The following is a 144179-nucleotide window of genomic DNA, read 5'->3' on the forward strand; positions in this document are numbered from 1 at the left end:
ACCCCACCCAAAGAAGTACTCTGACATTGAATACCCATTGTTGATTGATTATTTACATGAATTGACCACTAACCTACGTCTTAATCATAGTCAGGTACAAGATATCCTGCCACCCAAACCCGAGGGCCCTGGTCACACCATCCAGCCAGGCGACTGGGTCTGCATCCGCAATTTCCAGAGAACAAAGAACTTGGAGCCGAGGAGGAAGCTGCCCCAGCAAGTGTTGCTGGCTACCAGGTCTGCAGTGAAGGTGGCAGGAAGAAAAAACTGGGTTCACGGAGTGCACTGCAAAAAGGTGCCTCTACCATTACCATACGACCAGTGGGTCAAGGAAGGCCTGGGAGACGACGAATGTGAGAAAGTCCCGTGCTTTGTACCCTTCAATGACGCCAACATTGCCTGGGCTTCATCTGAACGAGAGGACAACAACATCCTGCAATCTGCCGTTTCTCTGCATCTGAGGTTGCGGGACACTCTATAGCCAGAGCCTTTGTTTCCTGATCAAACAATGCCCAGGTCCACCCGGTACAACCTCCGACCCAGAAAAAAGGACTAAAGAGACAAAGGTCTCTGCCCTCTGCTTGACATGGTCTGACAAATCGCTGCAGGGCTGTGATAAACCGGCGCATTTTGGCCGGAGCCAGTACAGCGGACAGGAACGTGCCAATAGGACCGCCGGAATCACTGACCGGTGAAGCAACCACCAATCACAGGCAAAAACTAGGGAAGACCAAGTGAAGCAGACGATGAACAAAATGAACACTGAAAGCTTGAAGAGCAAAGAAATAAAGAAACAAGTGTACATAAAGACAATACGTGGCCGGTACTCGATCTGTCTAATCGTACTAATGACTATTTCACAGGGACTGGCCTGCCTTGAATGGGTAATACACGCTGCCCTTGCAGCACCTCTACAGAATCGCCTCATCAACATATGTCATTACCCACCCATGAGAAGAACAGAAGGACAGGTTTCTTTAACAACACTTTCATTCAAATGTTACACCAGCACCAGCTTGTGGTGAACACAACAAACTGTTGGGTATGTGGGTTGCTGCCCCATACTGCAAGCACTGGGATGTCCCTGATTCCTGCTCCTTTTTCTCAAGCTGGTTCGGCCTACGGCTGGTACACTGTGTTCTTTGATGCATTCTATTCAGGTGTCACATCCACACGATCCCTGGGGAAGATCAGTAGCAGACAAGCATTCCGCCACATCATGGCTGCCGAGTGACCAAGCATGGATAAAGATTCAGCAGAAAAGAATGAATATGAGAATAATCATGGGTCTTTTTATCCATCGAACATCTACAAAGGTGGGGGAAAGAAAAGACTGCCACCTCTCAGGGATCTCCCAGTCTACCCACATCCCGGAAAATACTGCATGAAAAGCAATGGAACAGTATTGGTGGGGCAAAGTGACTGCGCCAACACGCTCCAGCTCAATGGTTCGACTCTCCCAGCTCTGGTGTCTTCAGTGAATATCTATTTTGTGTGTGGGAACAAGGCCTACACCTGGCTGCCCAAGTCTTGGGCAGGCACCTGTTGCATTGCTTGGTTGCTTCCCCCCACCTACACAGCCGATGCAAAACACCACAACCAGAAGAGAGGTGTGGTTGATACTGAAGACACAGCTGGCCAAGAATTCGGTGAATTTGCTAAAGGGTTCCTTCCCTTTTGGGTCCCTATGGTCAATAGTCGCAGTCTCTGACATCTCACCAGGGTGGTTGAGGCCACCATCAACACGACTGCCGGTGCCCTCAGTAACATCAAGGCTGAACTTCAAGCAGACCACCTCATGACTTTACAGAACAGAATGGTGCTTGATATAATACTGGCGGATCGTGGAGGAGTCTGCACATTGATCAAAACAAGTTGCTGTATTTACATTCCTGATAATGCACCAACAGTTTATCAAGCAATCTAGAAGCTCCATAAGATTGCTTCCGACATCCATCAGGATGAGGGTTCATGGTCCCTAAAATGCTGGTTTTGGAGCATGGTATCTCAGTGGGGATGGAAGATAATAATTTTCATTGCCATCAATGCAGCCGCATTGTTCTCCTGCTGCCTCTGGGTTCAATGCATGCCCGCGCTGTGTGGGCTCTGTGCCACCTCTTTGGCACACAAACAAGTGAATTCACACGATCACAATGCCATGATGATGGTCGAGAAAGAGGTCCAGGAGATGATGGACATTTACCTAGATGACGACTGATTGTTGCCTCTGCATGGCAAAAGGAGGGACTGTTGAACTGTAATTAAAATCACTCAAGAGGCTCCATTTTGTGTTGCCATGCTCTCGGCAACCTGGTGAAGAATTGCTTTCCACGTCCCTGTTGAAACTTGCACAACGACTCCTTCTTCCTTGTGGTCGAGCCAATTCCGAGAAGCTGCCTGTGTGCTTCACCCCCCGAGTTGTGCCAGAGACTTAGCCGCATCCTGTCCATTGTCGGTAAGTCAGGCTGTCACGACCAAGTCCTGTGCCCCGTGACCACACCATCTGGTCAAGGAAGCACGAGGCTGCACCCTGTGACCACACAACTGAGCAAGGAAGCACGAGGCTGTGTACATTGTGCAATCAGAGACAGATGTTCCCTGGCCACGATTGCACCACAAGACTGATGAAGAACTTGTCAGATGAGGAACTTATCAAAATGTGGAACTATGTATTGTGCAAAAAGCCGGTTCTACACACAGTGCTCGAAAAATCAGAAAAATGGTACCAGTCCTGCAGGTCTAGTACCTTAAAAAATCTCCTGGACCTAACAGTAACCTACTTGACCTCCTTCTCTGAAAGAGGAGTGAATGTGACAAGATTTAAAGGCATATTTAATGCTCATTTGCCCTGTGAGCAATAAAAAGCCCTTTAAATCTTGTGATCTTGTCACATTTGCTCCGTTTTCAAAGACGGAGGACAAAAGTTAGTATGTTTTCCTACTCGACAGAAAGGGCGAGTAGGACCTAAAAATAGCTCGACCTCATAAAATTTACCTCGCAAATGCGAGCAGTCGAGTGGATTTGTCGAGCCCTGTACCATATCTTGTTTTATCTTTAGTCCTTTATTCTTCGAGAACTCCGTTCTATTTTTCCTTGTGGGGTTTCTGGGATTAATAAAAGAGTTCAATTTATTGCAAAGTGGATTGTGATCACAAGCACAATTGCTAAACATAGCAAAATCTATAAGGTAAGGGGATAACTCTGATAATAAAATAATACAATCAATAGTACTCTCAACATGGTTACCAAGGAAAGTCGGGAAACGGATATTCTCTACACAGCAAATGTCATTTGAAAAATTTAGATTATGCTTCATCATTAATTCTTTTAGTACTTTACCATAAACAGAATGCTTAAAATGAATAACATTATCATTACTTGACTAGCTAATGTCACATACCTGTGTGTCAGCATATTGACATGATACAATATTGAAATCCCCAGCTCAAATTATATATACGCAAATCAATCTTGACCCTGTTCCCCATGGGAAGAGTCCAGCCTGACCTGCCATACCAGGTCCTCCCTGGACTAAAAACAAGCATCCTGTGACCGGTTTTGGGGCATCACCCCTTATCAGCCAGGCTAGCTTGACTCCAGTGGCATGGAGAGCACAGGATCCACATCTGGGTATACCCGGCGCACTTAGGGCAATAAAGCAAAAGACACATAGATGATGGACGGAAGGCAGAGCACATCAAACATTCACCCCCAGTCAATACAGCTGCGTCAAATCCATTGTTCCTTTGCTCACCATGCCACGAAAGTTAGACCCAGCCATATGCAAATCAGTCTTGAGCCTGTGCCTCATGGGAACAGTCCAGAGAGAACTACCAAGCCAGGTCCTTCTTGGAATGGAAACAAGCATCCTGGGACCGGTTTCGGGGCAACACCCTGCATCAGCCAGGAAAGCTGCTTTGCATATGGCTGGGTCTAAACTGGGGTAGAATAGTGAGAAAAGGAACAATGGACTAACCGTCTCTCACAGAATGCTCTGCCCGTATGTCTGTAGCAAAACTGCGGGTGCAGGTGTTGAGAAGCAAAAATGATGGTGCAGTGAGGGAAGGGGCACGGAGGGCATAGGGAAGCAAACAATAGACAGAGAAATGTGGCGGGCAGGGGGAGAAAAGCAAATGAGCGAGAGCAACGTTAAACTGGGAGTGAAAGCACACCCTTTACAAGAAATCTGAGCAGAGGAGCAAAGTGCAGCGAGCTACCACTTTGGAACTGGAGAACTGCTCAGTAAAGCGCTCCAATACTTTCCGGTTGGGTTTACGCTTGTGATTGGGGGAGAGTGTGTCCAAAGAGTAATTTCCAGATAGAGTTTCTTTCTTTGTTGGATCCATTTCACAGAGGGACAAATTGAGAAAAACATCTTGCTTAATTTTTGTCTTGCATCTGTACCTTTTTAATGTGCATTGTATCATTAAAGGACCTGTTTTAGTTGGAAAATAAAAACAAACTTTTATTTATATGACTTCCCTCTGCTATTGGATCATTCTTATTGTTATATGTCGTCATTTGACTGACTTTCATGGTTATATTCTTGTATCCGAATAAAGATTTTGACTCTGAATCTGAGAAAAAAGGGTAGGAGCCCTTTGTTGAAGTCATGTTTGGTAGCAAGTGAGCAGAGGAGCAAACCTAAAGCATATTCATGTTTAACAAAGATGTTCGTTCAGAAAATAAACATACCAGATCTTGTGGAATTTACATCACACACCTTTGACCTCCCTAGCGGCATCACTGAGTTGCCCCTTTCTGTCTCCCATAGCCCCTGAAGAGCTCCCAATTTTCTATGAGTTAAACAAGTCGATGGTCACAACTGCACATGAGACCCTCCTGCAGTAAGAGAAACTCATTAAAGAAAATAGTGCTTACAGACTAAAGAAGACGTACTGTGTTGTCATGGGAGGTTACAAATGAAGACAAAGTGGTACTAAGGAGTGACTAACAAGCCTAATAACGAATCAGAAGCCAGCATTTACGACGTGCAAGACACAAGCCAATGACAAACTTGTGCAGAGAGTGGGGGGGCTTCAAGTACGTACTCCAATACAGCATTCCTCACAGAGAAGCACATGCGCTGCTCAGGCTTGACCTAAAAATGGCTGAGGTACAAATCTGGCAGCTTCGACCTGCTCACTCCCTCTTTAAGCCACTTTTAGAGTTCCTATGTGATCTGTGCTAAGAACTGCAAATAAAATTGCTAATAAAATGTTTCAGAAAAACATAATGTTCTGGAATCATTCTTGGGGCCTGACTCCTTACACCCCCTCCTTGTCCTTGACCCTTTCCCTCCTCCCCCCCCCCCCCCCAACTGATAATGCTGAGCAGATTACCTCTACTGCTTCCTGGTGGTAAGTTCCCTCTCTATACATACTTACATAACTACTATAGGTATCTCGGTTGTGTGATGGTTTCCCTACTACATACACGTGAAAGTGGCCACAGAGGACCACAGTGAGGAACGTATTCTAGCAGCCACCAGACCCCCTTCCCCCCATTGTAGTGAATGTCACTACAGCACCTCCCTTTCTAGGCGCCTTCTCCTACACTTCAACGAGAGTGCTGTGGCGAAAAACAAGTGTTCTGATGCACACAGTAGTATATCTGTTTCTTCTACCTACTTCCCCATGCCCCGCCAGGCGTCTCCCTCACAAGGACCTAGTTTCACTTTTCTTGCTCTCTCCAGTCCAGCATAAGGAGCTCATGGCCATCGGTGCTTCAGCCATACGTCAACCAAAACAGGTGACACATCTTTCCAGGCCTGGAAATGTCTCGGTGGGCACGGGGTGGCATACTGCTGAGCGCAGTAGAAAGCCTCCATCTCTACTGGGGCCTCGCATGCAGCATGTCCTTTGGTAATCCGTTCAGGAACTCAGGGAATGGAAACTATCCTTCCCTCGGCATGTGATCGTGTGTTGCTAACACAATGGCATCTGCATAATGCCATCACACTTTGGTTTACTGTCTAGTGGCACGCAATGCCAATCCATGATTGTCACCTACACAATGTCAGCACCCAACTATTCATGCTCACGTCCCTGCACGTGACCTCATGTTGTGCTCAGTCTTAACGTCACCTGACAACATGCTACAAACACAATGCCACCTGCGCTGCTTGCGTCTCTCAGAACTCAGCTCCTCATGCCTCATGTCCACAGCATGTTGACACTGTGCACCATGATAGGTGCACAGTGTCAACACCAGACTGCTGCAAGTCCCATCACTTGAGATTCATGCCACGTATGCAATGCCAGCACCTCCTCCTGCCCATGTGATAAATTATTCTGGAGCCGGGCACTGAGATGAATAAGCTTTATTTCCAAATAACTTCACCCACGACGGGCAGAGACCGGCCGGCTAAGATCCCATCCTCGTCGCCAAATGTGATAAATTACACTTGAGACCGGCAGTGAAATGAATAAGCTTTTTACAAAATAACTTCTTCCAAGACGGGCAGCGACCAGCCGGCTTAGATCCCAGAAAAAACTGACACTGTCAGTTGGAATCTTTGTGCACTGATCCATGCCAGCGCGGGCCAGGTGAAACAACTCATATTTGAAATGCACAAGCCCACGAGCAGCTCCATGTTCTGCACACAATCTCAGTGTCAACTGACAACATTCCATACACACAATTACACCTATGTGGAAATTGAAGAAATTGATGTACATAAACAGCGTTCATTTCCCTTTTTCCCACTCCTCTCCCCGTGAGCACCATGAATACCGTAAATTATTGACCGCATCACTCTGCCAGTAAGAGCCCGTACCCATATGTACATGACAGCCATTCTGGGCACCCTGGCCCTTTTTGCCCGCTCATTAGAATCACCGGCTTCCCTTCTGCGCGTATCTGAACCCCCCCCCCCCCTCTCTCATGCACAGACCATGAAACCCTCTCCCTCTGCGCGACCCTGCCCTGAAAGGCGACCCTCCTGCTTGACCCACGCAAACCCCCCCATTCCCTCTTGAAGAGGCATCCTTCGCCTTAGCTGACATAGCCCTCCCCAGCTGCACCTGACTGCCCCCGCTCTCTCATGTACGGGTCATAAGATCTCTCTCCCTCTATGCGACTCTGTCTCTGCGTTCACCCTGGCTCCCCCTCCCTTCTCCTCACACGGGCAAACCATAAACCTTCTTCCCCTGCAAAACCCTGTCCTTGGGAGTCACGGCCGCGCCTGACCAGCACCTCCTTTCCTTCCATGAATGCCCCTCTGTTGACAAGCCTTCCCTCCGCGCTCGATTGTCCACGCGGCATGAATACCACTCCTTTGATGACCCCTTCCCCCGAGTCCGACTGACCACACATGTCCGAGGCCATCGCCTAAGCCAGGAGATACCATTTACTGCCCTTTATTGTATGAAGTCACTCCTCTTCAAAGGACCCACTATTGATCCTGGCCACCCCACCCCCTGGGCTATGATCAGGCGCACCCATCCTAAACAGTTGACGGAACACTCAGCTGCGTGATTGCCCTCCCCTCTTATCAGCAGGTCAAGGGTCCCTATTGTGAACACGTGTGGGGTAGGATTGACACGAGGATTATGGGGATGTCTTTTCCTTGTTCCACAATATCGTGATTGTGATACCAAGTGTTTTGTAAAGTATAAAAGACTGAGTCTCAGCTCACTTGTTAGAGCACCTCCCGAAAGACACCGTGTTTCGTGTCCGAAATGACAGGCTCTCCTCATGAGAAATAAAACTCTGTTCTTGTGATTCCTGCTCCCAGCGCCCGTCTCTTTATTTGGTAACTATCAGAATGGGAACTGAGAGGCGACTTGCGCCAGCAGCCTGGGCATCGATACTAGTCTGGGTTCACCTTTTACAATTGGCGTCCCAACGCGGGGTCCATCAGTGACATAAGGTCCAGTAAGAGAGATCCAGACGATGAGGTGAACATCTAAATGATCGGAGTATACCTGCCTTGAGAGGGCCCTCGTCCGGTTGCCGATTGAATGAACTTCACCGATTCTGAACGGACCTCTCTCGAGTGACCTATTGTCCTGACTGGAATCCCACAGGAATGCTACACGGAGTAAGAGAACGATCGGGCGCTGGAGGAGGAACACGAAGAACTATCCGTATGGTCCGGTCCGGGTAAGATTAAGTAGGGTGTTTTTACGCCTGATTGGTAGGGTGGTTCTATCCACCTGATTGATTGATTGATTGTATTGGAATCGGTATTTGTATACTGATATTGTTGGTATTGGTTCATTTAGCTTTGGATGCTACTTGAAATATTGGTTCTCTTATTGAGAACGAGACATTCTCTGTTTGCAAACAGCGGCGAATAGGAACGTCGTCCCTCTTTGCAGATAGAGAAGGGTAGGTAATGCAGACTTTTGTCCCCGTTGTAATCCGTCATGCCTACTTTTCTCCCCACTGATTGTTTGGAATCGATTAATAATCGATTGTTGCTCTTTGAGATCTTCCCTGTCTACAAACAGAGACAAATAGAAATATTCTGTCTTCCTTTCTGGATAGCGAAGGGCAGGTAATGCAGACGTTTGTCCCCGTTGTAATCCGTCATGCCTGTTTTTCTCCCCACTGATTGATTGGTTGCCTGGACATTGTTGTTCCAGGGATTGTTTCGTTTGAGGTATTTTCTATTTGCAAACAACGTGGAATAGAAATATTCTGTCTAGTCTTTGCAAGTAGTAAAGGGTAGGTTATGCCCCTTTGTGAATTCGTCAGTCCTACCCACTCCCCACTGATTGGTTATTTGGGGGGTAGCTCGCATGGTCCGCCCAGGAGACTACCCTTATGGAGGACATATGCTCCCCACTCATGGGCCATTTAGTAGAAATAGACCGTCTGGTCCATCCAGGAGGCTACCCTAGTAAGTGGAAGTACATCGTTTGGTCTGTCCAGGATGATACCCTAATGAAGGAATATATGTCCCCCTTTTGATCGATAATCTAGTTCCACCCCGGACCATTTATTGGAGGTAACTCGTCTGGTCCGTCCAGGAGTGCCCCCTAATGAAAAGGACACATAAAAATACGAAGTGATCACCGTTCCCTACTAACAAGAAAACTTTAGCTCGAAACACGCTAAAGAAACGAAGGAAAAATAAAAAGAAGTCGGGCTAAGTCAGTAACACCCTGATGAGCTTTCGACTTCACTAAAAATAAGAAACATTAGGAACAATTCGTAATAAGAAATATAAAATGGCGAAAAATTTGACAGCAGGACAGCCCTGAGGTAGCTAGGTTACGCTGCCTACTCCTGCTCCAAACATGTCTGCCTCATTGCCCACCACGCCCAAATAACGGTCACATGAAATAGAAACAATTCAATAGGTACCTACCCCCATTCCGGAAACTCCCGAAGTGCCACAAGTCCGCGGTTACGCCCATCCGGAAGGCGAGGCCTCGAGGCATGCGGGGCTCGCCTGGCCGCAGTCAGAAGGAGAGGCTGTTGGGCAGACGGCCCAGAAAACAGTGATGGCCTCTCCTTCTTTCCTCTTCTACTGCCCTGCAGGCCACGGGGGGGGGCTGTCTTGCCTCAGCCACCGACCACCCCCCCCTCTCTTTCTCCCGCCTGATCCGGCCCGCAAAGAAGGCCGAAGCCGAAGCAAGGACAGCGGCGCTTACAGGTAGTCCCGCCACATTTCAAATGCCTGGACAATTGAAGGTAGTCCCGCCACATGTCGACGCCTGGACAATTGCAGGTAGTCCCGCCACATGTCAATGCCTGGATAGTTACAGGTAGTTCCGCCACATGTCAAAGGGAGGGGGGGGGCTGTCTTGCCTCAGCCGCCGACCACCCCCCCCCATCTTCAATAGCCGGCATGGCCAATACCGAAGCGGCGGAGCCGAGGAACGGCGCGGGGTCGCTGGAAGGGGGAGGCGGCGCGAACGAGCCTCCCCCACCTCCCTTCAGGTGGAGGCTTCCAGCGACACCCCAACGCTCTTGCTTAAAGAGGGTCCACATCGAAAAGCGGTCTTTTGCCCGGGACGGGCACACGCCCCATGCCTCCTCTCCTCAACTTTGAAGATTCTATGAGAGCCGGGGGGCGCCCCGACCCCTCCGCATGGGTGCCCCCGTCCCCCTCACTGGAACCGCGACATCGGCGCACTCCTGCCGGCGCCAGCCTCAGTTTAGAAATGGCTAAAACACCGCCAAGGTACAGACTTGTTCAGTTCCGGTGGAACACCAGAGTGACCCGGTAGAAAAATTGTTGCCGCCCTCCCCACTCTTTGACTAATGGTCCATATCGTTAGACTGTTACCACATTGCACAAAAACTTTATGAACTGCCAACGGAAGGTTCTGGTCCAACCATGAGTCATTGGAGACATTCTGACTATACCGGAACCTGCCTGACCTCGCCCAAAATGGCGCCGATGCACGAAACAAAACTTTCAAACTCCCTGTTCACCCGGATTGCTCGAATCTTGATGCTCTGAGATACGTGTGCGTTTTTTGGACAATGAAAGTCGATAAGATGGATAGTGATTATGTGCTTAGAGAAGAGAGCAATATAGATATTGATCATATGTTTGGACACTGAACTGACTTAGGGTGGGTACCAATTATGATATGGAAAATGAATTGGTGTAATTCAGATAATGAATGAGCATTTGGATAATGAACTAATGAATCAATTGAAAAACTGAATTCTTGACATGCATCATGCTTGCTTTGTAGGGAAGTTTGATACGATTTTATTGCACTGCTGCACTTTATGCCATGAACTGCCACCAACTTTGTTCTTCCTATGTACAGTTCCAATCTGCTCCGTGGCCGGTCCACTGGGTTGAGGCCTGTATTTATACATCAACACTTTTTATTAAAGGTATTTTGAAAAAGAAAGCATAGTTGTAGCGGTTGCATTAATGAGTTTTGGATGTTTTTCTACTGTGAGCTAAGAATAAGTATGATGAAAGCTGAAGGTTAAAAGAGGACCAGATATTTAGCAAGCTACATTATGTGTCACAGGCAACTGGAAAAATGTTTTAGACGCACTTAAAACGACACCACAGAAATGCCACCTGACCGCCACCCTTACACCCAACAAAAGGGGTTGCGACCAAGTAACTCATGTAGATACGCAGATCGTCAATGATTATCTATCTGACCTTACTGGTCCCTCTGGGCTTAAATGCTGAGATGGTAAAGAAATGCATTACTTGGAGATAGGTTGAGTATGTGGTAGGTAAAAACATTTTCGGATTTATGCGCGCTGATGTATTTTGAATGCTGCACCCCCCCCCCCCCCCCCCTCCCCCTTCTTCTCCTCCCTTCTGCAGGTCCCATCGGAACATCGGCTGAAGTATGGAAAAGCGACGATCGAGCGACCGACAAAAGGAGAAAAAGGGGATCTGAGCATAGTACTTGTGCTAACAAACTTTGACAGACATAGACGTAGATATGACTGTTCCGCCGTTAGAGCCTGACGACTGGGAGGATGGACTGACATAGAAACTTGACGGGTACTGTATGACGGAAATTGACTCGAAATTAGCACGCTAGATAAACGCGATTATGACGTTTAATTAGATAGGGAAAGGACTAGGGAAAGTCCTGAGGTAAGGGTACCCAGGCACCACCCGTCTGGGGAGTTAGAAATGTTGCTGATGTTCAAAATGCACTGCCCCCTTTCTCACACTCTTATAGATATAGCCAAGCTGCCCGGCTGTTCTCCCGATCAATACTTGCCGTTGCCTCAGCCTGGAGAACTTCCCACCAAAGGAAGAAACTGAAAAATGGTTTAAGATCCAACCATGGGTAAATAAGCGCGACCAGGATAATTTCTGATCGACTAACCGAGGTGTAAGTATTGGCAATTGAGAACGCTCGCAGAGATAACAAACGAAAAGGGAAAAAGAGGGAAGGGTAGAAAGAGCTAAGCAAGTAAATAAATAGGATAGTAAAGATACGTAGGATATAATATGGATTTTGTTGGCCAACTATTGTTTTCTGTTTGTCGTGAATGTCTTATATATGTAATACATGTGCTGTCTTCCTCTGCCTGAGTTCGTGTGTGTGTGCTGTAGGGGTTTATGTTCTCCCTTTGTTTGCGTCTCTCCGTTACCTAACCCCCCTGCTGTTCTGTGTTGTGAGCGCACTAAATGACCTATTTTCGTACACGTCTCACTCTCTCTCTCTCTTCCCCCCCCCTTATCTATCCCCCCCCCTATTTCTGTCTCTCAGCCCCTCTCTCTCTCTCTCTCTCTCTCTCTCTCTCTCTCTCTCTCTCTACGTGTCTTACGTGTACCAAATGGCTCGTTTAGATTGCGGACGACTCTCACTTTCTGAGAGTCTCCCTATTTCCTCTTCCTTTTTTATGGTAAAACCGTGCCTCGCTGGCACCAGTCTGATTGGATACTTATTGAACGCGAAGGTGTTCAGCGAAATTGACCGAAACTAAAATGATTGTATCTCGCCATATTACTACCTCTCCTTTCTGCAAAATGAATAAAACTCGAATTGGCTGAGAAGGAAAGGACAGGTAAGACGACTAAGGTCCCCCAATCTGGCCATTTATAGGGGAACTGTATGTCAATGGCACCTTATTTTTCTGTTCATCAGAGACGAACACCAACGTCTAGATTGACCCCCAATGCCCAGATTGCCCCACCCCCCCCCTTTTTTTTTGCACCCAAGCGCGAGCGCCCGAAGCATCCCCGCCCCATTTGATAGACCCCAGCTGCTGTCCCGGATATAAACATGATGACCATGAGTAACTGTCGTCCCTCGAGAAAAACCTGTTTTTACCTTGACTATCAATGATAGCGCCCCCGCCCTGTTTGAAAAGGTTAGCCAGCCTTAAAGGGAGATGTTCCGAAATATTGAATATGATGAAATGCACATTTGATGGGAATCTTATTTATCATGACTTGAGTTATAAATAGGACAATGAATAAACTTGGCATGAGCTCAGTAGGAATGCCGACATAAGCACTGCTTGGTAATAGACCTCTGACTGTGACCGATGAGCGTATCTCCCAAATGCGTAGGATTGAGGGAGGAATTCACATGCATAAATATCTTCGTCTGCCAGTTCTCTAAAAGCTTGTTTTGTACCTATTCAAAGATTCACGATCACTGAAGGAGAAGGGTCGGACGTGACGCACAGCCTGGCTGCAGATCTTGAGACACGTGTGACCTCGACCAAAGGTGGAGCTGCAGAGCAACAAGATACGGGACGAGACAGCAATTTCAACGTGGGAAATGAGAAATGACGGGCTGCCCTGAAGCCCTCCGTCTGCTAACCCACGCGTGCCTGGAGTCGCTGTCCCCCTTCTTCGGGCCCGATTGACGGGCCTGCCTGCTTGTTATCCTTTGCTCCCTTGGTCCCTTTTGTGTGTCCCAGGAACTCTGACCCAACTCCGCCCTCTCTCCTATCGACTATTTGAACCACACGCACCCTCTTTTCCACGTGACTTATTGCCAAAAGGAAGAACTGCATTCAAGTGGGAATAGGGTGTTGCCACGAAAATATAGGTGCCGAGCATAAGGCGCCACTAAACGGATTGGTTAGGGAACAGGACTGTGGTCTAACAGCAGAGGACTGACCGCACCCTGCAACGCGTAAGGATAAACCCGAGCTGGACCTATAGCTCCACCACCGGTGCTGAACAGCGCCAACGAAAAGACACGGACTAGAGCCTACCAGTGATGGCTCACTGCTAAAAGACACTGTGACGAAGAGATCTTGTGTATTGAACTAAAATCCGCCCTCAACTACTTGGTCAAAATGTTCATTGGTCACATTTTTTAAGTCAGAAACATTTTATGCTATGTAGTGCTTTTGACATAATAAGAACTCGACAAATGCAATTTCCTATGTGCTGCATTCTGCCAATCACATCAACTGTCCATGATTATATGCCAAATGTTAGTATTGACAAATGCTAATTCTTCAACGACGCCTGTTTATTTGTAACCCCATCGATTACAAAAATGAACTCTGTAATGTAAAAAGGGGCGACTGTGGAAATTGAAGAAATTGATGTACATAAACAGCGTTCATTTCCCTTTTTCCACTCCTCTCCCCGTGAGCACCATGAATACCGTAAATTATTGACCGCATCACTCTGCCAGTAAGAGCCCGTACCCATATGTACATGACAGCCATTCTGGGCACCCTGGCCCTTTTTGCCCGCTCATTAGAATCACCGGCTTCCCTTCTGCGCGTATCCGAACCCCCCCCCCCTCTCTCATGCACAGACCATGAAACCCTCTCCCTCTGCGCGACCCTGCCCTGAAAGGCGACCCTCCTGCTTGACCCACGCAAACCCCCCCCATTCCCTCTTGAAGAGGCATCCTTCGCCTTAGCTGACATAGCCCTCCCCAGCTGCACCTGACTGCCCCCGCTCTCTCATGTACGGGTCATAAGATCTCTCTCCCTCTATGCGACTCTGTCTCTGCGTTCACCCTGGCCCCCCCTTCCCTTCTCCTCACACGGGCAAACCATAAACCTTCTTCCCCTGCAAAACCCTGTCCTTGGGAGTCACGGCCGCGCCTGACCAGCACCTCCTTTCCTTCCATGAATGCCCCTCTGTTGACAAGCCTTCCCTCCGCGCTCGATTGTCCACGCGGCATGAATACCACTCCTTTGATGACCCCTTCCCCCGAGTCCGACTGACCACACATGTCCGAGGCCATCGCCTAAGCCAGGAGATACCATTTACTGCCCTTTATTGTATGAAGTCACTCCTCTTCAAAGGACCCACTATTGATCCTGGCCACCCCACCCCCTGGGCTATGATCAGGCGCACCCATCCTAAACAGTTGACGGAACACTCAGCTGCGTGATTGCCCTCCCCTCTTATCAGCAGGTCAAGGGTCCCTATTGTGAACACGTGTGGGGTAGGATTGACACGAGGATTATGGGGATGTCTTTTCCTTGTTCCACAATATCGTGATTGTGATACCAAGTGTTTTGTAAAGTATAAAAGACTGAGTCTCAGCTCACTTGTTAGAGCACCTCCCGAAAGACACCGTGTTTCGTGTCCGAAATGACAGGCTCTCCTCATGAGAAATAAAACTCTGTTCTTGTGATTCCTGCTCCCAGCGCCCGTCTCTTTATTTGGTAACTATCAGAATGGGAACTGAGAGGCGACTTGCGCCAGCAGCCTGGGCATCGATACTAGTCTGGGTTCACCTTTTACACCTATGGCGTGCCAGCACTGATCTCCCCATGCCTCACACCCACCCTATGTGATCTCATGTAATGTACACAGGGTCAACACTAGAGTGCTCGTGCTATTAGTCCTATCATTTGAGATTCATGCCAGGTACACAATGCCAGCACCCAACTCTTCCTGCCTCGTGTTTACTGCACCTGATCCAGTGCTGTGTACACATTCTCAGCGTCACTTGCGGCATTCCATGCACATAATGCCAGCTATGCAGTGTCAGCACTGAATTCCTCCTTACAGCCATGGCATGTGAGCCCACGTTATGTACACAATGCAAGCACCAGACTCCTCCAGCTATAAGACCCATCGCATGGCAGTCATGCCATGTACACAATGGCTCACGTCCACAGTGCATGTTATGTGAGCAATATCAACACTATATTCCATCATTTGAGAGCTTGTCATTCACCCAATGCCTGCACCCTTCTCCTCCTCCTCCATGCCGGCTGGCTCATGGGCCTGTCCCACTAACTGCCCTATTATACAGGAAGGCCTCCCAGACATGACACTGGAAGGGCAGAGTGCTGGCACGGTCACTGCACATGTGGTTCATACATGTTTATGTGCTAGGGGAAAGGAAGCAGGGAGCGTAGCGGGCTGGCAAAGAGCAAGGGGCATTGTGCTCCTAAGATGGAATCACATGTTTCCTTACTACGATGGAGAAGTAGTGCACTGTCACTCTGTAAATCGCTGCATGCACATAAACGGATTATTCCTAGGGGACACGGCACTGGAATTACTGTATGTACATGTTACTGTGTATACGATACACATTGTAAATAGCTTTAAGTACATACACTGACTGTTCTTTCCTAGGGGACACGGCACTGGAATTACTGTATGTACATGTTACTGTGTATACGACACACATTGTAAATAGCTTTAAGTACATACACTGACTGTTCATTCCTAGGGGACACGGCACTGGAATTACTGAATGTACATGTTACTGTGTATACGACACACATTGTAAATAGCTTTAAGTACATACACTGACTGTTCATTCCTAGGGGACACGGCACTGGAATTACTGTATGTAAATGCTACTGTGTATTCGACACACACTGTAAATAGCTTTAAGTACATACACTGACTGTTCATTCCTAGGGGACACGGCACTGGCATTACTGTATGTCCATGTTACTGTGTATACGACACACATTGTAAATAGCTTTAAGTACATACACTGACTGTTCATTCCTAGGGGACACGGCACTGGAATTACTGAATGTACATGTTACTGTGTATACGACACACATTGTAAATAGCTTTAAGTACATACACTGACTGTTCATTCCTAGGGGACACGGCACTGGAATTACTGAATGTACATGTTACTGTGTATACGACACACATTGTAAATAGCTTTAAGTACATACACTGACTGTTCATTCCTAGGGGACACAGCACTGGAATTACTGTATGTAAATGCTACTGTGTATTCGACACACACTGTAAATAGCTTTAAGTACATACACTGACTGTTCATTCCTAGGGGACACAGCACTGGAATTACTGTATGTCCATGTTACTGTGTATACGACACACATTGTAAATAGCTTTAAGTACATACACTGACTGTTCATTCCTAGGGGACACAGCACTGGAATTACTGAATGTACATGTTACTGTGTATACGACACACATTGTAAATAGCTTTAAGTACATACACTGACTGTTCATTCCTAGGGGACACGGCACTGGAATTACTGAATGTACATGTTACTGTGTATAAGACACACATTGTAAATAGCTTTAAGTACATACACTGACTGTTCATTCCTAGGGGACACAGCACTGGAATTACTGAATGTACATGTTACTGTGTATACGACACACATTGTAAATAGCTTTAAGTACATACACTGACTGTTCATTCCTAGGGGACACGGCACTGGAATTACTGAATGTACATGTTACTGTGTATACGACACACATTGTAAATAGCTTTAAGTACATACAATGACTGTTCATTCCTAGGGGACACGGCACTGGAATTACTGTATGTAAATGTTACTGTGTATACGACACACATTGTAAATAGCTTTAAGTACATACACTGACTGTTCATTCCTAGGGGACACGGCACTGGAATTAATGTATGTCCATGTTACTGTGTATACGACACACTTTAAACAGCTTTAAGTACATACACTGACTGTTCATTCCTAGGGGACACAGCACTGGAATTACTGAATGTACATGTTACTGTGTATACGACACACATTGTAAATAGCTTTAAGTACATACACTGACTGTTCATTCCTAGGGGACACGGCACTGGAATTACTGTATGTAAATGTTACTGTGTATACGACACACATTGTAAATAGCTTTAAGTACATACACTGACTGTTCATTCCTAGGGGACACGGCACTGGAATTAATGTATGTCCATGTTACTGTGTATACGACACACATTGTAAATAGCTTTAAGTACATACACTGACTGTTCATTCCTAGGGGACACGGCACTGGAATTACTGAATGTACATGTTACTGTGTATACGACACACATTGTAAATAGCTTTAAGTACATACACTGACTGTTCATTCCTAGGGGACACGGCACTGGAATTACTGTATGTAAATGTTACTGTGTATACGACACACATTTTAAATAGCTTTAAGTACATACACTGACTGTTCATTCCTAGGGGACACGGCACTGGAATTACTGGTTGTCAGTCAATCAATCATTCAATCAGTCTTGTGGAGGGCTGCTCCTTGCCCCTGAGGGTATCCGGTGCTGAGATATAGGTGGTCTCATTCGAAAAGCCAGGTCTTGAGTTCTCTTCTGAATTCCGCCAGGGAGTAGAGGATGTCTGTCTGACTAGGCTTGCTAGTCTCCAGGCAGGAGCAGCCTCGCCATCGCTGCAGTCAGCGTGAGGCGGGCGGGCAGAGAAGGCAGAAAGGCAGCAGTACTGACTGGCAAGGGAGAGCTGGTGTGGACCTGCTCATGCAGTTATATGTTACTGTGCATGCGCAAACACTGTAGATAGCTTTAAGTACATGCACTGACTGTTCATTCCTAGGGAACACAGCTCTCAAATTACCGTCCCTCCATGTTGCTGTGTGTACGGCATATGATCATATGCCATTAGACATGAATTGGGTCAGTCGTGTGGTGGCCACCGTGAAAGCGGCATTCTGTACATAATGTTGTCGTGGGTCTGAGAACACAAAGCAGGGGTATGATTCTGGCATTGTATCGGTGATACATAACGGTAGTAGTTGTATATGAAATCGCGCCTCTTATTGAAATACAAAGTTAGTGGGTAAATTTGTCCTGTAAACATTTTGGGGCAGATTTACAATAAGTGACGCATCCCTGCATATCAGCAGGGATGTGCCACTTATTGTGCGTTGCAGCTCCGCCACCATTGGTGCGCCGCATTTACAATGCAGCGCACCATGGGGCAAAAACGGCACAGATGCGTCATGCATCTGTGCCGTAAAGGCAGCCCATTGCTGGAATTGCGTTGCAGCTCCAGCAATGCTCTGGGGGGCCCTATCTGTCCAATGTTACATCAATCCTTACGCCTGCTTCAAGCAGGCGCAGGGTACTGACGCAGCATGGGCACAAAAGTGACTGAGTGAAGTCTTGTAGATTTCACTCAGCCACTTTTAGAAGGCGTCCCTGCGCCCGAACGCCCCCCCCCCCCTGCGCAGGAACGCCTCCTTCTGGCGCAGGGCTTTACAACGTGACGCATCTCCCAGATGCGTCACGTTGTAAATACCCCGCACCATGGCGCATCTTTTGCGCCGCTGCTGCGTCACACAAGTGACGCAACAGCGGAATAAAGGAGGCACAAGGGGCTTGTAAATCTGCCCCTAAATGTCCGGTGCTATAACAGATATCAAGACAGCCTACTACCAAATGTGTCAAAAAGCAGCAGATCAAAGCACCCACTGCACAACAGACTTATACAAAAGCTATCAAAGCACTCGTTAAGCGGTCCGATGAACAGTATATAGATCCAATTCAGTAACAATTCTGTCCAGTTTAGTTTATTGGACAAGAACATAGTCCTCAACACGTTACAAACAACAGGGTTGTACCCATAGAGTCAAAGGGACCTGGGTGAATAATCATTATGGACAGAGGGGTCCCAGACCTAAGGAAGCAATCAGTATAAAGTATACCACAAAAGTAGTTAACAAAAATTGGAAATGAAAGAGAAAGAGAGAACAAATCAAAAAGTGCAGTGTTTTTATTCACAACGCACTTGTATCACCTTTTTATGGTTAGACGATATGTATCAAAGGAGACATTGGTATTTTTTTCATTAATTTTTGTGCCCACATAGGAAAAGGTGGAAGGAGTGCAGGGTAAAGATTGGAATGAAATAGTTGTGACTTACTATTCAATAATTTGTGACATAAACAACATACATTAAAGTCCATGTATATGTTCTTTAGGATGGTCCCCATCAATCGGGGCCACACGGGATATGCAAAAGTCAATATATTGTATTTTACAATCAAGCTCCTAAACGGCTGTATATATCATGCTAATGGTAGGAGTTGATGGGTAGGCAGCAGTCTACATTTCGACCCTAAGGTTTGTAGGGTGGATTGTCCTTACAACGCGGGTCTTCATCAGGACAAACGGGGGAAGGGAAGGTTGGGGGATGGGGCCGATGGGCTGACCTCCTACGGTTGAAGAGGAAAGTTGGAAACTAATTAGTCATGCGGGTCTCCAGAGAGTCCCTGTGGGCCGTAGCGAAAGGACCACTCGGCAGTTACGTTAAAATACACTGAGGACTGTGCAGGTAAAAAGAGCCACGTAGTTAAATGTGCTCTTAACATTTAGTTAAATCATGATTACCTTGCCGAGGTTGTGGGTCGGATGGTATCGGATGGGGCAAAGTTCGCTCCGAGTACAATCTGAGGAAGCGAGAGGACTAGGTAAGGATCGGTTTTCAATACGTTACAGATGATGCATAACTTATTGGTGTGGCAGTGATTTACCTTGTGATCAGGAAAATCGGCTGGAAGGATTCATTCAGCTGCCCGTATCTAGAAAGGGAGTAAGTGGGAGGGCTAGTGAATATTTGGAAGACAGGGTATTAGGAGTCTTTCCAACAAAACTCATACACGACACTGAGGTCTCATGTAGAGCGTACCTGTTCAATCAAGTTTCTAGGGCTTGTATGAGGTCTCGAGGCTGTGGCTCATCGCGTCTCCCATAACCAGGAAGTAAGACAGGGAGGGGGCGTGGTTACCTTTTTATCTGGTGTGTTAGAGAGTGAGGAAAGACTAACATGCGGCGGTTGCTAGGTAACCTCTAGCGTCTCCAAGTGCACAGACCAGAGTACCCATGTGTGAACCTACCACAAAGCGGTTAAAGCGCATGTTGCGAAGATGATTACAGCTTAAATCTAAAGGCATTATTGTACGTGAACCTGCCACCAGGGTGGTTAGACGTACGGCATTGAAATAGTGCGCATGGCATATTTCGCTTATCCTCTCGGGGTATAAATGTTCATAGATTTACCAATATATTGGTATAGACGCATGACAACTTTCCAGTATTTAAACTCAAGAGTGCTGTATAGAAACCTCCTACGTGCGTGAACCTACCGACAGGGTGGTTTAGACGCACAGCTATAACAATAGACATATTGCGATACGGGCTGTCCACGTATGCACAACACATTTCAATAGATCACCTGTTTTGTGTTGTACTTTTCTGGGAGGATATACTCCGGTTACCTCTCTTACCCTCAGGGTAGTTGGTTCACCCAACGCCCGTTTGTGTCTCCGCTATGTTGCCACCCCTGGGGCCAAGTTTAACCTGTTCGAGTGCAACCCACTTCAGGCTTTCAGGTGAATGGTTTTCCTTGATACAATGTTCAACAAGAGGGGCTCCTTGGACCTTGCACCTAACACGGCTGCAGTGTTGTAAAAATCGCATTTTTACACGTTGCTGTGTTTGTCCGACATAAATTAGATCACACGGGCAGGTTATACAATACACCACATTGGTGGTGTTACAGTTTGTGTGTGATTTAAGTGTTACACGTCGTTGCTTGTGAACAAATTCATTTGTTTGGATAGTCGATGGGCAGGCCTTGCAGCTGCAACATCTGAAATGGCCCACAATCGGTGGAAGGTTCCACATTGAGGTGATAGTTGGTCCAGAGTTGTTGTCAAGGAATGAGCACACTACGTGATCTCGGATGTTCTTGGCCTTCTTGAAAGAATGTAGGGGTAGGTTATTGATGTCGAGGTCCTCTGAGATCAAGTTCCAATGTTTGTTTATGGGTTTTTTGATCGCATTGCTTTGGGTTGAGAAGGTATGTAAAACAGATTAGGCGCTGTTCGTCACTCCGAGTTCGCTCATTCGGTTGTAGCAAAACGTCTCGGGGATTGAACCACGCTCTCTTTCTGGCTCTCTTGATCAAGCGCTTAGGATAGCCACATTCTATTAGTCGTTCCATAAGGTTCCCCTGATTGCTCCATCTAGTCCTCTTTCTTGTTACAGTTGCGACGGATTCTCAAAAATTGCCCAAAGGGCAGGTTGTCCCTGAGGCCTCTCGGTGATGGCTGGAATATTAAAGTAATGAGTTCCTCTCTGCCGGCTTCCTAAACAGAGTTGTGTGCAGTGCCTCATCTTCAGCAATGATAGAAAGGTCTAAAAAGTTTATGACTTTCTTGTCAAAATGGATAGTGAATTGAATATCCTGTGACCTCATATTGAGCCAAGTAAAAAAGTCTGTAATTTCAGTTTCAGTTCCTGCCCAAATCAAGAGGATATCATTGATATACCTCATCCACATTTGTATATTGGATCTGAAGGGATTTGCGTCATTTAGTATGAACGTTTTTTCATACGTGGACATGAAGATTATGGCCAGATCGGGGGCAAAGGCAGCCCCCATTGCCACTCCTTTGGTTTGAAGATAGAAACAATTCTGGAACAAGAAGAAGTTGTGCATAATGGCGATTTTTAGTAGTAGAATGATGAATGACGTAGGGACCCGGGTGGGTGCCTCACGTCTATCCAGCGCTAGTGTGGCCACCACCAATGCTTCCTCTTGAGGTATACTCGTATAGAGTGACACGATGTCTCATGTCGCCAGTAGTTCTTGTTTGGAATCAAACAGACGTCCGTCTATTATGTTTATAGTGTGCGTTGTATCACGCAAGTATGTTTCAGTTTCTTCAGCCAATGGTTTAAGAAAGAAATCTATGTACCTGCATAGAGGTTCCAGTATTGAGCCACAACCTGAAACAATTGGTCCTCCTGGGGGCTTTTGTAGGTCTTTGTGCACTTTCGGTAAAGTGTATATTGTTTGAATTCGGGGTTTTTTGGGTTTAAATATTGGAACTCTTGATCAAATAGGAATCCTTGTTCCAAACCTTCTTTTGTGACTCTTAAGATCTCCACAGCCAAGTCATTGCATGGGTCACCCGGTAACTTTTTGTAGCTGATTCCATCACCTAGCTGCCTCATAATCTCTTTTTTGTAATTGTCCACATCCTGAACAACAATGGCGCCACCTTTGTCGGCAGGTTTCACTACCACTTCCTTGTTGTCTCTCAGGGATGATAGGGTGAATTTCTCCGCTCCACTGATGTTGTACTTGATGAATTTCTTTTCATCCAAAATCTTCTTGACCTCACGTAGGACTAGGCTCTCGTATGCCAGGATTCTCTGAGTCATGGCATAAGTGGGAGGCACAAAGGTCGATGGTATTCTTAGACCTGTAGTTGATGAGTGCTGCTGGGATGGTTTGTTCTTGAAGAAATACCTGAGTCTGATTTTTCTGAAGAAGTTATGCAGTTCAGCTACAGTGGTGAATGCATTTGGTATAGCCGTAGGTACAAAGGATAAACCACGGCTGAGTACTTTGATTTCTTCTTCCTTCAGAGTGTACGTGGAGATATTTATCACAGGAGAGGTGGCTGGTCTTACCATCTGTAATTCTTTCTGCGGGTCGATCTCTCTCCGTGTTCCTCCTGGGGGAAGTTCACCTGTTTCGTGCCTCTTCCTCTCCCGGTGTCCCATTCTTCTCTCACATTCTGTTGGCCCCTGCCAGTGCCTCTGTTCCAATTGTTGCCTCTGCCGCCGGGGGGGTCTCAATCCACCCTGTCCTAAAAAAGGATTTGGTGGGTAAGCTGGGCCGTAGGTTCTTGGTATCTGTAGGACCCACTAGGGCCGGGTTGTTCAGAATCTTCTCCGGAGCTGTAGGATGAATCGGAAAACGTTGTGAAATTCCGTATGCCCCTAAAGCCACCACGTCCCCGGTTGGTAAATCGCCCTTGCGTGTCTTGGCGATAATAATCTTCTTGTAGGTAGGGGTACGTTTTTTTCTTGTCGTAAAGTCTCAAATCTCGCGGAAGTTTCTCCAATTTGTTTTTGATGGTAGTCGTTTCAAAGTCTTGGAGTGTCGCAACCAGTTTAGTCAGGGCTTCTTTGGAGTTAGTGAGGGTGGAATCTCCGGTTATTTCAGCTTTCACATCTGCTATCTGTTTCGTCAGGACTGTAACTTGTTCAGTTGCTGTTTCGATTCCTAGCACCATCCAACAGTTGTTCGCGACAAAGCTGAATCCTTCCCTGAACTTCGGGACATCCACAAAATCGCTGGATCGACTTTCACTTGTAGGCCAACAGGAATGATATTAGATTGTAAGCATTGCGCTAAAAAGTGTCCGTGTAGTTTTGTTGGCTAAAAAGTGTCTGTGTAGTTTTGTTTGCTAAAAAGTGTCCGTGTAGTTTTAAAAAGTGTCCTTGTAGTTTTGTTTGCTAAAAAGTGTCTGTGTAGTTTTGTTTGCTAAAAAGTGTCCGTGTAGTTTTGTTGCTAAAAAGTGTCCGTGTAGTTTTGTTTGCTAAAAAGTGTCCGTGTAGTTTTGTCTTTACCAACCGGGGACGTGGTGGCTTTAGGGGCAGATGGAATTTCACGACGTTTTCCGATTCATCCTACAGCTCTGGAGAAGATTCTGAACAACCCGGCCCTAGTGGATCCTACAGATACCAAGAAGCCTACGGCCCAGCTTACCCACCAAATCCTTTTTTAGGACAGGGTGGATGGAGACCCACCCCCGCGGCAGAGGCAACAATTGGAACAGAGGCACTGGCAGGGGCCAACAGAATGTGAGAGAAGAATGAGACACCAGGAGAGGAAGAGGCACGAAACAGGTGAACTTCCCCCAGGAGGAACACGGAGAGAGATCGACCCGCAGAAAGAATTACAGATGGTAAGACCAGCCACCTCTCCTGTGATAAATATCTCCACGTACACTCTGAAGGAAGAAGAAATCAAAGTACTCAGCCGTGGTTTATCCTTTGTACCTACGGCTATACCAAATGCATTCACCACTGTAGCTGAACTGCATAACTTCTTCAGAAAAATCAGACTCAGGTATTTCTTCAAGAACAAACCATCCCAGCAGCACTCATCAACTACAGGTCTAAGAATACCATCGACCTTTGTGCCTCCCACTTATGCCATGACTCAGAGAATCCTGGCATACGAGAGCCTAGTCCTACGTGAGGTCAAGAAGATTTTGGATGAAAAGAAATTCATCAAGTACAACATCAGTAGAGCGGAGAAACTCTCCCGATCATCCCTGAGAGACAAGAAGAAGGTGGTAGTGAAACCTGCCGACAAAGGTGGCGCCATTGTTGTTCAGGATGTGGACAATTACAAAAAAGAGATTATGAGGCAGCTAGGTGATGGAATTAGCTACAAAAAGTTACCGGGTGACCCATCCAAGGACTTGGCTGTGGAGATCTTAAGAGTCACAAAAGATGGTTTGGAACAAGGATTCCTATCTGATCAAGAGTTCCAATATTTAAACCAAAAAAAACCCCGAATTCAAACAATATACACTTTACAGAAAGTGCACAAAGACCTACAAAAGACCCCAGGACGACCAATTGTTTCAGGTTGTGGCTCAATACTGGAACCTCTATGCAGGTACATAGATTTCTTTCTTAAACCATTGGCTGAAGAAACTGAAACATACTTGTGTGATACAACGCACACTATCAACATAATAGACGGACGTCTGTTCGATTCCAAACAAGAACTACTGGCGACATGAGACATCGTGTCACTCTATACGAGTATACCTCAAGAGGAAGCATTGGTGGTGGCCACACTAGCGCTGAACAGACGTGAGGCACCCGCCCGGGTCCCTACGTCATTCATCATTCTACTACTAAAAATCGCCATTATGCGCAACTTCTTCTTGTTCCAGAATTGTTTCTATCTTCAAACCAAAGGAGTGGCAATGGGGGCTGCCTTTGCCCCCGATCTGGCCATAATCTTCATGTCCACGTATGAAAAAACGTTCATACTAAATGACGCAAATCCCTTCAGATCCAATATACAAATGTGGATGAGGTATATCGATGAAATCCTCTTGATTTGGGCAGGAACTGAAACTGAAATTACAGACTTTTTTACTTGGCTCAATATGAGGTCACAGGATATTCAATTCACTATCCATTTTGACAAGAAAGTCATAAACTTTTTAGACCTTTCTATCATTGCTGAAGATGAGGCACTGCACACAACTCTGTTTAGGAAGCCGGCAGAGAGGAACTCATTACTTCAATATTCCAGCCATCACCCGAGAGGCCTCAGGGACAACCTGCCCTTTGGGCAATTTTTGAGAATCCGTCGCAACTGTAGCAAGAAAGAGAACTACATGGAGCAATCAGGGAACCTTATGGAACGACTAATAGAACGTGGCTATCCTAAGCGCTTGATCAAGAGAGCCAGAAAGAGAGCGTGGTTCAATCCCCGAGACGTTTTGCTACAACCGAATGAGCGAACTCGGAGTGACGAACAGCGCCTAATCTGTGTAACTACCTTCTCAACCCAAAGCAATGTGATCAAAAAAGCCATAAACAAACATTGGAACTTGATCTCAGAGGACCTCAACATCAATAACCTACCCCTACATTCTTTCAAGAAGGCCAAGAACATCCGAGATCACGTAGTGTGCTCAATCCTTGACAACAACTCTGGACCAACTATCACCTCAATGTGGAACCTTCCACCGATTGTGGGCCATTTCAGATGTGGCAGCTGCAAGGCCTGCCCATCGACTATCCAAACAAATGAATTTGTTCACAAGCAACAACGTGTAACACTTAAATCACACACAAACTGTAACACCACCAATGTGGTGTATTGTATAACCTGCCCGTGTGATCTAATTTATGTCGGACAAACACAGCAAATTTAAAAATGCGATTTTTACAACACTGCAGTCGTGTTAGGAGCAAGGTCCAAGGAGCCCCTCTTGTTGAACATTGTATCAAGGAAAACCATTCACCTGAAAGCCTGAAGTGGGTTGCACTCGAACAGGTTAAACTTGGCCCCAGGGGTGGCAACATAGCGGAGACACAAACGGGCGTTGGATGAACCAACTACCCTGAGGGTAAGAGAGGTAACCGGAGTATATCCTCCCAGAAAAGTACAACATGAAACAGGTGATCTATTGAAATGTGTTGTGCATGTGTGGACAGCCCGTATCGCAATATGTCTATTGTTATAGCTGTGCGTCTAAACCACCCTGTCGGTAGGTTCATGCACGTAGGAGGTTTCTATACAGCACTCTTGAGTTTAAATACTGGAAAGTTGTCATGCGTCTAACCAATATATTGGTAAATCTATGAACATTTATACCCCGAGAGGATAAGCGAAATATGCCATGCGCACTATTTCAATGCCGTACGTCTAACCACCCTGGTGGCAGGTTCACGTACAATAATGCCTTTAGATTTAAGCTGTAATCATCTACGCAACATGCGCTTTAACTGCTTTGTGGTAGGTTGACACATGGGTACTCTGGTCTGTGCACTTGGAGACGCTAGAGGTTACCTAGCAACCGCCGCATGTTAGTCTTTCCTCACTCTCTAACACACCAGATAAAAAGGTAACCACGCCCCCTCCCTGTCTTACTTCCTGGTTATGGGAGACGCGATGAGCCACAGCCTCGAGACCTCATACAAGCCCTAGAAACTTGATTGAACAGGTAAGCTCTGCATGAGACCTCAGTGTCGTTTATGAGTTTTGTTGGAAAGACTCCTAATACCCTGTCTTCCAAATATTCACTAGCCCTCCCACTTACTCCCTTTCTAGATACGGGCAGCTGAATGAATCTTTCCACGATACAGAAAAGGGGGTGGTGATGAACAGAGTGTCTGAATTAAGCAGACCACTCTTACCCAGTCCAAAGATCAGGGCTTGATCCATCACCGTTATTTATCTCACTGCACCATCCCAGCTCAGAACCTGGCTATATGCAAATCAGTCTGTCCCTGGCCCAGTGCATCATGGGAACAGGGCAGACTAAACTACCAAGCCAATTCTTCACCAGAAAGGAAACAAGCTACCGGGTACCGGTTTCTGGCATTTCAGCCGTCTTCGGCCCGGCTAACTTCAATCCTGATGGTGCAGTGAGAAAGGGACTCATGTCTGAGTATACCCTGCCACACCTATAGTGGCCAAAAACGATACAGAAAAGGGGGTGGTGATGAACAGAGTGTCTGAATTAAGCAGACCACTCTTACCCAGTCCAAAGATCAGGGCTTGATCCATCACCGTTATTTATCTCACTGCACCATCCCAGCTCAGAACCTGGCTATATGCAAATCAGTCTGTCCCTGGCCCAGTGCATCATGGGAACAGGGCAGACTAAACTACCACCATAAGCGTGGAAGGGTATACTCAGATGTGAGTCCCTTGCTCATTGCACCATCAGGATTCAAGCAAGCCGGGCCGATGACGGCTGTAATGCCAGAAACCGGTCCGCGGAAGCTTGTTTCCTTCCCAGTGAAAGAATTGGCTTGGTAGTTTGGTTTGCCCTGTTCCCATGATGCACTGGGACAGGGACAGACTAATTTGCATGTAGCCAGGTTCTGAGCTGGGATGGTGCAGTGAGCTAAAAAAACGGTGATGGATCAAGCCCTGATCTGTTGACTGGGTAGGAGTATTCTGCTTAATTCAGAAACTCTGTCCATCCCCACCCCCTTTTCTGAATAATTTTGTCCACCATAAGCGTGGAAGGGTATACTCAGATGTGAGTCCCTTGCTCATTGCACCATCAGGATTCAAGCAAGCCGGGCCGATGACGGCTGTAATGCCAGAAACCGGTCCCCGGAAGCTTGTTTCCTTCCCAGTGAAAGAATTGGCTTGGTAGTTTGGTTTGCCCTGTTCCCATGATGCACTGGGACAGGGACAGACTAATTTGCATGTAGCCAGGTTCTGAGCTGGGATGGTGCAGTGAGCTAAAAAACGGTGATGGATCAAGCCCTGATCTGTTGACTGGGTAGGAGTATTCTGCTTAATTCAGAAACTCTGTCCATCACCACCCCCTTTCTGAATAATTTTGTCCACCATAAGCGTGGAAGGGTATACTCAGATGTGAGTCCCTTGCTCATTGCACCATCAGGATTCAAGCAAGCCGGGCCGATGACGGCTGTAATGCCAGAAACCGGTCCCCGGAAGCTTGTTTCCTTCCCAGTGAAAGAATTGGCTTGGTAGTTTGGTTTGCCCTGTTCCCATGATGCACTGGGACAGGAACAGACTAATTTGCATGTAGCCAGGTTCTGAGCTGGGATGGTGCAGTGAGCTAAAAAACGGTGATGGATCAAGCCCTGATCTGTTGACTGGGTAGGAGTATTCTGCTTAATTCAGAAACTCTGTCCATCACCACCCCCTTTTCTGAATAATTTTGTCCACCATAAGCGTGGAAGGGTATACTCAGATGTGAGTCCCTTGCTCATTGCACCATCAGGATTCAAGCAAGCCGGGCCGATGACGGCTGTAATGCCAGAAACCGGTCCCCGGAAGCTTGTTTCCTTCCCAGTGAAAGAATTGGCTTGGTAGTTTGGTTTGCCCTGTTCCCATGATGCACTGGGACAGGGACAGACTAATTTGCATGTAGCCAGGTTCTGAGCTGGGATGGTGCAGTGAGCTAAAAAACGGTGATGGATCAAGCCCTGATCTGTTGACTGGGTAGGAGTATTCTGCTTAATTCAGAAACTCTGTCCATCACCACCCCCTTTTCTGAATGAATGAATCCTTCCAGCCGATTTTCCTGATCACAAGGTAAATCACTGCCACACCAATAAGTTATGCATCATCTGTAACGTATTGAAAACCTATCCTTACCTAGTCCTCTCGCTTCCTCAGATTGTATTCGGAGCGACCTTTGCCGCATCCGATACCATCCGACCCACAACCTCGGCAAGGTAATCATGATTTAACTAAATGTTAATAGCACATTTAACTACGTGGCTCTTTTTACCTGCACAGTCCTCAGTGTATTTTAACGTAACTGCCGAGTGGTCCTTTCGCTACGGCACACAGGGACTCTCTGGAGACCCGCATAACTAATTAGTTTCCAACTTTCCTCTTCAACCCTAGGAGGTCAGCCCATCGGCCCCATCCCCCAACCTTCCCTTCCCCCGTTTGTCCAGATGAAGACCCGCGTTGTAAGGACAATCCACCCTACAAACCTTGGGGTCGAAACGTAGACTGCTACCTACCCCATCAACTCCTACCATCAGCATGATATATACAGCTGTTTAGGAGCTTGATTGTAAAATACAATTTATTGACTTTTGCATATCCCGTGTGGCCCCGATATTAGGGACCATCCTAAAGAACATATACAAGAACTTTAATGTATGTTGTTTAGGTCACAAATTATTGAATAGTGAGTCACAACTATTTCATTCCAATCTTTACCCTGCACTCCTTCCCCCTTTTCCTATGTGGGCACAAAAATTAATGAAAAAAATACCAATGTCTCCTTTGATACATATTGTCTAACCATAAAAAGGTGATACAAGTGCGTTGTGAATAAAAACACTGCACTTTTTGATTTGCTCTCTCTTTTTCTTTCATTTCCAATTTTTGTTAAGTACTTTTGTGGTATACTTTATACTGATTGCTTCCTTAGGTCTGGGACCCCTCTGTCCATAACGATAGTCCTCAACACAACACACATGTTTCGTCACAAAAGTGATTTTTTCAAAGCTTTAAAGTGTAACAATTTAAAGTCTAAACTATTTTTAAAAAACATACTACAGCTGCCTAATACAGGCACAAAAGAACATTTACTCTGTGAAATATTTCTGGAGTTCTAATTCTCGTGCGAAAAGAAACGTCACCAAAACCAAACAAATGAGATAATAAATACAAGAAAAAAAAGAAAGCCAATACGCCCAGATCCGTAAAATACGTGATTCGGCACCCTGGTGTAAAGAAAAGATAATTAGTAAAGATACCAAAATAGTAGGAAATGGTGATGTTAATATACTGTGTATCCAAATTCTCCACCTGCAATATTCCTTAAGATCCTGCATTAAAAATTGATCGTCAATAAAACTTTTACTTACTTTCATCCCATATTTTAAGTGCACCTGTTTCCCTTTTACTTTCTGCGTGCCTCTTCTGTATACATGTTACTCTAATTCTCATGCCTATCCGTCTTCAGCTCGTTTTGAAAACCATAACAATATCTATTAATTCTTGCAAGCAGTTGCTTCTCACGTAGACCCATCTAATGACCACATCTGTGCCAATAATGTACTACAAAGAAACTGAAGGGGATGCATGGAATGAGCATGTAAAACTAACGTCAATAACTAATGGACTGACCACCAATTTGGGCACCTGGGTAGCCTTGTCAGGGGTAGAAAGCGCTATATACATGCAATTTAACCACTTTAACCACATATTGTGGTGTCACATGTTGGAAATAAACCTTGAGGAATAGGGAGTTCACAACCTGGAATAACATGCTGGGAGACATAAAGTATGAGGAGGCTGGACCTTGAGTTGGGCTGGCCATATTGTTTAGATGGTACAGGATTTGAAATCCTTGTAATCTCCATAAACCTTCAGGTCTCAGTCATTTACTATAGGCCAGTTGTTCTTTACCTTTGGACTCCTGTGGTCCTCCATTGAATCATTATTGCAATCCTGGGACCCGCCACTGAATCATTATTGGGAGCTGGCGGCCCCCGTCCTCAGTTATTTCCATGATTTGAACCTAACTTCAAAACAATACACAAAAATATAGAAATAGGTATACAAAAAACAAATGCTCACATATTGAAATATTTTCTTTAATAAACAATCGAAAATAGAAAAAATATTCACATTTTTAATTTTCCTTTTTACTGTGTATATATATTCTATATTTTAATCTATTATGTAAATATTATTTGATTTTGTAAAACCGTTGAGTAGGCCTCGTGGAACTCCAGCTAAGAAACCCTGCTATAAGCAGTTTCCCAGTAACAGTCAAAGAGAATGTTACAAATGTGTAAAGTGAACCACTGGTCATCATTTCTAAGTGTCAGGGCTACAAAGAGTGGGATTAGCTCACACCGTGTTAGCCAAGATTGCTGAGATTTTACTCAAAACACCAAAAGTCCACCAATCAAAACTGAACTGTGATTCTCACCCACAGAAAGGAGATTTCTGGTTTGCAGGGGGTTTGGAATGGGACACTGGTTGCCTTGTAACTCTGACGTTGTACCAGTAGCAGTGGTACTAGTGAACAGGGCCACCAGAGATCTGGTACATAGCTCAAAGACCTAGGTTTCGAAGGGAACTCCTGAGCATATGTGATAAGACTCCCACAAAGTCAGGTGCATCAGGTATCAGTGCAGACTCACCAATGGTAGAACACGTGTTACGCATTTCATTAGGTTTGATTACAATATATGTCTACAGGCTCTTCTGGCTCCAGGCTCAGGCGTTCAAGTTGTCCTTGAGAGGACTTTGTACTTTTACTATAATTGGTGGTACAGCATCGCTTGTGAGCAGGGCCCAGCAACAAGAGAGCACCAAGCTTACTCCCAGCTCCCAAGGAGAATACTAATTTACAACGTCCCAGACAGATCCCTTTTTCGTCTGGCGTTAAAATGTTTTGACTAAAGTCCAGATGAAGGGGGCAGTAACTATTCTGTTTAGACACTTGTGGTATGCAAGAGCCACTAACATTGTATGCTACATTTAGAATCCATACTTGCAGCCAGTGTGTGTAGGGAAGTAGACAACACCAGTGGTCAAAGAGGGTGTGAATAAGAGAGGGACAGTGCAAACTTCCTGGGAGGCTTACTTCTGTTTTCAAACAGTTTCAGGTTTTGCACGGACGCTCTGAAAAGGACACCATACTGAAAGATATCAGAGACTAGTGAGACCTGTCTATTGAGACGTTCTTTCCTTTTTTATATGGGGTCAGTGTGAAATGTTATTGATGAGCAATATGTAAGAGGATTTCTATCATCAAGTTGAGTTTTATGGATTTAAGACCTTCAAGTTTCTCGAGACAAGAGTGTGGCATTGATTAAGACCTATACAGGTATTTGTGGAGCTTGTCTTCCTGTGGATCGTTAAATGGTTTTCACCCCTTAACTGCTGGGCCACCCCCAAGCCTCTACCACAGTACTGACCCCCTTTTTGGCTGTTTGGGTGTTTGTGCTTATGGGTCCATAAATATTTTGTCACTTAACATATTGATGCCAAATTTGTGTCCTTCTTTTCCAATATCCTGGGGAGTCTAAAGGTACCAAGGGTTGATGGATTCCCCAGGAAGGGACTGAAAAATAGGCAAAATCAAGTAACTTCTTGAATTTTGGGGGAAAAATAGGAAAAAAAGTGCTCTGGATAAAATTGTCTGTTTTTTTCCTCCTAAAAATTGCAGCAAGAAATGGTTTGCCGTGCTAAAGTCACCAGCTTCCCAGCTTTTGGGAACATGTAGAGCTGATCAAAAAACCCTCTTTTTTAACTATAGTTATGGCATTTTTCAAACAGGTAGCCCATTTTTCAGATTTTTCAACCTAGTACTAGTTTGTGTTGGAAACCAGTGTGACACCCATTGGTGATCCAGAAAAGCTATAGAGATTTGAAACATAGACAAAATTCTTAATTCAGCAAAGTATCATTTGTGTAAATCTCTCATGGTTTTCACAAAGAAACTAACTGCTGAAATAAAGAAATATTGAAAATGAGTAAGAGAAAACTGCATTTTGTGACAGCTTTTGCCGATTTACAAAAGCATTATAACATTACGTCTGTTAGACCTATCTTGCCCTAGGGAAAGATAGAGTTTGTACTTTGTCCAAGAACCCAAGGTACCCAGAGACAACATCTGAGCTGCACCGTACAATGGTTTTAAGGAAACTTGTGTATTTCTGAAATGGTCACAAGTTGTGGAGTTTAGCAGCAGTGGTTATTTGTGTATCCTTGAATTTGTGGGTACCAGTACTAGCATATGTTTTAGTGGGTATTTTTCAAAATGCCTTCTTTAATACACACAGGCTTACAATTATAAGGCAAAAATGCAATAAAATCCAATTGGTAATAACAAATGTTCTAGTATTCTGTGCTCCCACAAGTCTTCCAAAAACAAATGGTACCTTACTTGTGTGGCTAGGCTTAGTGCCGTGACAGGAAAATGGCCAAAACGCAACATGAACACATCACAGTTTTCCGCTTCAACTGACCCTTTTTTGCAAAATGGGTAGCTGTGGATTTTGGGCCCTAACTTTGCCGGCCCCCAAGAAAACCTAGCAAACCTGCACATTTTATAAACCTCGACACTTGGGGAAATCTAGGGTGGGGTGACTTGCATGACTCTCTCAATTTTTTCTTAAAGAGAATCTCTTGCAAACTGAAAACGTTTACTAAAAAACATATTTTCCGCACATTTCTGTGATGGAAAGTTCTGGAATTTGTGGGAAGCCACAAACCTTCTTTCACCCAACATTACCTAAAGTCTTTCAAGGAAAATGGTACCTTACTTGTGTGAGTAGGCCTAGTGCCAGCGACAGAAAAGGGCCCAAAACATAACATGGACACATTACATGTTTCCTCTCAAAGTTGACTGTTTTTTTGCAATGTTGATAGCTGTGGATTTTGGGCCCTAGCTCATCTGGCACCTAGGGACACCAAGCACACATGCACATTTTTCAAAATAAGACACATGGAGGATTCCAGGGTAGAGTGATGTACATAGCTCTCTCCTTTTTCTTACCCAAAATTCCTTGCAAACTTTAAACCTTGACTAAAAAAACCATTTTTTTCCACACACTTTAAGTCCTACAGTGGGCTTTGGTTCAGCCCGTTGCTTATTACTGGGTGGCTTTCTTTCAGTCTCATTTGCCTGCTTCTTATTCAGTAGGCTTGCTTTCCTTTTCTTGTGTTTGTCCTTCCCCCTGGAATATAGCTCCTTTACCAATCTTTTGGCTTAGAAGATATGTATCCTTTCACAAATGACATCAGGAAACTACTTTTTTCTCTTTGTGAATGCATATTTTTGTACTCTTTTTTGTGTACTGCACTGCCCTCATATCACTGGCCCTTCATGTTGCTTCCTCCTAAGGTCATCCATGCTTCCCCTGCCCCACTCCATCCTGCTGGTCCCCCAACTAATTTGCTGCATCCTACAACTCAGTGGCATAGAATTAGTCTCCTTAAACTTAACTTTAAAAATATTTTTTTAAATTATTCTTTTTCCTTTTCAGCAGGCCTAGCAGTTGCAATCTGCTGCTCTGCAGCTCCTTTCACATACTGGGAGCCGCAGATAACGCCATTCTGCACAAGCACCATTCCAGTGCATCTGAAGAAAGGAATATACGCGGAAAGTGATTCGTGGGGTTGACAATACCTATCCAAATGATCAGAAAAGCCATCTGCTTAAAATAAAAATCTGAAAAAAGGTAACAAAATATAAAGTGAACAACGCTAGACCACGTATTGGAGTGTGTACAGTTTACCCCATGTGCGTACTATATCAGAGTTTTTTCAAAAAAGAACTTGAGTAGCAGGCGCCCAGATTTTTGAATTAGATCAAATTAGTTTTTGACAGCAGATACCCCGAATGACCGCTCAAGGCACAGGGGTTAGCTACACTCCGGCTGAGAGTATGATGTCCCAGATATCAGCATAGCATTTAAGGGTTATTGGTTTCACCCTAAACACACATTTTTGTTCGTCTGTGCTTGCGATGCCGGACTGGGAAGGATGAATGTGTGTAGTATGAGTCAGTGATACAATTGTGGATTATGTGAAGGAGGTATAAATGTGGGGTTAGTATTTATTGATATTTGTTTCTTAAGAGAAAAATATCTAAGGACCTTGTGTCCTCATCATGAATGTTTTCTCTTTACATAGATTGAGATCATTGTCTTTACTTAAAAAATGTACTATTGAAAATGGTTGCTACATGGTCAAGAAACAACATTGTTGAAAGAAATTATGACAATGCAAATCAGAATTGTTACTTGATTGTCTTTTTATAAGTGAATAATGAAATAATAAATAAATAAAAGTATTTTTATTCAAATTAAATTCATGTGTGGAGAAATCATGAGTTAATGACCCGCTTCTATGCTATATAGTAGCAAGTATTAAAGCAAGATTCTGGTTTGTTTCCCCCTCACTCCCAGACCGTATGAGTTTAGCTCTTTAGGGGGCGCTTTTCTTAAATAGGCTCCTTTCACTATAACAACCTTTTGGCGACTTTTTTAATTTGCCACCCCAGAGGTTCTGGACTCTGCTAGGGGTCCCAAACTTCCTTGCACCCTGCATCCCCCCAAGTCTCTCAATAAAAATGGTACCACACTTCTGTGAGTAGGTGTAATAAGTAGACTTCCAGGCACAGCTGAGTGCAAGAGTCGTTGATTGAAGTGTACAATTACACCAATGACGAGCAGCAACCAGCCGGCATGGATTCCTGCATGAAATGACCATCTCTGCTGAAATTCACGCCTTGCTGTTCTTAACTGCAAGAACTAGGAGCATTCAAGTATAAACATGCAACATCACAATATTACTAGCACAAGGTGCATTTAATCATACCAATGCATTGCATCAACAAGTGTTACATCACCCCCCCCAACAAAAATAAAATGAAATAATTCAATAATACAATTACATAGCTGTAGAACAGAGAACTGAAAATACTTAACCACAAGCTATGGAACTTTTATGAGCAGGCAACATGCAATGGAAAACACTGCCAAAAGGCATATAGCGTGAGAAAATAGAGAGGGCATTAATATGTAAAAATAATCTTTAAACTCCTAAGGTATTTTCACTTCTTGTGACCTCAAACATTCTGCACAATTGTTACCAAAGCTAACACCTCTCTCAGACACATAATCATATTTTGTACTCTTACCAGAGAATCCCTTGTGGGCAGGATACATTGTTTCAATCTAACTCAACACCAGAACCTTTCTTCATGCTTATGATATTGGCCTGCTGCTGTGACAGGTTCACTAATTACACCTCTTATTCCATCAACCTTTGTTTTCTAACAAGACTGCTCCTTTGCCAATTCTGCAAACTTTTTTGGAGATGAAAACATTGATTCGCCCGTCCTGACCTTAATAGGTCTCTTGATCAGGACATAATCACCAACCGTTATCTCAGCATAGCCATTATAACTTTCTCAAAATTATGTTTCCTCTTGGCCAGTTTAGTGGACACCCTTATAGCAAACCTTTTATCTACGGTTGTATCACCAACAACTTAATTTCCGCTGGCAAGTTGTTCAAGCACTCTGTTCTAAGAAGCCCTGTACGGTTTCCACCATAATAAGTTGGTTATGCAAACTCACCCTTCCTTCCTGCCCAAGGTTGTGTCTGAGTTCCATGTTAATCAGACAATTGTTCAACCCTCTTTCTTTCCCAATCCTACTACATCAGCGGTAAGGTCTCTTCATTCGCTAGACCTCAAGAGGGTTCTCAAATTCTATTTGAAGGCAACAAAGTCCATTAGAAAGGCTGATCAATTGTTTGTAAACTACAGCTCTGTTAGAACAGGCTTCCCAGCTTCTAAAAGATCCATTTCAAGATGGATAATATCTTGTATAAAGTTGGCCTACCAAATAGCGAATAAGCCTGTTTGCCTCCCCTAAAGCTCACTCTACTATGGGCAAGGCTGCTATGGTTGCATTCCTACACAATTTACCGATGGCTGAGATTTGCAAGGCTGCAACTTGGAAATCTGTCCATATGTTTACCAGACATTACTGTCTGGATTCTGACTCCAGGGCAGATACCCAAGTGGGCCAGGCTTCCTTGAGGAATCTGTTCAAATGTTAACCTATTGGAGTCTGTATAGGCCTTATGGCTGCTATGTATCTTGATTGTACTCTGTTTACTTGCCTGCAGGATGAGGGGATGGGCTTGCTATTCTATTCATGTGCTTATGACTATTGATGAGGATCCCCTGGAAGAGAAGAATAAGTTACTTATCTGTAATCCTAGTTCTCCTCCAGGGGTATCCTCATCAAAGTCATAAATAACCTACCCGCCTCCCCGGGCAGGTGAACTTGATACATACATCTCTTTGTAAAATGGTCTGTGGGTATCTGCGAAGAACAACTGACCTAACTGTCACCCCTGAGGCATGATGGGAAGCTAGGGGTCATGACTGCCTTAAAGGCACGGTGCCAGTTTATTCTAAGTGTTTCTGTGGGTGAGCTCTTCAGCTTTCTACACTAATGTTTCTACAATGCAGCCTGTGTGCTGACAATGTTTTTTCATTCTTCCTTGCAAGATTAAGATTTCTGCTGTATAATAAAGCAGTTTTCAAATGCTTTCCTTCTCTCTGATTTATTGGAATGTACTTATGTACAAGGGAATTCCTTGCAACATTGCTCAGCATGACTATGGAAGGCTGCATTGTGTGTTTTTTTATATATATATATATGGATATATAAATAGAACTACATGCAAAAGTTACTACTTGTGTAGCGATATAACTGTAAGAGACATTAGTTAGTGATAGATTCCTTACCTTAGAATATTCCCAGGCGTCAGACTGGATCCGGAAAGTTTTGCTTAGCATTTCCTCTGCGCGTCAGTAGGTGGCGTCCTGCAGCTCCGTGTCCGTCACTGGTGTCGTAAGCACTGAGATGACATCACGGAGAGTACTAAGGCGCCACCCATGTGTGCTGATGTCAGTTCTGTACACAACTTTCCGCGCAAGGAAGGCAGAGCCATGCAAGATACTGACCATTGGTGCATAAAACTAGTGCCCTAAAGGGGATGACCTTAACTCTAGTAATCCGTTCGCAGAACAGGGAGGATGGGTGGGGCGGTAAGGAATCTATCACTAACTAATGTCTCTTACAGATATATCGTTACAAATGTAGTAACTTGTGCATCTGAAAGAGACACATTAGTGATAGATTCCTTACGTTAGAATAGATACTCCAGCAATACCAAACCCGGTGGTGGGTCTGTGAACAAGATAGCAACAGAGATTCACGGAGCACAGAACGGCCAAAGAAGCCGTTCCTCCGGACTTGACTGTCAAGGCAGTAGCTCTTATTAAACGTGTGCAGCGAGGCCCACGTAGCTGCCTGACAAATGTCCTGCAAAGGAACGCCGTGCCCCAAGGCAGTAGTGGCTGCTATTGCCCTGGTGGAATGGGCTCACAACCCCACAGGAGTCTCCTTCTTAGCCAACGAATAACAGGCCTTGATGCAGAGAATGACCCACCGAGAGATGGTCCGCTTTTGCATGGCCCGATCTTTTTTGGCGCCCGCGTAGCCAACAAAGAGCTGCTCATCATCCCGGAACTGTTGTGTGCGGCTCAGGTAGAAGGAGAGAGCACGTTTTGGGTCCAGGCGGTGGAGCCTCTCTTCCTCTCTGGAAGGATGAGGAGGCAGAAAGAAGGTGGGCAAAGTGATGGTCTACCCGATGTGGAAGGGCGTGACAACCTTTGGCAAGAAAGAAGGATGGGTCCTTAGAACCACCTTGTCCGGATGAATAAAAAGGAAAGGAGGCTTAGAAGAAAGAGCTTGGAGCTCACTCACTCTTCTGGCAGAGGTGATAGCTACCAGGAAAGCCGTCTTAAGAGTGAGAAGATGTAAAGGACAGTTATGAAGGGGCTCGAAGGGAGCGCACATCAGAAATGTCAAGGCAAGGTTTAAGTCCCACTGAGGCATGATAAACGGTACCGGAGGAAATGTGCGCTTAATCTTTTAGAAAACGGTTCACAACCGGAGACTTTAAAAGAGAAGGCTGATCAGGAAGCCGTCGAAAGGTGGAAATGGCCGAAAGATAACCTTTGATAGTGCCCATTGCAGAGCCCTGGGTATATGCAAATGGGACATGTTCATGCCCCAGCCAAATGCACAGCTGTACACCGCCCTTGCTGCATTCAATACTTATACCATTATTTATCCAATCTTCATTTACAAGATATTGCTCATTTCTCCAATATTTATCTGTCATATTCTTTCTCCATTGCGAATGTCCACGTGTGGAACTTTTTTGGCCATTGTTTTCAGGTTTCTAATACTCATTGTATGTCCATCCGGAATAATTCAATAAATACGATTAATGCCAGGCTCATCAATAGGCAGTGTTTATTCCATAAAAACCCAATGCATTTCGGGCGACGCAGCGCCCTTCGTCGGGGGTCACTAAAAAATAATCAAACATGTACCAGATTACTCATCCATTCTTCAAATTACATTTTTCATGTGATGCAATGAACATATTTATTCATATAAAGATATAGGTGAGCCTAGTAATTTCTGCACTGTGAAATAACCTCAAGCGTCATATTTCTCTGGCTATTCAATCATGCTAGTCATTGGTTCCCCTCCCTGTGCTCATAAAACCTGAAGCACATTATGCATGCGTCTCTGTTCCTTTCTTTGCTCCTCTGACACCCCCCTGTGTGTTAGCTGATAAATCACCCCTTCTGTGTAAAACTCTCCAACCCTCTACTCATGTTACCTAAAAAGTCTTTACATAAACAAACGTGAACCAAATGGCGCACCTTCACTCTCTTACTTGACCCCTTTTAACAAGCATCGCATTAGCTTCTCCCTCTACAGTTTCACATCCATAATTCCTGTCTTTGCTCCCATTTCTCATTTCACTACTCTTGTTTGTCAAGTGTTCCAAACATTAACGTACCTGCCGAGTCAATTGAAAAGCTTCACCCTTCCACTAACGGTGTCCGCGCTAAAAGCAACCCCTTTCACCTGCATATTTAAACACCTATGAAACCACCCACTACGCGTTGTTATTGGCCTCAAGTGATCTAACTTCTGATTAGCCCAAAGGTCTTTTTCTCCCGCCCCCTTCTTGTTCGATACCCACAAGTGAACTCAACTTCCCATAATGCAATATCACACTCAGCCTAAACAGTGTTAGTCCAAATATCACAGATTCTCCATTGCGTTAAAAACGCTCCGTCGTTTTCGAATCAGCTGGAGTCATTGTCTCTTAATACATGTGCTTTTCTGATGCTTATGACGAGCCTTCAGATGTAATGCCAATCACGTGGGTTCAAACCCGTTTTTCTAATTTTTCGTTCTTTTACTCTTAATTCTTTGTGGGTGCAAACCCTAGGCGGGCAAAGTTATGATGAGTTTTTGAAAGTTAAGGGTTGCACACCAAATTTTAGCAGTTTTTTCTCTTTTTTCGTAGAGACGCATGCATAATGTGCTTCAGGTTTTATGAGCACAGGGAGGGGAACCAATGACTAGCATGATTGAATAGCCAGAGAAATATGACCCTTGAGGTTATTTCACAGTGCAGAAATTACAAGGCTCGCCTATATCTTTATATGAATAAATATGTTCATTGCATCACATGAAAAATGTAATTTGAAGAATGGATGAGTAATCTGGTACATGTTTGATTATTTTTTAGTGACCCCCGACGAAGGGCGCTGCGTCGCCCGAAATGCATTGGGTTTTTATGGAATAAACACTGCCTATTGATGAGCCTATTTACAACAAGGGGTGGTGAGGGACAGAGTCTCTGAATTAAGCAGAAAGCTCTCACCCAGTCAAGAGATCAGGGCTAGATCCAACACCGTTTTTTAGCTCACTGCACCATCCCAGTTTCAGAACCTGGCTGTATGCAAATTAGTCTGTTCCTTTCCCAGTGCATGATGGGAACAGGGCAAACCAAACTACAAAAGCCAATTCTTACACTGGGAAGGAAACAAGCTCCCGGGGACCGGTTTCTGGCATTACAGCCGTCTTCGTCCCGGTTTGCTTGAATCCTGATGGTGCAATGAGCAAGGGTCTCACATCTGAGAATACCCTTCCACGCTTAGGGTGGACAAAAATATTTACAACAAGGGGTGGTGAGGGACAGAGTCTCTGAATTAAGCAGAAAGCTCTCACCCAGTCAAGAGATCAGGGCTAGATCCAACACCGTTTTTTAGCTCACTGCACCATCCCAGTTTCAGAACCTGGCTGTATGCAAATTAGTCTGTTCCTTTCCCAGTGCATGATGGGAACAGGGCAAACCAAACTACAAAAGCCAATTCTTACACTGGGAAGGAAACAAGCTCCCGGGGACCGGTTTCTGGCATTACAGCCGTCTTCGGCCCGGTTTGCTTGAATCCTGATGGTGCAATGAGCAAGGGTCTCACATCTGAGAATACCCTTCCACGCTTAGGGTGGACAAAAATATTTACAACAAGGGGTGGTGAGGGACAGAGTCTCTGAATTAAGCAGAAAGCTCTCACCCAGTCAAGAGATCAGGGCTAGATCCAACACCGTTTTTTAGCTCACTGCACCATCCCAGTTTCAGAACCTGGCTGTATGCAAATTAGTCTGTTCCTTTCCCAGTGCATGATGGGAACAGGGCAAACCAAACTACAAAAGCCAATTCTTACACTGGGAAGGAAACAAGCTCCCGGGGACCGGTTTCTGGCATTACAGCCGTCTTCGGCCCGGTTTGCTTGAATCCTGATGGTGCAATGAGCAAGGGTCTCACATCTGAGAATACCCTTCCACGCTTAGGGTGGACAAAAATATTTACAACAAGGGGTGGTGAGGGACAGAGTCTCTGAATTAAGCAGAAAGCTCTCACCCAGTCAAGAGATCAGGGCTAGATCCAACACCGTTTTTTAGCTCACTGCACCATCCCAGTTTCAGAACCTGGCTGTATGCAAATTAGTCTGTTCCTTTCCCAGTGCATGATGGGAACAGGGCAAACCAAACTACAAAAGCCAATTCTTACACTGGGAAGGAAACAAGCTCCCGGGGACCGGTTTCTGGCATTACAGCCGTCTTCGGCCCGGTTTGCTTGAATCCTGATGGTGCAATGAGCAAGGGTCTCACATCTGAGAATACCCTTCCACGCTTAGGGTGGACAAAAATATTTACAACAAGGGGTGGTGAGGGACAGAGTCTCTGAATTAAGCAGAAAGCTCTCACCCAGTCAAGAGATCAGGGCTAGATCCAACACCGTTTTTTAGCTCACTGCACCATCCCAGTTTCAGAACCTGGCTGTATGCAAATTAGTCTGTTCCTTTCCCAGTGCATGATGGGAACAGGGCAAACCAAACTACAAAAGCCAATTCTTACACTGGGAAGGAAACAAGCTCCCGGGGACCGGTTTCTGGCATTACAGCCGTCTTCGGCCCGGTTTGCTTGAATCCTGATGGTGCAATGAGCAAGGGTCTCACATCTGAGAATACCCTTCCACGCTTAGGGTGGACAAAAATATTTACAACAAGGGGTGGTGAGGGACAGAGTCTCTGAATTAAGCAGAAAGCTCTCACCCAGTCAAGAGATCAGGGCTAGATCCAACACCGTTTTTTAGCTCACTGCACCATCCCAGTTTCAGAACCTGGCTGTATGCAAATTAGTCTGTTCCTTTCCCAGTGCATGATGGGAACAGGGCAAACCAAACTACAAAAGCCAATTCTTACACTGGGAAGGAAACAAGCTCCCGGGGACCGGTTTCTGGCATTACAGCCGTCTTCGGCCCGGTTTGCTTGAATCCTGATGGTGCAATGAGCAAGGGTCTCACATCTGAGAATACCCTTCCACGCTTAGGGTGGACAAAAATATTTACAACAAGGGGTGGTGAGGGACAGAGTCTCTGAATTAAGCAGAAAGCTCTCACCCAGTCAAGAGATCAGGGCTAGATCCAACACCGTTTTTTAGCTCACTGCACCATCCCAGTTTCAGAACCTGGCTGTATGCAAATTAGTCTGTTCCTTTCCCAGTGCATGATGGGAACAGGGCAAACCAAACTACAAAAGCCAATTCTTACACTGGGAAGGAAACAAGCTCCCGGGGACCGGTTTCTGGCATTACAGCCGTCTTCGGCTCGGTTTGCTTGAATCCTGATGGTGCAATGAGCAAGGGTCTCACATCTGAGAATACCCTTCCACGCTTAGGGTGGACAAAAATATTTACAACAAGGGGTGGTGAGGGACAGAGTCTCTGAATTAAGCAGAAAGCTCTCACCCAGTCAAGAGATCAGGGCTAGATCCAACACCGTTTTTTAGCTCACTGCACCATCCCAGTTTCAGAACCTGGCTGTATGCAAATTAGTCTGTTCCTTTCCCAGTGCATGATGGGAACAGGGCAAACCAAACTACAAAAGCCAATTCTTACACTGGGAAGGAAACAAGCTCCCGGGGACCGGTTTCTGGCATTACAGCCGTCTTCGGCCCGGTTTGCTTGAATCCTGATGGTGCAATGAGCAAGGGTCTCACATCTGAGAATACCCTTCCACGCTTAGGGTGGACAAAAATATTTACAACAAGGGGTGGTGAGGGACAGAGTCTCTGAATTAAGCAGAAAGCTCTCACCCAGTCAAGAGATCAGGGCTAGATCCAACACCGTTTTTTAGCTCACTGCACCATCCCAGTTTCAGAACCTGGCTGTATGCAAATTAGTCTGTTCCTTTCCCAGTGCATGATGGGAACAGGGCAAACCAAACTACAAAAGCCAATTCTTACACTGGGAAGGAAACAAGCTCCCGGGGACCGGTTTCTGGCATTACAGCCGTCTTCGGCCCGGTTTGCTTGAATCCTGATGGTGCAATGAGCAAGGGTCTCACATCTGAGAATACCCTTCCACGCTTAGGGTGGACAAAAATATTTACAACAAGGGGTGGTGAGGGACAGAGTCTCTGAATTAAGCAGAAAGCTCTCACCCAGTCAAGAGATCAGGGCTAGATCCAACACCGTTTTTTAGCTCACTGCACCATCCCAGTTTCAGAACCTGGCTGTATGCAAATTAGTCTGTTCCTTTCCCAGTGCATGATGGGAACAGGGCAAACCAAACTACAAAAGCCAATTCTTACACTGGGAAGGAAACAAGCTCCCGGGGACCGGTTTCTGGCATTACAGCCGTCTTCGGCCCGGTTTGCTTGAATCCTGATGGTGCAATGAGCAAGGGTCTCACATCTGAGAATACCCTTCCACGCTTAGGGTGGACAAAAATATTTACAACAAGGGGTGGTGAGTATTAGAAACCTGAAAACAATGGCCAAAAAAGTTCCACACGTGGACATTCGCAATGGAGAAAGAATATGACAGATAAATATTGGAGAAATGAGCAATATCTTGTAAATGAAGATTGGATAAATAATGGTATAAGTATTGAATGCCGCAAGGGCGGTGTACAGCTGTGCATTTGGCGGGGGCATGAACATGTCCCATTTGCATATACCCAGGTCGTACCCGGTGGCAATAGGGCATGCCACATACCAATCTGCACGCTAGCAGGAATCTAAGCACTACGAAAAAAGAGAAAAAACTGCTAAAATTTGGTGTGCAACCCTTAACTTTCAAAAACTCATTGCAGAGCCCTGCCAGGCTAAAAAAAAAAGGAACAAAAGAACCTCGGAAAGGGAGGCAGAAAGGGGATCCACAGCCCTTGATGTGCACCATGCCACAAACTTGTTCCACCTGCAGGAGTATACCGTTTTTGTAGAGGGACGCCTGGCTGCCAGAATGACATCACAGACTTCGGGAGGAAGATCGAAAGGTGTCAACTGTCGCCGCTCAATCTCCACGCATGGAAGCGGAGGCTCGACAGGTTCGGGTGGTGAACCGACGCCTGCTGCTGCGACAGAAGATCCTCCCGAAGAGGCAATTGGATCAGGGGATCGATTGCCGTGCTGAGTAGCTCGGGATACCAGTATCTTCGTGCCCAATCCGGAGCCACAAGGATGACTTGGGCCCGATGGCGCCTGATCTTCTTCAGCACTCTGGGCAGAAGTGGTATAGGCGGAAAGGCGTACAACAGACCGCAGCTCCACTCGTGACGAAAAGCGTCGCCAAGCGAGGACTGCCTTGGAAAATCCAATGCGCAGAATTGATGACATTGAGTGTTCTCTTCGGTGGCGAATAGATCTAACCAAGGCTCTCCCCATTGCTGAAAGAAATCTTGCGCCACGTCTGAGTTCAGACGCCGTTCGTGATCCATCAAGCACCGACGGCTGAGTTCGTCCGCCCTGGCGTTCAGAGAACCTGCCAGGTGTTGAACCACCAAGGTAATGCCTTGATGTTCCAGCCATGTCCAGAGGCGCAGAGCCTCGTGACATAGGGTCCAGGACCCAACCCCGCCCTGTTTGTTGCAATACCACATGGCGGTGGTGTTGTCTGTGAACACCTGCACTACACTTCCCCGGACAGAGGGAAGGAATGCCTTCAGTGCAAGCCAGATCGCCCGCAGCTCCAAAAGGTTGATATGGAGCCTGGACTCCGCCGGACACCAGAGGATTCTGATCTCCGCCTCTCCCAAGTGGCCACCCCATCCGAGGAGGGATGCATCCATCACCACTGTGTGCTCCGGTTGGGGAAGGGAGAGGGATCTGCCCATGACCCAATCTCGAGTTGTGAGCCAACCCTGCAATTTTTGAGCATTGCCCTCCGAGATCTGGACATGATCAGACAGGTTGCCCTGATGCTGCGCCCACTGGAACTTTAGGTCCCTCTGCAGAGCCTGCATATGCCATCTGGCATGTGTCACCAGCAGGTTGCAGGAGGCCATCTGGCACAGGATCCGTAGGGTCATCCAGACTGAAACCCAAGATAGAGGCCAAAGGATCGTAATCATAGCCTGAATATCCCGGACTCGCTGCTCGGGAGGATAACCCCGATACAGTGTCGAATCCAGTACCGCCCGATGAAGGGGAGCTTCTGAGAGGGACTCAGGTGCGACTTCGGCACGTTGGTGGAGAACCCCAGTAACTGCAGGAGGTCTTCCGTAGTCTGAAGGTGGTTGGCGACTGCCTGGGGCGAGCTCGCCTTCAACAACCAGTCATCGAGGTAGGGGAAGATTGGCACCCCAACCTGCGCAGGTGAGCCGCAACGACCACCATCACCTTCGTGAACACCGAAGGGGCGCTGGTAGGGCCAAAGGGGAGCACGGCAAACTGAAAATGCTCCTGGCCTACGGTGAACCGCAGGTAACGCTGGTGGGCCGGCAGGATGGGGATGTGAAAATAAGCATCCTGCAAGTCCAACTGTACCATTCAAACTCCAGAATCGAGGGCAGCCAGAGCCTGAGCCAGAGTCGCAATTTTGAATTTCTCCTTCCGCAAGAAGCGATTGATTTGATGTCCCGGAGGTCCAAGATGGGGTGCAGGCCTCCCTTGTCCTTCTTGAGGACTAGAAAGTAGTGGGAATAACAACCACTCCCTACTTCCTGCACAGGAACTCACTCAATGGCCCCTTTGGCCAAGAGGGCCGTGAAATACTGTTGGAGAAGAACTAGATGATCCCCCGACATGCGGTGGCGCTGAGGCGGCATGGCTGGAGGGGAGGACTGAAAGGGAAGGGAATAAACCTTGCAGATTATCTGCAGCACCCACCTGTTCGATGTAATTTTGCACCAGTGGTGGAGGTAGTGGTGGACCCTGCCACCCACCGGCGTGGGGTGCTCCCTGAAGCTCGGATTAGGAAGGCTCGGAGGTGGAAACAACGGGGGTAGAGGTGGACTGACATGCACTCTGGTTCCCAGACCCGCCCTTGCGGAAGCCAGCGCTGAGGCTGGTTCTGCACAGCTTTGTTGGAGGAGCGTATTTGAAAATAACAAGTACCCCCTGATAGTGTCCAATTTCTAGGACAGGGTATAGCACAATGTAAAAATTCCTAGACAATCACATAGATACTGAACATATGCTAAGCATGTGTCTAAATGGTCAATTTGTAACTGGTACTGCACAATAATGAAAAAAGGTCAAAACGATTAATATAAAAAACGATATAGATGTTTTATTCATTAAGTCATTCAGTTCATTAAAAATTGTACAAGTATTTAATACATAGTATTGTTTTACAGACATATATAAAAACATTCAGGTCATAAAAAAATCATTATTATCAATGAAACGAAATAGATAATGCTGTGGCAGAACTGTTTTACTTTTTGACGCACGTTTCGGCGTGAGTTACGCCTTCGTCAGGAAAGAGCCACAATTCCTGGAATTAATAAAAACAATGCTAGATAACATTTCATGTAATTATATCACAATCTTATACAGTGGCGTTACATTTGTATGACTAGACACATGTTTATACTATTAACTCATTTATATAGCAATCTGAAGATGGTCTTCAGACAGAGTGTTTTAGGCGAAAATGAAAGAGTGTACAATCATGATATTGTGATATCAAACGGTTGGCACACTTGTATAAAACAATTATTATACTGTCTCTTATAAAAGTGAGAGTAAAGAAAAGTGATAATAAGACCTAGACGACCCAAAGTATCCATGCTGAAGCCTGAAGATAGGTGAGTATCATAAATAGATGTCTCATTGTTATACCTGTGCTTCCTGAAGTGATAGCCAGGGTTTAGAGGAGATTACAGTCTTTCGTGTAGGAAGATACCTAATGGTATGAGATGACAAGCATCAGTTCTTGATTATATTAATGGTTTAATAATGATGGTTATTCTATGGTAAAAAAAACTTTATCTGTATACCTTATTTGTTGAGTACCAATCCTACCAAGGTGGCACTGTTATCAATCAGTACAAATATCACTGTGTTGGATCAAATGAATAGAGCATGCAATGAATTAAATATGATTGATGTGCTTCAAAAGTTAAAAAGAATTATCCAATCTAAGAATCAAAAAATTGAAAATATTTACTATATGATTTGTTTTAGGACGTATAATACATAAATCAGATGTGTCACAGTTTTCACCTTGTTAACGGATAAAAAAACAATCCAAATTAGATTAAAAGCCGGAGATAATGTCTTGCATAGATGGCAGACTTAAATCATAATGGTAGCAAGCGTGCAGCCTGAACAATTGGTCCTGTGATTAAAAACAAAGGGGAGGGAGGAGCCAAGATGGCGACCGGAGCGGACGTGTAGTCGCCCGGCTCCACCGGCCCTTGAGCTCCGCAACGAAATCCTGTTCTCCTTCCTGATCGACCCCGACGGCGGAACGTGTGTGAGGACGAGCTGAACACTTCGATCTTTTCCCGACTTTTCAACATGCCCGGGTGCCGGAGAAACTAGAAGTAAAGTCCTCCGCCCCGGATCCTCGCCTGCAATGCCGCTCGTCATCGGCTCCTGGAGGCTCGGATATGGCCTGAACAGTTGAGTAGCGCAGAGGACTCAGATGCGGCGCCTTTCCATGTGAGGCAATCGCCACCGGACTGATACCGATGTCCATTGCAGGCTGCGCCTGGAACGAGACGGCCGAGTGAGGAAGCCCAGAGGTGGCGGATTTTTGTGCTCCGAGTGGGAGGTGAGCGGCGTATGGTGCCCAGCGGGCCGGCTCAGCGCAGGCTATCGACTTTCTCATCCGCTGTCCAGCCTGGTGCGAGACGGTTTATGGGAGGTGTGCCCGTTCTGCTTTCGACGCTAGTGGTGTCGGAGTCTCGAGGAGATACTTGCCTATGCTAAGCCCTCCCCAGCTCCACTATCGTATGACCGGAATCATGGCCCCGTTTGACCACCCGCGGCTGGGGGGAGCTCACGCATTCCTGCCCGTGGACTGCCTTGCCCTGCCTGCGCGGTACACCGACTTGCGAGCACCGGCTCTGGAACCTGACTCGAGGGAATTGCAGCCTCCACCATCCTATGGATCTATCCTGGCCGCCCTGCGTGATCTCCGCTCGGAGATGTGTGATGGCCTCCAAGCACTGGGTGAGCGATTGGATAACATGATGTCTGACGGGGCTCGCGAACGCAACGTCTGCCCCCAGCTAAATGTGAGCCTGCCTCCGCCGATCTATGATGATACAATGTTTCCCTGTGCCTGTGCTGCTTCTATACTTGCTGCTGCCTCTACCGGAGCCGACGGCTGGCAGCCCTCCAGTCCCGTAACTGATACATTGTCTCCCCTTCCCTCCGGGCTTGACTTATTGCTGCCTGTACCATCGAGTTTACCTGTGGATCCAGCTGCGCAACTTTTGTCCTGCTTGTCGACTTTTCACTGGTGGCCTTCACCCTTCCCCCGTGGAATCTCTACTCTCCAGATGCCCTTATGGACCTAAGTATGGTGGACAAAGGACCTTTTAACGATGGTCGGTGGCCATTTTGGGATCCTGCTTTGTCTTCTTCTTTCAAGCGGCCATATTGTCCTGTTGTGCACGGGGGGGAGGGCTCTCCTGGGGAAGTATGCTCGAGGTTACATCCACGATCGGGTCAGGGCTAGGCTGTTTTTTCGTCACTAACTGATTTTGCTGGCTGAAGGGGATGGGGTTGGAACTGATTAACATGTTTCATGGGCACGCATCGCACGATGACTTTCTCCAACTGCATTGCATAGCTGATTGATTTTGTACCGACGCTTCAGTAATGGACGATGTTTATGATGTGGGAATCTGTGGAGGGCCGGGATCTCCGGGTGATTTGGTATCGAGTGGGCTCCTCCCCGCCTTCTTCTTTTTGGGAGTTTAGGTTGATTTATTCTTTCTCACTCCCTATATTACAGGTGTTAATGTTCTTTTTCTTTCTTCATTCTCTTCCTTCTTCTTCCTTGTCTATATTTCGGGTTTTACGGGGCGACAGGCACTCTGTGGGGGGGGGGGGGCAGGCCGTAGCCTCCACAATGTTGCAGGGTGGGCGGGGTAATTTGGTATATTCTTAGTTCTATGGGCCTTCTTTTTCTATTCTCTGCGCTTTCTTATTCTGGTTCGATTCTGGGTCTGGGCTAGGGTTGGCAGGGTGGGGGCGGCGATGTTTGGGGTGCATAAATGATGGAAGATGACTTGCCGCTGTTTTGCACCGCCACACTACATTTGATGTTAACTTCCACTGTTGTTTTCAGATACAACGCCGCTTACTCATATTGTGAAGCCATTGTACGGACTCGAATCTTCTTAGTACTTATTCTTCACTGACCTCCTTATGACGAAAACGCATAAAAAACTTAAAAAAATTAACCTTCAATTCTCCTCTCCCCCGGCGACGTGATTCTTTCCAGTGTAACGCTCATTGCTTGCTAACTTTTAACTACTGCTGCTGGGGAACTGTACTGTTTGCACCTGTGCTGACGAAGTATCGTGGCCGGCCTGATGGTTGTAGGCCCGTATTTGTTCTTTTATTCATGCACAATAAAGGTTTTCAAAAATTTTAAAACAAAAACAAAGGGGAGGAATATGCTTTGAATATTGTTCATAATAAAGGCATCATTCGAATGTTATATATATATTTTTTTATTTATTAAGAACGACTCTCTTTTACAATCTGGGTGTAAAACATCAATATCAGACTGTGAACATGGAAGTGGAAGGCATGCTGTCAGAATAATTAATCCTATGCATAAGAGGAAAGGATATGGCATAAATACTGGTCCTTATCTAAGCATAATTTAGTGATATTAGAGGACAAATCTCTCTTATGTATGTAGTTCAGAACTGAAATCTATGAAAGGAGATTGACAATTTAACTATGACCTGAAAAACGTGGTACTTCGAGTTGCAGGCATTTACGATAAAACTAAAATCCTGCATGAATATCTATATTAAAAGCCCGCATCCACGCTGGTAATAGAATAGTTATAGAATGCTCATTACCATAATAAGTTAGGGGGTCGAAGTGAAGTAGCGATGTTACGTTTAATGTTTATCTATAGGCGGGCATATAAGTAGGCAGTGTTACGTCACTCACCTTAATAGAAGCGTGCTACGCAGCACAGGATGTAGCTTGATCTGTCTTCTTCTGGCAGTGGAACGACTATTACTCCAGTTGCATCTGTTTTTAAATTGATCCCTCAGAGTCGTTTTGCGCGTAATTTGTCGACACTTTCCAAACGCTTGAGACGCTACACTCATAACGTGTGGAAAGAGTCACCATAAAGATCGAGGGAGGACTGTCGTTTTTAGGTCTCGCGACCTATCAATGCGCGCAAGCGCATTGAGCGGAGCGAGAATTCATGTCGGCAAAATCCTCTTCAAACCAAGGGCTTTCAGCCCTGCGGTTTTCTTGCAGTTCACGTGAGTCACTTGAGCAAACATGCACGCGCATTCACGGCCGGCCGCAGGCCGGCCGTACTTTCAGTTTCCCGCTTCTCCTCCCCTAATCATTCATTCCCGGCCGCTCACAGCACATCAAAGGGCTTCGCCCAGCGTGCGCTCTGCGGCTTCTCCTCCCCTATGCCCCCAGGCCGTGTTCCCTCCCCTGCTACCCCATCCTCAGTCATCCCTCGCACCCCCTCCTCCTTCAGCCCCCCACCATTTGCTTTTGCTAGTTAATTTATGTTTTCGTTGCAGTGACTTTTTAATTTATGTTTTCATTGCAGTGACTTTTACTTGCTCATGGAATGACACCCACGCTCCTCCCATTGCTGTTTCGGTGCACATTTCATTGCCGCTTTTCTGTGCCTCGTATTTCTGTTCCCGAGCTCCACCAGCAGCTCTTCCCGCTCCACCCCCTGCCTCCCCAGCCGCCAGCACCTCCCCTCTTCAAATCTCGGCAGCTTCTCCTCCCCTTTCACTGCCCAGCCAGGCAGCCCCCCACCTCTCTGCCTCTAGCTGAATCGAAAATTAAGAGCGGTGAACTTTTTGGATGTAAATCAGTTTACCTTCTACATTTTTCACTTCTTTCCATGTATCAGAATCTGTTCCCCAGCCTGCCAAGAGCAGCTCTTCCCGCTCCGCTCTGCCCCCTGCATTCTTCCAGTCCTCTCACCTACTCGCATTTCTCCTCCCCCTCCCCAGCCGCCAGCACCTCCCCTCTCTCTCCCCGCACACAGCCTTACTTGGCAGCTTCTCCTCCCTCCTCCCTTTTCACTGGCCAGTCCTCTAGCTGAATCGAAAATTCAGAGCAGTGAACTTTTTGGATGTAAATCAGTTTACCTTCTACATTTCTTACTTGTTTCCATGTTTTCATGAAATGCGACACATCTCGTTTCTGCCCGTGTTCAACTAGATATGTAAATTCAATTGTTTACTTATTTGCAAATTATATCTTTCATTTCAGACTTTTATATAGCGCTGTGTGTACCCTTCGGCTGCTTCAGAGAGTCACTCTTAAGCTTATACAGCGCCTACAAATGTCGAAGCGATTCAGCTTGAGCAGTGCACATCTATGAGAATGTTTCATTTCATTTCCATGGGGCGGAGAGCGCTCTCAAAAAGTGTGGCAAATGATTCCCATTTGGTTGTAAAAATGCTTCACCGTTCATGTAATTCCATACTTAGGTCAGGGTTTGAAAAGCAGGAGTCAGTTCAAGAGGGCACTCCAAATTAGGACGAATCTAAAAGACTTCTTATTTTAAGGACTGACGCTTTGAATCATAAAATGCCTTCGGAGACGAATATATAATGCACAATTCTTTAATGGACGCCAGCTTTGCGATGCGGAAGTCGAGGCATGTATGCGCATGCGTGCTGGTGACTAAGAATTGAATTTACATATCTAATTGAACACGGGCAGAAACGAGATGTGTCGCATTTCATGAAAACATGGAAACAAGTGAGAAATGTAGAAGGGAAACTGATTTACATCCAAAAAGTTCACCGCTCTTAATTTTCGATTCAGCTAGAGGCTTCCTAGAGAAACCGTGTGTGCCCTCTTATTGATTTATTTGAGAGTATTATTTGGCACTAGTTAGCCACACCTGAGCGCTACACACACTGTGTGCACGACATGGCGCGGACAGAGAGCTAGCGATTCTAAGGTCAATCGTGCAAGCCCTCAGGGCACGTGCAGCTGTCCAACTAGAGGAAATATTGTGAAAAGATCTCTATTTTAGTTTATGGAAGTAGAAAAGGATAACTAGTCAGGAAGTGGCAGAGGAGGACGGGCCGGCTGCTGCATCAAAGGAATGCAAGCCTTTGATGCATCTCTGTGTCTCTTTTACTTTTTTTTTATTTCACTTGTTTTACGCCCCCCCCGTGGCCCCTCTCTGACCCAGCCTGTGTTGTTTGCTCTGCTCCTCCTCCGCCTCTCGCACACCTCTCAGCCATGCCCTCTCCTACTCTGCTTCCCTCGAAATTCACGAGCTTCAGCCGATGAAAGCTGCTTCCACTTCAGTGCATCAATTTAGATTTAAAAAGTGATGGATCTGCCTGACAAGTGTCCTGATTTCGAGTTCTGTGGTAACCCTGCTTTATTTTATTCGCCTCGAAGGCTTCGACCAATAGGTCTCGCAGTAGGAAAGTTGGAGCTATTACAATTGCAAATAACAATGCCTTTTATTTTTCTTTTCATTTTAAAAACATAAAGGGCTTTGTCATTTACAAAACCAATAGCTCCAACTTTCCTACTGCGAGACCTATTGCAACGCCAGTGCTTGTTTATCCTTTATTTTGATTAGGCGGCCCGCGATAACCACTTTTCTAATGTTAAAAGCATCTGTAATTACATGCTCTCATTATAGAGTTCTCTTTAAGAAAAGAAATGCGGATAATAAAAGGGACTATCTAGCCTAAATTCATTAAGATGGTAAATTTCATGCTAGGTATGATATTTGTTAAAAAATCATATCTATACTTACCTAAATATTAATGAATTATCATCGGATGGAAAAATGTAAAGACTATAAAATCAGTTAATTTTAGTGTGACTGTTGGAGGAGCGTGCCTGGGTGCCTCTGCCCTGGCCACGAAAGGAACGAAACCCAGGAGTGGCAGGGGCTTTATCGCCAAAGAGGCGGAAGCCATCAAAGAGCATGTCCATGAGCAAGCCATGGGCAAGAACCCAGTCGAACGCAACCAGGCGTGGCGTCGCAACGCCACAGTCGTGGAAATTGCCCTGGCCAACGAATCAGCGGTGTCCAAACCACACCTTAAGGACAAACTTAGCTGCATCGTTACCCTCAGCAATCGCTTGGGAAAGGACAGCATGGATCTCCTCAGAACACTGAGGCAAGACCTGAGCAACGGAGTCCCACACTGTGTGGGAGTAACAGCCCAACAAGCAGGCAGTGTTAACCGACCGCAGCCCTAAGCTGGCCGAGGAGATCAACCTCTTACCAAATTGTTCCAACCTTTCAGAGTCCTTATCCGGCGGAGCTGTGGGAAAGGCACTCTGTGACGTCGAGGACTGAATGACCAGGCTCTCAGACATAGGGTGAGTGGTCAGGAAGGTGGGATCACTAGGCGCCGGCGCCTGGCGATGTTTTTATCCACCGGCACCCCTGTGGCCGGCCGCAACCAAGTGCCCAAGAGGACTTCGGTAAGGGCCTCATTGAAAGGAAGTAGCGGCTCTAACGATGTAGACGCCGTCTGGAGCACCTCTGTAAGGAGGTTAGTTTTGAGGGCCACCATAGGGAGGTCCAGATTGAGAGCCTTCGCAGCCCGACGGAGCACCATGGTGTAGGAAGCACCCTCCTCCATAGTAGGCGGAGGAGAGGCAAACCCCGGGTCAGAAGAAACATCAAGTTCGCCCGCGTCTTTCAGGTCACCCACCCAATCTAGCTCGGAATCACGTTGCTGGGCAAGAGGATCCTCGGACTATTCCCAGTCGTCGTTCGCCTCTGGCGTAGAGGGAGCCAGTCGCGGTGGCAGAGCTAGAGCCAGAGAAGGGACGAACGGCAACGGGAACAGCGCCGGCCAGGACCGGGCCGGAGCCACCTCCCAATGCGGATCCCAGGCCGGAAATAAATGGTCCTGGAACCCGGGCAGGGGTGGGATAAATGGCACCCAGTGCGGCGCCGGGGGTGGAGCCGAGGGCAGTGCCACAGCCGGCAGCGCTGCACCTTGTGGCGCCGAGGATGGAGCCAGCGGCGCAGGATCCTTTGGGGCCGGAGCCCGTGGCGTAGCCACCGGGCCAGCAGGATATGGACACGGGACTGCTGGGCCTGAAGGCGCGCCGGCGGGAGCCTGGGGCCTAAAAAGGTGGTCCATGGCAGCAAGAAACTCTTGCACCGGTTCAGGAGTTGACGACGGACCTAGGAATAGCGGGTAGGACCCGGGACTCCCAGGCTCCAGAGGAGCCGCAGGAGCGGAGCCCCCTGTTCCCCTTGTCCGCCCCCCTGTTCCCCTTGTCCGCCTCCGAGGAGCAACAGGAGGACGTCGGAGAGCGAACACGCTTCTTCGACTTCTTCTGATGGCTTTGCTTATCGGAATTCGAAGGCAAAGACTTGGAACCCGAGGAGCAATGGCTCTGGTCTTGTGAGCGGCCGTGGGGACGGCCCCTGGACCCAGAGCGGCGGTGTGACAAACGCCGAACCTCCAGCAATTTCCGACGCAGCTCCCGCAAGGCTTTCGGGCCATTGCTCGACAGTCCTGGCAGGCCCGGGAGTCGTGGTCTGTCTCCAGGCAGTAGAGGCACACATCATGGGGGTCCGCCACCGACATATTACGGCAGCATGTCCCACAAGACTTAAAGCCGGGCATCCCTACATGCACCAGGACAAAAATGGGGGAGACAAAAGTCTCAAAGAGTAGTCAAAAAGTGACTAAGGTACATGCTCAATTCGGATCTGCGCTTGCTGGCGTGGAAAAAGAAAGATCTGTCAGCGCGCATGGGTGGCGCCTAAGTACTCTACGTGACGTCATCTCGGCACTTACGACGCCAGTGACAGACGCGGAGCCGCAGGACGCCACCTACTGACGCGCAGAGGTACAGCTAAGCAAAACTTTCCGTATCCAGTCTGACGCCTGGGGATATTCTAAGGTAAGGAATCTATCAATAACGTGTCTCTTTAAGATATATGGTTTTCACATATATGTGATGTGTTTCCGGGGTACTGCCCATAGGCGGAAATATTCATGTGCATATGACTATTGATGAGGATCCCCTGGAAGAGAACAGAGTGACCCCAGGGGTAATATCTGACTTAGTGTTGTATTCCGACACCTTTCATTTGAGGAACTGCTTTACATCCACACCTGAAGTGAGATCAGTCTGTACGCCCTCTTTAATTACTCCATCACCTCTCTATACTAATCCATTTGAAGAAGGTAAGTAGAGAGCAGCAAGCAAATGCTTTACTTTACCATAAATTCATGCATTCGCTCCGAGACAAAATGTGAGAAGTTGTCTGTAACCAAACACCTCAGTGATCTTTCTACAAAGAAAATCTGCTCAAAAAACTTTGTCACAACACCTTTAGAGGGTGAATCAGCAATAGGGATATACAGTCATTTAGAAATATAGTCAACTAGGAGGGTGGCATACCGCATGTCCCCTGGTAGAGAGACATATGTTATTGAAAAATCAAGACCTAACGTTTCCCAACAGGATGTAGAGGTATTTATCAGATAGCAATCTTTCAGAGCACTCTTTGATTAACAGTTTCACGTGTGGATCTAAAGCGAGTAACTAATAGTGCTGTTTTATGCGCATGCATGTCTTAGTTGTACTCAAGTGATCCTTTAAATGATTAAATTGCACATATTAGTTGAGGAACATGTAAATCACTTCTTAATTCTAGCCCGTTGGCTACTGATAGTTCGCCTACAACCTGGGTATACGTTTTCAAATCGCCCCGCAAACACCTGAACTCAGGCCAACTTTGCACAATATACTCGCTGACATTCTTTAGGACATTATCTTGCTAGCCGCATCAAATCAATCATGTGCTTTTAGCAAGGTAAAAGATTTGATTGTTGAGGCACAGCTCTTAGCACATTTCCAGAAGTTTGCACCTCCGTAATCACTGTAGATGCTAGTTTAGAAGGGCATCACACTCATGCACAGCATCACACGAAGCAACCCACTCAATATCATCCACGACAATCTCTTCATCTACCGGAGGTAGTGTCATACGAGAAAAACAATTTGCCCAGTATTTTCTCCTCCCTGATATGTGTTTTAAGATTGGATTTTTTAACACAAACGTTTGCATTTATTCATTTCATAACATTGTCATGTCTCTTACTGTGGATAAGTAGGCATTATGTACTGATGAATCATGTTGCAGGTATTACGGAACATTGTCAAGCATCCAGCACTTGTTCATAGATAGACATTGCCATAGAGTAGAGCAATTCTAACATTACCCCTCCCGAACAGCTAGACGATGTTACCTATTTATTACTCGCGACATTATGAATTATGGAGCAATGAAACAACTGTGGGTTTGGCAGAGTGTAACCCATGAGTCTGAAGTTTTGGGAAGGATTGGGGGATAAAACAGGTATCCTGTCAGTGCAGGATAATAATTATGGCAAACCGCGATGCAAAAGAGGGGTGCAGAGTATACCCAACCCTCTAGTGAAAGAGGACTCAATGGCTGTGACCTTTTGAATAACACTTCTGATGCTTGTTTAGCCTGAACAGTCGGCACATCACTCCTCTTCATAGACCTCATCTTGTGATCTAAACCTTTCTCGGAGGGAGTCCCATTTGAGTGCGAAGAGTCTCTTACTAGCCCCCCTATATTCCTCCCACTGTATTGCGCTACTCTCTGCCTGTCCCCAGTGTAGAAACTCATCCTGCCACAGAATCCACTGTGGAGCCTTTGGGGATTTTCAGTGTTGGGTTATCAGCCATTTTGCCAGTAACAGCGCCAAGTCAGTGAACCGCAGTGCCACTTTTTAGCTCTTCGGTCTAGGATATACCCCTAAGAGACATAAGCTGGAGTATCCCAAGGTGTGATGTCCATCAGTTCTGTTAAGGTCATTGATATTTCTGACCAATAAACAGTCAGCGAAGGACATTACCATAGCATGTGCAGGTTGATTGATATCAGTCGTAAGACATCAGGAACATGCGGAGGATGCCGACGGAAACATTTGAATGACTCTATGTGAAGTTAAGTATGCTCCATGTAAAATTGAGAATGGTATGAATTTAAATCTCAAGTTACAAGAGCATTTTGCAGAATATGCTAACAGAACGTCCTTATTCTAGTCCGAGAGGTCATGCAAATGATCTTTTTCCAATTTTGCTTTCAGGGAAGAGAACGATATCAGGAGGTGGGTGCATAACCCACGGTAGAGCCAATGTAAGAGGCGTCTACCATTTCCCATTGTGTGAAATGCCTCAAGTGCTGCATGTGTCTCTGGCTCCCTCCCTTCAGGTGCCCAATATTTTCACATATATCGAAGGATACTAGCATGTGTGAGAAATAGGTCTCTGGTAGCCCATGCGTGTGTACAAAGTCCCCATGTGTAAGCAACTCTCCATCCTGGAACAAGGAACCCATCATTTCTCACACCTTCCCATTCCCATGGGCTAGAGTCTACGTGCCATTAAAGTGCCTGAGGACGTGGGTAGGTCACACTGTGGTATGTTTGGTGAGTATAGAAGCGCAAAACCTGTGTAGGTCCTCGCCCGCCTCCGATATGCCAGGGCTATGCACAATAGAAGGGAGCTTGTAGGATGCATCACAGTGCCCGGGCATATGAGTCGGTGGAGGCTGCCATGTGTTTTATGATAAAGGTGTTTTTGTGCAATTTCAAAACCAACGTGGTCAATCTTGCAGAAACATTGTTGGGAATTCCCTCTATTAAAATGTACACTAAGGGCTTATGGTCCATGTGTAGCTCGAATCCTTGACCCCAACATACTTTTTGAATATTTGGACTGCCCAGAGGCATGCCAGGGTCTCACGTTTAATTGTGCTCTACTGACTTTAAAATTGTCTCAACGATCTGGAGGCGAATGGGATTGTCTGTTCTTGACCTCCCACCATTTGATTCAGGCCTGCCCCAGGACCTTCTAAACTAGCATCTACAGTAATTACAGAGGTGCAATCTTCTCGAAATGTGCTAAGAGCTGGTGCCTCTACAATCAAATTTTTAACTTGCTAAAAGCAGGCTACATTTCCTACGACCATATACAATTCTGCCCTTACCTTAGAAGGGCCCTAAGAAGGGACCTTAAGAGCTCAACCGCTATATCGTACCCAGACACGAACCATATGTAGTACTGTGCAAGACCTAAGATGGAGCACAAAGCATCTCTTTCAGCAGGTGCACTTGCCTCCTTGATGGCCTTTATCAGAGAAAACTTGGGTTTTATACCTGCCTCAGATATGGTGGGTCCAAGGTACTCCAGCTCATTGGTGACAAAATTACCTTTGTCCTTTCTGATCGCCATTCCTCTGTGCATTAATATGAACAAAACCTTCTCCTACATGTGATTGTGTTCCTCTAGAGCATCAGCGAAAACCAGAATGTCATCCTGGTAGGCTTGTACGCCTTTGAGGTTGGCAAATAGGATGTCCATGAGCTTCTGGAACACGCTGGCGGCTGTTGCTAGCCCAAACAGTAACCTAAAGAATCTGCAGGCATGGAAGGGTGTTAGAAAAGTCATCAGCTCCTGTGAATCTGTTCAGCGCTTTTTGGTGGTAGACTGATTTCAAATCGATGACAGAAAACCACTTTGCCCAGCACAAATTGGCAAAATTTGCCTGTATTTTGTGCAGAGGGTGGCAGTCTACCAAAATGTTAGCATTCAAAGTGCGTAAGTCAGCGAACAACCTGTTTTTGCCTGATTTCTAATGTACAACTACAATTGGCACCACCCACTAAGAAAATTGGAAGGACTCTCTGGTACCTTGAGTGCATAGATCTTTTAGGACAAAAACGTTCACCCTAAGGGAGGACCCTTTAGCCTCTACAGCGTAAAGGCCTCATAATTGTTTGAAATAGCAGCAACAGCTCAGGCCTCAAAGGAAGTCTTCGTTTAGCGTCACAAGGAACCATGAGGATACTAGAGGCCTGATTCTATCATGGCAGCCGTCTCTCCCCCTGGCAACTTAACCAATGACCCAACTCACATTTCTCCTTCTACAGTTAGGGTATTTCTCTACAAACCCGATTGTCCATAAAATGGCCTCCATAAGTATGCCCTTGTCCAAAGCACTCCTACTTTCCTTGATGGGGAGTCTCAGAGACTCCGCTGAGAGAGTCCACCGAGACAAGGGAACATCACATAGCTGAGGACTCTGAAATATCCACTTACCGCTGGGAGCCGTCTCCTACCCAGCCAGACGTTGGACACTGTGTTTCCATTGAGTTTCCTCCCCCCCCCTCCCCCACCTCTTCCCTCCTTCATTCTTCAGAGTGTGCCCATGGCCAAAGCACTCCTCTCCCCTTGTTGTGAAGGGATCCAGCATTTATGCCCTGAAGTCTCAGAGACCCAGCTGAGAGAGGAGTCCACCGAGACAAGGGAATCACACATAACGGAGGACTAGGAATGATCCCTTTACCGCTGGGAGCCGTCACCTACCGAGCCGTAAGTCAGACACTGTTACTTCCTTGTCTTCACGCTGTGTCTCCTACCCCCTCCCCTACCTCTTCCCTCCTTCATTCTTTGTCTAACTCCCCTATTCCTTTCCTCTCTCCCTTGAATTTCTCTCCCCCTGCCTACCTTGTTTACCCTTATGCCGATGCTATGTTTTGTAACTGTGTAACTATGTTCTGAAACAATGTTCTTCGTGTAAAGCGCTCTGATACCTCCGGGTCAAGCCAGCACTAAATACAACTTTTCAAATCTAATACATTTGTTTTTATTTCTTCCTTGACACTCAATGGAACTTGACTGAACCTTTTAAACACATGGTTGAGCCTGTGGTTTGACCCTGATATGATGTACAAAACCTTTAACTGTGCCCACCTGTTTGCGTACTAGTTCCTTGAACTTGGACAAGATTACTTTGACAAGACCCACCCATGGCCACAGGATTCTTTGAGCCAGGTATGAGGAACAACTCAAATGTCCTTACCTTTAACAGTGACATACACTTTGGTATTAGTTTCTCTGCCAAAACAATTCACTTTGGCCACGAAGAAACATGTCAATATCTTTTTCACCAAATGCTCTGGTGGAGTGAGTTATTTGTTTCTGCCCCACTTGTCATAAAAGCTGATGTCCCTGAGATTGGTGATCACTGAACCAGAGTCGGTCATGACATGCCACAGAATATTACCAATGTGTGCATCACAAGTGGGACCTTTCACGGCTGTTCTAACGGTATTACATTCTATGGTAAGTATAACATTACTAATGGAATCTGTACATGAGTTTATTTATTTCGTGTTTTGTATAGCACAAACATGACCCGTTAGGGTAGCAGATCACTTTACAGAAGTAGCAAGATATTTACAAGTTTTAGCAAAAACAAAGATACAAAGTGGAGCATGCGAACTTGAGAGTGGTAAGAAACTTCACTGAAAAAGGATTCACGTGGTTTACATATATGAGAGCAGAGTCGGCAACCATGGAAGAGTTCAAGTATAAGACATTAGCCAATCGCTGGGCAGCTGAAACTGTAGAAGCACTGAGAGAGTTTAGGGTAGGAATTTGCCCATTAGGAAAGTCTTCACTTCCTTTTTGAATGATGATAGAACTGGTATTCTTCTGATGTAAGGCAGCATCGAGTTCCAGATTCTGGGGGCAGCCCCAGAGAAAGCTCTGTTTTATGTTTTCTTCTTCCAGAAGAGCAGTGGTTTTAATACAAAATCCCTGGCACACCGGGAGTGACTACCTCCTCCGGAAACCACGATTATTTGAGCAAGATATTCAGGAGACTTTAAGTGTACCGCTTTATGAGTGATACAGGCCAGTTTGAGTTGTATTCTGGCTTTATACGGCAGCCAATGCAGTGCCTTCAGGTGGGGTGAAATGTGATTGCATTTGTATGAGCCTGTTAGGTGTCTTGTGGCTCCGTTAAGACAGGCTTTTAGAGGAGCTGTTGAGCTCTTGGGTAGGCTAGATACGGTTGAGCATTCATACTCGATCCTAGAGATAACTAAAGCCTGAACTGCCATTTTTAGGTCCGAAGTATCTAGAATGATTGAAGATTTCTCAGGTAGCTCAGGTGAAACCTGGAATTTTTGCCCAGTGTATTTATGTGGGCTCGCATATTCATGTTTTTGTCCACTATGGTCAGGGTGCAGTTCAGTTTGGTGACCGAGTTGGTCCATTCAAGTATGTCAGGGGAGCTTTTTGGACGGGAAATTAATAAGAATTCATTTTTTTGCGCATTAAGTTTGAGCTGGTGGCTAGCAAGCAATTGAACAGTCCGTTTCGGAGCATCATTCATTGTTTTGACCTCCGCTAGAGATTACATTTTGATGTGGATCTGAGTATCATCTGCGTACATGTGGAAAGAGATTTTGGCCATATGTAGAATTTCAACTAATGGTTCGAGATAGAGGTTACAGAGAGTTGGGAAGATAGTTGAACCTTGGGGGACACCAATCGTAATTGGGGAAGGGGAGGATAGATTACGATTAACTAAGAATCTCTGAAAGCGGTTCTGTAGGAAGGATTTGAACCACTCGAGAACAGCTCCCCCTAGTCCCATCCTGATTTCCAGATGTTCTAGTAGCTTTTCATGGTTGACTGTGTTGAACGCCGATGATAGATCCAAAAGAATTAAGAGACATATTTTGCCTTGGTCTAGAGCTTGGAGGGCGTCATCCACTATGTGGAGAATACTAGTTTCAGTGTTGTGTTCTGGCCTGAAAGCAGATTGGCACTCATCTAGCAAGTTGAAAATGGTGCTGTGTAGGCTAAGTTGTTGCACGCATTTCTCAAGTAGTTTTGCTAATAGAGGAGTAATATATATTGGTCTGAAATTTTCCGGTTCAGCAGGATTCATTGAGGGTTTTTTTAGAATGGGGAGGACTTGACCAGTTTTTAACGAGTCTGGTATAGACCCTTGCATTAGGGAAGCGTTGATTATTGCAGTCCCGATGAGTATGATAAAATGGTTGGCAGTTGGATGGGAGCGGGTCATTGAAGTGGTTGTTCGGTTTAATGGACGATAGAATTTTTTATATGCTATGCTCGTCATATAAGTTGAAGGTGGTCCAGTGGGATTGTTTTTTTGGGTATCGTCTGTGGGGAGGGTATAGCGACGTTTAGAAGTGTAACCGAGGGCTGTGAGAGGACGATAGTGGCAGAATACAGCTTGTTTCCCAGAGAGTTAATTTTAGCCGAGAAGAAGGAGGAGAACTCATCGCAATCTATTAGGGATTTAGTTGTTGATTCTTGGTTTACCAATTGAAAGTGCTTACAGGGTCGGTTCTGAGCGTATTTAAGTTCTACTTTGAAGAATTCTTTTTTTTGCAAACACTCTTATTGTACGCATTTTCTGGTCTTTCTAATAAGCTTTAGCTGGGTGTGGGAAGGCTGTTGTCTCCAATTCCTTTCTGTTTGCCGAAGATTTTTCCTTTCAGTGTTTAGGGACCCACTGAACCAGGGATTTTTGAATTTTGGCCTCAGTTCTTTTTAGTTTTAAGCGGGCTAGTGAGTCAAATATACTAGACATTGTTGAGTTGTAGTGGTCTGTAAGTTCACTGTCAGTTGATAGTTTGAGGGGATGGGGGAGATCCATCTCGCATAGTGCTGCCAGCTTCTCGTAGTCTAGGCTTTTAAATTCCCAGAGCCATAGTTTCAGTTTTCACTGGTTGCACTGATATTTTCTTAGGTATGCCCAGTATTTGGACGAAAATAGCAGGGTGGTCTGACCAGTCACAAGGAGCTCAAAGTCTTCTAGGAATACATCATTGGAGTGTGGGGTGGCATTTGCTATAATGATTTCCATGAGGTGGTCAATGAATGGGTAATTTTTACCTCGGGGTGTAGAAGGTGTGCAGTTTGCACAATTGGTTTGAGTCATTACTTATGGAGAGTGCAAGGTATTCACAGGAGTCAAGAGGGTCGGAGCGGAACTGGGTAATGGAGAGGTCGGAGCAATGGATGCAAGTGTTACCTCCCCCTGTTTTATTTGTCTGTGAAGCCTTATAATGTTATAGTTTGGAGGTACTAGCAGATCCATGCAGGGTGAAGAAGCTTCGTTGAGCCAAGATTTGGTTAAGATTGGCATGTCAATTTTTGGACCCAAGATGAGTTCGACAATGTCTGAGGCATGCTTCACTGCTGAATTGCAGTTAAGAAGGAGACCAGAGAGCTGAGACGCAGAGTTCCCTGGGGTTAAGTCGTGGGTAGGTGTGGATAATGGATAATGGTATTCATTTTAGATTACTGCCGTTTACCCCTCTGTTTCTGCATATAGAAGATCTGTTCATGTTGATTGAGACTGTATTGATATTGTTTTCACCTTCCTTGTCAAGAGGATTAGAAGCGGCAGGTGTCTCCTCTGTAGGATAGTAGAAGAGCTAGGGTTTCATCCTCTGATACATAGTTAAGTTGATTGTGAGGGTGGTATTGTAATACCGGCACACAGGAGGGGAAGCACTGCGCGAAAAGGCGGCAGAACATATCTGGTTTGGAACCGCTGAAAAACGCCCAAAACAGCCACCCCCTGTAGCCAATGACAAGTGCGGGAAATCATTTTTAAATTAAAGAGAAGATACCCGCAAAGTATCTATACGTGGAATCCAAAGAGCGGAAGGTACCACAAGAATATTTACTAACACATGGAATAAATTAAAAGGCTTAACTCACTAGCAGAAGATAAGAATGATCCATAACTCGCAACGTAAAGAGACATCTCCAGCACCCAGGGAAACTGGTCGCTAAGGGAGACTTTAAGTACACTATCGTGCCTTCTTGTCAAGATCCTTAAATGAAGAAACCTTTTTTTGCGAAACTGAGGACCCCAACATTAATTGTCCTGAGGAAGGTGTGACCGTATCCATGGTATTAACACCGAAACGCGTCGACGCACGGAAAAGATAGAGGATCCAACAAAGCCTAGAAGATACCAACTATATGCAAATTTAACAACTGTGGTATAAAAATGCAAACTTAGTAAGGCTATTGGATCCCATTGATCAGTTGAAACAACATTCGAGCGAGTATTACTAGTGGGGTTTTTGTTCTGTATATTCACAGCGGAACGGGAGCCCCTAGTGAAGACAACGCCGTGGTAACAGGCGGCCGACGTGAAGCGACCACTAAAAGTAACTAAAAGATGGACCACAACAGTGGAAGAGGGTACGAAGAACCCCAGGTATACCAGTAGGCACCGCAATGAAGATGTAAAGGTTGGCAGTGTCCAGCTGAGTGTGGCGAAGGAAATACGCCCTGCCCTGAAGAAATTGCCGACCATTTCTGATAGGCAATGAAACATGTTGGCTTCATATAACACAAAACGAAGCACAACGGCAAGGTTTTGGTTTTAATGGGAGTAGATACCCAGCATTGAATAAAGTTGTTCAGTTATCCAGGGTTATCTAACTCCATTTTTTAACACATAGGATCTCACTGAGTAGCGGTGTTGATACCGAGGGGGTAGATGCACAAGAGTGCTATAGGGATACACACCTTTAAGTTGATTAGGATTTACTTTCAATATTTTTCCTATCTTCTTATATTTTCTTATTTTTTGTTTTCTGGTGGGAAGGAGCCAATGATGAGAAAAGGAACACACTGACGAGAACCTGTCAGCAGTTCCCTGGTGGTTGCTCCCGTGAGGTTCCAACCCAACATCCACACATTTTTTCTCTCTGATTACTTTCTGAGGTGGTCTGATGTATTTCTCTCTGTCTCCTTGCAAGGGGTTGCATAAGGCTTGACTGAGAGTAGACACTATAGATATAGACACAGGTGGAGTGACACACATAGAACTAGCGAGGATATTTTAATGATAGGCACACCTTGTTGTAACTTTTTCAGTGGGTGGAAGGTTAAGTGTAACTACACCGACGAGTCAACAAAGGATGTTGTAGAAAATATTGCCTATGGAGTCAAGGACCAGGTTGTTGTGATTATACTGTATATTTTGTGTCACTGATATCACTGTACTGTATTGTATTTGTTCCGCGTTTAGATCCTTATGTAGCTTTCTTTTTGAATCCAGAATGTTATTTATGTGTTTTTAAAAAAAAATTTTTTTCACTAGTATGAAATGTAATTTACATTGTTGACATTGTATGTTTTCAGAAGAATTGACTTTTTCTGAAATTTTAATACCATATTTTCATTTTAATAAAAGATTGTAAACGTCATACTTTGGTTTTTGGTGTGTCCCCAAACAATAGGCCTATGGGTGTTGTGGACATAAAAGAGCATCTGTCCTCTACATACCGCAATCTCTAGTACTATTCTAGGGATTTTCTCTAGACTTACTTGGTATTGTCTATTAGCCAGCAACAGTGGATGAAAGTAAGGCTTAATATGTGGGCAGAGTCCTGATTTTTGACTATGCTTGATTTTAGCGAGGGAGTGTTCAGTAAAGAGTAGGAGGTTCCTCAATTCGAGAGTCGAGTTATGGATCCTCTGAGCTAGGCTGGCTGTTCAGAGGTTCAGAGCTTCGAGGTCCGTTAGTAAAGGGTGTACTTGTGGCGAAAGGACAAAGGAATCAGGGTTTGGAGTAGCATAGTCGGGGATCCTGGTAACAGAATTGGGAGAAGCTGCCATGAGTTCCGTGCAGTAGGGACAAAACAATGGGTAGATTAGTGCTAGACCATTCTTTGGGAGAGAGTGATAAGGAGCGATAAGAAGTAGTTTATGCTTTGGTAGATGTGGGCGGGAGGCCCCTACCATCCAAAGCTAACTTTGGGCTGTAGTAGACACTGCTCCGACCTGCGTTAGGTTGAGACAGGTGGTGCGTTAAAGGGTGGGAGGCAAGCACCTGCTCTTTTTGGGTGGGGAAGGGGACATCACATTTTTTGAGATCCTTTTGAGGGGCTTGGATCAGAACAGTGCCATTTTTATAGATTTTGATGTTGAGGTCAATTCTTAGGTATTGTGTGAGAGCGATCATAATTCTGGATTCAATAACGTTTAGTAAGTTTATTATGGCTGCTCGCCATAGTGCAGTTTTCGAGGTGTAAAATATTAGATCATTGACAATGGTGCTCTTTTCTAGGTTGAAGTACGGGTCGGAAATCAATGTCTCACGGTGTCTTCTCAGGAGATTGTGCTTGAAGGTTTTTGATACAGACATGGATAGGTTAGGGGGTATAAAATAGAGTAGGAGTTAAGCCCTGCAGCTTTCAGGCATGTTGCTGCCATACTGGTGAGAGTGATTCAAGGTTGTCAATCTGCAGTTCCGTTTTGTACGTATGCATTTTCCATACAGAATACTATGTTTCAAATTCACCGGGTGAAAACTTTTTGCATGCAATAAAGTATTGCTGGAGGCCGGCTTTCTATATAGCTTAGTCTCAATCTTACTGTTCTCAATATAGATAGTAAGATCTAAAAAATTGACACTAGTCCTACTTATCTCACTGGTATAATTATGGTTCAGTTGATTGATGCTTTACAAGTCAATCAACTGAACCTAAATTTTACCAGAATGGAGAATGTATGCGTACAAAACTGAACTGCAGTTATGAAAAGGAAACAAAGAAAGAAATTAACATCTTGAAACAAAGATTTAAGGAGAGAGGGTATCCTGATATATGGGTAGATGATGCAATTCGCAGAGCTAATACAAAAAAACGAGAAGATATCTTGTTTACTAAGAAAGTAACATCTGAGAGCAAGAATGATGCAGAATCAAAGATTGTTTGTAGATTTGTGACCACTTATAGTGCTCAGCATGACAGGTTGTGCAATATTTGTAACAAGCATTGGTACTTGGTGAGAAATGATCAGATTCTAGGAAAGAAAGTGCCAAAACGTCTACAGATCATGTTTAGAAGAACTAAATCTTTCAAACAAATGCTTGAAAAAACCCCAGTTGAAAACTACCTGGCTCAACAAACGAAAAGGGTTTTCATAGTGCACAAAGTGCAAGGCTTGCCAACATGGGATAAATAAGGAGCAGTACCAACCAGGTTTACACAGTGGCAAGAGAAGAATACAAGGAAAATATTCCTGTAAAACAGATTTTGCTGTCTACGTGCTTCAGTGCCCTTGTGGCCTGAGGTACGTAGGCAGCACAATCTTGGAGGTACGCGTATTCGCCAACATTTCAGGGCCATAAAAAATGGTGACCGTTAGTACCCAGTGGCAAGGCACTTTGAGAGATTTCATGGCAAGGATGTAAGAGGACTCACGTACTATGTAATCGATGCCATAGAGAAAAATTTGAGAGGTGGAAATCATGAGTGACAGCTCAGGAAGTTAGAATTGTGTTACGTAGTCGAATTGAATTCAAAACAACCGGAAGGTTTGAACATGGAGGAAGATTTGTATACTCATTTGGGGTGATCGATTGAAGGTAGAAATGTGATGTTGAACAACTGATCAAAACAGACTTGTTAAAAATCTATATGGCTTTAATGAATTATTTTTATTACTGTTTGCCCACTGGGGCGGAATTGACTAGTGCGAATTGCCCACATGGGTAAAATGACACTTTGATAAGACAAAGAAGGAAAGTATTTTTGAATATGCTGGCAATGTGCAATGCCCACTTGCGCTATAATGTATAAAGTTATTTATTATAAGTTAATTTATTTACAAAAGATAATGTTTAAAACAGGCTGCGCAGTATATAACAGCCCGCAGTGCTAGATGAAATAAATGTTTCATATTGTGGCAAAGCACTAAAAATAACAGACATGATGGAATTTTAGAAAAAACTATGAGTCTGTTTTTGTATGCACTTAATTTGTAGTTTCTATGATGATCACGTGTGATTGGATTAAAAATGGCTTCGCGCCAATTGAAAAAACCGCACAAGGCTTCGTACTTCTACAATATTTGGCAGACGTGAAGGCATATATATGTGTGTATATATATATATATATATTCACAGAAAAAACCATAGGTTATAGACCATATATAGTTAGGAATTTGCATTTACAAAACCTTGAAAATTCACTGAAAAAACCATAGGTTATAGACCATATATAGTTAGGGATTAGCATTTAAAAAACCTTATTTTATTTGCACAAAACCATTGAAATTCCATATATAGTTAGTTGCACTAACTATATATCGCGGACCCGCAATCCACTGCTAATGATGTCACATATTACATCATTCATGACATGGTCAGTGACATCACTGATGACATCACTGATGACATCTCAAATGACATCACTGATGACATCACTGATGACATCTCAAATGACATCACTGATGACATCACTGACATCTCATTTGACATTACTGATTACATCACTGATGATATCATTTATGTGATAATACATCTTCAGACTCTAATATAACCTTTGATACACTCAGTGTAAACAGGCACTCACAGACTGTCACACATCCATGGAGTTACTCACACACCTATTCAGTCATGCAAAGAATCAATCACATCTCCATTTCCTTAACTATACAGTTATACACACCTTACTTATTCAAACATATACTAACACATATTTACTCTCTTATACAATCCTTGATACAAGTTCACAATGATTCATACAGCCACTCTCACATTCACTGACTCTTATGTTCAGTTATTTATATATGTCAACTCTCACATGGAGTGTGTTTTACATATGTACTTACTTTGACATGTAGAACTGAGATATCCATTCACTCACCAATATACTCATGCACACAGTCAACTGTCCATACAGCTGTTTCTACATGCACTTTTGAACCCATACACCTAGGGAATCAACCGCTCACACATCTATGCACAGAGTTATACACCTCCCAGCCACCCACACACACACTCAGTCTCCCATACAAATACTTGGGCAACCATTCAATAACCCATATAGTTACTGATATAGCTACTGATTTAAACATGCAGCAGTTTACAGAAGAACATAAATATTGATTGCCAAATTAAGACACTTTAATCACTAACCCATGCACTCAGTGAGACACATTTAATCATTCTCTCATACAGTCAGTCATGCACCTACTAAATCCTTCATCCAGACACTTATACATCCACTCATTCTTCAATATGTAAGACATATTTTAACTTTACAGAAACATACAGTCACTGGGTGTTGTCATCAGTGATGTCATCAGTGATGTCATTTGAGATGTCATCAGTGATGTCATCAGTGATGTCACTGACCATGTCATGAATGATGTAATATGTGACATCATTAGCAGTGGATTGCGGGTCCGCGATATATAGTTAGTGCAACTAACTATATATGGAATTTCAATGGTTTTGTGCAAATAAAATAAGGTTTTTTAAATGCTAATCCCTAACTATATATGGTCTATAACCTATGGTTTTTTCAGTGAATTTTCAAGGTTTTGTAAATGCAAATTCCTAACTATATATGGTCTATAACCTATGGTTTTTTCTGTGAATTTCATTGGTTTTTTTAAAGCTAATATCTATAGCTGTAAAATATATTCTTTATTAAGTGACGTATCACGTAGCCCGTGAGACGCCTCATGATGCATCGCATAACCGTGACGTATCGTCTCTGCAGCGCAAACCAAACCCAAAACGTAAGCGCGCCAGAACACGCTTAAAGATATATATATATTTTTTTAACCTTAATTAGACAAAATCCACACGTGCACATATCACAAACGTTCAAAAAACACAATATGTCGGACTCCCGTTATGCTGCCGGTTAGCTGCCCGGTTAACGTACCAGGAAGCACCTTTACCGCGAAAAATCGCAAATTTTTTTTTTTCACCCCCCAGGGAACTTTAATAGCCCCCTCATCAATCCTAGGGGTTCAGGAGGGGTCTGCCTTACCCCTTTCATTCATTTACACCTTTTTTTTTTCCACCTCTTGTCTCTCGATCCCACAGAGAGACAAGATGGCGGCCGCTCCAGACTGTTTACAATGATAACAGCCAATCAGCTTCTCCTCAGACTCCCGTTACACTGCCGATTAGCTTCCCGGTAGCTGCCCGGTTAGCTGCCCAGTTCGCGTACCAAGACGCGTCTCTACGGCGAAAAAAATCGGATTTTTTTGTTTGTTTTTTTTTGGCCCCACGTGGCTTTATAATATCCCCCTCATCAATCCTAGGGGGTCAGAAGGGGTCTACCTTGCCCTCTTTCCTTCATTTCCCCCTTTGTTTTGGCCTCCTCTTGTCTCTCGATCCTACCGAGAGACAAGATGGCGGCCGCTCCGGACTGTTTACAATATTGACAGCCAATCAGCTACTCCTCAGACTCCCGTTACACTGCCGGTTAGCTTCCCGGTTAGCTGCCCGGTTAGCTGCCCGGTTCGCGTACCAAGACGCGTCTCTACGGCGAAAAAATCTGATTTTTTTTTTTTTTTTTTGGGGTTACACTGCCGGTTAGCTTCCCGGTTAGCTGCCCGGTTAGCTGCCCGGTTCGCGTACCAAGACGCGTCTCTACGGGGAAAAAATCGGATTATTTTTTTTTTTTTTTGGGTTACACTGCCGGTTAGCTTCCCGGTTAGCTGCCCGGTTAGCTGCCCGGTTCGCGTACCAAGACGCGTCTCTACGGCGAAAAAATCGGATTTTTTTTTTTTTTTTGGGTTACACTGCCGGTTAGCTTCCCGGTTAGCTGCCCGGTTAGCTGCCCGGTTCGCGAACCAAGACGCGTCTCTACGGCGAAAAAATCGGAATTTTTTTTTTTTTTGGGTTACACTGACGGTTAGCTTCCCGGTTAGCTGCCCGGTTAGCTGCCCGGTTCGCGAACCAAGACGCGTCTCTACGGCGAAAAAATCAAAATTCTTTTTTTTTGGGTTACACTGACGGTTAGCTTCCCGGTTAGCTGCCCGGTTAGCTGCCCGGTTCGCGAACCAAGACGCGTCTCTACGGCGAAAAAATCGGATTTTTTTTTTTTTTTTTTTTGGGCCCGGCGTGGCTCTATAATATCCCCCTCATCAATCCTAGGGGGTCAGAAGGGGTCTACCTTGCCCCCTTTCCTTCATTTCCCCCTTTGTTTTGGCCTCCTCTTGTCTCTCGATCCTACCGAGAGACAAGATGGCGGCCGCACCGGACTGTTTAGAATGTTGACAGACACCGGAGAGCCAATCAGCTTCGCTTCGCAAAGTTCCGATAAGCGAAAAGTTCGCGAACCGGAGCGCTGCCCGGAGCGCTGTTACAGATATATATCTTGATTTAAACGTTAATTTCTCAAAATCCACTGAAGCACATATATTGAGACCTAGCAAAGGCACATCGGGCTAACAGTCCCTACAATTTTGCCAAGTTTCGTGCAAATCCATTCAGCCGTTCGAGCTAAAAGTGAGTCCAACCGCCCTATGGAAAACTCAATGTTAAAAACGCGTTTTGGGACCCCCCTTTTTTCTCAGCCCCCCCTTGACGAAACACCCCCAAATTTTCAGAGGCTGCTCAGAAACAAAATGTGCCATTTTCCTGGAAATTTCAGCCGATTCCGTCCACAAACGCCAAAGTTATTAGACATAGAATTTTCAAAAGTCCCATAGAGAAAAAATCCTAACTATATATACCTACTGGCGACCGCCAGTAGGTAATATATATATATAAGATCAGAGGCGGGTGATCAAGGGCATCCGCCCGAAACGCGTCAGTCCGCTGCGCTGTTGATCTTGGTTAAATAAATCCTTTTTGCCTTATCTTTGGGATTCGTTGGTCTCTGTTCGCCGGAGCTGGAGGTTCAGGACTAATTGTTTGAATTCATATATATAAATATATATATATTAGATCAGAGGCGGGAGGACCTCATTATCAGCCTCTATGCTCTCTAGCCTGTAAGAGAGGACGTTTAAAGATGGCTGCTTCTTTGTAAGGAAATCCAGGTTTCGTGACCCATTTCAGTTTCTAAGGACATATGCAGCTTAGTCCATTTTCCATTCTTAATGCCGTCTGTCCCTGTGAGAGGGTCCAATTGACACCAATATCAAAAGACTGGTGAAGTTCCATTCATTCAATTTAGCCACAATGAGATCAGATGTCAGAGACTAAATAGTCTCAGATGTGTTTGAATGGTCAAAAAGGGACACTGGGAGCCCTCCACACGCTTGTCTCTTTCCAGGAGAGTCAACTCCAAATTGGGCACATACAAGGAGCTGAGACAGCTCTGGGAATAGGTTGGCGCAGCGAGTCTCTCAATCTGTTGCCGATGCTCAGATCGGGAAGCAGACTGGGAGCGAGCAGGCAGGCAGGGCCACAGATGGGAAAGCACATGGGAAAGCACATGGGAAAGCACATGGGAAAGCACAGCCCGCTCCTAGGCTGGACCTGGTGATTTGACGTCAACATCAACATAACTGATTGTTACAGGAGTTTTTCCACTACTACACACCACCTGAAAGTGTCCTACTTTCTTGCATGACAATCAACACTTGCCAACAGCTGGACATCCTACAAAGTTGCTAAGATGAATCTTGGAACCACATCGCTGAACTCCTTTTTATGTTCCCTTTCTGTACATGTACTTTCCCTTTGGTGTACACTACACAAACGGAGTCAGCCTCTTGATCCGGAGTTGTCTCTGAAATGGTGTTAACTGACGTTCCAGCATTTAAGACCTGCAACAAAATTAATGATCTTTCAATGCTTTTTGCTAGGTCTAAAACCTCGGTTAGAGTGGGGTTTCGGCAACTCAGTAATCGCTCCTGAACTTTCTTAGAGCCACAATTGAAAACAAATTGGTCACCAATGTACGTATCCAAATGTATACAAAATTAACACATAGCGGATGAAATCCTGAGGGCATACACATATTCCTCCATTTCTTCCTAATTGAGCTTCTTGCATGTTTAAATAACCTTTCAATTGCCCAATGGTCCTCGCCAGTCTGACCACGGGGAGCAGAAATGGGTGGTAAATTGTCAAATGTTTGTTGAGATGTCTGACACAAACTGCCCAATATCAGTGTAAATTTGCATTCTGGGCTATAATTGCCTGCATCGATGGCCACAAGATACTTCTCCAAAAGGCGAAATCATAGTGTCCACTTAATGGTTGGTTTGCCAGGGTATGCGAGGAAAAGAGGCGATTCTGTGATCTGTTGCACTGTTTCCATAATAACAAATCCGAACCAACAATGAAGGAACTCCATAAACAGGGACCAAGCAGGTGAATAAGGAAAACCTTTAAAATATCAGTTAAAGTATTACACACCACACTGCACAGGTAGGCAACAGACATAGACTGACCTCCAGATGCTTGAGAGTGAAGAAAATGCACCAGAAAACTGCCCCAAAAGGTAATAGATGTGTGGCAGATTGAGCAGTTGGGGACGCAGGCAAATTGCTGAAGGAGCAGTCGGGCGCGAGCAAATTGATAGAGCCAGCAAGCTTATATGGAAATGAATATAATGAAAACTCGCTGGCATAAGCTGCACTAACTTGAACATGACTCATTCCAATCAAATATGGCCGCTGCGTGTGATGTCACACGCTATGACGTCACGACATGAGCCAATAACGGGGAGAAGGCCCGTGAACTAGGAGGCCGTATTTTGGCCACAGCTGTGTCATTTGCGGGTGAGCGAATGCAGGATGCCATATCCTAGCAACACCGGAACCGCAGGGGTGCGCAGGGTGATTACCCAAACTGCCGTATCTAGGCGGTTGGGCCCCCTCACTGGCTGGATTAGTGGTGCACTGCAGACCGTCAAAATCACGAAAACAGCCAAAATCCTTGAAGGAGCCGAGGCAGCGTCGGTGGGTGGAAGCTGGATTGTCACCAATAAGTAGTAAGTAGACTTCTAGGCACAGCTCAGTGTAAGAGTCGTTATTTGAAGTCCATGATTACACCCACGACGAGTGGCGACCAGCTGGCTTGGATTCCGGCATGAAATGGCTGTCTCTGCTGGAACCCGCGCCTTGCTGTTCTAAACTGCAAGCATGAGGATCATTCAAGTATAAACAAGCAACGTCACAATATTAACAGCACAAGGTGCATTTGAGTATATAATACGTTACTTGACACAATATTACAGTAGGCTAGTGGCCATGACAAGAAAGGGCCTAAAACACAACATGGATACATCAAAGGTTTGCACTGAAAACAGATCCTTTTCTTGCAAAATGGGCAGCTGTGGGTTTGGGCCCTAGATTAACCAGTGCCGAGGTAACCTAGAAAACGTGCACATTTTTGGAAACTAGACAATGAGGTGAATTCAGGTGTGTGTGACTTGTGTGGCTCTCATTAGGTCATTTTACCCAAACACCCTTGCAAACTTCAAACTTTGGTAAAAAAAAAAACTAAATTTCCTCACATTTGTGTGTCTGAAAGTTATGGAATCTGTAAAGAGCCACACATTTCCTTCCATCCTGAGTTCCCGCATGTCCCTTGATAAGAACGGTACCCCACTTTTGTGGGTGGGGCAGCAGACCACAATACAAAAGTCCCTAAAGCGCTATATTGATAGATAAGTGTTAGACCTGTCAGCCCTTTGGGTGGTCCCTCCAATTTATTTATTTATTTTTGTCACCTTTTGCCCCTCAATCTCTTTATTTTTGATGTCCACTGGATTTTTCAGGCGTTGACTTAGGGGTTAGGTGCTCTTTGCCCTCATAGACTTTTTCTTGAAGCCCTAGGTGCCTTTCTGACTAAAATCTATCAGACCTATAAAATGGTGACTCACAACTGCCACAACTGTCACCTCAGAATCTAGGGCCATTGGGAACTATGAGGGGTTCCAGAACTTTCTGGTCCACTCTGGACCCTCTGGACCTAGGCTATAAATAGCGGAATGGTAGGCAGCCATTTTAGGTAGTGACCAGAGAGCCTGGGAAGAGCCTGGTGAGGAGTGAGGCGATAGAGTGGGGAGGTTGGCGCACTGTTAGGTGTTAGATTGTCCCTTGGGTTGGCTACACTACTGGCTGACGTGCCCCCTACCTATTGACTAAGCCCTGGCGTAGGTCTCTTACCGCTAGCTCACCGATCCTGCTAATTGTCCAGGGAAGAATGCTCCTAGTTGCTAGAAACGAACTGTGAGAAACTGGCCTGGGAGATCCACGGAGAGAACCACTTCCTATATCAGGGATTGTGCGGTTTCACCCCGTTTTCCTGTATGACCTAACCAGAGCTGTCTCCAAAGAGAGTGCTCTCTGTGCCCATAGAGGTCGTTAAAAGAACCCTACCTGGTCGCAGTGGACAGCTGAAGTCCCATTCGCTAGATTGCCGTCGCTCGATAGCAGGCCCCCGCTGTGGAGATTCATCGGGAAGAGCCCAGCTGGTAGCGTAGCAGAGCGGCAAATCCTGTGAGAAAGAGGCGCCGGAGTCAATCAGCTGAGAGAAGGGGGCGAAGAACAGAAGAGGCTGGCCCGCGTAAACACCCTTCCTCCTTGACAACGGAGCCGTGAGAAACGTCGTGAGGTTCTGGCCCAGCTAGTTGCGAGGAACGTGCAGCGCTGGGGCCGGGATAAGGATCGAGCAGCTGCAGCTTAATCAGCGAAGGTAGAAGGAACTGCCCAGAACCCGGTAAGACCGTGAAATACATTGCGGGGTTCCTGGGGCTAAGAGGGCCGTGCTGCTGCCTGGAGAGTTGTTCGATTTACAAAAGGGGGTGGTGATGAACAGAGTGTCTGAATTGAGCAGACCACTCTTACCCAGTCCAAAGATCAGGGCTTGATCCATCACCGTTATTTATCTCACTGCCCCATCCCAGCTCAGAACCTGGCTATATGCAAATCAGTCTGTCCCTGGCCCAGTGCATCATGGGAACAGGGCAGACTAAACTACCAAGCCAATTCTTTACCAGAAAGGAGACAAGCTACCGGGGACCGGTTTCTGGCATTTCAGCCTCTTCGGCCCGGCTTGCTTGAATCCTGATGGAGCAGTGAGAAAGGGACTCATGTCTGAGTATACCCTGCCACACCTATAGTGGCCAAAATCGATTTACAAAAAGTTTGGTTTGTCCTGTTCCCATCATGCACTGGGACAGGAACAGACTAATTTGCATACAGCCAGGTTCTGAAACTGGGATGATGCAGTGAGCTAAAAAACGGTGTTGGATCTAGCCCTGATCTTTTGACTGGGTAAGAGCTTTCTGCTTAATTCAGAGACTCTGTCCCTCACCACCCCCTTTTTGTAAATATTTTTGTCCACCCTAAGCGTGGAAGGGTATTCTCAGATGTGAGACCCTTGCTCATTGCACCATCAGGATTCAAGCAAACCGGGCCGAAGACGGCTGTAATGCCAGAAACCGGTCCCCGGGAGTTTGTTTCCTTCCCAGTGTAAGAATTGGCTTCTGTAGTTTGGTTTGTCCTGTTCCCATCATGCACTGGGACAGGAACAGACTAATTTGCATACAGCCAGGTTCTGAAACTGGGATGGTGCAGTGAGCTAAAAAACGGTGTTGGATCTAGCCCTGATCTTTTGACTGGGTAAGAGCTTTCTGCTTAATTCAGAGACTCTGTCCCTCACCACCCCCTTTTTGTAAATATTTTTGTCCGCCTGGAGAGTTGTGGCGGGAGGGAAGAGTGAGTCGGCTTGACTTTCCAGAGGGAGCGAATTAACTGACTGTGACCGGTGACCTTGAAACTGTATTCGGACTTGGGAGATAACCAAAACCTGTTAACCTGTGATAGTGATCGAACCTCCTGAGAGTGCGAGACATTGCTTTTCAGCCCCTTTTCCGGCCTAACTGAGGGGGAAAGAGATTCTTGTAAGGAGTTCGTTTTAGTGCTGAAGGGAGCCAAGTTCATATAGCGGTTCTAGGACTGAGAAAGCATTAGTGAAGGGGAAGTTGCTTCTTTATCGCAGTGTTAATCAAATCCATAGAGTGTCATCAGTTCCATCTGCTAAACCAATGTGATAACAGAGCAAATTGTACGATTGTGTGAAATGACAAAATATCTTGCCTATCTTTATCTAGATGTCCAGCTGAATAAACCAGAGAACTAGGGGCTGTTTATGGAATATGTACTGAAAACGTGTATTCTCTTGCCAGCAATAACCTTGGGCTCTCGAGGGTAATGTACAGCCAATTATAACTGTAAGGCAATGTCATTTTTGCTGTTTTCCCCAACTGAAACAGGTGGGAAATAGTCACTGCTTGCATAAGGTGCCGGGGAGATTAATGAGTTACCTTGGTGTGAGGGAGTAATGTGTAATTAATATTATGTGAAAATGTGTCTATGCTAATAATCAAATGCAGAGCTATTTAATGAGTGGAATCTAAATACTCCTAAGAAACAAAGAAAAACTACAAAGAGAATTTATAAAGCGAATCGTATTTTTCTAAAGCTGGTGTGGTGTTATTTTTGAATGGATGGACGCTGAGTTACTGAAGGGTGTGATGCAAGCTCTACACATTTGCCTTTAGGTTAGGCCTTCCTGCTCGGGGCCTGGCTACCCTATGTGGACTGGTGACCCCAGGTCCAACAATAAGCAATAGGGGAATTTGGGGCTGTGCTATGGTGCCCTACATGCACACCTACAAACCACAGAAAAGTTTGAATACTAAAGAACAAAGTGAGTCCAGGGTGGTGTACCTCGTGTGGCTCCCATGAGGTTTTCTTGCCCACAATGCACTGCAAACCTCAAAAGTTGCCTGAAATCTGCAATTTTCTTCACATTTCTGTGATAAAAACTCTGCAGGAATCCACAACATTCCTATTACACAGTGTTACCCCATGTTAGACCTAGGGGTCTCTGGTTGGCAGAGGTAGGTGCCTTTGACCAAATAGGGACCCTTGCTTCTAGTCAGGGTAAGGGGGTACACTTCTAAAATAACCCCTGCTCACCCCCTTGGTAGCTTGGCACGAGCAGGCAGGCTTATCTAAGAGGCCGTGTGTAAAGCATTTGTGAACACATACTGTAGTACAGTGAAAACACTACAGATGGACACAATACAGGTTTTATAAAAATAAGTATTCTTTATATAGACTTAACACAAGACCACAAACGACAACATTCCACAATTCTGTACTCAAAATAGACTTAAGGATGGTAGAAGTAACTTAATTCAAGTTGATGATAAATGTGACACATTTCTCACAAAAGTGCCTGGATGCGTAACGCAAAACAAACAAAAGGTTCGCAGGGAGGGTAATGCATCCGTTCCTTGCTTCGGGGGAGGCGCTGTGTTGCTCCACAACGCTTGCGCAGAGTAGGGGATGTGTCTTGTTCCTTACCGGAGAGGAGGTGATGCGTGGATTCTCGTACTGCGTTCCGGTTACTTTGCGGCAAGTTGGCGCCTCGATGCAATGCAACAATCCGGTCCGATGCAATAAGATTGCGCCCTTAATAAGATGCAACGGCGTGAAGACGATGCGCGCACGCCCGATGGCCGTGCAGCAAACCCTGTAACTTTGGAGCCGCGACAGGTCCTGCGACACGCTTCTCCGGTGATGCGACGGAAACCCTTGCTGTGGCGACACGCTTCTCCTGTGATGAGATTGCAAACAGCTGTGACGAAGACACTCTTCTCTGGTGATGCGGCAGTTGCCTCTGCGGCGGTGACACGCTTCTCTGGCGATGAGACGGCAGCAGCTGCGATGGCGACACGCTTCTTCTCGTTGTGTCGCACTTCCAGTTCCCAGCGACATGCAGGCTTCTGCACATAGAATTCCCAGCAAGGAAATTCAGAGAGGAGCTGGTGGTAAAGTCTTGTAGCCCTGTGACTTCAACAGGAGGCAAGCACAAGTTCAAGCCCTTGGAGAAATATTCTGCAAGATGATGAAAGTTCCTTAAAAGTTCCTTCTCCTTGCCTTGGCAATGAAGACACCACTGCAGGACAACCCAGCAAACACCACACTGGCAAAGGGGCAGTCCAAACTCCTGCAGCTGTCTTGGTTCTTCTCTTTGGCAACGGTTTGTCTTGTTGTTCCAGAAGTGATCTAAAGTCTTGGGTCTGGGCCCTCATATTTATACTACTATTCTCTTTGTTCTCTGAAGGCAGAGGGTCCTGTACCTAATCCAAACCAGTTCTGGGTGCATTTTGCCAGTGCACACCTTCTTCCTTTGTCAGTGTGGGCCAGGGTCATCAGACGCAGCAAAGCAGGGGGAGCCAGCATTTTGGAAGGCAGGCACAGCCCTATTCAGGCCCAGGTGCTACTCCTCCCACCACTCCCAACGCAGAAAGGTATATTCATCCTAGTGCTGACTCACCCTGTCTCCTGGAGCCGCCTAGCCCCCGTCACTCACAAAACCGGACATACAAGACACAAGCTAGCAGAGGCAGGCTGGATGATAAGGCAAGAAAATACCTACTTTCTAAAAGTGGTATTTTCAAACACAGAATGTTGAAACCAACTTCACTAAAATATGTATTTTATCATTCCAAGTTCAGGCATACTAAACTCGAATTTCTACCATGTTCCCTGGGTCAGTTAGGATTATAAGATGTTATAATGAAACTACCCATTCTGGCCTATGGGGACAGGTAGCCGTATAATAGTGAAAAACAAAATAGGCTGTAATTCACTATTAGGTCATGCCACACACATCACGGCATGGCCTATCTTTTACATACAATGCACCCTGCCTTAGGGCCTATCTTAGGGGTGTCTTATATGTAGAAAAGGGAAGGTTTAGGGACTGGCAAGTGGGTGCACTTGCCAAGTCGACCTGGCAGTCACAAACTGCACACAGGCTATGCAATGGCAGGCCTGAGGCACACTTTACAAGCTGCGTCTGTGGGTGGCAAAACCAGTGCTGCAACCCCACCAGCAGCATTTGATTTACAGGCCCTAGGCACACATAGTGCACCGTACTACGGTCTGACAAGTAAATAAAATAACCCAATCTTGGAGTCACTAATCAATACATGGATTTACAATAGGGAGCATTTGCACTGTGGCACTGAATAGCAGTAGCGCGATGCCCAAAGCATCTAAATCAGCAAAACATATCAAAAACAGAGAAGGCAATCAGTGAAAAATGGAAGGGAGACTCACGCCAATGGTACCAGGTCTAACATCCCACATGTGCCAATAAACCGCTGAGCCACTTGTGTATCTGGGCCTGGTGCCCGCGACAGGAACGGATCGAATTGAGGTCAATGGGAGTCCCTTTAAAGACGGCCCAAAATACAGCAGCTACCCCTATTGCTGTACTAGCAATGTAGACCTTTAGGACCTTTTATGTCGTGGGCTCTTGGCCCACCCACACAAGTGCTGTATCGTTGTTATCAAGGGACATATGGGAACTCAGGATGGTACAAAATTTGTAGCTCCCCAAAGATTCCAGAAGTTTTTCTCATTGAAATGTGAGGAAAATGTGTTTTTAATAAAATTTTGAGGTTTGCAAGACATTATGGGTAAGACAATGATGTGAGATCCACGCAAAGTACATCAACCTGAACTCACATGTTGAGTTTTCAGAACGGTCAGGTTTTGGTAGGTTCCCCAGATGGCAGCATACCCGGCCCCAAAAAGTGCAGCCATTCATCATTGCATGTGGGAAAATATTAGGAGTTAGCCATATTCTCTAGGCCAGTATGTAAAAGCAACACCCAAATTAATCATGGGCCATATTAACAAACTCCTTTGCATCACCAGTGCATCACTTTTTCCATATTAAAAGTAAAGCACCAGCTTTCACAAGGGGAATTATTTAGTCCGCAAGGGAGCAGAAGGACTGTTGAGGCTTTAGGGTCAGGGTAGGGCCTAATGTGAGGATCGGCCAGACCAAGCCCATTATTTAAAAAAATATAAATTTCTGCCATACAGTAGGCTTCCTACCCTCCCCAGGGGCAAATTGGAGGCGAAGCTCCTGTCTGCCCCTTGGGGTGAGGGGGTGGCAAAAATACTGGTTTGTCCCCTTTTCGGGTGGGATGTGGCCAATGCCAGAGTGTAATAATGCCCGTACCACTTTCTTTTGCCCCAAAGGTAAAATCCCTGGTGTCAGGTGAACTTTCTTCCCCCACTCAGTAAGGCAGATGTGGGCATTCTCCCCAATTGAGACAAACCTCCTATCTGCCCCCAGGGGGAAAAATGCACTATTACCCCTACAGGGGCAGGGGTATGGCTCCAAGCCAAGGCAAACCACCCCCCACTTTTAATTTTTATTTTTGCTACCATTCGAATTTTCTGGTGTGTAGGGGGATTTCGGCCTTCCTCAGGGGATAAATGAAGGCAAACCCCATGTCTAGCCCTGAGGGGTGGAGGGGCATTGATCACACCCCTACGCCAAAGGACACTAACCAGTTTTTCTCTCCCCTCCCCCCAATGCCAGGGAGGAGGTTTGCCTTCAATTTTCCCCTGAGGGGGGCAGAAAGCCCACTATATTCCAGGGAATTCTAAATCGTGAAAACAAACAAAAGGAGGGTGCGGCTTACCCTGGCTTCAAGCCACACCCCCCACCCCAAAAACACTATAGTGTCTTTCTCCCCCCTGATGGCAGATAGGAGGGTTGTCCCATTTGGGGAGGTTGCCCCACACACAGGGGCGGTGCGTCCATTGGGGCGTTGCCCCACCTCCACCTGGCCGGCCCATTCATTTACAGTCGCACTGCATGCAAGCAAAATAGCTCCGCTTGTCAGCGCTTAAGAGGGTAGGGGTGGGGCGGGCTTCATCAGCAAGGGTGACTGACAGCAGCAAACCTTAGCTGCAATAGTGCGCATGGTCGATTTTGGGCTGGTCATTTTTATGACCAGCCCGAACATGAGCACTAAAGCCTCCTCCTACTACCTCAGCAGGACGAGGAGAGCGAGGGGGGAGTCGGGACCCGAGAGGCTGAGGGTTGCTTCATGCAGCAACCCTCGGTCTTTAATGGGCGGGGCGTCTCCGTACTCTAGCCAATCCTGGTGCTGCTAATCCAGCTTCTGGATTGGCAGAGTGAGGAGAGCTGCGGCAGCAGGACTACGCGGGATTTGAGACCCGGCCCGGGAAGGTCATTTTTTTTTTTTTATTAACGCCCTCCGCCTCCTCCGTTCTCAAGCCTGCGCGACCCTCCCTCCCTCCACCCAGGGCTGGCACAAGGCATGGGCAGTGTGGGCAGCTACCCAGGGCCTCGCGCTCAGCTTAAAAACAGGGGGCTCCCGCTTCACTGTGAAAGGCCACGCTTTCACAGTTAGTCCACCTGCTCCTCCAGGGCCCCTCCCCACACAATCACAATACACATCTCAACCTTGCTGGTCGGGCATTGTGAGATTCCTGGGGGTGCAGGGGTGGGGGGGGAGGAAAAACAGAGTGGGGACTGCAATTATCTTGGCTCACAGTGTCAGGTGGCGGGGCAGCACCTCTGTTAAGTACCGGCCATTCCCTTTCTGCATTTTGTTCCTAGGCAACAGAATGCCCCTTTGTGGACATAGGTAAGGAGAGTTGGGTGAGGGGAGGAGGGAGCAGCCAGATCACTGGCCTTTTTAAGCTTTTGCATCACCCATTTTTATGATGAGAATATGCATTTAAAATGCACGTACGACTGCCGTGGTAGAGCAGTGTTTTGTGAAGTGCCTTGTTACTGCTTCGAAGGGGTAGGGGAGGGGACCCCTTTCCCTGGGCCTCTAAGCACTAGACTGCTAGAGCAAGCTGCAAGGTCCAGCTGTTGGGCCCCCCCTTCCCTGGGCTTTGTAGCACATTACTCCCTTTTTCCATTATTTGTACCGCTGTGAAATGTATCCAACAAAAAAAAATTTCCAGATCCACACAGACCCCAACTCCACCCTCAGAGGCACCCTTGTCTACCGACCCCGCGGGCCCCGCCCCCAGTTCTGCGACTCCATCGCCGACTTCATCAGCACGCACGCCCTGATCTCCACCGACTACATCCTCCTCGGAGACCTAAACTTTCACCTTGAGAACAACAACGACAACAACTCCACAACCCTGATCGATAACCTCACCAACCTCGGACTGAGACAACTCGTCACAATGCCCACCCACTCCGCCGGCCACAAGCTCAACCCGTCTTCTCCTCAAACCCGCACGTCTCCGTCAGCCACACCACTGAACTCCTTTGGACCGACCACCGCTGCATCCACTTCACCTTCCAGAAACCTACCACACACCACCGCACCCAACAGATTCCCCACCGCCGCTGGAGCAAAATCACCGAAGACCAACTACATGCAAACCTCACTCTTAACCCACCCACCGAACCCTCCAACATCAACTTCGCTGCCCACAACTTCAGACGCTGGATCGGGGACTGTGCCAACAGCCTCGCCCCGCTGAAGAACCACCCCTCCCCACAGAGACACCAGCAAGAGGGCCAGCTCCGTTCCTTGATTTGGAATGAAGAAGGTCAAGCTCAGGACTCGATTTCCCAAAAACCCGCAAGGGTAGCTTGGAAACCACTTCATTAAGAAGGTCAATTGTAAGATGTGAAATATCGCCGTCAGTCGCATTAGCAATGTTCGCAGCAGTTGGTTCCTGTGTGCCTGTTGATCCGGGCATCTCACCTTCAGTTGTAATTACTGGTGAGACCTCAATGAATGCCGTCATCAGGATCGGTAGCCGTTGGGGGCAACACAGTACATGAGCCGTCACCGGACTCAGTAAAGCGTCAACATCCGTTGGCATTGCTGATGGAAGTGTTAGACAGACATCTAACACGCATTCCTCTCCACAAAGCAGACATCGTAGAACAGGTAAGATGCAATCCTGCCAGATTGGTCTAAATGACAGGAACCATGTGGTATTCAGATCTCTCAAATGAGCCAAGCCAAGTATCTGTGTTATTCTGTCACGATACTGCATGGCCAGGAGAGCATTCTCCATGGTAATTTGGGTATCGCTGGTGGCCGGATTTGCCATAACAAAGCAGGGGGAATAAAAATAGGATCCCTGCTACGAGTCCCAAGATGAGAGGCAGGCCGCCGAACACAGAGTGCACGAAGTCAGGAAAAATGCCCAGGACTGCTTCAAACCGTCCTGAAAAAATCGTCTTAAATACATGTACAATACCGCTGGTATCAGACATGTTTAAGATACGACCTAACATTTCTGCTAAATGTATTGGGCAGTTTGTTGATAATGCATATATCTCTGCAGAGGACCTTGCAACTTGCAGATCATACGTCTCTCTGGACGAGGTCCGTGGCACAGTTTTTTGTAAACGAATGGCTTTCATTCTGCTTAAATTCTCAATTCGTATAGAAGAGATGTTCAGTGAACAATACTTTTCAAGCCTGTCTTATTAACATTTTGGAAGTAAAAACTTTCTGGAGGTGTTGAACAATGTTCCTATTGATTATAAGTTAAAACATTTCTAGGATTTGCAGATTTGTGCAAATAATGATGACCAAAATGATTGCTAAATGATGTCTAAATCTGCCATCAAGTTATTAACAGTTTCAAAGTCCCAATCATCAGAAAATGTACTAGGTGAAACAAAATCACTCAAGGAAACCTTAAATTGGTGTGGAATTTTCAGCAGCTCGACAGGGCCATAAATGTCATATTCAGTTCTATCGCCTGGAATTTCACCAGGTAGAGGAACCGCTGTGATGTTTACTGATGACAGGTCTCGTGGTTCACAATGAGATGATTTGTGTTGTTTCAGGAGCAAGTTGATGTTCTTGCTTGCTGTGTCCATTTTAATGTGTTTTCCATCTATCAGCTTTCCCAAACTTAAAACAAGAATGAGCTATAGCAGGAGATAAAATACACGTAACCCAATCCAAAATTCAACCCATGGTGAAACCAGATCTATATTTGCAAGCTCTTGACCAAGTTCCTTTAATTGTTCCTTGAACATTTTGTTTGTCTGTGTTGTTTCAGGTTCACTGGGATCCTCAGAAAAGGTGTCAAAGTTGATGAAATAGCCAGAGGCAGATCTGTCAATTGTTGGTATTGCATCCTGAGTAATCGAAAATGTCGGAGCTGCTTGGTCCCTTGACATGTTTGTAAAGTTAGATGCTATTTCATTGTAGACGGGAGTTTCTTGACGAACTGTTATTTGGGTTTCAAGAGGCACAAGTTCCACTGCTTTGTTGCATAGTCCTTCTTTTCTCAAAGGTGATGAGTCTTTCGGTTTTAACCTCTTGGATAGTAGCAAGATTTGGTCGTCTGCTACATCTTGGGAGTCCACTGGGCCTACTACTTATTATCGGCCACATGATGTGGTTTTACAAGGTCAATTGATACAGACCGGTTCTCCTTTCTTCCAGCAATGGGCAGCAGTAACACTGTTCTTGATCCGTGAACTGCTAGTACAGGTACTGGTTTTCTGTAAGAAGGCCCAAATTCCTTCTTGTCCGCTATTTTTTCTCTGACCAGATCCCCAATCTTTGGAATCCAGACAGGTCTTGCTGGGACAGGTGGTTTTTCTTCAGTGGTCGTTGGCTTTTCGCTGGTGTTGCTTAGACTTCTTCTTGTTTCATTTAAGTCCTGTAAAACAGCCAAACGATCTTTATAATCAAAGGGTTTTTGTTCCACCACTGAAGTATGATGATCGAGGTCTTCAACCAACATTCTAGTACCAAAAAGGATTTCATAGTGATTCCACCTAGAGAATTTCTTGGCAGGTTATTTAAGACTACATTGGACACTTATTAGATGTTTGACCCACCCATCACCCGAACCTAATACCCTAGCTATTATAGATTGCTTTATGTCACGTTTTTTTCTCTCCACAACCGAATTTCCCTCAGGATGGAATGGACTCGAAAACCGCAATGCAACGCCCAAGCTGGCCATGGTCTCCTTGTAAGCCCTAGAGCTAAATGCAGGACCCTGGTCAGAATGTAGCGTGCCGATTGCATATGTGCTGATAAAGACTCGCAAATCTTTTATAACAGTTCGGGTGTCAGCCGAGTGCTGAGGCCACATCCAAATGAATCTCGTCCTAATATTTGTGGGATCGCATTCTTCCATGGTGACGTCACCATGTAGAAAGTCTAATGCTGTCTAACAATGGTGTCTGTGCTGGGCTGGCTACACTGTAGTCCGGTATCTGGCGGTGCTCTAAGCTGTGATCTCTGTAACAGACATCGCAATTAATCCCAAATTTGTAAATGCAGGCGCTCATCCCTGGCCACCATTACATCTCTTTTAATTCTAGTAGAGATTTTGAGATCCCTTGATGTATCAGACCCTCCCCCATATGTGCTTCGTGAATCAGAGCATCTCTACGGTTCATGTTTGGAATTACCCTATCCCCCACTCCAGGGATTCGAGCAAAAGGATCACAGTTTGCATCAATTATGTATGTATACTCGAGTGGATAATTTAGAGGTAATGCAGCTCCACTGTCTTTGCTTGTGGCATAGACAACGAGCATGGTTTCACCGTCTATTCTTGTTTTTGAACGAGTGATTGCAGCTACGGAAGCCTTTGCGGCTTCATCAGCCAATGACTTCTCTTCAACGTGAACGCCATCGCGCTGATGACTCAGTGTATGGATCACGTGAGTCTTTTGCAGTTCTTTCTGCAAAATAACTACTTGTTCCCAAAGCTTTTTATGCTTGATTGTGCCACCTTTTGTGTCTTTAAAACCATTTCGAACCCAGTTCTGCAGATATTCATTGTAAGACTGAACGCTGTAATACAAATCGCACACTATGATTGTGGGGAATTTGCGATTGGTATTTTCCAGCGCCATCTTGAAAGCTTGGAGTTCAGCTCGCTGAGCTGTACAGTCTCTTAGTGATTGAGTTTTTGTGACCATAGGTCTGAATTTACCATCGCATCAGTGACCTTTAACAATCGCGCACGCTGCACTATAAGCTTGTTTTGCCCAATTGCGGGCAGTGCTGATCCGTCTGTATATATTACACAGCAGTAATGTCCTAGAGGCAGAAAATCAGTGGGCAGAGGACATTCTTGTTCGTATTGGAGAAATTCTTGTGTCTTCTAGTAAGGATCAAAAACGTATTCAACGTATGTCGCAGCAAGATAATTAACCCATTGTATCCATCTTGGATGTAAAGGTTTGCATTCGGAATGGTTGCCTTTGTCACTGCCTCTAAGGCAGGTACAGGAATAACGATTTTTATGCATTTTCCCTGCGCGAGTGCTCTTTCTCTTGCCACTGCAGTCTGAACTGCTGTCAGAATTTTTTCCGTTGAAGTGAATTTCATTTCAGCTTGTGTGAACAAGTGTGATTTGTAAGCTATTGGTACCTTTTCACCTTCATTAAAGGTTAGGTATGTGAATCCGCATTTTCCTGGCATGATTCGGATTACAAGGTTGCGTACGTTGTCGTGTGTTTGTAAATGTTTTGTTGCTAACATGTCTGTTTGCACTGAACGCAAAATTTCTGTGTGTTTTTGTGTCCAATTAGTTTGTTTGAAATCAGGTTTGATTAATTCGTAGAGAGGTTTAACCCTCTCTGCGTAGTTTAGAATGTAAGTTCTTCCGAAATTCAGGAATCCTAGAACTGACTGTAAGTTTTTCAGCGTTTTTGGTGGTTGGAGCAGCGCACATTTTTCTAAAAAGTTTGCTGCCAAGCTCTTGCCTTCACTTGAAAGTTCATATCCTAAGAATAGGATGTTGAGGTGGGCAATTCTTGATTTTTTAAAGTTGAATTTACACCCTTCAGAGTCGAATCCAAGTATTATGGTGTTCACCCTGGTCAAGTGCCTGTCCAAATCATCATCTGTAAGATAGATGTCATCGACATAAGATAATGCCTCATCATCATACGTTTATAGTAACTCCGTTACTATGGCTGAAAATAATCCAGGACTGTTTTTGAATCCCTGGGGGAGACGACAAAAGTGTTGGTGTGTCCCCATTATTGAGAAAGCAGTCAAGTACCTGCTTTCAGGTGCAATGTTTTTACAGAAGAAACCGTTTGAAATATCTAATGTTGTTTTGTATTTTTTGCGAACAATGTTATTCATTAGTGCTGTACTGTGAGAATTTTGTTCTGCAAACGTTTTGCAGCGGGAGTTTAAATGTCTGTAATCCAAGACTAGACGATATGTATTGTCTGGTTTGGAGACAGGAAACAAAGGATTGTTCATGGACGAGGTGCATGTTTCAATCACCCCTTGGTATTTAAGTTGATCTAAGATCTCCCGGACCTGTTTTTTAGCTTCCTGCTTAACTGGATACTGCCTCTGAGCAGTCGGTTGATTTTTTAACTGGATCTTAAGGTGAGGAGAGTCCTCATCCTATCCCACATGATTTTTATATAATGCTGGAGCTTGAGCCACAGCCCATTTTCTGGCATAGGGGTATTTTTTATGAATAGGAATATGATTTGAGAAGGCAGGCATAAGGATTTCTTCGCCATGTGGGCACTCCCTGGCAAATTCAGGTGGCCAGTCTTTTTCAGCCAGAAGAATGTCATAACCCTTTGATAGTTTTTCCCAAAAGAGTGCTTTTATTTTCCTAGTTATGTCCCCCTCTATTCGGAGTGTGACTTCATATAACTTGTGTGGTACACTAACCCTATTGTCTGCAGTTTCAACTTGAATGCATTCATGCAGATCCCCTGTCTCCAGATGATCCTTCAGGATCCTGCGAGCTATGGTGACCTCTGCTGCACTGTCCAGCATTGTCTGGACCCACTCCCCGTTCTTGAGTTGTGTCCTCAAGATCCCCGACATGTCTGATTTTAATACTTGCTACCTTCTTTTTGGTGAATTGAGTTTTCTTATCTTTTGGAACGTGTTGATCGTTTTTGGACTTCACACGTTCTTCTTTGTGTTCTGATCGTCCTCTTCTTTCGGATTTCTGCGAGGAAGTCTGAAAGGTACAAGAGGAGCGTGTATCAGTATCTTGATATCTATCAGGTTTTCTTAAATTATTCCTATTCCTAAGGTTATACCTCTTTTCAGAGTGCTCCTTTTGAGGAGATCTACCTCTGGATTGAGAACGCTTCTCTTTAGGAAGTGACTGTCTACTATTTTCCCACTTCTTTTTAGGTGTATTGAGATTGTTTTTGATAAAAAACTTTTTCAGGATTTTCTGTCAGTTCAGGTTTTACTGGTTTCCCACCCAAACTATCTCTTCCTAGTTCTTCATACGATTTTTCAATTATTCTAGCTAGTTCATACGGTTGCTCAGTAATATCAAGTTCTTTTAATTTTTCGCGGATTGCCACGGATGCTGCTTCACCTTTGATGTTAGCTAATAAGATAGCCATGACCTGTTTGTAATCTTTTAGTAATTTCATACCAAGATTAAAGGCAGGTTCTGGTCCGTATTCATTTTGAATCTGTTTCAGGACGTCAGGTATTACCGCCATAGACGGAACACCGTGTGTTTTTTGTGTAGATTGAGCAAAGACTGTACCCCAAGTGTCACAGTCCTCCATGTGTGGTGCGATCTCCATTGGTAAAAAGATTGTTAAAATCCTGTTTTTCTCATGAGGTGTACTACCGGGAAATACTGCCTCTATTTGAGTAATATTTTGAGCTAACCAGAATGGAATTTGTTCCCTTTTTGTGGGTAATTTACCAATGACTGATTGTATAGTCTGTGGTGTAATTTTGTTTGTGTTTCCCTGATGAAGGGTGTGCTGTGGAATCCTTATAGCAGGTTGGACTGTTAGAGTCCGCATGACATATTGTGCCAATTGTCTATGTATTTTAATTAATTGTTTTAGCTGAGCTAACAGTTCTGGACCTGTCATTTGTTCTATGGCAGGATGTGGTGTGTAGCTAGCTAGTACCAGCCATGTTGCTCCTGGTCTACCTAGTGGACCGAGCCTGGTAATGTGATTTTGATGTTGTAGGGCGCCTTTAAACCAGAGCTAATGCTCTTGGTAAGTTAGTGGAATTTCAACATCCTCGAAAGGAACGTATTCCTCTGAAGGTTCCTCTATCTTGTAGAAGTGGAACACATGTGTTGTTGGATTTGCTTGCGGAAAGATAATCCATGAATAGAATACCTCTGTCTGCTGATATTCGTGTGCCTCTATGACAAATATGACTCTACCACCTCTTGGTAATAGGCCATTTCCTATAAGCTTTATAGCTATGGCTTTCCTTAAGTTCTCCGGGATGATTATAGAATCATCGTCATCTTCATTAAACCCTGTAACGTCAAAGCCCGTTTGGTTTGCATTTACTGCAGCTCCACCGGTTGCGTTGTTGTCGCTGTTAAGCGACATTGTTTAATGAAAGTTGCATAGCAAGTTTCAAGGAAATAAAGATAAGGTGCACAATATTTTGAAACACTGTATCCTTCAACGTTGAACAAAACCAAAAACTAATACATAGGATTTTTCGTCCTACTTAGTTATGGCGGATATTTTATCCTTTAACCCACTCCAGACGTCAATTGGAGTTTTTACGGGATAAAGGGGCCTCTGCGAAAATCACGACTGAGTTACTCTAGTATCTAGCGTTAAATTAGTGCCTTACCAAACGTTGGGCGCCATGTAGTATAGTTACTATATTCCCAATGGGCTCTGCGCATTGGAATAATATATCCTGTAGATTTGAGGTAGGACTTATGTCGACTAGGTTTCTATCGAATATATTAATCTTAATTGTGAGTGCCAGCTAGCTCAGAGGTCACTAGAAACTTTCTCAAGTTCACAAGAAGGGATTAGTTTCTGACAACCGCATAAACATGACAACTTTGTTTCCCCAAGAAAAAACTGATCTTCAGAGTCGTGGAAACAATAGATAGATATTTCACTCAGTTAATCGTGCATGCTTCGTTTCACCAGAGGTGCAGAGAAATAGATAGACGGGCGTTTTCAATAAAAGGATTTATTGAACACTCTTCTTTCTCAAGCATAAGAAATGAACTGCTACAATCATAATACTGGTTTCAAAATATAATGCATACAGTAAAAAGAGTAGAATAAAATAATATTGTAAGTGCATTGTATGGTTCCTAAACCATAGATAAATACATACATAAATAACAGGCTAAAAGTACTCAACTGGTGCTTCTAAAATACGCCTACCCCGATGTACCTAACCTAAGCTTAGTACGAGAGAAGATGTGAGTGAGGTGTTGCATAAATGTAGTATTCTTTTGCCAAGAATCTGTCCAAGATTTCACTTAAGGTCTAATCAGCTCCGTAACTTGATTTGAAATGAAGAAGGTCAGGCTCAGAACTCGATTTCCCAACAACCCGCAAGGGTAGCTTGGAAACACTGGAGCTGGATTTCTCGGCAGGGGAAAAGACAGCGTCTCTCTCAGCGCGTCTGCTGAAGGGTTGGCTTCCTTCGGCACTTGCAGTAGCAGGGCACGTCGGGCAAGTAGATAGTCGAACTGCTCCAAACCACTGTGTGTTTGCTATAGCAAGTGTGGGCATATTTATACCTTGAAGGTGCCGAGATTGACGTAAAGGTGGACATAATAACGTCATCAGGGGATCAATAATTTGACCCCATGTCTCACCAAAGTCCTGGAATGGATGACCTCTTCTTTTTTAAAGTTAAATGGGGCCAAAACGGACATTATGCTTCTGGGATATAAAGCCCCAATTAACTTGGACCCCTGGTGGCCGTATTGTCTGGGACCCCCTCCGGTGCCTAAGACCCAAATAAAAAGCCTTGGTATCTGGTTAGACTCTTCGCTAGGATTTCAATACCAGGCTAAGAAGGTGGCCACGACCTGTCATGGATTGCTGAGAGTCTTAAAAAAAGTTCTAGATCTCCTTCCATTGGAAGATAGACGAATGCTGGTTCAGTCGTTGATCTTGTCGCGGCTGGACTATGTAAATGCCGTCTACATGGGGGCCCCAGTTGGTACCATAAAAATTCTGCAATCTGTGCAGAATTGTGCAGCTCGGCTGCTCATGAAAGTCCCCAAACGATGTTCAGCTAAGGCCTCACTTAGATCGCTCCATTGGCTGCCCATCCAGGAAAGGATTATGTTAAAAACCTTATGTTTGGCGCATAAGTCCATCCATAATGCTGGCCCGTCCATTCTTGACCCCCTGTTTCGTCGCCATCAATCGGTGAGATCTTTAAGATCTAACCAGCGTAATTTGCTGGTAGTACCCAGGGTGAAGCTGGTGCGGATGGGTGGCCCCCGGCTCTCTGTTCAAGCAGCCAAAGGATGGAACAAACTCCCAGACAACATCAGGCATGAATCCAACCATCTAGCTTTCAGGAAGCGATTAACCCTTTCCATGCTCATGACGAGCTCAGCTCGTCATGAGGCACAGTGGAGCTGTGCTGATGACGAGCTGAGCTCGTCATGAATCATGTACTAAAGCATTTTCCAGCACAGGAGGGGAAAATGCACAGCAGCGATGTGGTTAAAGACATTCTTGTTTCAATAGTGTCTTTCTATGTCCTCTGGTCTTACAGCGCTGGGATGCTCGAGAGTAGCCATGCGCTCTATAAGAGGGTATTCATTCATTCATTCATTCATTCATTCATTCATTCATTCATTCATTCATTCATTCATTCATCAAAGAGTCTCAGTTCTTTGAAAACTCCATGAGTTCTTGGACAAGTCAGTATTCAAGCAAGGGGAAGTCCCTAGCTGCTGAAGCCGAGTTTTCCAAGAAATCGTTGTAGATTTTCGTAACTAGTGGAAGTAGCCCTGCCGTATTTGGACTGCATGAGCTATGTCTAAATATGGTAATGATTCTTATGCCTATATAAAGATATGGTGATTTTTTACCTATATAAGGGCATGAATCGGGAAAATTACAATAGGGTCCTAAAATGTTACACAACAACAGGACCCTTGAGCAGGGAGGCTCTAGGGCGGTGCGACCGGTGAGATCACACTCAGAGCTGACTGTGGATGGAGGCGCCATGTTTTTGAGTATATTTTGTTTTTAAAAGCACTTGCTGCCTCGTTCCTGGCCTCCAGCAATTTTCGGCAACAATAAAAATGTCATGATATCTCCGGTGATTAATGTGTCTTCCTAGAGAGAGATAGAGTTTCGTCAGGTGGACGTTTTGACTTGTGAAACGGTAGAGTAGAGGGATAATGTGCCTGCTGCAAAGAACATGTACCGTGCAGATCACTAAGTCAACATGAAGTAAATAGGCCTGTGGGTTACTGCTTTTGTCAGAGATCCTTTTTTACTTGCAGTTTATAAGTCAAAATCCGAACACAGAACAATGAGCTATTAACTGTCATCTAAGAGCTGCATGCAAACACACAAAGTATAAATTAGAGTGTTATGTTTTTTTCCCCACTCTTTGATTATCCTAATGATGCAATAAGGGTTAATTTGGACAGAAATCAATACTGGTTATTAAAGAGAATCCCCAACCATGGTATTACGTTCTAAATTCAGAGTTTGTGTTTCTCCAGATAAATTGCTATTAAACTATACTGCCTACTAGTAGGATTGTCATGTGACTCCTACACCTTGTAATCCTTTGTCTTATGTAACATTACCTTTTGTGATTTACACACGTATGATTGATTGTCTCTGTGTAATGTGTGTGATATAAAGCTCTCTGACACCCTACACTGATGTCAGTGGCACAGTAAATCAAATTGAATACATCTGAGCAAGAATATGGTTATAGAGACTTGAGGGACACTGTTAAAGGGTGGTAGTGAGGGAATCCGTGGCAGAACGAGTCATTGGGGGGACCAGCAACCTTGTCGCACAGGGCTCCACCAGCACTAAAGCCAACCACTTCTACTTCCTACAGTTCTAACACCAAATCAAAAATGCTGATGTGAAAACCCCTTCAATCTGAAGCATACCTTAAAGTCAATGTATGATTTAGCAGTGGTCTCACTTGTTTTAAGTCTTTTTTTATTTATGTACAATCTTTATTTGTTTGCAATGGTGTCTTATAATTTTGTATTATATGTGTTGTGTTTTTGCACTTAACATAATTCTACCAAGTAAAGAGCCCACACACAAAAAAAGATTGTCCTATGACTCTGGGATACTGGTGAGAGGAATTACGTTAAAACAAACTACTAAGATTAATGTCATCTAAGGGAGCACAATAATGGCGCAGAAAGAGAAGGGAGCCTTTTGAAATTTCCGAATATATCCATGAAGTGCGGGTTTTTTGCCTTGTGTAATTTTATATTTTGAATGATCCCGCCCCTCATTCCCTCAACAGGATCTCCCCCTTTATGAGACAGAACTGGAATGTTTATCATGCATTCATCTGGAAACAATCAGTTAACATGAGTAAAAAATATCCATCTTTGTGAGACCTGCACCTAGCTTTCCCATCCAATGCGACAAATGTAATCCATTTAATACAGTTTTAAAATATATGGACTTATTTAATTTGTATATTTATCTTTTTGTCCATTTTACTGATATCCACATTAGATCTCTTCAGTGATGCCAAATAAGATCAATAGTCCTGCGTTGTCACTTTCTGTGATGTCACTTCTTGTGATGGCTCCCCAACTAGGGCGGAGGAGCGTCGCCCCACTGCTTTCTCGAAGAGCAAGAAGCAGAAATATAAAATGCTAAAACTAAAATGTTATGTTTCTGTTTCTCGCACTGGGAGAAAGCAGAAGTGTTTGGTTGGGATGGGGTTTCTGCTCTAGGGCAAGGGAGGAGTGGCTTGCACACTGCTAAGAGCTCTGACTCTTTGGTCGGCCCAGTCATGCGCACTCTGGCCTTTCTCGTCTGGCTGGTCACCGTCCGGACCAATCACAACGCTGTCCTTTCAGCTTTGTGATTGGCTTAGGGAAGGGGAGGGAGGCTGCAGGAGAGCAGGTCAGGAGCAGAGACGACGCCAGACCCAGGAAGGGAAGTTTAGTTTTATAATACCCCACCCGCGTACCCTCCCGCAAGAACTCCGTGAGACCCCCCTCCCGCGAGACATGCCGGCCGCAACTGGATAGTACATGCAAATTAGAGGGGACTCACATCTTCCCTTTCGCCCGGTGCCCCATAAGTTCTAGGACCAGCCCTGCCTCCACCCACCAGTGACTCGTTGGCTTTTCGCTGGTGTTGCTTAGACTTCTTCTTGTTTCATTTAAGTCCTGTAAAACAGCCAAACGATCTTTATAATCAAAGGGTTTTTGTTCCACCACTGAAGTATGATGATCGAGGTCTTCAACCAACATTCTAGTACCAAAAAGGATTTCATAGTGATTCCACCTAGAGAATTTCTTGGCAGGTTATTTAAGACTACATTGGACACTTATTAGATGTTTGACCCACCCATCACCCGAACCTAATACCCTAGCTATTATAGATTGCTTTATGTCACGTTTTTTCTCTCCACAACCGAATTTCCCTCAGGATGGAATGGACTCGAAAACCGCAATGCAACGCCCAAGCTGGCCATGGTCTCCTTGTAAGCCCTAGAGCTAAATGCAGGACCCTGGTCAGAATGTAGCGTGCCGATTGCATATGTGCTGATAAAGACTCGCAAATCTTTTATAACAGTTCGGGTGTCAGCCGAGTGCTGAGGCCACATCCAAATGAATCTCGTCCTAATATTTGTGGGATCGCATTCTTCCATGGTGACGTCACCATGTAGAAAGTCTAATGCTGTCTAACAATGGTGTCTGTGCTGGGCTGGCTACACTGTAGTCCGGTATCTGGCGGTGCTCTAAGCTGTGATCTCTGTAACAGACATCGCAATTAATCCCAAATTTGTAAATGCAGGCGCTCATCCCTGGCCACCATTACATCTCTTTTAATTCTAGTAGAGATTTTGAGATCCCTTGATGTATCAGACCCTCCCCCATATGTGCTTCGTGAATCAGAGCATCTCTACGGTTCATGTTTGGAATTACCCTATCCCCCACTCCAGGGATTCGAGCAAAAGGATCACAGTTTGCATCAATTATGTATGTATACTCGAGTGGATAATTTAGAGGTAATGCAGCTCCACTGTCTTTGCTCGTGGCATAGACAACGAGCATGGTTTCACCGTCTATTCTTGTTTTTGAACGAGTGATTGCAGCTACGGAAGCCTTTGCGGCTTCATCAGCCAATGACTTCTCTTCAACGTGAACGCCATCGCGCTGATGACTCAGTGTATGGATCACGTGAGTCTTTTGCAGTTCTTTCTGCAAAAGAACAACTTGTTCCCAAAGCTTTTTATGCTTGATTGTGCCACCTTTTGTGTCTTTAAAACCATTTCGAACCCAGTTCTGCAGATATTCATTGTAAGACTGAACGCTGTAATACAAATCGCACACTATGATTGTGGGGAATTTGCGATTGGTATTTTCCAGCGCCATCTTGAAAGCTTGGAGTTCAGCTCGCTGAGCTGTACAGTCTCTTAGTGATTGAGTTTTTGTGACCATAGGTCTGAATTTACCATCGCATCAGTGACCTTTAACAATCGCGCACGCTGCACTATAAGCTTGTTTTGCCCAATTGCGGGCAGTGCTGATCCGTCTGTATATATTACACAGCAGTATTGTCCTAGAGGCAGAAAATCAGTGGGCAGAGGACATTCTTGTTCGTATTGGAGAAATTCTTGTATCTTCTAGTAAGGATCAAAAACGTATTCAACGTATGTCGCAGCAAGATAATTAACCCATTGTATCCATCTTGGATGTAAAGGTTTGCATTCGGAATGGTTGCCTTTGTCACTGCCTCTAAGGCAGGTACAGGAATAACGATTTTTATGCATTTTCCCTGCGCGAGTGCTCTTTCTCTTGCCACTGCAGTCTGAACTGCTGTCAGAATTTTTTCCGTTGAAGTGAATTTCATTTCAGCTTGTGTGTACAAGTGTGATTTGTAAGCTATTGGTACCTTTTCACCTTCATTAAAGGTTAGGTATGTGAATCCGCATTTTCCTGGCATGATTCGGATTACAAGGTTGCGTACGTTGTCGTGTTTTTGTAAATGTTTTGTTGCTAACATGTCTGTTTGCACTGAACGCAAAATTTCTGTGTGTTTTTGTGTCCAATTAGTTTGTTTGAAATCAGGTTTGATTAATTCGTAGAGAGGTTTAACCCTCTCTGCGTAGTTTAGAATGTAAGTTCTTCCGAAATTCAGGAATCCTAGAACTGACTGTAAGTTTTTCAGCGTTTTTGGTGGTTGGAGCAGCGCACATTTTTCTAAAAAGTTTGCTGCCAAGCTCTTGCCTTCACTTGAAAGTTCATATCCTAAGAATAGGATGTTGAGGTGGGCAATTCTTGATTTTTTAAAGTTGAATTTACACCCTTCAGAGTCGAATCCAAGTATTATGGTGTTCACCCTGGTCAAGTGCCTGTCCAAATCATCATCTGTAAGATAGATGTCATCGACATAAGATAATGCCTCATCATCATACGTTTATAGTAACTCTGTTACTATGGCTGAAAATAATCCAGGACTGTTTTTGAATCCCTGGGGGAGACGACAAAAGTGTTGGTGTGTCCCCATTATTGAGAAAGCAGTCAAGTACCTGCTTTCAGGTGCAATGTTTTTACAGAAGAAACCGTTTGAAATATCTAATGTTGTTTTGTATTTTTTGCGAACAATGTTATTCATTAGTGCTGTACTGTGAGAATTTTGTTCTGCAAACGTTTTGCAGCAGGAGTTTAAATGTCTGTAATCCAAGACTAGACGATATGTATTGTCTGGTTTGGAGACAGGAAACAAAGGATTGTTCATGGACGAGGTGCATGTTTCAATCACCCCTTGGTATTTAAGTTGATCTAAGATCTCCCGGACCTGTTTTTTAGCTTCCTGCTTAACTGGATACTGCCTCTGAGCAGTCAGTTGATTTTTTAACTGGATCTTAAGGTGAGGAGAGTCCTCATCCTATCCCACATGATTTTTATATAATGCTGGAGCTTGAGCCACAGCCCATTTTCTGGCATAGGGGTATTTTTTATGAATAGGAATATGATTTGAGAAGGCAGGCATAAGGATTTCTTCGCCATGTGGGCACTCCCTGGCAAATTCAGGTGGCCAGTCTTTTTCAGCCAGAAGAATGTCATAACCCTTTGATAGTTTTTCCCAAAAGAGTGCTTTTATTTTCCTAGTTATGTCCCCCTCTATTCGGAGTGTGACTTCATATAACTTGTGTGGTACACTAACCCTATTGTCTGCAGTTTCAACTTGAATGCATTCATGCAGATCCCCTGTCTCCAGATGATCCTTCAGGATCCTGTGAGCTATGGTGACCTCTGCTGCACTGTCCAGCATTGTCTGGACCCACTCCCCGTTCTTGAGTTGTGTCCTCAAGATCCCCGACATGTCTGATTTTAATACTTGCTACCTTCTTTTTGGTGAATTGAGTTTTCTTATTTTTTGGAACGTGTTGATCGTTTTTGGACTTCACACGTTCTTCTTTGTGTTCTGATCGTCCTCTTCTTTCGGATTTCTGCAAGGAAGTCTGAAAGGTACAAGAGGAGCGTGTATCAGTATCTTGATATCTATCAGGTTTTCTTAAATTATTCCTATTTCTAAGGTTATACCTCTTTTCAGAGTGCTCCTTTTGAGGAGATCTACCTCTGGATTGAGAACGCTTCTCTTTAGGAAGTGACTGTCTACTATTTTCCCACTTCTTTTTAGGTGTATTGAGATTGTTTTTGATAAAAAACATTTTCAGGATTTTCTGTCAGTTCAGGTTTTACTGGTTTCCCACCCAAACTATCTCTTCCTAGTTCTTCATACGATTTTTCAATTATTCTAGCTAGTTCATACGGTTGCTCAGTAATATCAAGTTCTTTTAATTTTTCGCGGATTGCCACGGATGCTGCTTCACCTTTGATGTTAGCTAATAAGATAGCCATGACCTGTTTGTAATCTTTTAGTAATTTCATACCAAGATTAAAGGCAGGTTCTGGTCCGTATTCATTTTGAATCTGTTTCAGGACGTCAGGTATTACCGCCATAGACGGAACACCGTGTGTTTTTGTGTAGATTGAGCAAAGACTGTACCCCAAGTGTCACAGTCCTCCATGTGTGGTGCGATCTCCATTGGTAAAAAGATTGTTAAAATCCTGTTTTTCTCATGAGGTGTACTACCGGGAAATACGGCCTCTATTTGAGTAATATTTTGAGCTAACCAGAATGGAATTTGTTCCCTTTTTGTGGGTAATTTACCAATGACTGATTGTATAGTCTGTGGTGTAATTTTGTTTGTGTTTCCCTGATGAAGGGTGTGCTGTGGAATCCTTATAGCAGGTTGGACTGTTAGAGTCCGCATGACATATTGTGCCAATTGTCTATGTATTTTAATTAATTGTTTTAGCTGAGCTAACAGTTCTGGACGTGTCATTTGTTCTATGGCAGGATGTGGTGTGTAGCTAGCTAGTACCAGCCATGTTGCTCCTGGTCTACCTAGTGGACCGAGCCTGGTAATGTGATTTTGATGTTGTAGGGCGCCTTTAAACCAGAGCTAATGCTCTTGGTAAGTTAGTGGAATTTCAACATCCTCGAAAGGAACGTATTCCTCTGAAGGTTCCTCTATCTTGTAGAAGTGGAACACATGTGTTGTTGGATTTGCTTGCGGAAAGATAATCCATGAATAGAATACCTCTGTCTGCTGATATTCGTGTGCCTCTATGACAAATATGACTCTACCACCTCTTGGTAATAGGCCATTTCCTATAAGCTTTATAGCTATGGCTTTCCTTAAGTTCTCCGGGATGATTATAGAATCATCGTCATCTTCATTAAACCCTGTAAAGTCAAAGCCCGTTTGGTTTGCATTTACTGCAGTTCCACCGGTTGCGTTGTTGTCGCTGTTAAGCGACATTGTTTAATGAAAGTTGCATAGCAAGTTTCAAGGAAATAAAGATAAGGTGCACAATATTTTGAAACACTGTATCCTTCAACGTTGAACAAAACCAAAAACTAATACATAGGATTTTTCGTCCTACTTAGTTATGGCGGATATTTTATCCTTTAACCCACTCCAGACGTCAATTGGAGTTTTTACGGGATAAAGGGGCCTCTGCGAAAATCACGACTGAGTTACTCTAGTATCTAGCGTTAAATTAGTGCCTTACCAAACGTTGGGCGCCATGTAGTATAGTTACTATATTCCCAATGGGCTCTGCGCATTGGAATAATATATCCTGTAGATTTGAGGTAGGACTTATGTTGACTAGGTTTCTATCGAATATATTAATCTTAATTGTGAGTGCCAGCTAGCTCAGAGGTCACTAGAAACTTTCTCAAGTTCACAAGAAGGGATTAGTTTCTGACAACCGCATAAACATGACAACTTTGTTTCCCCAAGAAAAAACTGATCTTCAGAGTCGTGGAAACAATAGATAGATATTTCACTCAGTTAATCGTGCATGCTTCGTTTCACCAGAGGTGCAGAGAAATAGATAGACGGGCGTTTTCAATAAAAGGATTTATTGAACACTCTTCTTTCTCAAGCATAAGAAATGAACTGCTACAATCATAATACTGGTTTCAAAATATAATGCATACAGTAAAAAGAGTAGAATAAAATAATATTGTAAGTGCATTGTATGGTTCCTAAACCATAGATAAATACATACATAAATAACAGGCTAAAAGTACTCAACTGGTGCTTCTAAAATACGCCTACCCCGATGTACCTAACCTAAGCTTAGTACGAGAGAAGATGTGAGTGAGGTGTTGCATAAATGTAGTATTCTTTTGCCAAGAATCTGTCCAAGATTTCACTTAAGGTCTAATCAGCTCCGTAACTTGATTTGAAATGAAGATGGTCAGGCTCAGAACTCGATTTCCCAACAACCCGCAAGGGTAGCTTGGAAACACTGGAGCTGGATTTCTCGGCAGGGGAAAAGACAGCGTCTCTCTCAGCGCGTCTGCTGAAGGGTTGGCTTCCTTCGGCACTTGCAGTAGCAGGGCACGGCGGGCAAGTAGATAGTCGAACTGCTCCAAACCACTGTGTGTTTGCTATAGCAAGTGTGGGCATATTTATACCTTGAAGGTGCCGAGATTGACGTAAAGGTGGACATAATAACGTCATCAGGGGATCAATAATTTGACCCCATGTCTCACCAAAGTCCTGGAATGGATGACCTCTTCTTTTTTAAAGTTAAATGGGGCCAAAATGGACATTATGCTTCTGGGATATAAAGCCCCAATTAACTTGGACCCCTGGTGGCCGTATTGTCTGGGACCCCCTCCGGTGCCTAAGACCCAAATAAAAAGCCTTGGTATCTGGTTAGACTCTTCGCTAGGATTTCAATACCAGGCTAAGAAGGTGGCCACGACCTGTCATGGATTGCTGAGAGTCTTAAAAAAAGTTCTAGATCTCCTTCCATTGGAAGATAGACGAATGCTAGTTCAGTCGTTGATCTTGTCGCGGCTGGACTATGTAAATGCCGTCTACATGGGGGCCCCAGTTGGTACCATAAAAATTCTGCAATCTGTGCAGAATTGTGCAGCTCGGCTGCTCATGAAAGTCCCCAAACGATGTTCAGCTAAGGCCTCACTTCGATCGCTCCATTGGCTGCCCATCCAGGAAAGGATTATGTTAAAAACCTTATGTTTGGCGCATAAGTCCATCCATAATGCTGGCCCGTCCATTCTTGACCCCCTGTTTCGTCGCCATCAATCGGTGAGATCTTTAAGATCTAACCAGCGTAATTTGCTGGTAGTACCCAGGGTGAAGCTGGTGCGGATGGGTGGCCCCCGGCTCTCTGTTCAAGCAGCCAAAGGATGGAACAAACTCCCAGACAACATCAGGCATGAATCCAACCATCTAGCTTTCAGGAAGCGATTAACCCTTTCCATGCTCATGACGAGCTCAGCTCGTCATGAGGCACAGTGGAGCTGTGCTGATGACGAGCTCAGCTCGTCATGAATCATGTACTAAAGCATTTTCCAGCACAGGAGGGGAAAATGCACAGCAGCGATGTGGTTAAAGACATTCTTGTTTCAATAGTGTCTTTCTATGTCCTCTGGTCTTACAGCGCTGGGATGCTCGAGAGTAGCCATGCGCTCTATAAGAGGGTATTCATTCATTCATTCATTCATTCATTCATTCATTCATTCATTCATTCATTCATCAAAGAGTCTCAGTTCTTTGAAAACTCCATGAGTTCTTGGACAAGTCAGTATTCAAGCAAGGGGAAGTCCCTAGCTGCTGAAGCCGAGTTTTCCAAGAAATCGTTGTAGATTTTCGTAACTAGTGGAAGTAGCCCTGCCGTATTTGGACTGCATGAGCTATGTCTAAATATGGTAATGATTCTTATGCCTATATAAAGATATGGTGATTTTTTACCTATATAAGGGCATGAATCGGGAAAATTACAATAGGGTCCTAAAATGTTACACAACAACAGGACCCTTGAGCAGGGAGGCTCTAGGGCGGTGCGACCGGTGAGATCACACTCAGAGCTGACTGTGGATGGAGGCGCCATGTTTTTGAGTATATTTTGTTTTTAAAAGCACTTGCTGCCTCGTTCCTGGCCTCCAGCAATTTTCGGCAACAATAAAAATGTCATGATATCTCCGGTGATTAATGTGTCTTCCTAGAGAGAGATAGAGTTTCGTCAGGTGGACGTTTTGACTTGTGAAACGGTAGAGTAGAGGGATAATGTGCCTGCTGCAAAGAACATGTACCGTGCAGATCACTAAGTCAACATGAAGTAAATAGGCCTGTGGGTTACTGCTTTTGTCAGAGATCCTTTTTTACTTGCAGTTTATAAGTCAAAATCCGAACACAGAACAATGAGCTATTAACTGTCATCTAAGAGCTGCATGCAAACACACAAGGTATAAATTAGAGTGTTATGTTTTTTCCCCACTCTTTGATTATCCTAATGATGCAATAAGGGTTAATTTGGACAGAAATCAATACTGGTTATTAAAGAGAATCCCCAACCATGGTATTACGTTCTAAATTCAGAGTTTGTGTTTCTCCAGATAAATTGCTATTAAACTATACTGCCTACTAGTAGGATTGTCATGTGACTCCTACACCTTGTAATCCTTTGTCTTATGTAACATTACCTTTTGTGATTTACACACGTATGATTGATTGTCTCTGTGTAATGTGTGTGATATAAAGCTCTCTGACACCCTACACTGATGTCAGTGGCACAGTAAATCAAATTGAATACATCTGAGCAAGAATATGGTTATAGAGACTTGAGGGACACTGTTAAAGGGTGGTAGTGAGGGAATCCGTGGCAGAACGAGTCATTGGGGGGACCAGCAACCTTGTCGCACAGGGCTCCACCAGCACTAAAGCCAACCACTTCTACTTCCTACAGTTCTAACACCAAATCAACAATGCTGATGTGAAAACCCCTTCAATCTGAAGCATACCTTAAAGTCAATGTATGATTTAGCAGTGGTCTCGCTTGTTTTAAGTCTTTTTTTATTTATGTACAATCTTTATTTGTTTGCAATGGTGTCTTATAATTTTGTATTATATGTGTTGTGTTTTTGCACTTAACATAATTCTACCAAGTAAAGAGCCCACACACAAAAAAAGATTGTCCTATGACTCTGGGATACTGGTGAGAGGAATTACGTTAAAACAAACTACTAAGATTAATGTCATCCTAAGGGAGCACAATAATGGCGCAGAAAGAGAAGGGAGCCTTTTGAAATTTCCGAATATATCCATGAAGTGCGGGTTTTTTGCCTTGTGTAATTTTATATTTTGAATGATCCCGCCCCTCATTCCCTCAACAGGATCTCCCCCTTTATGAGACAGAACTGGAATGTTTATCATGCATTCATCTGGAAACAATCAGTTAACATGAGTAAAAAATATCCATCTTTGTGAGACCTGCACCTAGCTTTCCCATCCAATGCGACAAATGTAATCCATTTAATACAGTTTTAAAATATATGGACTTATTTAATTTGTATATTTAGCTTTTTGTCCATTTTACTGATATCCACATTAGATCTCTTCAGTGATGCCAAATAAGATCAATAGTCCTGCGTTGTCACTTTCTGTGATGTCACTTCTTGTGATGGCTCCCCAACTAGGGCGGAGGAGCGTCGCCCCACTGCTTTCTCGAAGAGCAAGAAGCAGAAATATAAAATGCTAAAACTAAAATGTTATGTTTCTGTTTCTCGCACTGGGAGAAAGCAGAAGTGTTTGGTTGGGATGGGGTTTCTGCTCTAGGGCAAGGGAGGAGTGGCTTGCACACTGCTAAGAGCTCTGACTCTTTGGTCGGCCCAGTCATGCGCACTCTGGCCTTTCTCGTCTGGCTGGTCACCGTCCGGACCAATCACAACGCTGTCCTTTCAGCTTTGTGATTGGCTTAGGGAAGGGGAGGGAGGCTGCAGGAGAGCAGGTCAGGAGCAGAGACGACGCCAGACCCAGGAAGGGAAGTTTAGTTTTATAATACCCCACCCGCGTACCCTCCCGCAAGAACTCCGTGAGACCCCCCTCCCGCGAGACATGCCGGCCGCAACTGGATAGTACATGCAAATTAGAGGGGACTCACATCTTCCCTTTCGCCCGGTGCCCCATAAGTTCTAGGACCAGCCCTGCCTCCACCCACCAGTGACTGCGTGGCTGTAGCACCACTAACTCCAACTGGCAGAGGAGCGAATGGTTAGAAGGCAATTGGGAGCCTGCTAACTACGTACTCAGAGGTGAAGGCTGAAGTCAGATGAGTTAAGAAACTCGGGGGCTGCTGGCCCTGTGTTTAAACTGCTCACTCTGCCCAAGACACCCATCTTGTCTCATGGCAGAGTGAGTAGTTTAAATACAGCGCCAGCAGCCCCCGAGTTTCTTAACTCATTTGACTTCAGCCTTCACCTCTAAGTACATAGTTAGCAGGCTCCCAATTGCCTTCTAACCATTCGCTCTTTCTGCCAGTTCACTTTGCCTAATAGAGACCTACTGTTACTGCGGACTTTAGGGGGGGATGAGCTGCTGCCGCTGCGGACTCCATTTCCCACAACCTCCCTGGGCAACTCGCTGCACCTGTGCCATATCAGCGCTGTAATAACCACACCGCGGGATGTGCCCAGGCAGGCCATGGGCAGCCCATCTGTGTGCGGCGGCAGCCGCCGTAGGACGCTAGGCTCGGCCTCGTCTCTTTGTCCCGAGATGTGCCCTCGGGATGTCTCTGGGAGGAACACTGTGACTGAACCTTCAGTCTGAGGAGTCACAGTAAGTGGGTTTGGCTTTATAGTGCATTTCTGTTCCACCCTGCGGCACCGACGAGCCTGTGGTGTTACTGGGTGGCCTACGGCAGATTTTTTTTAATGAGTTAGTTAACATAAGGCCTGATTTCTGGTACTATGGGCAAAAGGAAAGCAACGAGTAATAGGATTTAGTGAGGTACCTCATTCTATAGCTAGGTGAGGGCGGGGCACACCCTGGTCTGATCGTGGCAGAGAGGAGGGATTGCAGGTTTCTAGAGGGACTTGCAATGCACAGAGTGCATCTGAGGGACTGTTATCATTTCTTTCCTCTGTATATATTCTCCTTTGATCATGCTATGATCCTGAAGACTATCGACTATGCCTGATTTTTGCTCCCTTTGACCTCGTTCTCTGATTGCACAAACTCAGCGGGTGTATCTCTTTTGCTGTGGGTGTATAGAAGGCTTTACTGACAGTTCTTTCTGTATTTTGTACGCTGATGCAGTTTCCATTGTTTTCTGTTCATCTTGCTTGCCCATGTCGCGATACTGAACATTTAACTACACATGGCTTGTCTTCACATGAATGAATGCTGCTTTGTGTTTATGCCTTTATGTAGATTCCAAAAAATAAGTAAAGAATTTGTACAATAAAAACTCCCAATCGAGGAACAAAAACTGGGAGACACGGGCACAAAACAGAATTAATTATGCATACGTAGGAAAAATATAAGCTTGACCCTTGGATATATGGGACAACTCAATCTTGAATTGTTCCCAAAAACTGACTCCAGGCAGTTACTTTACCTCATGGATTTTTGGGTGTCTCTTGGCGCTCTTTAATAACACAAATACATTGTTTTCAGGCATAAACTTAAACAGCCAGGCAAATGCTTTCTCTGCACATTGTTTTCCATACTCAACTGTGCACTCCCGAAGTCAGACAAAAGTTAATAACGAAGGCCCATGTTTTTAATAAAAGGATGCCAAGATTTTGAGCATTGTATTTTGAATGCCGGGGTTAAATTTAGAACGCTGAACTGTTTTGAAAAATGTTTATTGTTGTTAAAACGATTAACGTGACAAGTACTGCATCACTAGTGCCTTGCATGTGTGAGGAGGGTTTTTATGTGCACGGCTGACACAAGTGTTACAGAAGAGCAAGCCGTTGTGAATGTATTGGAAATGAATTAGCGAGACGTTTCAGAGTGGTTCACCACTACAAAAAGCCAAGTGTTAAAAAATTCAATGAAGTAAAGTGTTATGAATCTTTCCTCGTGTGTCCGATTGCACAATTGTAATACAAAAGTACTGTTTAAGACCCCTGTTTGGGGGATTAATAGGGTTCTTGGATTGCTATGCAGGGCTGGAGAAACAAAATAAAGCCGGTGGTTTGGTTTTCTTTTCTATGAACTACACATATTTTAATGAAAAATAATTTTGATTCTAGTACAAATTGACCAACAGTTACTAAAACGGTGCAAAATGTTACAGTGCAGTGGAAGGACTTTAGTAAATGCTGGCTGGTTCCCTTTTGGTTGCATATTGCTATATTTTAGGGTTAAACTGGTACCAACGGAGTGAGGCTCTTGCTCACACAGTGTTTAAACCTGTGTTAAACGGCCACAATAATAAAGTAATACTATCACAAAATGTGCAGCATAATACCTCACAATTTGCCTCTTGTTGCTGCATAATTTAGTCAACCATGTCCCACGTTTCTGGTCCTCTCCTGCTGCATAATTCCAGTGGTCTTGGTTGTGATGTAAAGGGATCACCAGTAAGAGGAAAGGACTGTGTACATGGAAAGGCAAACAAATAATGTTGGTAGACAGCACTTGACAGGGTTTAGAGTATTGAAAAGAAAGGTGCAGTGTAGCAAACGCACCCAGTAGTAGGGGTTGGCGGTGCATGAAGTAAACCGAGACAGCTAGTGAGAGGGGAGGTCAGGCAGTGACACCTATTGACAGGGGCTCTGGGGTGGAAGGGCAGGTGGAGACAGAAGGGCAGGAAGAGACAGAAAGTGGCAGAGATTTTAAACAGCTAACACCAAGTGACAAAGCCAATCTTACTGACAGGCTTTAGGCGTATGTTAATTGCTGTGCCATTTATCTGGATACATTTACATCTCAGAGATAAACCAAAATACCGGTCTGATGGCACACTATGGGAATAACAGAACTGTATTTGGCATGTTCCTTTATAGGGAGCACCCAATTTTGTATTCGTTCCTACTGCTTAATAAGCCTTACTTTATCGCTGCATTCATTTGCTTTAAAATGCACCATTTGCCAATCTTTTTTAAATTTCTTTCTCAGGAGAGGGTCTCTTCTTAGACCCCAGATTTGTCCATTGAACTTGTTCACATCGCTAACTAGTGTTTTCTATTGGAAAGGGTACGGTCAAAGCTGTACCCTACCCTCTTCAAAAGTCAGACTTGCTTGGCAACCCAGAAATTCTCTGAAATAATATATGAGTTTTCTTTTATGAATGCCTAGAAAAACTGAATTTTTAGTCCATTTATCGCAGAGATAGTGCTGAAAATCGCACCAAAAAGATGCCAATTTATAAAAAAAAATCTTCACGGCGGGAGAACCCCCTGAACTCCCCTAATTGATGTCGGGCTTGCTCGCTGCGCTCGCTCACATACGTTGATTCGTTCTGCATATGCCTCTTCAGCTTCAAATTCCACCAGCCGCCACTGCCCACACATGCCCCCAGATGGGCAGGGTAGAAATTCCACCTAACACCAGGGATCTTGTCTTAGTGGTGCGGTGTTGCACCTGGCATCCCTAACAGAAACCTTCATTCATAGTCAAGTAAGCTTATGTAAAGTAATTTTTGATTCACCTCTTTAATACTTTTTTTCACATGCATTGCCTTACTACAACAGCATTATTTTCTGTATGGTATGTATGTTTGAACTACTTAAAAAAAGAACCTACTTTGCAGAGAAAAAAAAACCTCAATTCAATATTTGCCTATTGGAGCAGATCTCAATCTTCCAAAAGGGTGAACATGAATGCAGATCCCTGGGATTAAACGGCCTGCAACGTCTTCAAAGTAGGGATAAATGGTGCAGTGAAGAAGATGTGTAACTGTTGTAAATTACACAGACACAAAGTGTGAAGTGAGAGTTACATATAATCCAAGCTATAAACACAAACAAAGCGCTCCAACACCTTTCGCTCTGTAATTACTACACTGTCGCAGCTCAGAAGGAAGAGCGGGGGGCTATTTCCTGCTGTCCTCTCTGTGATTTGAGTGTGTAGTGTGCCATTGCGTAATGTCATTGCTATCTTGGCCTAATAAAAAACTCTCCAGCTGTAGTAGGGCCTGGCTTCACCTCCATTGGGCAGGGCAGGCTGTGCTTTATTTTAGGCATGGAAGGTGGGAGGGATGGTCTTGGCTGCAGCTCCGGACCTCGTACAGTGCCCCAGTTATTACTAGTGAGCGAGAGGTGCTGAGGTGGTGGTATTGGTGGTGGTGGTGGTATTGGTATTGGTGGTGGTGGTACTGGTATAGGTGGTGGTGGTATTGGTGGTGGTAGTGGACTTGGTGGTGAGGGTCGTGGTGGTGTTAGCGGTGGTAGTGGTGGTGGTGGTGCTATTGGTATTGTGGTCGTATTGGTATTGTTAGTTGTGGTATTGGTGGTGGTGGTATTGGTATTGGTATTGTTGGTATTGGTGGTGGTATTGGTAGTGGGGTTGGTGGTGGTATTGGGGGTGGTATTGGTGGTGGTATTGGTGGTATTGCGGGTGGTGGTAATCGTGGTGGTATCGGGGGTGGTGGTATGCTGGTGGTATTGGTGGTGGTGGTGGTGGTTGTGGTGGTGGTGGTAGTGGTGGTATTGGTGGTGGTGGTTTTGGTGGTATTGGTGCTGGTGGTGATATTGGTGGTGGTGGTGGCTATGGTGGTTTTGGTGGTGGTGGTAGTGGTGGTATTGGTGGTGGTGGTTTTGGTGGTATTGGTGCTGGCGGTGATATTGGTGGTGGTGGTGGTATTGTTTAAAAGAAAAAATTATGTCCTTATTCTGCCAATTCTCTTTCTGGTAACGCTCTTTTCCCAGTTGTCAAAACATGGAACAGAGCCTTTTCACCTAAGAAAAAATTGCTGTTTCCTCTTCCAACCCTTCACCAGTGTGCCCGTAGCAGATGGGAACCAGGATCAACAGAAATGTTGGCTTAATAGTCGGACCTCCTGGAGCATTGGCTCCATTCAACCAACAATGCCAAAACTTTCTCCTGGCTTCTGGAGTCGCAGGCCATGTCAAACTGACTTGTAGAGATTATATTTTTAACACAGTCAGAAAAACAAGGAGGACTTCCAAGACCTGCAGATCTCGTGTCCCTCAGGAGGATCACATAAAAATTCATTTGGAAATAACAGCATTAGTTTGGTATGAGCCGTCCTGATAGAGCCCAAAAAATATAGGATTCGGGCTTACCTTAACTTGCTGACTGGTTACTTCGGCCAGAAACTTACACAACTCAGTCCAGTAACCTGTGATCTTGGAGCATGCCATAAACATATGTATATCATCCGCCAAAGGGTTCTTACGTCTTGGGCATACATATTGGATTCCTGTGAGCCTTGACAACTTAGCTGGAGACCAATAGACTCTGTGTGTGGTAAAAAGATGGTTACGCTTAAGAAAGGCGAGTTTCACAACCTCTAGTAGAATAGCAAAAGAGCCAAGCCAGACCTCTTTAAGGTTTACACCCGCTAATTCTGCATCCCAAAGCTTTGAGATATCAATGTCCAGGCCATCATTTGCTTCTACAAGGGCCTGATATCACAGAGATTTCCTTTTTTAGAGGGCCTGTTCTCATCTCCTGGTATAGCCAGGAGTCCTCTTTCTCCTCTACCCAAATCTGCCTTGCCCAGCAGGAGGAGACTTGGTAATATTTAAATCTGGTTACTTGACCCCTGCTGCAATTACTCAGATTTTCCCAGCTAACCAAAGATTAGACCCGTTGTGAGATACCCCCCAACAAAGCAACCCTGCAGATTTTAAAGGCAGACTAAGCTGGTCTCTCAAACACTCAGGGGTTCCCGGAGAATCCCAAATCGAAGCCCAAGAAGAATAATAGGGAACTCCTAGTTTTTTTCGAAAAAACACCCAGGTTCTTAAGGCCCTATGTAAGATCTTCAGCCTCACCTTTTTAAAGTACTTTGTGTCTCCATATTTCAGGAGAAAATGGCTCTGCCAACCCTCAGTACACTTAGCATTGCCCCAAAAAGTAATCCCAAGTGGGACCGGTCAACTTTATTTATTAGCATAAGAAAATTCCCAAGGTGGAATGCATAACAATATTCCATAAGTTCAGGGAGAGCCAGCCCCCCCTTCTCCAGCCTCCTCCTCCGCTTTTTCCAGATATCCTTGATTCTTTGGAGGACCAAATAAAGCTGCCAATCTTCCCCTGCAGTTTAGCTATCTCTCCTTTATCAAGGTATAGAATTAAAGAGGAAAGTCATTTCAGGAAGGACAATCATTTTAATAAGGTTAACCCAACCATATATGTTCAGGGGTAGATTCGCACTCCTTACCAAGAGCCTCCCAACCTCTTGACTTGCTTACTTCCAATTAACTCTAGGGACATCATCCAACTTCTGCGGTATTATAATACCCAAATAACGCATTTGAGACTTAGCACCCCGGCTTTGCCTACTCAATAATTCCTGTTTTCCCTCTATTTACCTTATATCCCGATATCTTCCCAAAAGATTCCGCCTTGGCCATTAGTTTGGGGATAGTCACCTCTGGATTAATGGTATAAAGTATAAGATCTTCCATGTACAGGGCCAGCAAATTTGAACAGAAGAATGGTAGAATCCGCTCTAATCAAGGAAGCAAACGGTTCTATATAAAGATTAAAAAAAAGCGGTGACAAGTGGCACCCCTGCAGGGGGCGTGGCTTGGCGCTGATGTAGGGAGCAGCGGACCTCGGAGCTCCTCCGTGGCCTCCCTCCACTGCAAGTAATCCTGTTACCCTGAAGTAGCCCCTAGTGCAGTATACTGTGGCGGAATGCTTCGAGCTCCCCTAGCTTCCATTTTCGAGGCGCTGGAGTGATAAAATACGGAGAAAACTGTGATTTCCCCTATACGGCGCACTCCCACTCGGCCGCAATCAAAATGGCGGCCGCGTTCTGAGACAGACACTCCCGCTACTGAAGAGTGCTGCTCTGCCTGGCGCAACTTTCGACTGGCGGAATGAAGCCTGGGGCCTGAACGAGGAAGGGAATTCACCCGTATGACAGCCTGACAGCGCGGCCAATTTGCGGTAAGCGCTGCAGACCGTTCTGTGCGAGCCCAAACACAAAGAAGATGCCTGACTTTAAAATGGCTGCGCAGGGGTCCTGAGTGCACTGCATAGACGCAGCTAGCGGCTGCGATGCCCCACTGCACAGGCCCGTTGTAAAGTGCCCTGAAGACCTAGTTATACAGGACTGCAATCGGAGAGCTCCCCCGGACGCTAGGACATCGGAGCACGCTCTGAGCCTTAACAGCAGTCGCAGCTGGGAACTGGAAGGTCTGGAGGCCCGCAACCCGATGAGAGAAAGAACCCAGAGATTGGAGCTGAGAGAGAAGGTTGGCTCTCCCAGTAGGGGCGCCGAGCTGCTCACAACACTGCTGCTCTGGGCTCAGCAGCACTGGAGAGAAGTCCTGTGGCACACGTCGTGTGTACTGCTCTAGAAGCACAAGAGTACCAACTTGCTGGTCATTGCACGGACCTTCCAAGGGAATAGGAGACACCGGACCCAGACCCTGCTGACACGAGACGCTACAGAGGTAACGCTACGCTGCTGCCTGTTTGTTAGACCTTTGCATGGCGCTGAGCCTACGCTCCTGACTGGCTCATTCCTGCGCTCCTGAGGCGCCCACCCAGAGTCCCTATATATTGACATTGGCTGGCCCGCGTGCAGAGGACACTACTGTTGTCTACTAGACGGAGGTACCCCCTAAGAAGACCCACAAAAGATCGAGACCAGACGGTATTGAGCCTACTGGTGTGTGCCCAAATAACACTTGACCTGGGAGTTTGGGACTTACGAAAACTACCCCAGCAGCTCACTACTTTCACCAATGGGTCGCATGATGGGAAGGGTGTTGTGAAAAAAGGGGTATGAGGTCCTGCAGATGGATGAACCGGAGAAGCACACTGACGACAAGGAGAGCACGTCTGGAGGACGAGGGGGGAGACCACTTGGTGACCCGACCCTGGCCAACATCATGCAAGCCATCACCTCCTCGCGGGAGGCGCTGGAGGTGAAGATGGATGTCATAGAGACGGATCTCACCCTGTTGAAAGACGAGCACCGAAAACGTAAAGAGAGAGTGGTGACCAATGAGACTGCTATGAAGGACATACCAGACACTGCCCCAACCCTGCAAGATGCCCTGAAAGAAGTGGAAAACAGTATCAACGGGCTGGAGGTGAGAGCTGAGGACAGTAAAGGGCGCTCATGAAGAAAAAACCTCCGTATAGTAGGAGTCCCGGAACGAGAGGAGGGGACTGATGCTGTCCAGTACTTGGAAACTTGGCTGAAAACGGAGGTGGCTCCGGAGGGTCTCTCCCCCTTCTATGCCTTGGAACGTGCCTACAGGATCCCGGCTCGACCACCTAAACCTGGTGCCCCACCCCGTCAACTGGTGGTGCGATTATTACATTAATACATTATCAGGATTTTATCTTACAGCAAGCCCGCGAGAAACAGAATCTGCAGATCGGGAAAAGCAGGGTGATGATATTCCCGGACTACACTAGGGAAGTGCAGCAACAGAGATCTTCCTTCATGGCTCTTAAGCGGAAGTTGCGCCAGCTTCATCTCACTTACGCCATGCTGATCCCAGCCCGCCTTAGGGTAACTGCAGATGCAGAAACACACTTTTTTCTTACCCCGCATGACGCTTGGGACTGGCTAGAAACCCGACACTGCAAAGAAACACGCTATCCACATCTGAACTCAACCTGGCGGCAGTCGATCTCCTCTTCACCACCACAGAGGGCCTCCTCACCTGCTGGCCGGCGACATGAACGAGTTAGGAAAGTCCAAGCAGTAGCAGAGATTAACCATGGGGATGCCATTCTGACTAGCAACATCACAGACCCCAAGAGAGACCGATCTGAGAGCTCGAGATCGAGCAGTGCCCATGGGCTCTCTGACACTGAACTCCTGGTTAGACCTTTGCATGGCGCTGAGCCTACGCTCCTGACTGGCTCATTCCTGCGCTCCTGAGGCGCCCACCCAGAGTCCCTATATATTGACATTGGCTGGCCCGCGTGCAGAGGACACTACTGTTGTCTACTAGACGGAGGTACCCCCTAAGAAGACCCACAAAAGATCGAGACGAGATGGTATTGGGCCTACTGGTGTGTGCCCAAATAACACTTGACCTGGGAGTTTGGGACTTACGAAAACTACCCCAGCAGCTCACTACTTTTACCAATGGGTCGCATGATGGGAAGGGTGTTGTGAAAAAAGGGGTATGAGGTCCTGCAGATGGATGAACCGGAGAAGCACACTGACGACAAGGAGAGCACGTCTGGAGGACGAGGGGGGAGACCACTTAGTGACCCGACCCTGGCCAACATCATGCAAGCCATCACCTCCTCGCGGGAGGCGCTGGAGGTGAAGATGGATGTCATAGAGACGGATCTCACCCTGTTGAAAGACGAGCACCGAAAACGTAAAGAGAGAGTGGTGACCAATGAGACTGCCATGAAGGACATACCAGACACGGCCCCAACCCTGCAAGATGCCCTGAAAGAAGTGGAAAACAGTATCAACGGGCTGGAGGTGAGAGCTGAGGACAGTAAAGGGCGCTCATGAAGAAAAAACCTCCGTATAGTAGGAGTCCCGGAACGAGAGGAGGGGACTGATGCTGTCCAGTACTTGGAAACTTGGCTGAAAACGGAGGTGGCTCCGGAGGGTCTCTCCCCCTTCTATGCCTTGGAACGTGCCTACAGGATCCCGGCTCGACCGCCTAAACCTGGTGCCCCACCCCGTCAACTGGTGGTGCGATTATTACATTAATACATTATCAGGATCAGGATTTTATCTTACAGCAAGCCCGCGAGAAACAGAATCTGCAGATCGGGAAAAGCAGGGTGATGATATTCCCGGACTACACTAGGGAAGTGCAGCAACAGAGATCTTCCTTCCTGGCTGTTAAGCGGAAGTTGCGCCAGCTTCATCTCACTTACGCCATGCTGATCCCAGCCCGCCTTAGGGTAACTGCAGATGCAGAAACACACTTTTTTCTTACCCCGCATGACGCTTGGGACTGGCTAGAAACCCGACACTGCAAAGAAACACGCTATCCACATCTGAACTCACCCTGGCGGCAGTCGATCTCCTCTTCACCACCACAGAGGGCCTCCTCACCTGCTGGCCGGCGACATGAACGAGTTAGGAAAGTGCAAGCAGTAGCAGAGATTAACCATGGGGATGCCATTCTGACTAGCAACATCACAGACCCCGAGAGAGACCGATCTGAGAGCTCGAGATCGAGCAGTGCCCATGGGCTCTCTGACACTGAACTCCTGGATGTTACCCCACAGACGGCGGATGGAGTGTTTGGCTGATCGGACCGCAGGTTGTATGGGCAGAGGATGACCGGTTAACCAAGGTTGGCTCTTGGCTCTAGAGACCCAGTTTGTGCACTGCGGAAGGGCATGTTTGTACCATGGGGGTCTACTGAGAGATCTATGTATGGGGGAGGGGGCCGGGGGGGTTCTGGGTCCACCGGTAGCGCAGCACGCTCCACCACTTTATGATTTATTGGTTGAATGACTTTGTTTGGATGGGGACCTGTTGTTGTGCGCCTGTCCTGGGGAGTGGGAGTTGGGTACTTTTTGCTGTTGGGGACAATCGGTTCGGGGTCAGGCATGTCGCTATGGGAGAATTACACGGCCATAGACTATAGATTGTATTATGGGTACCTCCGTAGGCATCACATTTATGACCTGGAATGTTAGGGGGATGCACACTATGAGCCGACTGCACAAAATACATGCTTATCTGACACGAAGCGGGGTGCAAATTGCATTACTACAAGAAACCCACCTAACGAAGACAGAAGGAGCAGTGCTACAGCGTCGCTGGAGGGACAGGTGTGTCACACTATGTACTCAGCCTTTGCAAGGGGGTCTCTAATATGGTTGTGGGCGGGAGTCCCCTTACAATGTGTCCGGCAGATTATAGACCCTGAAGGCAGATTCGTGGTGGTATCGGGGCGCCTTGATGACCGAGATATTAGTATAGGAGGTATATACGCCCCTAATGTTGATCAGCTTGCATTCTTTGCACAGCTCTCTCAGACATTGGCGCAGATCCTGACTGGATCCGTGCTTTTGGGGGGGATTTCAATTGCATTACTGATGTTACTCTGGACCGATCCCATCCGCCACTCCCCGAGCTCCAAACACAGAGTAGCAGAAGCCCGACGACACTGGTAACGACACTGGGGCTTGATAGACACTTGGAGAATCCATCATCCGGGGGAAAGGGACTACTCTTATTTTTCGGCTCTACATGAGCTGCATGTTCGATTAGACTCTATCCTCTGCTCCCCGGATGTACATGTAGGGATTACATTGAGCGAGTATTTAGCCAGGACGATATTGGACCACAATCCCCTTCTGGTATCCCTGAACTGGGTGTGAGTTAGGCCCACAATCCCTAGTTGGCGTCTCCGACCAGAGATATTGGAAAACCAGGTCTTTCGAACCACAATAGGCGCTGCTATAGAGGAGTACTTCCAGAATCATACTAACACGGCCACCAGCCCTCACATTGAATGGGATGCGTTCAAGGTAGTAATAAGGGGCCGCAGTATTGGGGAAGCGGTGGGGGTTCGCAGGACCCTTCTAAACGATATAACGAAAGCGGAACAGCAGCTCAGAGATGTGGAAAGGGATAGACCAGAAAAGGCAGACAGACAGGCAGATCTTCTGGGAGCCAGGGAAGAATTGGCGCTCCAAGTAGAACGATTCAGATCCTTTGACCACAAGGTGTATGTGGCTCGAGCCCATGCTGAGAGGGACAAATCTGGGGCGCGGCTGGCTTGGCTGGCCAATCCAGCGCGCAGAGGAACACCAATCTTAGAATTATGAGGGAGAGATGGAACAACTCGTTACGGACAGCAAGCTATTAATGCACAATCCCTGGAATACTATACTACCTTGTACCAAAGTCAACTGGACCCACTTCTGCTAGAGGGGGAGGGATTCTTGGATATACAACTTCCCCAAATTGAGGCAGACGACGCGAAGTCCTTGGGTCGGGATATAGAACTGGGTGAGATCAGGGGAGCAATAAAACACATGGCCAGAAACACCCCTGGCACAGATGGGCTTCCGATTGAGTTTTATTCTACATATGTAGATAAATTGCCCCCCAACTTGCTAGCCCTCTGTAATAGACTGAAGCAGGATGGCTGCTTGCCGGTATCAACCAGGGTAGCCATAATCATACCACTCCTCAAACAGGATAAACCAGCGTGGGATTGCACTGCCTACCACCCCCTCGCTATGCTTTACCTCGATTACAAGATATTAAGCTGTATGCTAGCTAGCCGTCTGATGATGCACATGACAACACTGGTGCATGTAGACCAAGCGGGTTTTATTCCCTCCCGGAATACGGCCATGAATATATGCCGACTGCTTCGACTGCTGGATGGTCTTACGTGCAACAGGGATGAGGCGTGCAAGCTTTTGGACTGAGTGAGGGATTTGTGACCTGGACGGCAATATTGTACAAGAACTCTACTGCCAGGGTGCACACGGGGGCGTGATATCAGAGGCCTGCACTGTGGGCAGAGGTATGACACAAGGATGTCTGCTGTCTCTCCTCCTGTTCGCACTGGCAGTGGAACCTCTGACTGTCAATGCGAGATCCGGGCGATACTACCGGTGCCTAGACGGGATTGGTCAGTCCCACTTTATTGCATTATATGCGGACGATCTCCTAATGTTCCTAGCCAACTCTGCAGATGAGTTGCGGGCCGCTAGGGAACTGCTGGCCAAATTGGGACGAGTGGCAGGTCTCAAAGTCAACTGGAATAAGACGTGCCTTTTTCCTGCTCAGAGTGGTAGAGGTGATCCACCGGATGCACTGGATGTGGTGTGGGAAAATAACTGCCTGACTTACCTAGGAGTGCGAATTTACCACGCACCCTCCTACTTACTAGATGGTAATGTCGGACGAGCACTACGAACCACCAGGAGCAACTTTGAATTTTGGGGAAACCTCCCACTATCAGTGGTGGGAAGGGTGGCGCTGCTAAAGATGGTCACTCTACCACGACTACTTTACTACTTTGGCTCACTACCACTATGGATACCACGTAAATTCTTTACCCAACTTAACACCATGATCACAGGATTTTTATGGGGCTCTGGGAGGCGCAGAGTAGCGCTCGCCACCATGTTGAGGCCAAGACGAGAGGGGGATTCGCAGTCCCTGACTTTGAGGCCTATTTCCACGCAGCTCAACTACAATGGTTCACAAAATGGATGGCGGGGAGACTTCATACTGGGGAGGCCCATGGGGTCATGGATCCGGACCTGAGACAGCTTTCTCAAGTGCCTTTCCGGCTTCCCTTAAGCCAAAGAGAGGCTCAGAGAGATCTGTGGGTGATGCGGCAATGTTGGAATCAGGCCAGTAAGAGAGCCAAATTGGGACCCCGTATGCACCTGAGATTCCGCTGCTGGTTTGCGAGGCATTGCCACATGGGGAAGACTGGCAGAGACTACAGGATTGGTAAGAGGCGGGGATCTCCACTATTGGATACCTCTATGAGGACAACACCCTCCTACCCTTTAATGATCTATGAGAAAGGTACGAACTACCCTGCATGACTTCCTCTTACATGCCGCATTGACAGCAGCCATCCGTACGCATTGGAAGAAGGGGATGGCTGAACCGCCGACCTCTCTCCTATGCCAGTGTGTGGTATCAGTGGCTGGGACTATCAAGGTGGTGACTTGCCTGTACTGGCGGCTTACCCAGGAGATCGGGCACCCTTTAGAGAACCTGTGTGTCAAATGGGAAGCAGACCTTTGGATCCCCATAGAAGAGAAGCTGTAGGAAGCAACAGTAGAACGAGAGTGTAAGTGTTCCAGAAACGCGCAATTTCATCGAATTCAATTCTATGTCCTCCACGGAGCGTATCTCACCTGGCACAAAATTAACACAATTTTTGGGTCCCGAACAGTCTGCCCACAGTGTAAGCTAGAAAGCGCCAAATTTTTGCAGATGTTCTGGGAGTATCCATTATTAGAAGAGTTCTGGAGAACAGTAATGACTAAATTGGGTGAAATAACAGAGATAGCACTTTAACCCAGGGATTTTGCCTATTACACTGGTTCCCTCATACTGCCCGAAATAAAGTTACCAGCAAATTCATTGATCTGGGGTTAGCCCTACCTAAGCGAGAAATTACCGGTCATTGGACACCTCAAGATGACTGCGAGAATTCTCAAAATGGGCTGACTGTGAAGGGATTTTTAGATTACAAATGGCCCAGAGAACCAGTAATGAAAAAATGTTAGACACGGAAAGAGCATGGGTGGCATTAGTGGACTGACTCAAGCGCCCGACTGATGACACCGAACCACCCCCTGAGTGAAGAGAATTGTATATAGGGATTGAAACATTGCCTTACCTAAGTAGGTAGCTAGGGAGTTAGCAAGCGTGTACTATATAGTGGCTCCCTCCTATGTGGATACCTACTTTCTTGAAGTATAGAGCCAGATGCCCTACATGATTAAATACTACTCTCCACTGAGAGCTAGATGATGGAGCGACATGCCTGAGGGGTAAAAGGGGGTAGGTAGGGCCAGAGGGGGTAGGAGGGGAGAGCGAACTTTGTTATTTTGTTGGTTGTTGTGGTAGATATGAATGAGGACTAGTACGGACACTTCTGAAGTTGATTTCCCGGAATAGGGATATAGAGCACGATTCTCCTGAGAATACTGATAAGATGGATGAATGCAGGTGCACCTTGAGAAGCAGGGTACATTTGACGAGAAGCCGTGCATAGCAATGTATATTCATTAACATGATTGTCGATGACTATTATCAGCAGCAGAATGGCACTGTTTCACCCCTTTGTATAAATCCTTCCAAAAATATGGCGTTAAATAGGCATTTTAGCACTGGTACAATAATATCAAGGACTTTAGATTAAATCTCGACAGGGAGGCCATCAGGCCCAGCCGCCTTCCCCCTGCATTTCCTGATCTGTACGCGGATCTCGTCATTCGTGATCTCTGCCTCGAAGAGCCTCTTTTGGTCATTATTTAAACTCGGAAACTCAATCTTCCCCAACCAGGTCTCCATGCTCTCCTTCCCAGGTGAAATGTCATCACTGTATAGACTACACATATACCTACGGGCCTCTGCACCTATTTCTGAATTAGAATCTAATAAAGCTTCGGATTCAGCATCCCCCAAGTTTCGAATAAAATTTCTGGACTTATCGGTTTTTGCTTTCCAGGCCAGAAGTGAACTACACCACTCTCCATAAAAGATATACTGCAACTTGCTTACCCTTCACCTATCAAGTAATATTTTGTCAAGTTGCCCTTGATATTCTGCCTGGAGATGTTCTAGCTCTTTACTAAGTAAAAGAACTCTACATGAACCTTCCAATGATGCCTTTTGTAGGTCACGTTCTTTACACTTAAACTCCTTAATTTGTTCCTCCTCTTGTCTATTTAAGGCCTGCCTCTTTCCCACCATTATGGAACTACCTATTGCCCTGAAGTAAGTTTAGAGGTATCCCAGATGACTTGGATTTTAGCTGAACCCATATTAGCTTGGAAAAGGACAGGCCTCGTCCCTTATACTTGATACCACCCCCTCGTCTATCAGAATGTCCTATCTAAGGTCCACCTTTTCATACCAGATTTATAGTGATACCTAAGGGACAGGAGGACTGCCGAATGGTCTGAAAGGATAGTGGGCAGATGTTTAATCTCATCGACCTCGGCTAATAGCTCCTGATCTACCAAGAAATAGTCGATGCAGGAGTGGTGGCCATATTTTTTGCTGTAAAAAGTAAAGTCCCTTGTCTCCCCCATCTTACTCCACCAAATATTTACCAAATTAAGCTCAAGGATCATGGTCTTCACCATTACCTAAGTTCTAGGAGGACTGACATATTTAACTTTAGATGTTCTATCCAGGTTCTCATTTTGCACTACATTAAAATCACCTCCGATTATTACCGGAGCGGTAGCCTGTTAAAGACACAATTCGAGCTTAATTAGAGCATCTGGAGCATAATCATTCAGGCCATAATAGTTAGCACAGACAAGTGGCATCCCTGTATTATCAAATTGACAGCCAAACATCTGCCCGAAGAATCTGATTCATATCTTACTAACTTTATATCTGAATTATTTCTTATAATAACAGCCACACCTCTTGACTTGCCTCTCTGGTCCAAACACACTGCTTCCTGGACACAGCCTAATTTATTAAAAGAAAACCTGCACTCCTCCCGTTCCAAATGAGTCTCCTGGAGCGAAATAACACTTGCTTTGCTATTCTTAAGAAATTCAGAGACCCGGGCCAAATTCTTCCTGGACCTCAAGCCTTTCACATTCCAAGATATGAAATAAACTGGGTTTGAACTACTCATCTTCGGATTTCAGCCCTCTGCTCCCACGGTCCCCCTTTAACTTATCATCTTAATCGGCTACCCCCCCCCAACAGAAGGTCAAAAGACCCACCAAAACTAGACACATATGGGCATATGACAACAAGGACAACTTTTTCTATTTTTCCCCATGCTCCCACCACCCAGTGCACCCCACCGCCCACCCACCTTGGGGAACCCCCCTTCCTATCCCTAGGTGAAGTGGTTGCCTTTTGCGACCCCCGAGCTTGGGAAGGGCATCCAAGATATATAGAAAAATTATAAATAATAGAAAAGAAAGCGTGGCTAAGGATCAAAGTTATATTGATGTATAGATGTAGCCTCTACTGCGCTATTCTGACCCTTCCATTTGTGCCAGAAAGGAATCCACCTCTTCTGGATCTCTAATGTTATGCATTTTATTCCGTCACATTAGTCTCCACATCGCAGGAAACTTCATCTGTATCTATGGTGGTGGTATAAGTGGTGGTATTGTTGGTGGTGGTGGTATTGGTGGTGGTGGTGGTATTGATGGAGGTGGTATTGGTGGTGGTGGTATTGGCGGTGGTGGTATTGGCGGGGTGGTATTGAAATTGGTGGTGGTAGTATTGGAATTGGTGGTAGTAGTATTGGAAGTGGTGGTGATGGTATTGGTGGTGGTGGTATTGGTGGTGGTATTGGTGGTGATGGCGGGGGTGGTAGTGGTATTGGTGTTGGTGTTGTTGTTGTTGTTAATAAACCAGGTTTTTGAAAACAACCCTTCAAGTGTCTTTAGTGCAGATGACATGTAACACATATGTGCTGTTGTCAGCTTTAGTCCATTAGCACACGATTATGTGTTACCTAGAATTCACATGACTTAATTCGCTAATCATTTCTAAATCCATTTTACATGGGGGGTTGTAACAGACACAAGATAAGGGCGGGTTAAAGTGATTGAACGCTAGCACCCGTGTTACTGGGTGGCTGTGCTGCTTAAAAAAAACAAGCTGTTTCAGCTGAAGCAGCGCATGTCCGGCCTGCATTAAGAGAAACTCCATAAAGTAAATAGTGCTTACATACTAAATAACAGGTCCTGTGTAACAACCGAAGTAAAGGGGCCAGAAGCCAAGGGAGTTTATAAATGAAGACACAGCTGTACTAAGGAGGGACTAACAAGCCTATTAACGAATCCGAACGGAGAGTGGGCGCGGATTCTCTCCCTAACTCCACTACAACAGTCTCGCAGAGCGAGCAGTGCATGCGCACTGCCGCTAAGCTCAACCTGAAAAGGGCTAAGATAATTGGAATACCATTAACTTGAGATCTGAACCCAATCTAAACCTCTGAAAACGGAGCTCTTTAGATTTGCTTACAACTGAACTCTGCACAGAACAGGGGCTGAGAAAAGAAGGGTATAGGACGTGATAATTTACCCTAGCCTACGGGACTTACCCTTACCCCCTCATTAAGCGGTATTTATTTTTGTTGTCACTGTTCGCGCTTTGGAGTAACCAAAAGACAACATGTAACACTTTACAAAATCATATAAATAAGTGGTCCTTAACTTGTGGTCCATGGACCCGCTATTATTCACTAGGTCCGTGGACCCATTTCACCTAAACATTATTTTCTGTCAATGTTCGTAAGCATTTTGAGCTGAATGTATAAAGGTGCTTCTTCTTATGCGGATAATCATTTAATCAAGTAATATTAGCACTTTCAAGAAGTCGGCATCAGCCCAATGTATTTAAAATGTGTATTAATAGAATCAATAAACACGCATTTTACGAAAAATATACATAAAAAAAAAACAATGGGGACTTTGGAGTAGTGCTGAAGAGGAGAACTGGTCTTATGCTACAGATTTTCTAAATAAATAAAGGACATGATTTGAGATGGCCTGGACAGATCATCTAGGCATGAACTTACTAATGAGAGCCTTTCATCTGAAGATCGACTGTGACTGACATGGGCGTCTGTGGCTCCACATTCAAGACTGACGAAAAAACAGGACTGAAGGATGTCAATGGACTGTAAGCATCAAGAGTAATTAGTACAGCTTTGATTACACTCACATGTTCGTCTAGACATCAGTTCTCATTTATTAAAATCTGTTTATTATGCAGCAGATGATGGATTATGTAGCAAATCCATATTTATGTGGAAAATGCGGTGGGTACAAAACTGCATAATTCCAGTGGCCCTGCTTATAAGAAGTGTGTAGCTTATAAGATGTGTGTAGCACACCAACTCTCAACCCAAAAAATAAATTTTTTATTGAGGTTATTCAAAATAACTTGTAAACACATTGTAGGTATGGGTACAGATAGGAGTAGTGACTGCAATATTAAACATGTGCAGGAACCAAGTGGCGTGGATTGAAAAAATCATCTGACAGAGTATTTATTGGACGATGCATGCTGTGGAAGAAATCCCCAACACAATTGAAGAGAGTTCATGTCTTGAGAGGCTGGAAGGAAGAAGCTAGGCCAGTTTTAGTTCTATGACCAGGCAGGATTGGGGATCAAACTGCAGAGGACAGCCCAAAAGATGGTTGTCCGAATTCCAAGGTTAGGAGGTTGGTCTTTAAGGATCTTTTGATTTAGAGAAAGTAATTTTTCAGTCTCAGTTGTGCTGTAAAATTCCAGAGAGAGGACCACATGCCATAAAAAGATCGACCATCGTATCCCTCGCATCTAAACAGTAATTGCCTTGTTCGGTGGACCTGAATCTTCTGTTTGGAGAGTAAACCACACACAATTTTTCAAGAAAGATAGGGGACCAGCCATGTAACGCCATATGTACGAGTACAAATATTTTGAAGGCTACTCTTGAGTCCCAGTGGTGGTGTTTCAGGGTGTTTGTGATTGTGATTGTGGTGTTTTAAACAACCAGCCAGCTGCATAATTATGGAGTTGTTGATGTTTTGATAGAAATATGCTGGGGAGACCAGTTTATAGGCTGTTGAAGTAATCTAGGCAGGGCTAACAACAGCAAGCATTAAGGAGACTTTCTGGGAGGAGTGAAGCATCGGCAGAACACCTTTTAGCAGACTTTTGGTGGTATGCTGGTTTGAAGACTACATTGATTTGAAGGCCAATGTTAGCTTACAATGAAGGAGCACTCCCAATTTGTATGATTTTTGACCGGACTTCAGGGGTCGCCCAGTTCCTCTGCTCAAGCTACAACAAAAAGGGCAGGATTGACACGGCGCAGAAGCAAGATTTCACTTTTACCGTTTAGGCCAAGCCAATTATTCTACATCCAATGATTTGTTTATTTATTTGGAGTTTTGTAAAGTGCTGCATATCACCTAGGCCACTTCAAAGCAATGTGACAGAAAGAAACGCTATACACAGAATGTTCTGAAAGTGGGAGAGTGAGAGCCCAGGCTGAAGTGGAGATCTGACATTTATCCTGGATGATGACAGACTTAAAAGAAAGCCTGTTTAAAACGTTTTTTAAGGACTTTCTTGAACATGGGGTGATCAATCAATCAATCAGTGCTTGTATAGCATGGCTTATCACCCATGAGGGTTTCCAGGCAATGGGTTGGTAGGCTTAGTCAAAAAGCCAGGTCTTGAGCCTCTTCCTGAAGTCCGTCAGCGATTGTGATGTTCGGAGGTGGAGGAGACAGACGTTCCAGGACTTGGCTACGATGTGGAAGAAGGAGTGGCCTTCGCTGTGGCTATGCAGGATGAGCGTTGTCAGTGCAAGGGCGAGGGAGGCCAACAAAGTTTCTGGATGATTGGTGGAAGTTCAGTCGATGGTTCATGTATGCCGGTTCTTGGTCATGGAGGGTTTATTGGGCTTGTGTCAGTAGTTTGAATTGGCATCTTTTCTGGATAGGGAGCCAGTAGAGGTTCCTCAGGTGTTGGATAATGTGTGTACGTTTGGGAAGGTTGAAAATTCTGGCCGATGAATTCTGTATTGTCTGGAGTCTTCTCATGAGTTTGGTGATGGTTCCTGCGTACAGTGCATTGCTGTATTACAGCCGGCTGGTGATTGGGGCTTGCATGACTGTTTTTCTCTTGTTTGTGGGGAGCTATTTGAAGATTCTTCAGAGCATGCAAAGAATGTGGAAGCAGGCAGAAAAGGCTGTGTTGATCTGTTGTTTCATGGTGAATTTGCTAATCAGGATGATGCTGAAGTTGCGGGTATGGTCTTTAAATGTGGGGATGGGTCTGAGTTCAGCGGGCCAATTGGTATCGTTCTAGAGAGAGGGATGGCTGCCAAAGATCAGCACTTCGGTCTTGTCTGCGTTGTGCTTCAAACAGTTGTCCTTCATCCAGGCTGCAACGCTCTTCCTGCAGTTGTGGAAGTTGGTCTTTGTGGTGGGGTCTGCTGAGAGCAAGAGAATGAACTGGGTGTCGTCTGTGTTGATATTTTGAGTGCTGACGATGTTGGCTAGAGGTGTCATGTTGGTGCTGAAGGGGATGGAGCTGAGAGATGAGCCTTAAGGGATGCTGCAAATGGTGCTCGTGGATTCCGAGGTGAAGGGGGAGACGGATTCTCTGCAACTGTGCCGTGAGGAATGATGCAATCCACCCGGATGCATCTTTCTTGGTTCCAATCTGGTGTAGTTTCTTGATGAGTATGTTGTGGGAAACAGTGTTGAAAGATGCAGAGAGGTAGAAATGGATCGGGCAGGGTATTCTCCTCAGTTGAGTAGGGTGCAAATGTTGTCCGTGGCGCGATCAGGGAAGTCTCATTGCCGCCGTGGTTTGTTGGGAGACTGGATTGGGAGGCCTCTAGCAGGTTGTTCCTCTCGGAGTTCTCGGTGAGCTGACGATTGATGTCCTTCTCCAGGACGTTTGGCGGGAAATGGGAGCAGGGAGATTGGGCGGTAGTTCTGGAGTTCGCAGGAGTCTATGGAGGGTTTCTTGAGGAGAGGTCTGACGTCTGCATGTTTTGACGCGCTGAAGATGGTGGTGAGTTGGTGGCTGATCTCGTTGCTTCCCAGGTTGAAGAGGCTGTGGAGGCAGGGGTCTGTGGGTGCACTGGAGTGGATAGAGTTCATGATGGCTGTGTGGTGAGTTGTTCCGATGTAGTGAGATATAGGTCGGGGAAGGCTTCCATTGGAGTAAGGAGTCTGAGGAGGTCAGTGGGTTGGGGCTTAAAGTTCCTATAGATGGTGGAAATCTTGTTGCGGAAGTGATTTGCGGGAGCGTCGCATAGTTCCTGTTAGGGGAATTGTGATCTCAGTGGCTGTTGGGCAGGAGAACTCTCTGATGATGGTGAAGAATTCCTTGGGATGGTTGGTGTTAACCTTGATGTGGTCTGCAAGGGCATCCTTTTCGCATCTTTGAGTCGTTGGTTGTATCTGTTGAAGGCTGACTTGAAGGTGGCTTCGTCTGTATCATCTCTGCTGGTGCACCATCTTCTCTCCAGTTGTTTGCAGCTGCATTTCATTGAGCTGATTCCGGTGCGTACAAGCTGGCATGTTTGGTGGATCTGTGGGTTTTGGCTGGTATGATGGGGGGAACTCAGTTGGCAAGGTTGGTGATAAAGGTGTTGAAGTTCTTGACTGCCTGTTCCAGCCACCAGGTTGGTGGCTGCGTTGGGCTGGGTGGTGTTGAGGTCATCCATCCATTGGGTCTGATTCACTTTGCTCCAGCAGCGGACAGAGGTGCTGGGAAGGTTGGGGGTGATACTAGGTGCTCCTATGAAGGTGAAGTGGACAATGGAGTGGTCGGTCCAGGTGAATTCTGTGGTATGGCTGTATTTTACTCTGTTGATGGATGTGAAGATAGGGTCCAGTTTGTGTCTTGCCCTGTATGTGGGTTTTATAACTAGCTGGGTGAGGCCAATGCTGTTCATTCGATCCAAGAGGCTGGGGGAGTTTGTGCCTGTGAGGTCATCCAGGTGGAATTTGAGGTCTCCGAGGAAGATGTAGTGTTTGGGTTTGATGGTGAGTGGGGCGATGAAGTCTGTAATGGCATCGCAGAGGCTGGTGGGAATTCCTGGGGGTCTGTAGGCGAGGGTTGTTTTTTGTCAGTGTGGAGTTGGAAATTTTGGTGGTCCATGATCCGTGTGGTGTTGTCTTAGGTGGTGGTGCAGCAGATTGATTGTTTGTGGATGATGGCGATGCCACTTCTGTGTTTGTTGGTACAAATCCGGTGTGTCATTTTGTGGCTGTTGGGCGTTGTGATGGCGATGTCGGGGGTTGTGCCTGGTCTCTGTGATGAAGGATACGTCGGGCAAGGGTGGGGATGGTGTCCCAGGCTTTGGTGGCGTGTTTGCAGAGTAACCTGGCATTGATTAGGAGGCATCGGAGTGGTTCCGTGGTGGTGCCGATTGACGGGAGAGTTGGTCACGTGGTTCTGTGAGGGTGGGTGGTACCAGGTTGCAGGTGAACAGACAGCAGTGGCAGGTGAATTGCCCTACTGTGGAGGCAGCAGTTGTTGCAGTGTCTGGGGTCCAGGGCTCGGAGATCTGCAGTGGAGTGCCTGTGGGTGCCCGTGGGGCCAGGGTTCCTGGCGCTGGGCATGGTCCAGGTGCCGACTGGCTTATGGGCTTGCCTTTGGCGCACTGTTGTATAATTTCACCTGTTTCAACATGGCCTCTGTCCACTGTTAAATGATGACTGTTGTTAACATTGTTATGTTTTTACTTTTGTATTCTTTTCATTTATGTGTAAAGGAGGAAGATGTGTTGTATAATTTCACCTGTTTTAACATGGCTTCTATCTACTGTAAAGCCCTTCCTCTATTTTCCCAGTTACAGGTCTGGTCAGCGGGTGAAGTGTTCCCTCAATTGTTTCTAGAAATAAACCAACGTACCTTACTCCAAGACGTCTCCTGTCTACTTCATCATTATACGACAATTTTGGTGACGATTTGTAGCAGTGCTGACCAGACCACAGGAGACCAGCTGTTTTCTTCATTGAAGATCTTGCTTACAGCTCGTTTGGTGCCTCCGCACAGCTGAGAAATTAACACTTCGGAAGTGTCCACTGCCTCCAGTCATCGATAAGGTGCTCCCTTGCCCAGGTTCATCAATCCAGAGAGAAAATCACCTGAGAAGAGGTATAGTTTGCATTAGCATTATTTTAAGACATGGCTGCACAACAGATTGCTGTTACCTTGCCACAACAGTTTTTTTTTATAAACCTGACACCTCTTCCATACCTTGGGAGGATTGGATTGTTATTTTTGAAAATTACCTAGAAGCTTTGAATGGGCAAGAATTTTCTGAAAAACTGAGAAAAACTTTGCTTCTTAGTGCATTGGGGAAGGAAGGCCAATTAATCTTTAGGTTTTTGCCTCAGGCCTTGCAAGCAAATAGCCAGCCATTGCCAGATGAATATAAAGAAGCCATATGTAGATTGGAGGCAAGATATGCCAAAAAGGCAAATTTAGCAATGAACCGGTATCAATTTCATACTCACTGACAACGAAGTGAAGATACAATTGATAAATTTGTTGCCAAATTGAAAGAACTCAGTCAAATGTAAATTTCGAGCTATGTCTGATGAACTAATACCTGATCAGTTAATCGTCCAATGTAATAATTGCAAAATTCAGGAGAGACTGTGGCCGGCAAAAAAATCCAACATTAAAAGTTGCTATTGATTTAGCAAAAGTAATTGAACAATCAGGAACATGAATGAAAGAGCTACAGAAGAGTAGTGTACACCAAGAGGTGTCTGAATTTTCTGAAAAATGTGCGGGTGAACAGAATGATTTAGCTGATGACGAATCTGTAGCTGTGGTCAAGAATAAGAATAGACCCTTTAACAAGAACAAGCATTTGCAATGCAATAGGTCTCGCATTAGGAAAGTTTGAGTTATTGGTCTTGTAAATGACAATTTTTTTATTTATGTGTTGTTTTTGAAAATAGCTAAATTAATAGCTTTGTCATTTACAATTGACAAATGTACACTACTCTTCTGTAGCTCTTTCATTCATGTTCCTGAGTGGTGCTGTGGTGGTGCTGAATGATAATACGGTGGTGCTGCCCCCTTCCCTCCTTGCCCCAAAGTGAGAAAAGACAGCCCCTGCTGCTGTTACACTCTCTAAAGAGCGACCAGGGAGGCAGGAGGCTCTCATGTGGGACCTCCAGTATGGGCCCTCCAGTATGGGCAGTGGAGAGAAAGTCACCAACTACTCTTCTGTTGCGCTTGGCCAGCCCTCGCCTTTGCTACTCCAGTTATGCTTCTGCCATAGCATGAAAGAGACAAGCAGTTCTAACACTGGCCTAGTCCCTCAGTCTCCTGGCCAGCTAACAGAAGGCTGCTTAGAAACTAGGGGAAACTATCTGCAGGAAGAAGCCGGGGCAAATAAACAACCATACCAGATCCCGCAGTGGAACAAATGCATAGATTTATATGTGCACCAATACCAGCAAAGGGCAGAGAATTCAGTTATTAATGGATCGAGGTATGGTGGGGTTGGGATTGTGATCAATGATATCCTGGAAATGTATGAGCATGCTGACGAACACTCAGCAGCTTGGTGCTAAAGTAGCAACATGTAACATGATACTGAATGTGCATTGACTCCCTGATTTCTCGTTGTTTGTATTTTTGCCTAAATAAAAAGTTATTGAAAAAGAAAAAAAAAGATACCAGGTTCCAACTATTCATTCAAACAGGATACCTTCAAAACTGCCAGTATTCCATCTTGAGCAACCACAGCTTGCAAAGACAGCCACAGGCGGTCACATCTGTGCACCTAGGATATCCTTGAATTAAGCCACAGGGCTCCAAATCAAACCTTTTACCTCTTTGAGTTAACCCCAGATCTGTTGTATACACAGGTTTTCTCATACTGCCAGGGTAGATGCTCAAGCAGGTTCTTGCATGCCTACAGCTTGGAGTACCCCCCACCCTCCCAGCGTCACTCTCTGTTACCGCATCCGTGGGGAGGGGGTGAAAGAAGCTCTCAGCTGCATGCTGCGGTACCACCCTCCCAGGCCAGCAGGCTCCAGGCAGAATGGAGCTTTAGAAGGACCTCGGCAGGGGCATAAGGCAGGCCCGGCGGTACAGGAGGGCCCTGAACGCTTAAGGGGTGGGCCCCCATTCAGCCCAAGATCAATGAATACCAGTGAGATATGGGAGACTCAGGGGCCCCATCACTTAGCCTTACGCCAATGGACCGAGGTTCGCAAAAATGTTAAACTGTGAATGCACACAAAAGCAAAAATATGCACAAATATCTCAAAGTGGTATTCTGTATTTGATGGACAAATTGAGTAAACGTGTTCGGTGACATTCAAGCAGCTGGATAGGTCCCTGTAAAATATGAGGCAATATTTTCAGACAAGCATGACAAAGTGTTTTTAAAATCAGGAGAAACCGAAATGCAAACCAGTTTTGAACGTAGCGAATACCCATTTGACTAATACATCCATGCTGTGAGAAGATGTTATCTCCTTTGCAAAAAAAATAAAATACAATGGTGTAAAGAAGTACGTTAGAAGCTGAAATATCTCACTAACATCTTGGATTAAGTAATTTAAAACAGTAAATGAATACATTTTAGGAGGGCTAGGTAATAAAAAACACCCCTCTGAGCTCCATTTTCTCTGCTCAACCGTAGAAATTTAGGCTATCCAACAAATAAATGCATGTGTGCTGGGAGGGTCTGAGCGCTGCAGATAGAAGCCATGATGGTTTTAAGTTATTAACAGATCAAAAAGAGATGGAAGCCGCTCTGCTTTCTTTAATCTACATGATTATCTAGATCTATTTAAAGATACTTTGTGCACTAACAAACGTAGTTAAAGGCTTCGATAACATCAGCAGAATAATCTGCATCATTACACCGAGTCGGTATCAATCAATACAATCACTTGTACTGAAAAGGCACTGTTAGGCGCGCGCATTCCGGTCCATTAATATTATTTAACACTGTTCTCAATCCATAACCAGGGCAACAAACGTTCTGTCTCCTTACGCCGGGAAGTCAGCAGCACAGCTACCTTTTGATAGCATTTTCAGATATTTCACAGTAGGCGAATACAAGCACTGGGCAGAGAGTATTCGGCCTGCGAGGAGACGTGGGAGGGCGGGGGCTGCCCGCACATGAGCGCCATGCGCCATTCATAACTTTCGTTATGAGGAGCCCGGAGCCTGTGTTGCAAATTGCGCACCTCATCATTGTTGTACCCCGCGCAAAGAGTAAGTAGCATGCACATACCTTGCAATCAGGGCCTAAGCGGTGATATTAGCTTGGTGTGTGAGGCACCTCCAGCAACTATTATGTCGGGGTCCAGTGTGAGTTGGACTCAGCAGCACCTCAAATCTACTACCCTCCTATCTGCGCACACCATGTTTACAGCTGCACAGTGGCTTCGTGTCATGTGTGACACCTTCTCCCAATCTTGACTTTTTTTTAAAACCAACAGTTAGGCACACTCACTTTACCTCAGTCAGATAGGGCAAAGTCTTTGGAAACGCCATTCTCCGATCTCGCCATTCAATAAGGAGCCTAGTGCATTCTGGGACCTGTATTCTTTGCTAACATCGAATGAACCAACTGGACTAAGGTATCAGAATAGTATGGTTTCTACAATGAAAGCCCAGTATTGGAGCAGCATGCTGTCTTAAGTGAGATGACGTCATGGGTCACCCTACAGAAGGGTAATCCACTCAGAAGGTTGTCCGCAAATCCTTCTGTACGCCTGTTAACAGAATAATTCCAGCGGTGCAGTACTGAACATTATTATAAAGCAACACAGGCCTAGCGCTTTCTAATGCTGTGAACCCCGAGCCCACCACGTCATTTCCGTTGAGCATTGGCCTACACGTCCTATCGTACTAGTATTACAAAATGAAACATTTGGTTAAAAAAAAAAGCACTGGGCAGAGAGTATTCGGGCTACGAGGAGACGTGGGAGGGCGGGGGCTGTCCGCTCATGCGCAACATGCGCCATTCATAACTTTCGTTATGAGGAGCGAGCCCGGAGCCAAAGCGAAGTGTGGGAGCCGAAGTCCCGGGTCCCAGGAGGGGGCCCGGGTGAAGAGCAGCAGATAGCACGGCGGGGCTCCCATGCCTAAGGGGAGAGCCCCGCGTCGTGCTGCCAAAGGAGCTGGAGTACAGAGATGAGGTAAGGGGGGGGGGGTGCGCATGTGAGCTTGTGTGTATGCAGTGTGTGTGTGTGCGTGCGTGCGTGTGTGTGCCTGCCTGCGTGTGTGTATGTGTGTGTGTATGGTGTGTGAGTGTGGCTGTGTGTATGTGTGCGCGCGTGACTGAGAGAGGCATGGTGGCATGGCTGACTTCCTGGAAATTTGAGATAGGATATGTGCACGGCGCCGGCCTGGGCGTGCGCGCCCACGAGGTGCAATCGACACGCGTGCCCGAACCCTGTCTCAGATTCCCAGGAGACTGACAACAGTAGTTGTCGAGCTAGACGCATGCTTCACATGCGCACTCTAGCTCGACCTAAAAACACATTTGTAAGGACACCAAACAGATTTTGTTCAAGACGTGGCAGCAACGCACACACATCTGAGTCAAAATTTTGTTTTGTGTCTAACAAAGAATGTTTGAAGTGCGGTCGACTTGGCCACTTCTCGAAAATGTGCAAAACCAAAAACCGTCCCAAAATAGCTGTTGTTCAAGAATTCTCTATTGAGTGCATAAGAGAAAAGGATAGGTTGCTAGTAGTCAATGATGAAGACAGTGTTACCATAGAAAATTTGCAAAGGGAGAATAGACCGAGAGCTTTATTTTGTATTGATGGGCAAGAAGTGTCGCTCATGGTGGACACGGGCTCCAGGTACACCATCATTCCCAAGTCTATGTTAGATAAAGAATGGGGTGGTACCATTTTACTGCACAATGACATATCTCCTGCAGGGTATCAAGGAGGCACCATAGATCCTTTAGGTTATTTTGAGGCAGACATCACCTTTGCCATCTGGTCTATCAAAGGTAAGATCTATGTTGCGGTTGATGGACCTCCTAGCTTAGGGTGGATCAATCAATATGATCTACACATCATCGTCAACCCGAGGGCGCCTTCACAAGTCATGGCTGTGGATGATTTTACCTTAGAGGACATTCTTCAAGAGGCTAGTAGTGCGTTCAGGAATGAGCTAGGTGAATTGAAAGGGTATGCTCCTAAAATTCAGTTGAAGAAAAATGCTTTACCTGTCCAGCACAAACCCAGGAGAGCCCCCGTAATTGTGAGAGATGAGGTTAAGTCTTTAATAGATGAGATGCTTCAAGGAGGAGTGATCAAACCGGTTGAGGCCCCCACCTGGGTGTCTCCAGTTGTTATTACCAAAAAGGCTAATGGCAAAATGAGGTTTCGTGTGGACTTGAGGTCACTAAATAAATGTGTGGTTGCTGACACCTTTTCCCTACCTAACATCAGTGAATTCGTGTCTAGACTGAAGAGGGAGAGGGTTTTCTCAAAATTAGACCTCACGAGTGCATATCACCAGAACAGATTGCATGATAGCTTGAAACATCTTACAGATTTCATAATGATTGAGGGCACATTTCAATTCACACGTATGCCTTTTGGTCTCATTTCAGTGGCCAGCGTATTTCAGAGAATGGTTACTGAAGTTTTTAAGGCATAGAGAAAGCAGTCTTCTTCCAGGATGATATCCTTGTTTTTGAAGACTCCATCGCTGATCACAACCAAGTACTCAAATCTGTACTGAAGAGAATAGCTGAAGTGGGTCTTACTCTTCGCAAAGAAAAATGTTCTTTTCTCGTTCAGGAGATTGAGTATGTTGGCTATGAAATCTCGGCCCTAGGAGTAAAAAAAACCAAAAATCTCTTGGAGGCAATTCAATTACCTCCCTGTCCTTCTGATAAGGACCAGCTGAGATCCTTCATGGGGCTATTAGAATACTACTCTAAATTTGTCAAGAATTTTTCTGACAAGATTTTGTCATTAAGGTTGTTACTCAAGAAAGGTGTGAAGTTTGTGTGGGGTAAAGAACAAGCTACCTGTTTTAACATGATAAAGAACGAAATATGTGAATCTGGTGTTTTGGCCCTGTTTGACATAAAGCACATCTCTGTTGTCATGGTCGATGCAAGTGCCACAGGCCTTGGTGTTGTATTTTCACAGAAATATCCTGATGGTGAAAGAACCATTGCCTTTGCTTCTAGTACTCTCACCTCATCAGAGCACAACTACTCTGTTATTGAAAAGGAGGCACTTGCAGCTGCATGGGGTGTTCAGTACTTCTGTACTTATCTCTGGGGCACAAAGTTTCTTCTTAAGACCGAGCATTCTCTCACCCCGTGGTCGGGTAAGGGTTCTCCCAGGTTGGCAAGGTTAGCAGCCAAACTAGAAGAATACCAGTATAAAGTCTCACATGTTCAGGGCTGGCGATATTTTCACGTGGATTGTCTTTCCAGACTTTCACATTTCTTTTTTTTCTTTTTCACACTTTATTTTTCAAAATAAAGAAGAATATTCACATTGCATGTAGTATAGCATCAGCAAACACAAAAAGAAAAAGCATAACGTTCCTGACGGTTGCAGCACAATCGCAAACATTATCCAAATCAGCGGAATGGCAATATCTCAACACACACAGGACCCCAGCCCCACCCCCATCCCCCCATGCGACCCCATCCACAGTGTCAAGCTGAAAGCTCTCCATGTATAACCAACTTGCAAAGCACCGGCATGCTGTTGTGTGCACTGTGCACCCCCTCGTGCAGTCGTATGTCTGTGCACGCTCCTCTCAGCCCATTCCCTCAGGCACAATATCACTGTCCACCTGTGAGCTGGTAATCTGCTTAGTCGCTTCTAGATAGGCCCTTAACGGTCCCCAAATGTCCTTGGGGCGAGACGTCGATGGCATGAGGCTGGCATATTCTTCCGCATTCGTGTTGCAGTAGGTCAGGCTAATCATCCAATCCTGTGACTTGGGGGGGGCGCCTTCCTGCCCCAGTGTATGGCCACTTCCCTCTTTGCCAGTAGTAGCCCCAGGGACGCCAATTTCCTAACTTTCTTGGAAATCTGGATAGTATACCCCAAAAGGGCGATTTCAGGGTGGGGAACAAGTGGGATCCCAATTATTTTCCCTAATGGCTCATGAACTGCGGACCAATATGTGTGTAATCTGGGACATGTCCATGCCAAGTGTATAAAGTCACCACACGGGGATGTACATTTTAAGCAATGGTGTGGTTTAGTAGCGTCTATCCTATGGGCGATTGCTGGCGTAAAATAAGCTCGGCGGAGAAATTTGAAAGGCAATAGCTTGTGCCGGCTATTAAGTGAGATGTCCCTGGTGGCCTCGCAGCACTTAGCCCATTGTTCGTCCGGAATTTCCCCTCCCGTGTCTGCCTCCCATTCCCGTCTAAGTTTGGAGTCTTCTACAGGTAGCATCTGAACACAGGCTTTGTATAGTTTAGAGATCAAGTGAGCGCCACCCGAGCTTTCCAGAACCAATGTTAGAGGGGGGAATGAATCTGGTTCCATTGGACATGTGGGGAATGTTGCACGCAACGCAGACTTCACTCTGCACATGTTAAAGCGCGTCAAGAAATTGCAGTCCTTGAATCTGTCGTCCTCTTCTATGGAAAGAACGTGACCCCCAGGGAACAGGTCGCCCACCTTCCCTATGTCAAATGCTGTAAGCGTGCGCTGCACAATACCCTCACCGTAATCGGAATCCACCTAGCGTTGGGCAGTGGTAATGCGAAGGAATACAATAGAGGAGCCCCAGGCCGCTTTCTCAGTTTGTCCCATGCACAAGCAGTGTGGACTCCGTCTGCATGTCGTGCCTATCCCATGGAAAGCCGCTCGGCAACACCTCACACAGTTTGTCTGGGAGAGCTAGGTCAGCCACTGGTCTCAGAAAGGGAATGCAGGCGTCGGGATGACACCAAGCATGCGCATAGCGACACTGCTCCACCAAGTAATATAATTGAAAGTCAGGGGCATTAAAGCCCCCCTATCGTATGGTAGAGTTAAAATGGACCAACGTACGCGCGGTCACCTCCCACCCCAGACTAGTCGAATCATAAGGGACCGAAGTGTCTGAAAAAACCCGTCCGTCAAGGGAACAGAGATATTATTAAAAAAATATAAAAACTTAGGGATAACCACCATTTTCATAATTGCTACTCTGCCCGCCATGGACAAGGGCAACTTCAGCCAACTTTGCACTTGTGCTTCTAGCTTTATAAAGGTTTGTCCATAATTTAAGCAGACCATCTGAGCAGTGTCCAAGTGGACATGGACCCCCAGATATTTCACTGAGTCACTGCACCACTCTAGCGGGAATTCGCACTCCCACTGAACAGTACTCGTCGTTAGAGGGAATATGATCGATTTGTGCCAGTTGATGCCTAGTCCCGAAAACCTGCCAAAACGGATTATTTCCCATATCAGTGGTGCAAGATTTAAGTGGGGTTCCCGACATATAGGATGGTATTGTCTGCATACTGGGAGGCCAGCAGTGGGCCCGTCTGAAACTGCAAGCCTCTATGCATATGTCGCTCTTGGAAGTGCCTGACCAGTGGGTCCATCGCCAGGATAAACAGCAGGGGAGACAGGGGCAGCCCTGTCTAGTCCCACGGTATAGGCGAAACGGAGTGGACAGGGTGCCGTTCAGGCGGAGCCTTGCCATAGGGCCGCTACACAGAGGGGATCCGTTGCAATAAAGCCATAGGGCATGCCCTTACGTTGCATAACTTCCACCAAGAAAGGCATTCTAAGGAGTCAAACGCTTTTTCTGCGTCGAGGAGCACCGCTGCGGCCGGTGTTTCAGGTTGAATCCTGTGCAGCACAGTAAATAGCGTCCGGAAGTTCAAGAACGTAGAGCGTTTGGGGACAAAGCCAGACTGAACCGGGGAAATGATGTACTTCATCAGTTACAAAAGCTTGTTGTCGAGTACATTCGCCAACATTTTGTAGTCTAAGTTCAGTAAGGACAGCGGCCGGTAAGAGCCACATTGTCTGTGGTCCCACCCAAGGACCTTCAACAAGCCACCCAAGCTTTAGTCCTCTCCAGAATAGACTACGGAATCGCGACTTTGACGGGGACAGCAAAAACCCACCTTGCCCCCCTGAAGACTACACTCAACGCAGCAGCAAGAATGGTCTCCGGAATTGAGAAATTTGAGCTCATCTCTCCAGCCCTCAGAGAACTCAGATGGCTCCCAGTGGAGTTGCGAGCCAGCTTTAGAACAGCCTGCCTCACGCACAAAACCCTGCATACAGGTAAACCAGAATACCTGGCTGCCAAACTCAAAAGGGCAGGCCAGTCCAGAAACCTCAGGAGCTCCAGCTCTCTACTGCTCATCCCACCAAAAACTCGCAAGCAAAGAACCATAGCCAAATCTTTAGCTGGAACCGCACCCAAAATCTGGAACTCCATCCCGCCCCACATCAGAACAACCCCTTTGTTTACAAAATTAAATGCCTTCTCAAAGACCTCTTCCTCAACCGCATCTGAGGGAATTGTCAGTCACTGGACAGTCCTTCAATTGACACTCCATCGCTACTAAAATTCAAGTCCGACATCACGGTCGCAGCTCAAGAAATCCTGTGTGCACAAACTTTTTGATGGCTGATTTAGTATGGTTGTATATCAGACCCTTCCCTCTGAAGCAGTTCAAGAAACCCTTCGATGTTTAATCACTTTGATTCCTGATTATGTATGGCTGAATATCAAAAATCTGAATATCCTACCCCCGGCGCGTCTTCCCAACAGTCATATGCCCACTCCCCTGGATCCCCTAGATCTCACGCCTGCGCATTAATGTATATGATGTATATGTTGTGAAGCGCTCTGATACCCTTTGCTCTAGCCAGCGCTATACAAAACTTCTAAAATAAAAATAAAAAAATAAATAAACAGGTTAATTACCGCCTCACGCATTGTAGGGGGGAGAATCTGCTTCTCCAGCGCCTCAGCATACACTTCGATTAACTGAGGGGCCAAAATATCCTTGAACTCTTTTATAAAAGCCACCAGTGAACCCATCCAGCCCTGGGGCCGTGGATCCTCGCAAGGTGTCTAGAGCCAGTTCAACGTCCGCAACGGAAATCGGTTTGGCCATAAAATCTAACATTTTTCCAGAAACACCAGCGCAATCTCATCCAGATACGCAGTTTGTGCTGTACCATCGGGGTCTGCCCTGGTCGCATATAGCGTAGTGAAATATTCTAGAAAAGTGTCCCGAATAGTCGCTGTGGACGTGAGGGTGGAGCCAGTGGACGATTGCAATTTGGTAATGTAGGCCTTACAGTAAGGCGGTCTAATCATGTGCGCCAGTACTCTACCAGGGTGTTCTCCCTCGCCATACCCCCTTGTTGTGTGGTATTTCCCCATATAAAGAATCTCCTGATCGGCTGTGTCACTGTATTCCATAAGCAGTGTGAGGCGAGCGTTGTGCCCCTCTGCGTCAGGCTGTTGCGCCAGTTGGGAATCTAATGCAGCAATGTCACTTTCAAGTCGATTTAAAGTTCTCTAAGTACCCCTCCCTGTTTGGAGATGCACACTCCCCGTATGACAGCCTTGCAACCCTCCCACAGCACTGCAACAGTGTCCACAGAGCCAGTCTTAAGCTCAAAATAATCTTCTATCGCCTCCCGGATTTCAGCCTTAAACAGATCATCCTGCAAAGCTCTACCAGGGAAACGCCATTGCCTCTCGTAACCTTCCGGCTGAGGAAATTGGAAATGCAGAACTATAGGTGAGTGGTGAGAGTACGTGCACGGGAGCGTGGTGTGAAAGCAAAACTAGTCCGCTATCAAAGGAGAGATCAGCCAATAGTCTATCCTAGACCAGGTTCCATGTGGGCCTGAGTGATGTGTGAAAAACAAAAGGTTCCCTTAGTTATGCTAACTCATCCAATCTTCGTGGGTTTCTATCCCACTATAGGTGTAGGAATCTGAGTTATTCACATCATTAGTTCGTGATTAATGCCCGCCCTGTGGTCAATTATCAAGTGTTCAGATCGCGAATTTATTAATTATCTCGATCATGGAGTGCATGTTGCTTTCTTCTTGTCCGCCTTCCGCAGTTCTGACTTCTCTTGAACACTTGATAATTGACCACAGGGCGGGCATTAATCACGAAGCCCTGGCAGGAATACTCCACAAAACAAAGTGTGTGAGAGAATATATATAAGAATGGAGTGTGGTGTGGATTTGGAACCCTGACCAATGTAAACCAACCGAACAAGTATATCAGTTAACACAAAGGAGGCAGCGCCCCTGTCCAGACTGACCAAGAAGCTAAACTAAAGTGAAGTGACCAGAATAATCACCAACTGGAACACTTTACGGCCCAAATTAAGATTGTTTTTATATTTGTCCTGAGGAAGGTGGTGCGCACAGCAGGATCCACCGAAACGCATCGACATTGTTTTTAAAAATTGTTCATGAATTTATTTTTTAACTACCAATACGAGTACAATGTATAGTATGAATTGTTTTTAAATATTGAATGTGTAACCGAGAGTTGGAGTTTAGCGATATTAAAACAAGCTAGATCTAATTTGTGTTAGGTGTTAGCATAACAAACTGAAAAACACCAGCATTTTGTTAATTTGATTTTAATGTATTATTGCACCCTATGTTTATATAAATAAAATGATGAATGTACTCCTTTATGGTTATGTGTTTACTCTATAGATTGTAAGTGCTTTTTTGGGGGGGTTTTCTGCTTCTAGCCAAGTATCCTTAATAATGAGAATTGATGATTGTGTGTGAATAACTCAGAGTCCTACACCTATAGTGAGGTAGAAACCCACGAAGATTGGATGAGTTAGCATAACTAAGGGAACCTTTTGTTTTTTACTTGTTTTTCAACCCTGTTCCCTTGTAGTTAAATAAGGATTACTCTCTCTCCTTTTTGACTGAGTGATGTGTGTACTTAGTGAGAGTGGGGTCCTGCCTTCGCCCAATGTCGGGTAATGCATGCTGCTCGCAGAGGTCTCTCAGAGCACGCCGAGCCCGGGGCTTGGCATCTGGAGCTTTAGAGGTGCTGTCAAGGACCGGGTGAATTAGCAGATTAAGGTCCCCTCCCAAAAGAGGGGCTTGGGGGTCGTGAGTTATGAGTCACGCATTCGAACTGCAGAAGAATTCAGCGTTGTCAACATTCGGGGCATAACCATTTGCCAAGGTAATTTCGCGGCCATAGAGATTCCCTGTAACTATAACATATCTACCCTCGGGATCTCGGTTAATATCAATGTGTGTAAAAGGAAGTCTTTTGTTGATCAAAATGGCCGTGTCCCTAGCGTAATTGCTGTAGTTAGCAAAAACTCTGAGTACGTCCCAGCTGGAACCAAAACGCGCCGAGTCGGTGGTGGGGAGTGAGTCTCCTGCAAGTACGCTATATCCACCCCTTCTAGTGGATCACCTGTCTTTTCTTTCGTGTATTATTAAGACCTCTGACGTTCCAGGACATGAGGGTGACGGCAGAGGGACCCTGCACGTTACCTAACTGTGCCATTCAACCAATGTATAGATCGCCGTTTGCCAGGACGTGTGCGCCATGTCAATGAGTTAAGCAATGTGAGCATAAAGTGTGAATAATAATCATAACAATGTGTGGAATAACCCTTTATCCCCCTCCCACCACCCAGCCACTCTCCAACCCGAGGGTGGCCAACCCCAATTGAATTCCCTCGCCCAATCATCAGGCAAACCAACAAGGGCCAAGGAATGGACCCCAGACAATACAGTAAACCAAAACACACGGGATACACCCGGGGGGGCAGCTCGCAAACAGCCAGGCCAATTGACGTTTCAATTAAAAAGCAGAAACATTAAACAATGCCATATCCCCGGACTGAACAATTAAAGCAAACCGACATTCCCAAACCATCAACCATGCCCTGAACTTGAAAAGAGTTCCGCACTGACGTCCGAGCCGCTGCCCGGCAGGGAAGTAAGTGGGCCTCCGCAACGTTCTGCATGGTCTGTGCTTTATGTGTGCCGCAAAATTCCTGGGCCTCTGCAGGAGAGTCAAAGATTCTAGACCTGCCTCCGAAGTCAGCTCAATCTTGCCGGATACAGCATTCCATAATTAAGACCAAGATTGCGCAATGTGGCCTTTACTCCCTGGAATTTCCGTCTCGCTTCCTGAACCATTGGTGTGAAATTGGGATATTTCTATTCAATCACGCTGCGTTCTCTGGCCATCCTAAGTGCAGTGTTGCGGTCCAGAAAGTTCAATAGTCTCGCAATGATTAGTCTCGGGGGGAGGCCAGGATTTGGTCTGGGGCCAAGTGACTGGTGCGCTCTCTCTACCACAAAGCCAGGGGTGAACAATTAACTTCCAAATAGTTCAGTGAGCAGTTTCTCCACGAAAAGATCAAGCCGGCCTGTAGCAGTTGTCTCCGGGATTCCCATAACGCGAATGTTGTTGCGTCATACACGGGCCTCCAAATCCTCATTCTTAATGGCCAGCTCCTTTAACAGGCGCTCCGTCCGCTCTAATTTCTTCCGAGATTGGGCCATTCCTTCCTCCAAATCCGACACACGTGCCTCTACTACGTCAAGCTGGCGATCATGTGTCTGGACTTTAGTGCCCAAAGACGCAATGGTTTCAAACACAGGGCGGGGCAGCCGGAACAGGCGCAGGAACGAGAGGTGGCCCGGGGGGCGCAGGAAAGCTCAGAAACGCCGTCCGACTCACCAGGGGCCCAGATGGCCTCAGCCTCAGTTTCGCCGATTGACCGCCGTCTCACTCTGTGCGGGCCCGCACAGACGCCCAAAGGAGCAGCGCCAGCAGGCCCGGTCTTCCACGCCACACATCCGAAGTATGGGTCCTGCAGGAGCTGGAATGCCGCAAACGGGCCCACAGTGGCAGCGCCGCCTCCGCTGTCCTCGGCAAGGGCCTCGATGCCGATTGCGTCACTGGGACCAGGGATATGTGTTGCTGGGCCCTGATGTTGTTACGAGCCTCGCTAGCTGACGGCCATCCTCGCCGCCGGTTTGGCCATGCCCCACCCCCCAGACTTTCAATTAAGAGTTATAATCTTGATGATGTATCCTATACACTTGTCAATGAGACAGGAGCTGTTACCTCTGTTCAGGATGTTTTTGTTGTCAGTGAGGGCACTTTTACTCATGATGAGTGGTGTAATGCAATGGCAGCTTACCATGTTCTTAAAGAAGTTATGAATTTGGTCAGACTTGGTTCGAGACGAGAGAGTTGTGTGCATGTTTCAGTGCGCCCTTTTCTTAAGATCCTGGACGAACTGTCTATCTGTGGTGTGAGCATTCTTATGAGAGGGGACAAGTTTATTCCTCCCTTCAATATAAGACCATAACTTCTCAAATTAGCCCACATGGGGCATTTGGGACAAACTTTAACTCAACGCAGACTTAAAGCTGATTTTTGGTGGCCAAGTATGGATCAGCAGGTATCATCCTGGGTTGAGAATTGTTCTGCTTGCAAAGAGGGAGAGAAAAGACTTAAAGTTGCGGTAGGGTCAACAATAGGTCGCATTGCAACTCTTAGCTGCTTGTGGCACAGTGTTTGCCTGGATTTCATAGGGCCTATGGATGAATTACCTTCTAGTCAACGCTTTGCTGTTTCGCTAAGTGGTTGATTGTGAGTTTTCTTAAGGACATCACCACCCAAAGCACTATTGTTTTCTTTAAAAATCTATTTCAGGAGGAAGGGTATCCCTCTGTGCTTATCACTGACAATGGCACCCAGCTTGTTTCTCACAAAATGTGCTCCTTTCTGTCTGAATGTGCGCTGTACATCATTGCATATCTCTGTACAATCTGCAGGGGAATGGTGTGTGTGAGAGAGCCAATCGTGTGGTCAAGGTTATAATCCAAATGGCGTGTGCCAGGTGAAGATTTGCTCACGACATGGTTCAGGAGATGGTTTGGGCTTATCGCACTACTAAACACAATCAGAGCGATAAGCCCCCTTTTGAACTCAGGCGAGGTAGACTCCCAGGTACTAAGCTCACTCCCTCTTGTATTAAGGAATGGATTGCCTAGGGTAGTCACCTAGGTTCTACTCCCATTGTTGTTTCACAAAGCATGAGATGTCACATATCCAAAGGAGATTTGGTCAAGGTCAACTCAGGTAAAGTGTCTAAAGGATTAACCAAATTCATAGGCCTGTTTACAGTAAAAGATGTTTTTCCACATTATGTTGTCTTAACAAGTGGTGAAACATTGAATATTCGCAGAGTGGACTTATATCAAAGATGTGGTGTTTCACCTACTATACATGTACCTGACCCCTGTTCTGAAAACTCACAGAGCAATAGTGGCTATATGTTTTCTGAATTGGATAATACTGTGTCTGATCCTAATGTGGACAATCGAAGGAAGGTGGGTGGTGGTGATGTATCTGATGCATCTGATTCCAGCAGCATTGTCCACAACACTCTCGTGTATTCAGGGACGAGATGTTTGAGGTCTCGCAGACCTCCTGCCTATTTAAATGATTACTGTTAACATTAGGTTTTTTACATTTGTCTTCTTTTCATTTATGTGTAAAGGAGGAAGATGTGTTGTATAATTTTACATGTTTCAACATGGCCTCGATGCACTGTTAAATGATTACTGTTGTTAACATTGTTCGTTTTCTTTTAAACATATTTTTTCGTTTTGCAGTTCAAAAACATTGGTCGCATATCAGTGCCAGGTCTTGGCAGCATACATCTCAATTGTCTCTTCAATCATACAGTTCCAATTTCTATAACGAACCCCAAATTACATACCTACCCATTGTCTCAAAATTGACGATTCATGGAAAAATTAAACAAAAATACAGAAGTACATCCCTCCCTGTGTATCAATGACCACATGCTATAGCCTCACCATGTATCAGAACAATTCTAATCAAACAATTCCCCCAACCCTTCTCCCCCCTCTCATCCCCCAGGCATGTCGCTTCCAGTATTATACCTTACAATCAATAACCAACAGCATTGCATAGTTGGTGGTAGTCCATTAGTCTGAGAATGTGAACATGAGCGTG

Source organism: Lissotriton vulgaris, chromosome 7 (assembly GCF_964263255.1).
Source record: "Lissotriton vulgaris chromosome 7, aLisVul1.2, whole genome shotgun sequence".
In the NCBI taxonomy this organism is placed as follows: Eukaryota; Metazoa; Chordata; class Amphibia; order Caudata; family Salamandridae; genus Lissotriton; species Lissotriton vulgaris.